Here is a 144179-nt window from a genome sequence, read left to right on the forward strand (position 1 = left end):
TGCTTCAATTTCTATATATATACATGATATGATATGATGCATCATTATGTGATGTTTGTTTTCATTTTTCAATACAAGAAGTTTGTCCTTGATCTTTAAACTTTAGTCCAACAAAGTGAAAGTTATTCTGCCAGTTGATGGTTATTGGCCATCTTCTTCTTTTTTTATTTTTTTTTTTTTTTTGTTTTCTTACAAAGAAACATAGAAATAAGGTCAATCTTGTACTAGCTTACATCTTAACCCAAAACGATTTTCTATCCAATTTCATGTCAAATGTTTTTTGTTTATTTATCCACGAGAAAAAAGCTGGTACAATTTGTACTTCATAGGCTCGGCCCCTAGTTAGTCCTATTTAGTGAGTAAGGATCCTTGCCGGATCCTCTTTGTGAGGATCCGAAGCTTCTCAAATCACATCTGTTCATCGTACATCGTACGATAAAAAATTATTGTAAATTTTTTTATTAAAAATTGAATATAAACAGTACCTGAAGAAAATTGACCACCCAATGTATGATAAACGGACGTGATTGGAGAATCTCCGGGATCCTCTCTCATATTTAGTTAGCTTAGCAAATAATAAAAGATGGTTTTAATATTTAAATCATCCCATAGAGAGAGAGAGAGAGAGAGAGAGAGAGAGAGAGTTACATGCAAAGGGTGACTTCGCAACCTTTGTGTTTTGAATCAATAATATATTAAAGATACACACATGTCATTCTATTATTGATCTGAGATCCTGACACTGAAAAAGAAGTATGCATCATTGAACAAGGAGTAATTAGTAGATGGTTTATCTTAACTTGCTTTAACTAATTTAAGCTTCTAAAGATAGTTTCAAAGTCTTGGACAAATGGAAGTTGATTTATTATTTCTTCTTTTCGTTATATGAAAAGAAAAGGAAAGTACATCGACCAAAAAAAGAAAGAAAAGGAAATTAAAAGTTATAGCTGGATATGAAGAGATATGAAAATTTGGAATGACATTTGACAGGTGGAATAGTCAAGGATATTAACTCCTCTTTCACTCTTTCTCCATCAATGATCTGCATAAGTGTTGGCAGTTTGTGTCAAAATGATTTGTACAAAAGAGGTACTCTTTCTAACAAACCAACCTAGCACAGCAAAGTTTTGTCTCTGGGATGATGAATCAGTGCGCTGGCACTCACTCATCTCTCAGCAAATCAACTTCGAAGTTCAGACATTTGAACCCACTCCAAATCACCACCACAGAATCCACCATGCACAAAGCTTCACCATTTCACAATTGCTTGCAATTTTCAAGCTATATTTAATGAAGGATTGATTCAAAGTGGTCTACCCTAAGCTGCTTGTATAGTTGTCTGTACTCCACAATAGGTCGAGCCGTAGAGGATAATCAGATATATGGATAACTAGAAAGTGTCTGGCTAATCTCTAAACTTGTTAGAACACATAAAATGGCTAAGATAACAAATGTTTGTGTTGTCGAACGAATGATAGATAATGGTTGCTACAGTACGATAACGTAATAGAGAAACTGAATGACATACCCTAAGCTAGTATCCACTAACAATCTGAAATCTACTAGAAATCGAGATAAGTTTACCCTAACAACCTAAGGGTTACTTATAGTTCTTCTTAGCCCTAAACTTTATAGTAGAACAAATAGAAAACAAATTAAACAAATAATGAAAAACCAAAAAGTCCTAAAATCTTATAGTCCCTGTAGGGATAGTAAATTATGAAGGAATCGAAAAAAAAAATCCCCATACCTCAGCACCCGAGTCTTCTTCACCTCGCACCCGGCGTCTTCTATTCAAAATGGTGGGTCATGGGTCTTGTTGCTAACTTTTACGCCTTTTCAATTGTTCTTCGATCATTTCAGTCATTTGTTTTACATCAATAATCTTTGCCAAATTAATATTGTTAGACAAGATAAAGGGCTTATGTGGTCAGAAATATGGACGTTATATTTTGACAAAGATTCAGTGCAATAATTTATATTCATAGTATGATAACTTATTTTGTAAAATTAAGTTAAATCGCATTTTTATATATTAATTATTGATCATCTATTCATGATTTCTAAAGAGAGAAACCTTAAAATTGATCTTTTGGTTGGTGAGCAAATGGAGAATGTTGAAAGAATCGAGAACAAGACTTTTTTTCTACATACAAGACTGAAAATGTGACTCCCATCTTATGCTCTGCAAACACAGCAGGATACATCCATCCATCCTCTTCGATACTCTCTTACTCATAACCCATCTCTTCTGCTTAATGCTTATAAGGCCAGACTACACTCCAGAGATTCGTAAAAACTTATCCAAATCTAAACTGCAGGCTAAGGGTTTTAAGACTGCAGAGCAACGATGTTGTACGGATAGTACATGCATGCATGCATGCTACACAATTATATATAGCGATAACTTAATTTAAGTGTTCAGTTTTAAAAAGCAGCAAAATGCTGCCGATGACATTATCGATCAAATCTTAGTGACCAGTGGAGAAGAAGAATATATTTAAAAAAGGAAAAAATAAAATAGAAAGACAAAAAGTAGATCATGCCCTAGCTCATATTACACCCAATGTGATTCCAGCCAAACATGTGCCGGCCAACTTTTCAATATCAAATAACTTAATTTGTATTTAGCTGACTTATTATCCTCAAATCACACACTAATCAAGCAAAGTTAGAGATAAAATAGTTTCTTGTGTTACAGCTAAAAGAATGCTTCTTTTACTAAAATACACAAATGGCACATGATCTACTGAAAATTTTATTAAATTTTAGAGTACCTTGTATTCCGGAGTTTTTATCATTAAATTTTAATTACTATAACTTCGATTAAAATTTTAACAATTTAAACTCCAAAATATAAAGAAACTCGAGTACTCCAAAACACCATAAAAATTACCACATCTAATCCATTGTTTATGAAGAATTACAAATGAAACATCATGGTGCAGATGGGTTTTTAGTTTCGGCAGATTTATATATTAAATTTAGAAAAATAATAATATATTTTTAATTGGAGAACAAGTAAGTGGGATCGCCACTTTGTCCAAGAAGCTTATCCCAACCTACTTTCATATCTTATCTTTAACTCTCACAATTTGTGGGGTCTTGACTTTGAGAACTCCAAAAAATCACTCTCAAGCACCATGCTTTCTTGTGAAGAACAGAAGGGGAAAATGTCTGCTGCCAAATGTGCCATGTTTTATAGATTATAATCTTTGAGTTGATATGCATGTTCGTACAATTTCGTATCAAGGTGCATGACTATAAAGTAGTGTAGGGTACAGCACGGTACAGCAAAGCATATACCGTTACATTTATATGATCACACTAGCTACTTAATTCACATATTGTCAATAATGTATCGATAATATGTCAATAAAATTTGTTGATTATCAGTAATCTGTAATACTTATAGATGACTTCGTAATTATTGATATAATATATATTATTGTGATCTATTACCAGTACTCCAAAATAGTTATTTTATATCTTTTTCTTCTTTTTTATGTGCAATAAAAATAATTGAAGAATGATCTTTTAGAATGTAAATAACAAATCCAGTTGATTATAGCAAATATGAAAATTTGAAAGAAAAAAAAACATCTCTTGATAAGTTGCCCCATGATATTGATCACAATTATGGCATCTCAGCTTTCCTCATATCTAACCTATCATTTCAACCCTTTAATGCTCCAAAATAGTGCTTCCTCTCCCACACCTATATATACCTGTCATCTTTGTACTAACACTACCACCTCTCTCTCTCTCTCTCTCTCTCTTATTGTTTGTGTGGGTATAAATAGCTAAAAATAAAATAAAATAAAAAAAGAATGATGAAGGGGAAGTTTGTAAGGGTGTGTGCTAACAAGTGGAGGAAGATAGGGAGTAAAGAAAGCATACCTTCTTCCTCATGCTGTGAAATCTGCTGCCAATGGGCTCTCTGGCCTTCCATGCAAGAAGAAAACTCAATCCCCAAAGATGTCCCAAAGGGTCACTTAGTAATCTATGTTGGTCAAAACCACAAGAGGTTTGTGATCAAAATCACCGTGCTTAACCACCCTCTGTTCAAGGCATTGCTCGATCAAGCTCGAGAAGAATACGATTACAATGCTGATTCGAAGCTCTACATCCCGTGCAACGAGAGCCTCTTCCTCGACGTTGTTCGCTGCGCTAGCTCGCCAGATGACCATCGAAGGATTCCTCTGTGTCTTTGAGAATTCAAGTGAATGTATTAACAGAGAACACTGTGGTATTTAATTGATTCATGATAAATCGGGAGAGAGATATAGCCTTATTTTATATCTGTAGAATTCCAAGTGATTAATATTATCCTAATTTGTAGAGTTCTTCTTCCTCTTGCTGTTTTTATAGGCTTGGAATTTGATGTGTGTGAAACATAACTGGAGTGGTCCAGACTCCAAACTATGTATATCAGCACCAAAATTGGAAGCAGAGTACTGGACCACTGCTCAAAATTTATGAGCTAAACTCCCACTTCGACTTCCATTAATATGACAATTCCATGGGAAAATAGTAATCAACACTCCAAATTAGTCATCTCTTAGGCTTCACGAAGGAGCATTGACAAAGTGTTTTAGACCCCCTCCTGCCTCTATAGTTCATTGTTTCACTAGTTATTCCTCTGGCTAGCAGTTTGGGATCTACAGATCTAGTGAGACCATACAGTCATTGTTTTGTATTTAGGGCTGCAGAATTCTCCAAACTCTGACAAAAAATTTAATAAAAATAAATTATAATTCCCAAAATCCTGGCTTCCAAGTTTCCCAACCAAGGTCTTGTTGCCAGCAAGTGGCCCCTTACCATAGCGGTCAAAAGGATTTGTACCCTTGCATGATGGCATGGGTTTGAACTCCGTCGGCTCTCTAATCTAACAAATCTATTGTTTGACCCAAAAAAAAAAATAAAAAAAAAAGCGAAATTAAGGTCTTATAACCATGAAATTCCAAAAAGGAATGCTGCCAAGTAGGAAATGCACAAATAAGCTAAGGACAATTTAAATTTTCAAAGCACCGCAATGATCAGATTGCATTCGAACTTTTCGACATCTTAGAAAAGACTGTCCAACAAACCGATTCGAAATCTTGCTTCTCCTAAGGAAGCTGCAATAGTTAGTACCTTGAAATTTCAGAGACCTCATAAAACGATTAGACTTGCCCTCTTCAACGCCAGTGTCTTTTTCTACAAAAAACAGGCATTAGAATCCTCGAATTATATTCCGACTGAAAAAGAAGAAAAGAAACTTCAAGTTATACGATCATAAACTATTTTCACCTACATTTCGAGCACCAGACCTCTCAACTGTTTAACTCAACTCATTGCTGTTTTTGAGCGACTTAAACTGCATGCCGAATTCGTATAGCCTTGACATATGCAGCTTGAAATAACAAACGAGCACATTCAAGATAGGAAAAATAAGCCTGCAGTGATTTAAAGGATCTAACACCAAAGTCAGGGGTCCTAATCCTATATAAATTACAGTCTTTCTTGTAAATAATGCATATATATATATATACACACACACATATATATGTATATATATGGCAATATTATCAATGACTCTACACACAAAGCTTTCAGAATGTCATTTTCCACAGCATCCACCATCCCTAAGAAAGTCGCAAGGAAAGCAGGGGAACTCTAATATCTACATATACATGGTGATCTCCAATTGTGGCCGGTCAAGTTTATTCCAGCATGAATTCTCCATCCTTAACAAGACCAGAAATGAATCCTTGCATCTTATCAAAATTTTCACTGCTTATATACTTCTCAGAGTAAAAATACATTAAACCAACAATTGGCATGTCCGACACAAACCCTATTCAATCAGTATAAACCATATCAAAAGTACATAGTATTCAGAGTCTACCGCTGAAAAAGGTCCTCGATAACTTATACGCATTTCAGTATGATTGTTGTAGCAAACTAACCCTAGACTCGTCTACCTGCACAGCATACCTCAAGAATACCCAAAGATATACACTCCCAAAGGTCATCTACCTTTCTCATCACATTTGTATTACAGCAAGAGAAACATTAATACATCCATATATGGTGGTCCATAAAAGTAAATTAAGGCGCATTCAGATATCCTGTGCAATGTGTATAACAAAAATGAAAAAAATGGTATCTTTAAAAAGAATTTCTTCCAAAATAAGGCGAAAGAAAGATCAATCTACAACAATCTAAGTCACTCTCACAATGACGACTCTGATTTCTTTCATTATCAACATACAATGCAGAGAATTAAAACAATGATTGCAACGTCATTTACACATGAAGTATTCTTGTGCAAGGCAATACACAGATTGTATACTGCCTTGAGGTAAAGTACATACAACAACATCTGTCTGGCAAACTACACCAAACAATGGCAGTGCGGAATATCAGGGAATCCAAAGCAGGAACAAAGAGCACTGAAAGATTACCAGTAATGTAGTGTTACAATCGAAGTCTGCAAGAAAAACTGCCAGCCAATTACTGCTAAGTATCATCTAAGGCCCTCAATCTAGGGCTCCAATCCTCTCCCCCTGAGAACTAGCATCTCTACTCCTCGCCCTCGCTGCAAAGTAAAATATGAGCCAAGCAACCATAAAGTAAACTTCCACAGTCGACTGAAAGAGCTTGGCAAACGATCTTCCACAAATCGAGTTAAAGCCCATCTTACAGATTCCCCACACAATACAGATTCTAAACACTTAATTTGGATAGCTTGGCTCAACATTGACAACATTAAATGACAGCCTTCCTTGACAATCTCTTTCCCACTCTTCCTTGAATCCACTATGGCAACCCATGCATCGACAGAAAATACGAATGCCACCAATGTATCCAGCAAGTACCACATAAACAAAAACCCAGTAATCTCCTTCTCATAACCTCGAATCCAGGGAGGCATAACCGAAAAAGGCATCAACTTTAACCTGATAAATAGCTTGAAAAAAGAGTACTGGTCCTCAATTTCGCCGAAATACCACAATCCCAGAAGCTGAGTGAGAGCATCTCTCACCGCCCACCTCATGAGAATGAACCCAGAGAGCCTCTTGATGCCCAATCTGGACCCATCCCAAACCAGACCAATAAACGAAGTAAACCGCCCGATCAGATCATTCAGAACTGTGGTAAAAACAATGCCAAGAACCCATGAATACGTTACAAGAAACCCTAGAATTACCCAACCGTAAGCTGCAGATAAGAAACTCACAAGGAAGAACAACGTCGCCACGTCCTGGCGACCTAGCTCCAATCCCTTGATGAAGAATTGCAAATCGACAGCCCGATCGTCCATTTCGTCATCGCCCCCTTTCTCTTCTCGGTCATTGCTATCTCCGTCGCTATCTCTGTCTCTAGCACTATCATCGGATAAGGTGAATTTCTCGGCCTTGAACGTGAGGCTGGAGCGCATGATCTCAGAAACCCTAGTCCCGTAAGTTCCATTAAACCCTAATTTGGAGGTGGAGTGAGAGGAGGAGGAGAAAATGAGGATGGGGGCGATCCGATTGGAGCCGAAGAGGGATCGGGCGTCGTCGTCATCACCGGAGAAGAAATCCTCGTCTAAGGTTCCGACCCGGGTGAGGTGGAGAACTGGGCGGTGTCGGCGGCGGAGAGTGATCGGAGAAGGGGACTCGGCCTGAGATCGGGGAGACCGGTGGTTGGGATTTCCGGCTCCAGCGAGATCGAGGCGGGAGAGGAGGGATTTGAGAGACGGGTCGCGGTCGACGAAGGTTGTGAGGAGGTGGGTCCCATTTTCGACGACCGTACGGAAGGAGAAGATGAGGAGGGAGAGGAAGACGAAGGTGAAGAGGTTGCCGGCGAACGACGTCGTGGCTTGTCGGAGGAGCTGAGAGGTGCTGCGGAGGTGGTTCAACCGTGGATGCTGATCGCTCATCGCGGGTTTTTTTTCCAGTATTTCTCGGCGTTTTTATTTTTTGTTTTTGTTGTTCGTTGTCGCGGCGGTGACTCGGTGAGCAAAGAGAGCGGGGCGATTGGTGTGTTTTACAACACTGATGCAAACGCGTCCTGATGTAGGTGGCGTTACACGCGCTACAAAATGGAAAATTTTATTTTAATCCTTGGAATTAAAATCTATTGATGTAAAAATTAAAATTGACTGTAAAAGATTTTTTGTTGTAACAATATCTCCTAATTTTTTGGACGACGATTATTGGGTTTAGTTGGTAAACTTTTGATGGAGTTGTATTGCCATTTGGAATTGGGAGAGAGAAACATAGAATTTTGTGCTTTCCTTTCTAGTTGCAGATTTAAATCTTTGGACTTGATGGAGAGAATTTCCATTAAGTTTCTGAAACACGGCAGCCATGGTTCCCAGGTCAGCTAGAAAATCGACTACAATTTTGGGAACAAGATTGAAAGGCCGAGCTTTTGGATTCATCGGGCGTGAGTGAGGAAGAGAGAAAAAAAAAAAAAAAATTGAATATCTGAAGTTTTCAGTTATGTTAGTTTTGTTCAAGTACTTGATGCTAAAAAAACTGTAATGAAAACTCAAAAAACAACTCGGACGTCGTCTAAGTTCAAATTCATGGTAGCCTTCACAATACCATGCCTAGATTGTAGACAATTTTACAACCGTAGTCCCTCTAAGTGTTTTATTTCAACCTCTGTTAACAAAAAATTTATCGAAAATTGATACAAACTTATTCTGCAAAAATGGTCGAAAGCTAGACCTGACAATTTCTTACACGACCCGTTAACACGACACGAAAATAACAGGTTTCTGGCCAACATAATAACTAATCAGGTCATTATCGGGTCACGCGATAATAACCCGTTAATAATGGGTCCTTAACAGGTTTACACGAGAGTGACACGTGGGTAACCTGTTTCGACACGATAAGAAAAAAAAGTTATTTTGATGATTTTAATTTTTCAAACTACTAAAAAAAACTTACTATAAAATACAATAGATATAATGAATATGTATATATTGTTTATTAATTATTATTCTATATAAATTTAAAATTTAAAATTTATTTATTTTTATAGTATATTATAGGCAAAAATTGAGATTAAAAATCATAAAACACATTAAAAATAAAAATATCAAGTAAATTAAAAATACCAAACACATTAAAAAATTATAATAATTAATTTAAGTGTGCAAAAAATATGAAAAATATATGCAAACGCTCGTAATCTCATCCTCTACGCTTTGAGGATGGTTATATGATCGTTTGAATTTTTAAAACCATACAAACTCTCATGAATAGTATTTTTAAGGGAGTTCAAAATAAACAAAATTCATAATCATTAATGCATAAGTATGAAAGATGTGAAAGCATAATAAACGTTTACAATTGCATCCTCAACGCTTAGACAATGGTTACATGATCGTTTAGATTTTTAAAACCCTTCAAATCTCATAATAGTGTTTTTTTATTTTAGTACAAAATTAATAATAATTATTGTAGAAGTGTGAAAAATGTAATCACTTGTAATGAAAAGCTTTAGAACTTTCGTGAAGGGGTCAACTCCGAAATTTAGTATGTATATACTAATTTAGTATTATGTTTTACATTTTTTGGGTTCAAATTATGTTTTTCATTTTCATTTTTATTGATTTAAAATATATTTTTCTTAACGGGTAATGGGTCGAGTCATATTACCTGATAATATTAACGGGTTCACCTTGGATCGGGTTATATTACTCGTTTACTTTAACGGGTATTACACGAGCTATTGAGTATGACACAAAAACGACACGAACATGAGAAACACGACACGAATGATAGGTTTATCGAAAACGGGTTGAATTGATTCTGTAAAAAATAGTCGAAAACAAGTTGAACTGATTCTGCCAAAATGGTCGAAGACGGGGTTGAACAGATTTTGCAAATCTAATCGAGGACAGATTGAACTCATTCTGCAAAAAAACAGTCAAAGACAGGTTGAATTAATTCAACAAAAATGATTGAGGACGGGTTGAAATGGATTTTGCAAAAATAGTCGAAGACGGGTTGAACTGATTTTGTAAAAATGGTCGAAGACAGGTTAAACCAATTCTGCAAAAAAGGTCGATGACGAATTGAACTGATTCTGCAAAAATAGTCAAAGACAGATTGAACTGATTTTTCATAAATGATCGAATACGGTTTGAATTGATTATGTATAAATGATCGAGGACGGATGAAATTGATTATGCAAGAATGATCAAGGACAAGTTGAATGGATTCTGAAAAAATGGTTGAAGACAGGTTGAGCTATGCAAAAATGGTCAAAGACAGGTTGAGCTATGCTAAAATAGTCGAAGACAAGTTGAACTGATTCTGCAAAAATTGTCAAAGACGGGTTGAACTAATTTAAAAAAAAAATGGTCAAAGAAAGATTGAACTGATTCTGCAAAAATGATCGAGGACGGGTTGAACAGATTCTGCAAAAATGGTCAAGGACGGGTTGAACTAATTCTGCAAGAATGGTCGAAGACAGGTTGAACGATGTAAAAATGTTCGAATAAAGGTTGAATTGATGATGCAAAAATGATCGAATACGAGTTGAATTGATTCTGCAAAAATAATCGAGGATAGGTTGAGTGGATTCTGGAAAAATCATTGAAGATGGGTTGAACTGATTTTACAAAAAATGGTCGAAGATGGATTGAGCTGATTCTACAAAAATGATCGAGGACGGGTTGAACTAATTCTAGTAATAAACAATACAAATTGATTCTACATATAATTTCAAAACTGATTCTATAGAAATAATGAAAGATAAGTTAAGCTTCTGACACATATTAATTTTGTTGGAGTTGTAAGAGTTAGATTCTATTAATAGCCCTAAAGCCATAAGGGTATGACTGATATTTTAACACATTGTTTTCTTGTTTTTGGGTTGGGCTTTATTTGTTTTTATATTTTTATCTCTTCTTAACATGTTTAAAAATTAAAGAGTTCCTTGAAATATAGTAAAATATTTTGTCTCTATATGTAAAGCTCCCTAATTTAATCACCTCATTTATTAATTATATTTTAATTTTTTATTTCTATTTTTCTTCTTCATTTTAATGTTTTATTTACATTTATCTTAAGGGAAATTTTATTGGAACCCATTCAACCTCTTTCTACACCCAAGACAAAAAATATTTTCTTAAAATTCCTAATTCACCCTTTGATTAAAACTCAAAAAAGAAATAAACAAAACCGAAATCTCTTTCCACGCCCAATGGTTTTAGCATCATAATCGCCTTATATGGCACACCATTTAGTTTCCACAAGTTTTGACTTCAAACTGTCCATACAACATAAATGATCCCTCTTCGTCTCAACGCCTTCCTTGTCGACGACTCCGCCATCCCTTCTTGGCCATATACATTCATGGTTCTCCTCATTGCCGGCTCTGTACCACTCGAAAACTTGTAGGCCTCTGATGCCGGCTTTATGGTTGACGAGCGTGAGAAATAGAGGAAGGAGAAGGACCAATGAGGAGGGAGATAATACGGAAGTGGAGGTGGTTAAGAGACGTGGCGACGAGATTCACGCCGATGTTAGTGAAGAAGACGCAGAAAAGTGGTAGGCAGATATGTGGGTTCATGTTCTTTTAGTTTATTTTTACTTTTTAAATAACATCGGGGCAATATGGAGAGTTCCATGGCAAAAATATTTAAGTTGGGTTTAAATAAAATTTCCCTTATCTTAATTCTCATTTTATTCGTTATAATATATTTTGTTGTAGACATTTAGCTACATTAATTTTTTACATAATATATCTTACAAAAATTTTATTCTTCATTTATGTACATTAATTCATTTAATGTATTTCGATTTCTATGTCGATACAGACATTTTGGTACAATATGTTAAAATTACATTTCGATACATACATTTTAGTGTAGGAAATTCTACACTAAGGGGGTGGAAAAGTGGGTTAAGCCTCACAATGGCTAGGAATAATGTGTTTAGTATTATACATTTTGGAGGAATTAGAATTCCCTACATTTTTTTCAACAAGTTTAGGCTAAACATTTGTTCCTTTAGAATTCCCTATATTTCACCTTGAATTTTTTTTCTCCAACATTAATTAGAAAATTAATTTTTCCTTTTCTAGGAATGAAATTGTATATCCTAAATGACAAATTGTTCGATTAAATTGTAATCTAGTGTTTTTCGAATTAAAGAATTGAGGGCCTAATGTTCCTAAAGTTTTAATTGCATAACGAAACCAAACCAAACAAAATTTTTTGGTGGTTGTACTAATGCTGTTGCGATTAGGCATCAAGCACGACTCTGCTGCACACCAAAACATTTGGTGTAATTTTATCATGTCTCAATTAAAGACAAATGACAAATAGTTGAGATGATTAATTTTGTACTCAGTGAATATGACCCACTTCGAGATTCTACTTATTCTTGCTATAAAGTAAAAATCATCTAATTTCATTATTAGTGGTTGAGTTTTATGTCACATCCCGACCCAGGGCGGATCACTTCCCGGGCCCGCTTCCACTACCGTAGCACGATATTGTCCGCTTTGGGCTTACCATTCCCTCACGGTTTTGTTTTTGGGAACTCACGAGCAACTTCCCAGAGGGTCACCCATCCTGGGAGTGCTCTAGCCCTCTTCTCGCTTAACTTCGGAGTTCCTACGGAACCCGAAGCCAGTGAGCTCCCAAAAGGCCTCATGCTAGTTAAGGATGAGAATATACATTTAAGGATCACTCCCCTGGGCGATGTGGGATGTCACATTTATGTCCTACATTTTTTTAGACTTAGAGTTATTGGTTGAGTTATCTCCCAATAGCTTGTTCTTTTATTTTATTTTATTTTGTTTCGGCAGTTATATTATGTTGATTGCAATTTTGTCTATTTCATTTCTTGTCATTGTTATAATTTCATTAACCCAATGAGAAGATCTTACTTTCTCTAAGTTGTATCACACAATCATAGAAGTAGTGTACGCTTATTTTGTCATAAACCAGAAGTTCATTGACCAAATGATGACTTGACTATCATGGTCATTCATGATCCTCAATGATGTGTCGAATTATTACAAGTTTGTACAAACATATTTTGAGTTCTCAGCATGGTGTATTGTGCACATCCTTACAAGGATTGCTCACTGAAAAAATTGGTTCTTATACCATCTAAATTGACCTTGAATCCCTTTATTTATTCTCGAGAATTTATAAGTGTATTTCTGAGCTTATTCAACATCATATCAACATCATATTGTGGACTATATAATCAATGACCTATATGTATCAACAAGACAGTCATTCTATTATTCGCTTGCTATTATAAGCACAATTCCCAAAATGGTTTACCAAAAGTTTAAGCATTTTATTCATCGTTAATTTCTGCTTGGGTGATACATCTTGATCACCCCTTGGTGTGAATTTATCGGTGAATAAAAATAAAACAATTCAAATCGTTTTGAGTGGGAAACAAATCTACTCACATGGGAATGCCTTCTCTTTTTGGGAATACTGCACAACAATCTCTCTTTTTGGTTTTTTTCTTTGATTTTCTCTTCCAACTGTAAAGATAGCTTTTTGGTTTTTATCAATGGTCACAATACTCCAAGAAAATGAACAATATTTTTTTTTTATATTTGTCTCTACATTTAGAGATTATACCATAAGGACCTTCTATTGCAGACAAGATTCTTTTAGGACTCGAATATTCCCGTAAAGTCTCTAAATGAGTCCTCAAAATTGATGATGGCAGTCCTTAAATAGGGACTCCAATTGAACATGCCCTTTTAAGTGCAACGACATGCGAATGTGATCATACCTTTAATTTCATATCAAGCTCGTTCTTGAATTTTATCTTGAATTGCCACTGCCAACGCAATTACAAACAAATTGGTGTGTGGTTTTATAAGTCAAGTATGCCAATTTACCATTAGTCCAAACCTATTACCAAAGCTGTAGACCAATTTATTTGGTTCGCAAACTTTCCCAAGTCATTTTTTCCGTTGAATTTTCCAATGTCTTATGTCACACTGATATAATCAACGATTTCACAGCACACAACCAAAGTGGAACTCAAACCTCTGATCCCACTTGTTATGCAAAAATGATAATGTGATGGATATATTTAATGTTGATGCACAAAATTGAGTCGATTTTGACAAACTGTAAATCAAACAATTACATAAGAATGTATAGTGATTCACTTTGAGTTTGGGCTACATCCACGTTGGTGTAGTTTCATATTCCACTATTTAATGTACGTTAAATTGTACGTGGAGACTTCTTGTCTTTGAGGGAGTGAAGTGGCTAAAGTTTGGAATGAGAGGCTCTCCTAGAAAGAGTGTGGGAGCCTTTTTATAGGACAACCGTTTCCCTGCCCTTTTATATGATTTACAAAGAAGAATACAAAAAAGTGCTCAAGTTCTCACAAACACGAGTCCCAAATACACTCAAATTCGCGCACACAAATGAGCCAACAAGATATTGAAAGAAAAATGTTAGGGAAACCATCTTTTTAAACCACATTTTATAAATCACATGACATGACAATAAAGACTTCATGGTTTAAAGAATTTAGAAAAGAAGACCGACCGTCAGCAATCATATCATGTGGGTTACATTTCTTCACCTTCAAAGATTTTGCAAACCATAGAGGTCGACGAGAACCCCCCCGGTCACACAGCACCGTTCAAACAATCAAAGTTCCCTTAGAAAGGATGCTTTGCAAACTGTTGATTGTCTAGAATCAACTGTTTTAGTATGTCTTTGGTTGGACGACTTCCAATTCGAACTATTTGAACTATCTGGTTGAACTATCTATGACCAACATCAGATGTTCAAACCTGCTACTGGACAGACATCAAGCAGAACTGCAAAACTACATTTAATTTTCTACTAACACTATTTAACATGTATAAACTTTTAAGTTTTAACCCCCCTTGTTCAAAGGGGGTGCGGGATCAAAATCTGATTCCAAATAAGCAAATACAACGATTGAACCTTGGCAATCAATGGACTTCCTCAGCAATCAAAATTTAAATAATACTTAGTAGAGAACAAGGGGAATGAATGACTTAATTGAAATCGGGCTTCTCTGGGTAGGTGCAGCCAGACCTTTGGATAACAACATTTGCAGCATAGTTGCCAGCTTTCACGCAGTCTTCGATGGCTTTCTCTTGAACCAACTGAGATAGAAACCCTCCAACAAATGCATCCCCTAGATCAAAAATAATACAATAGATTAGTAAGTAACTTGCAATGGACCGTTTCCATTTGTTGGTGTGTTACTAGATGTTTTCAAATGTATTAATTTTATCATACCCGCTACAAATTGTCACAGAAGACATACCTGCTCCATTGGTATCGACCAATTTCTCTTTGGGCAACTTGTCCACTGGGAACTTTTTCACTTTGCCATCCTCAGCAACAACTACAGGATCTGCGCCCTGAGTAATAACAGTAATCCTCTTGTGTGTCCCTGACGCTTTGGGCCATTGCGAGATCTTTAGAGCTATTTGCTCGACATCATCAGTCTGTGAATTCAATCAGTCAAAATAAATAACAATATATGAATGTAAACCATTTCCAAAACATAAAATAACAGTAATCCTCATGTGGTAATAGGCTTTGTTACCTCCCAGCCACGAACTTTCGAGAAGGTTCTTGCTTCCGTCTCATTTCCAAAACATAGTCCACATACCTACATTTCAATAAGGAAAGGCATGCCCTACATAAGTATGTACTTATTACTTGATTATTATGCCCAAAACAAAATGAAAAACTTACGGCAAAGCTTTCTCCTGAGCATCCTTGAAAAACTCACAGATAAATGGAGCAGAAAGGTTCATTGAGAAAACCTGCAGTTAAGGGAATTCTCAAGACTCTGTCTAGCAAACGCTGTTGAAAGCAGCAAATAAGACGACAATTCGAAGAAATAACATTTCAAATACCTTGTTATTTGCAGCAGCATGTTCAGCAACAAGTTGGATGGAGTCCGGGGATACGGTTAGAAAAAAACCAGCAATGTAGATGTACTTGGCCTTCTCAACTGTCCAAACAAGAATCAGTGAATCAAGTCATAAGAATGAAGTAATTTACTACATAAATGAAGTACAAGCCTAAACACAGCTTGAAAGAGTACCCAGTGCCCAATTTTCGGGTTTCTTTAAATGCTCAAATTTGTAGCAGTTAGCAGCTGACAAATTGGCAATAAGGGACCTACATATACACACCGTAGAATTGTTGTCAGTCCAATAGGTTGTGAAGTATGAGTGTATATTTCAAATTATATCAACAGTTAACGGATGACTGGCAAATTGGAAGGCAAAATTTGAAATTTCAAAAAATGCTTGATATAAACTGACCTTTCACCACCAACAACACAGACAGCACAAGTTCCCGTTGGGGCAGTCTCATCCTCATAATAGTGAACCTGATTAAGAAAAGCAACTGGTGTAGCGATATTGGGCAGTAAAGGTGGAAATGCAATTTAGAAGGAAAAACACTACTTTACTTTTTCAATCCACAACTTAAAAGAACATATAAAATATAAAATCCGTCATTTTTGTTATGGCTGACAAAAATTCCTATCTTTGTGTGCCTACATAATAATATATTATATAACGAATAAAGCAAGAGCGATAGAAGAAGAAACTTACATTAACACCAGCAAGTTTTGAGTTCTTCTTCATCTCTTCACCATACTTGTCCTTTCCAATGGAACCCATATAACTTGTTGCACCAGGTACTTGAAGCATCCACTGCAAAAGGTAGAGAGATATACGCTCAATGGTGATACCAATTGATTAAGGATAAAAAGATCAAATGAGAAATTCATCAAGCACCTGAGCAACTCGAATGGAATTCTGAGTAGCACCTGCATAATTCAAAAGTTAAACTCAACTTATTGTCGTAGTAATCACAAATTTAGCACATCTACAACAATATTTATTTGAAAACCAGACAATATACAATCAGCGTTCTACCTCCAGCAATGTACTCCACGTTGTACTTGGAAGACATTTCGTCGTACCTGAGACAAACATTAATGTTGGTCAAGATTTCATCCGGTAAAAACTATGTTTAGCCACAAACAATTGTTTCGTGGTCAGACAGAAGCGTGGAGGACTTATCTTCATTAATCGAACTACATCTATTTGACAACACTGTGTATGAACACAATCCTTTTATGGTTGTTACTCAGATAAATTAGGCATTAAACTTTAACAAATTTTAAAGTGTCGGTGCAGTTTAACCAAAAGCACAATCCAATATCCCTCACTTTGAACTGGAGATTAAGTAAAAAAAAAAAAAAAAACCCACAAGACCTCTACAGACTCGTACTTATGCAAGAAAAGTAGAAATTCGAAAGGTGAAAACTAAATCAATTACATGGGCAGGTGCTTGTCCTCTGCAAGAATCGCATTGTTGGGCTTGAGGTCATATCTGTGACACAAAAAGCAAACAAAATCAATCCCACCACACCAAATTATGTCTTCTTGTAGCTCACAGTACAGTGAACCAAAGCGTAGAGTATAAGCTAATCTACACACTTGAGCTAGAAAGCCCAAATATTGCTTAGACAATAGATCAAACATCTGGCGGGCAACATAAAGCTTCATGCATCAGAGTTTTGCGCAAAAGAAAGAAAAAAAGAGCAAAAGGGGTTTGAGAGAATGCGACGTACTTCTGCAAGAACTCCTCGTCGACGACGGCGGAGATGTCTAGCAGTGGGTTGCCCATCCCCAACAGAATTCCCTCGGACGCCATTGAGAGAGAGAGAGCTGGAGCTTAAGAAACAGTAGCAATTACAAAGATGGAGAAATCAGATCAGATCTACGGAGGTTGGTATCGGGATGGAACCAAATGTGTATGTTTATAGCTACGAGTGGCTGTGGCTTCGGTGCTGCGGTGAAGTAGGTAAGTGGGTTCTCTCGCAATTTTACCAAACCCAGTGGGCTCATTTGGGAAAGCGAAAAAGGTTAATCCCACTCTTTGTAGTCAAGAGTGTTTTAATCTTATGAAATATCTCTGTTACTTAGTACTACGATCTAGTACTATTCTTCTTCGTTCGTAAAGAAGAGGCATTAAGTTTGATTCTTGTTAATGGCGAATTTGAACCATATTATTGCTAGCACATTGTAAGGCTAAGGCTAAACCCCCCTCCTTAGTATATATATAATATTGTTTGTTAAAAAAAACAAAAAACTTATGAAACATCCCCAATTATGTTTTTATTCTTTTTTTTCAAGTTTAGGTGCTACCAAATAATACTTAGTATAGTGGTATTTCTCTTTTTAATGTTGAATATAACTCAAATTTGAGTCACCGCTCTCTATGACCAAGAAAAGTATGAGACATAATTAGAAGAGAATGCTTTTTGGAATTGTACTGTCACTATTCATCTATCAAGGAGGAACTTATAAGATGGTACAATCATATCAATAAGGAAAGAACTAATTTACATGAAATCATGCTAAACTAAGAATCCCGAGATTATAGGAATATACAAAAGTAAACACTCCCCCTCAAGTTGGTGAATATATGTTGCACATGTCCAACTTGTGTAATAAAACTTGAAAACTTATGACTTCAAACTGTCTTTGTGAAAATATCTGCTAATTGATCTTCCGTTCTTATTGCTAGTGCCTCAATTATTTTTCCTTCCAATTTTTCTTTAATGAAGAATTGATCAACTTCAACATGCGTTGGTCGATCATGTTGTACAAGACTATGTGCAATGCCACATGCAATTTTACCATCACAAAATAGTTTCATGGGATGATCATGCTTTATACCCAAATCGCTTAACAAAAGTTTAAACCACAAAATTTCACAAATCCCCAAAGTCAATACCTCTGTATTCAACTTCTGCACTGAAACGGGCAACCACATTTTGTTTCTTACTCCTTCATGTAACCAAACCTCCAATGAATGTAAAGTAACCTGATATTAAGTGCATATCATCCACCGAACCTGCCCAATCTGCATCAGTATAACCTTCAACTCTAAGATGGTTATTCCTTTTAAACAAAATTCCTTTACCCAGACTTCCCTTCAGATCTCGCAAAATCCTCATTACTGCATTCATATGTTGTTCTCCAGGATCATGCGTGTATTGACTTACCACACTCAAGGCATAAGCAAGGTCTAGTCTTGTGTGTGCTCAGTATATTAAATGACCTACTAATTTTTGGTATCTCCCTTTGTCAACTGGTACTTGATTAGGATCAACACTAAACTTCAACCCTTCATCCGATGGTGTAGCTATTGGTTGACAAGCTGACATGTCAGTTTCATGCAGTAAATCAATAATATACTTCATTTGAGACAAGAAAATCCTAAAACTACTTCTTGATACCTCAATCCCTAGAAAATATTTCAAGGATCCAAGGCCCTTCATCTCAAATTTTGTAGACAAGTATCTTTGCAAGGTTGCACTCTCTTTCGGATCTTTCCATTTTACCACCATATCATCTACTACACAATAAGCGCAGTTAGCTTCCCATTTTGTCTTTTAGAAGCAGAGTATGATCAGAGTTACTTTGCCCATAACCAAAGGCTCTCATAGACTTTGTGAATCTTCCAAACTATGCTCAAGGGGACTGCTTCAAACCATACAAGGATTTCTTCAACCTGCACACCTTTCTTTTGTACTTATTTGGAGCGTTATATCCTGGTGGAAGATCCTTATAAATCTGTTTAGTCAAATCCCCATGCAAGAGGGAATTCTTCACATCAAACTGTTGTAAGGGCCAATTAAGATTTGTAGCCGAGAAAACAAAACACAAACTGTGTTGATCTTGGCCACAGAGGGCAAATGTATTTGTATAGTCGATTCCATATTTTTTATTATACCTTTTCGCTACCAATCTTGCCTTAAAGCGATCCACCATCCCATTAACTTTATACTTCACAGTATAAACCCATTTGCATCCCACAACTTTCTTGCCAGCTAGAAAGTCTTTGATCTCCTAGGTAGCATTCTTCTTTAAAGACTTCAACTTTTTATTCATTGCTACTTGCCAATGTGGATTAACTAAAGCCTTCTGCACACTGTTAGGAATAGATACAATAGATAAATGATGCACAAATGACTTATTTGATTTTGATAGGTGACTGGTAGATGCATAATTGCTTAACGGGTATAATACATTAGACTTAGGGTTGAGAATACCTCGGTTGACATAGTCAGGAAGACGACGTAATGGTGGTGTGTCTGGGATCAAAGACAATTGATTATAATTATTGGGGCTCAAGAGTGGCAAGACTGACTATGAGATGGCTGGCGGCACTGAACTGTTTAGCAATGAGGTTTCTTGCGTTGGCTCATTCCTTTCAAGGTTTTCAACATTGTTTTCATGTGAATGATCACCACCTGTCTCCAAGATATTACCACTTAATTCCAAGTCATTCACATCAGTATTTTCTTGTGAATGATTACCATTGATTTCCAAGACATCACCATTTGAATCTAAATCATTCACAATATCTGTATTCGGAATAGTAAGTTTGAACTTCTGTTTGATTCTTCCCTTGAAATGAAGACTCAAGGTTGCCAAAGTACATATTAGTCTCATGAAATGCAACAAACAACTTTTTCAACGGAGGGTGATAACATCAATATTTTTTATTATTTGAGGCATATCCTACAAACACACATCGTAGGGCCCGAGGTTCAAGCTTACTCATTTATTGTTTATGAAGATGAATGAATGCCACACAGCCAAACATGTGAGGTGGAAGATTAGGGACTGCATGAGCTTCAACATGTGAGGACAGAGCTTGTTGTGGTGTTTGAAAATCAACTGATCAAGATGGAACATGATTAATGAGATATGCGGCTGTGGTAAGGCTTTTCCCTAATAAGATAAGGGAAGACACGCCTCTAGCAAGGAAGCATGAACAACCTTCAAAAGATGACGGTTCTTTCTTTCTGCAACCCCATTTTGTTGTGGAGTAGATGGACATGTGGTTTGATGAAAAATACCATGATGATCAAGAAAGACACGAAGTTCAGAGTTCACATACTCACTACCAATATCACTCTTAAGAACCTATATTTGTGACTTATACTGTATTTGCACCATTTTGTGGAATCGTTGAAACAAAGAAGGAACTTCACTTTTGGACTTCATCAAACAAACCCAAGTCATACGTGTGGAATCATCAATAAAAGTAACAAGTCATACATGTGGAATCATCAATAAAAGTAACAAACCAATGAGCACCACCAAATGTAGCAGCTTTACAAGGATATCAGAATGAATTATCATAAATAGAACTGAACTTTTATTCAAATTTGACGAAAATGAAGTACGATGACTTTTAGGCAGTTCATTAACACCACATTTAAAGCTAGACACATCATGCTTAACAAATAGGCTAGGAAACAACCTCCGTAAATACCCGAAAGAAGCATGTCCAAGGTGACAATGCCATAACCAAACCTCCAAAACTTTATTTCCCCTCATCTTGAGATCCTTCCATGGTAAATGCTTGAGTCAACATTCGGATACTGTTCATTGTTAGCTCCAAGTAATAGAGCCTCCCCTTTCTAACACCATAACCAATTGTCTTGCGATTCCGAATGTCTTTAAAAACACAAAAAGAAGGCCATAAAATCATAAGACAATGTATGGCTATGGTTATTTGAGCAACATATAACAAATTATAATCAAGGGAATGAACAAGTAGTAAGACATCAAGATTAAGGGGATCAAAAAAGGAGACAATGCCATCCCCAATAATGAGGGCAACATTACTGTGACAACCCATCCCTAATTTTACGATTTTATTAATTTTTAAAAGAGTGAATTGACGAAAATGCCTCTCCTGGCGAGATTGTTAATTTTCGTTGATCATCATTTAGTGATGCATGCAAGTTACTATTTTACTGTACTCTTGAAGTTCTCAACGAGATGATCACGTAAGCGTAATCTGAAATGAAGCTGGAGTTACGAAACTACAAATCCGAAAAGTACTTTTGTAAAGATTACTATTTATTATTTTATATATCTCTCATAGTTATTATATTATTATAATAATATTAATTGAGAGAAAGGAAGGAAAGGAGAAGGATGGACAGAGGAAAAAATGGATAAATGAGAGAAAAGAAGGGGCTATTGCCCAATCGGATGAGAGAATGGAGAAAAGAGAAAAAGGAAGGTGGATGCCCAATTAGAAAGAAGAGAAAGAGAGAGTGATCAACCAGAAAGGAGAGGAAATGAGGGAGTGGATAAGCACCGGATCACCCTTGACTTGATTCCTCCCCGCTGACCTGACCTGATTTCAAAACACCCCAATGCCGATTTCGTGTTTTCCCAGCAAGATGATCATCGCCACTATCCAAAACTAACTCCATGACCTTCCTTCTTCAAGTTCCACCCCAAATCCGACCGTTTTTTGTCTCAATTTCGTGGGGATAACACCGGCGACACCGTGGAGGAGATCGGCGGAAATCCGCCATTTTTTAAGGTGATTCCTTCGACCACCACCACCATTAGCCTCTTCTTGAACCCAGAAACAAGTCCCAAGCCTTGGTTGGTGCGGCGGAGCATCGGAGGTGACAAATCGAAGAACACTCTTTATAGGGTTTCCGGCGGTTCATGGTAATTTTAGGTCACTTCCCAGCCGAATTGGACTTCGGCCCATGTATAAAAGTTGTTCCTCTCATTGATATCTTCATTTTTGTAAAATTTGGGAATTTTTGGAGTTGTTCGATTTTCTGGCGAATCAGAGCGGCTGATCGCTACGTGCGGTGGCATTAGACCTGGCAATTTCTTACACGACCCGTTAACACGACACGTAAACGACACGAAAATAACGGGTTTCGGGTCAACACGATAACTAATCGGGTCATTATCGGGTCACACGATAATAACCCGTTAATAACGGGTCCTTAACAGGTTTACACGAGAGTGACACGCGGGTAACCTGTTTCGACACGATAAGAAAAATGCTATTTTGATGATTTTAATTTTTTAAACTACTAAAAAAAACTTACTATAAAATGCAATATAGATATAATGAATATGTATATATTGTTTATTAATTATTATTCTATTATTATCCTATATAAATTTTAAAATTTAAGTTTTATTTATTTATTTATTTTTATAGTATATTATAGGTAAAGATTGAGAATAAAAATCATAAAACACATTAAAAATAAAAATATCAAATAATTTTAAAATACCAAACACATAAAAAAAATTATAATAATTAATTTCCCGCCTAATATTTCAAGAGTTTCATCCACTTCCCGCCTAATGTTTGGGAAATTTTGCAGCCTATATCCATCCATTTCCCGCCTAATATTTAACCCAAAGAAACTCTAAGTGTTAGTTAATGTATCGTTTTGATGGGATACTCATCCTGTGAATCTAATTTCAATGATCAAACCGTCAAACTTGTTTATATATGCTTCAAGATCGCATACGCCAAAATTTACAAAAAACAAACATTCAGAGATCAAGTAACAAGACAAAACTTTTCGACGGTTATAAACGAAAAATCACGATTTAACGGTTATTTTAACTCTAATTTTGAAGATTTTTTACAGCTACACTCCTTGACCCTATATGAATACAATGAATGAATTCGATCTTCAATTTAAAATATTTACACTAGTGGATGCCACAAAATCTTATGTTATTCTTGATGAAAGTATAAATAAACTCTTAAGTGTTAGTGAATCTATCATTTTGATGGGATACGCATCCTACGAAACTAATTTCAACGATCTAACCGTCAAACTTGTTTATATATGCTTCGAGATCGCATACGCTAAAAATTGCAAAAAAACAAACATTCAAAGATCAAGTAACGAGACAAAACTTTTCGATGGTTATAAACGAAAAATCACGATTTAACGGTTATTTTAACTCCGATTTTGATGATTTTTTACAACTACACTCCTTGACCCTATATGAATACAATGAATGAATTTGATCTTCAATTTAAAATATTTACACTAGTGGATACCACAAAATCTTATGTTATACTTGATGAAAGTATAAATAAACTCCTTAAGTATTAGTGAATCTATCGTTTTGATGGGATAGGCATCCTACGAAACTAATTTCAACGATCCAACCGTCAAACTTGTTTATATATGCTTCGAGATCACATACACTAAAAATTGCAAAAAAACAAACATTCAAAGATCAAATAACGAGACAAAACTTTTCGATGGCTATAAACGAAAAATCACGATTTAACGGTTATTTTAACTCCGATTTTGATGATTTTTTACAGCTACACTCCTTGACCCTATATGAATACAATGAATGAATTCGATCTTCAATTTAAAATATTTACACTAGTGGATACCACAAAATCTTATGTTATACTTGATGAAAGTATAAATAAACTCTTTAAGTGTTAGTAAATCTATCGTTTTGATGGGATAGGCATCCTACGAAACTAATTTCAATGATCCAACCATCAAACTTGTTTATATATACTTCAAGATCACATACACCAAAAATTGCAAAAAACAAACATTCAGAGATCAAGTAATGAGACAAAACTTTCGACGGTTATAAACGAAAAATCACGATTTAACGGTTATTTTAACTCCGATTTTGATGATTTTTTACAGCTACACTCCTTGACCTTATATGAATACAATGAATGAATTCGATCTTCAATTTAAAATATTTACACTAGTGAATACCACAAAATCTTATGTTATACTTGATGAAAGTATAAATAAACTCTTAAGTGTTAGTGAATCTATCGTTTTGATGGGATACGCATCCTACGAAACTAATTTCAACGATCCAACCATCAAACTTGTTTATATATGCTTCGAGATCACATACACCAAAAATTGCAAAAAAAAAACGTTCAGAGATCAAGTAATGAGACAAAACTTTTTGACGGTTATAAACGAAAAATCACGATTTAACGGTTATTTTAACTCCGATTTTGATGATTTTTTACAGCTACACTCCTTGACCTTATATCAATACAATAAATTAATTTGATCTTCAATTTAAAATATTTACACTAGTGAATACCACAAAATCTTATGTTATACTTGATGAAAGTATAAATAAACTCTTAAGTGTTAGTGAATCTATCGTTTTAATGGGATACGCATCCTACGAAACTAAATTCAACGATCTAACCGTCAAACTTGTTTATATATGCTTTGAGATCGCATACGCTAAAAATTGCAAAAAACAAACATTCAAAGATCAAGTAACGAGACAAAACTTTTCGACGGTTATAAACGAAAAATCACTATTTAACGGTTATTTTAACTCCGATTTTGATGATTTTTTACAGCTACACTCCTTGACCCTATATGAATACAATGAATGAATTCGATCTTCAATTTAAAATATTTACACTAGTGGATACCACAAAATCTTATGTTATACTTGATGAAAGTATAAATAAACTCTTAAGTGTTAGTGAATCTATCGTTTTGATGGGATACGCATCCTACGAAACTAATTTCAACGATCCAACCATCAAACTTGTTTATATATACTTCGAGATCACATACACCAAAAATTGCAAAAAACAAACATTCAGAGATCAAGTAATGAGACAAAACTTTTTGACGGTTATAAACGAAAAATCACGATTTAACGGTTATTTTAACTCTGATTTTGATGATTTTTTACAGCTACACTCCTTGACCTTATATGAATACAATGAATGAATTCGATCTTTAAGTTAAAATATTTACACTAGTGGATACTAAAAAATCTTATGTTATACTTAATGAAAGTATAAACAAACAAGTGTTAGTTAATGTATCATTTTGATGGGATACTCATCCTATGAAACTAATTTCAATGATCCAACCGTCAAACTTGTTTATATATGCTTTGAGATCGCATACGCCAAAAATTGCAAAAAACAAACATTTAGAGATCAAGTAACGAGACAAAACTTTTCGACGATTATAAACGAAAAATCATGATTTAACTGTTATTTTAACTCTGATTTTGATGATTTTTTTACAGCTACACTCCTTGATCCTATATGAATACAATGAACTAATTTGATCGTCAATTTAAAATATTTACAGAAGTGGATACCACAAAATCTTATATCATGATGATCTATGAAAATTGAGGATTTTGTAAAATGAATAACATGTAAGCTTTGAGTTCCATTGGTAAGGTTACATGGTCGTTTAGATTTTTACAACCCTCCAAATCTCATGAACAATGTTATTTATTTGAGTGAAAAATTAATAAAATTAATAATAATTATTGTAGAAGTGTGAAAAATGTAATCACTCGTAATGAAAAGCTTTATAAGTTTCATTAAGCGGTCAACTCCGAAATTTAGTATGTATATATACTAATTTAGTATTATGTTTTACATTTTTTTGGGGTCAAATTATGTTTTTCATTTTCATTTTATTGATTTAAAATATATTTTTCTTAACGGGTAACGGATCGGGTCATATTACCTGAAAATATTAACGGGTTGATTTCGGGTCGGGTCATATTACCCGTTTACTTTAACAGGTATTACACGACACGACCTGTTAAACTATCGGGTATGACACGAAAACGACACGAACACGAGAAACACGACACGAATGCCAGGTCTAGGTGGCATGTGGCCAGTGGGCCGACACTGCCTTTTTAAGTTAAATTCGATGTTCTAATTTTAATTTGATAACCGTTTGTTATAGTTCAATAGTTTGAACCTAGTATGGAATACTACGCTACTTGACCATTTCATGATTCGACGATCCGACCATTGGATCGTCACCAAACTTTAATATGTTATAGTACGTAATAATAGGAACTGACGGATTGGGAATCTGACGTATGGATCTTCCCAAATTGAATTTCTAAGTTTGTAAAACAAACGTTGATAGCAACCTAATTCTAGCAATTGACGGAGATCCGACTGTTGGATCATAAAGAAGTTTTAGCATGTTGTTCTAGAAGCATAGTGTGGATTTTGGGAAGTTACAGATTGGAAATCCATGGGCAGATGTTCTAGATTGACTTGTATGGGGTTGTGGACCCTCCTTAGCATTTTTCGACGCCCTGATTCCAAATTCACATTCCGTTTTCCCAAATATAATTGTTTTAGAGGAGTTTTACTCATGAGTCCAAATATTATGCTTAGGTGCAATTATTATCGATGACTTCGGCTATTCTAGTTCGAACGGGTTCGACTCGACGACATGATCTGTGAGTGGGTCTTTACTTTTAATATTATATATCTATTTAGTTTCCAATTATACATTTGAAAAAGAATCTCCTATGCATGCTTGGATTAGACTAATGCATAAGAATTAGCGAAATAACAGAAAGTTTTGAAATTATCAGAAATCCTACAGGATGCACATGTATGCGCATTTTTATGGGGTTTTGATTATGGCCATGAGTAATATCTTATTTATTACTATTATGTTGACTAGAATTATGGAATTAGTTTCATGACTATATTGGTGTTATTTGCTCATTGTTTGTTGCACCGATGTTGGTACTCGGGCCAGGGCCAGTCTTTCACGTATATGTGCACATTGCACCGTACGCTCACTTTAGATCCATTGTAGGTGCCAGTCCTGTCGTAAAATTTGCAATAGGCAACTCCGACTCGAATGTGCTGCGCATAGCACCAGACTTCACGTGATTATAGTACTAGAGTGTATATTATGATTACACCTAGTCATGTTCATGTCAGAATAGCTCTGCATGAACTCGTGTGTCAGCATGTGTCGATGAGCACTCGTTATGATATGTTTGCTTATGCGAGATTATGTGATTACAGATGTCTTGCGTATTGATGAAGTATTGTGCCTTATTGAATTATTGGGATTTTGCGGGCTATGGTAAGTATTTTCATATTATACGTAGTATGTATATTTTGGAAATTATACTTGTTTTACGACGAGGGGTTATTAAAGTTTTCAGAAAGGTTTTTATAAAGCTTTATTTTTAGGCCCACTCACCCTTATTTTTCGCCCATCCAGGTTTTATTGCTGAGCTTACATGTCGACGAAGATTCTTGGCAAATCTTGGTGTAGACGATTACCTTCTATGGTATAATTCTCACCCGAGTTTACTATACTGTACTGTACTTATACTCTGTCATCACGTGTGAAATGAGTTCATTCTCGCTCACAATGCACTCTTATATTTAGGCACTTTTAGGTTTAAATTTATTCACATTTTCTACTACACTACACTTTATGGCTTCGTTACCTTCTAGGCAGCAAAGCTCTATTCGAATTTCCAAGTGGACATTCCAGGTCTGGGTGTGTCAATTACCATTGGCAACACTCATGAACATGGACAAAGCTACAAATCTATATGAATAGAGGAATCTTCAAACAACAAAGTCACGAATTAAAAAGGCTCAAGAATTTACTAAACAAAACACTTATATATTAATCCATAAGATTTTTCCTACAATATAAAACAATATCACTTGACGCATTTTTTTAATTACCAATACCATTAAATATCTCTTTCTATAAAACTAACCATGTTATTATTCATCTATTGATCTCCCATCCAATTTTCAATTGATTCTTCAAAAATTTCATAGCCGTTATCTGCATCCTTTTTATTTAAAAAAAAAAAAATTGAGTGGGGCCATCCACTCCCTCTGAGCCCAACATGGCTCCGTCCATGCTCACGAAAGTTTTGGTGAATGATTTTAAGGCCTGTACCTGTCTAGAATCACAAGTCATATGTTTAGTAGTACCATAATCAATTATCCATGTATTATTCGTAACAAATGTAAAAACTTGAAAAGCCTTACAAGTTACAATTGATCATACTCTCATGTCTTGTTCGGTTGGATTAATTCAAATGGACAAGAACGATGTCATTGGGCTAAGTGAGTTGGGTGCAACGCAGAAGAATGATGGATAAGGCCCAAATTTGCAATCAAATCAAGCCATCTCCAATCGGGCTAGCCAAAGGGCTATAGGCCAAAACGTGATCCATTTTGACACAAAACTCATCTCCAATGAAGGGTTGGCCAAAAACTTTTGGGATCCACAAGGCCAAAATCCAGCCAAATGGCCAGCAAGCTGGGCAAACACAGCCAGCTAGCCTGAAAAGTCAACAACCCACTTGCTAGCTGACATTGTATAAAGATTCTACACTTAGTACATAGACAGAAGAGTATTGCTAACAGTTATTAGAAGGATTGAAATTACGATATAGGAAATTGTGTACTATTAACGATGTTGCCCAAAAGGTAGAACATGAGCGTGATCAAGGCGTTAATCGGATAATTTATGTGTATTTCCCAATGGGGTCATGATGGTAATATTGCACCCTTGGGAATTTGTTACTTGCTTATCAAGACAACAGTCAGTTGCCGGAATTGAAGGATGCAGACCGTAGTATTAATAACTTATTTGTTGGATTTGTTAAGCAAGTGGACAAGTAAGCCCGTTACTTTAGTATATTTATTTATTTATTTATTGCTTGGGCTTGACCCAAAGATACTACATGTATATTCTCAGAGTATGTGACATTACAAATGCATAGGTGAAATTTTTCTATGTTCGGTTTTGATTTCAGTACAACTATTTTAGTTCTACGTTATTGTATATAGGTGTTTTTTTTAAAGTTGTTAAATATTTATTTTTGACTTTATATTTTTATACAGGTATTGCATTATAGTATTGTACCGAAGGAAAAGAAAAGTTTGAGTTTGGAGTCATGAAAGAGGAATCATTGCAATCCGATCGCGACAGAATGACATTCTCTTTTATGCAACCGCTCTAGCTCGATTTTTTCTAATATATTTTCTTTCTATCTTTGAGTATTTTATGTATAACAACTTATTTCAAATTTCGGGGATGAAATTTTTTAAGATGGGTAGATTGTAATAACTCGCCCCTAATTTTATGATTTTATTAATTTTAAAAGAGTGAATTGACAAAAATACCCCTAGAGGCAACATTGTTGACTTTCGTTGACCGTTACTTTGTGATATGTATGAGCTATTATTTTATTCTATTCTCGAAGTACTTAACAGTACGAACATGTAGACGCAAGCAGAATCAAATTCAAGTTACAACGAAAATTTTACGAAACTACGAGAAAGAAAGGCAAATTGGTAATTTCACGTTGCGAATGACATATTTTGTCTTTCTTTTTGTAGCCTTGTTTTGTGAGCCAAGTGGGGCCCACACCATTGCTCTTGCTCTCTCCCGTGTCTCTTCCTATATTTCTGAGACCTCTCTTTTGCTGCCACCTCATTTTTCTTCTTCATCTCTTTAACTCTCTCTTCCCCACCACTCCTTCTCCTTTGTAAAGCCGAGGAAACCACACAACCATCCCATTTTCGGCGAACTCCAAACTCCCATCACAATCTCACCATCATCTCAGTGTCTCACGAAACAAGGAAATGAGGGTGGTAAACTCCCTTAAACCTATCATTTTTCTCTTTGTACAAAAATGCACAGCGGCACCACCTCGCCATACTCCGGTGAGCCTCACAACCAAACCACCTCCACATCACTCCCTTCACTACTTTGTACGGCCATAATCAAAGGACAGAGCTTTGAGTTCACTATCTTTCCCTCGTTTCTCTCTCCTTTGTAAGCTAATGGAACCACCATCAATGCCATGTTTCCCGGCGAGCTTCTTGAACTTCCGACCAAGGTAAGCCTCGGGTCACCTCCGTCCTTCCTCCTTTGTGATTTAGAAACAATATTAAGATGTTGGATGTCTAAATTGGTGAGGTTTGATACAAAAACACGACTAGGAGGAAAAAGTTCCCCGAATTCCAGCGAAATCCGTGACCATTTGGTTACTTTCAAACGTTATTTATGGCCATCTTTGGCCACAAGTCAGTCCCATTTAGGTATATATCGATTCCCCTCATTCCCAGCTTCACATCTATATATAAATTACTGTTTATGGTTAAGATTTGAGCTCGTTTGAAGCTTTGAAAGTTGGCCCTGCAACCTGCAAATTTGCAGGCTTCGCAAGGGAGGCGAGTACCAGTGTACTCGCAGGCACATGGGGAGCCACTGCTAGTGGCGCATGGCTTCCAATGCAGCCATCTTGTGGCGGTGCGTAGAAGAACCCAAGGTTCCTTTTTAGGTTTCTTGACGTGCCAAACCTAAATCTGCTCTCCGTTTTTCAAAATTCAATTGTTTTAAAATAGTTCCTTTATTAACCGTACTTTGTACTAAAACTCGTTTATACGTTAAATATTTACATAAATGGTTTCGTTTCTAGGTGAAGCGCATCGACAACATGATTTGTGAGTGGGTATTTTCTTTTATATAGTGTGTGTGTGTGTATATATATATTTGTTTAGTTTTCACATATATATTTAATAATGAATTTTCTATGTGATTGCCATAATTAAATTAATGTCTATAAGAAAGATCGTAATGCTGAGAATTATGAAATTATTCTGAATCCTACGGGATGCACATGTATGCGTACTATTATGGAATGCCTTAATTATATTTGCAACCACAAATATTGTTATGTTGACTAGAATTATCGATTTACCGTTGCATGATCATATTTACGTTATCTGCTCAAGGTGTGCTACATTTGTGTTAGTACTTGCCTGGGCTAGGGCCAGTCTTTCACGTATATGTTCACATCGCACCATACGCTTACTTTGGATCCATTGGAGGTGACAGCCCCATCTTGGATTGCTATAGGTAATTAGGACTCGTATGTGATGCGCATAGCGCCAGTCTTCACGTGATTGTAGTACTATAGCGTAAATCATTGTTACACCCAGCCTTGTTCATGTGAGAATACCTCAGCATGAACTCGTGTATTAGCATATGTCGCTGAGCACTCAATAAGATATGTTTGCTTATGCGAGATTATGTGATTACAGACGTCATGTGTTTATTTACGAAATATTGTGATGTATTGAATTCTTGAGATACTGCAGGTTACAGTAAGTATTTTCATACTATACGTAGTCTATATTTTAGAAATTATACTTATTTTACGGCGAGGGGTTTTACATTTTGAAAATTTTTTACAAAACTTTATTTTTAGGCCCACTCACCCTTGTTTTTCGCCCCTCCATGTTTTAATGGCAGAGCTTTTGTGTCGACGAGGATTCTTGGAAAATGTTGGTATAGGAGTGTACCTTCAATGGTATAATTCTTATCCTACTTTTATTGTACTTTACTTATGCTCTGACATCACATGTGAAATGGGTTCAATCCCGCTCACAAGCGCACTCTTATATTTAGGCGTTTTTAGGTTTAAGTTTATTCTCATTTTCCACACCACTACATTTTATGGCTTCGTCACCCCTCCGAGTGTCGACTAGCACAGCTCGATTCGGAGTCCAAGTGTACATCTCGGGTCGGGGTGTGTCATTCTATACACCTTAAACACTCTTTTAATATTTAAGTTGTTGTAATCTCTAGTATTTAAGTTGTTGTACTTTTAATATTTAAGGTGCTGTATTTCAATGAAGTTGTATTAAAATTAAAATATTTAATAACATGAAACTTAAAACAACATTTAACAAATAACAACACAATCTCCACTCTAAGGACAAATCACACTCAAAATATGTCCGAAAATCTTATTTTAATATGGTAGTTTAATTCAATTATTCTATAAAATTAAATAACAATTTCAAAAAATAAATTATTGAGGGGGCTAAAAAATAGCTTCCTTCGATTGAACATGATATACAAATATAGTTTGACACTATTCATTAAAAATAATTTTTTGTAAAATATAATCTAGACGGGTCTTAAAAAACTCATTGAATTGGAGATGGCCTCAAGCCCTGGCAATGAGCCTACACTGGCTAAAAAACAAATCAAATATTGTCTTTTCTCTTTTTCTTTTCTTTTTCTTTTTCTTTTTTTCTTTTTCTTTGTTCTTCTTTCTTTTTCCCTTTTCTTTTTCTTTGTTCTTCTGTCTTTTTCTGTCTTCTTATGTGAGAACGCGTGCAAGCCAATGGGTCTTGATTCACGCTTTCCGGCTTACTGGGCGTGACGGCGATGCGGGTTCAGGTGACAACTTGGGTTTGTCGGATCGAGTTCTTCAGGTTGTGGGTCGAGGTTTCTAGCAACATAGATTGCGGCTGTGTGTGGGTCGCTGGGTCTCGAGCAGGGCCGACCCAGGCCCAGTGCGGGCAGGGCGACCGTCCGGGGCCTACAAAAATTTGGAGCACCAAAATTATTTGGGTGGTATATTTATATATGTTTTCGTAAGAGTATAAATTTATAAATTTTGGTTTGATGACAAAGAAATTTAACTAGAAGTGGTGGTTTTGTCATTTGAAAATAATGAAGAGGTCTTGGGTTTAGAACACTACCTGTGTTTCTTTACTTTCTAATTTTACAAATTTCTTTTCATAAGAGTATAAATTTATAAAATTTGGTTAAATGATCAAGAAGTTTAATTAGAAGCAATGGTTTTGTTGTGATTTTCTAAGTTCGAAATGCTATATGCTTGTTTATTCTTTTCAATTTTTACAAATATTTGTTTGGTTGTTAATTTATTTTTAGTTACTAGCTAGTAGCTATGTGGGTTGCTTTTTTTAAATATTCATTTGAAATTCAAGTCTAATCTTCTACAATGAATAATACATAGACCAAATTCTTAGAGCAAATTTGTAAATCATATGACGTATCATCAAAAGGTTTAATTTAGTGCCTATTCATTATTTATACATATTAATTAAAGACTCGAAAACATCATTATTTTTTTAGTCTCATATTGATAAGGTTAGTAAATAAGAAAAAACATCTCATGATTTATACTATAACATTTTAATAGTTCAGATGGAAAACAAAACTCATCGTCTATCTACATATAAGCTTGGAGTTTTTTGGTTTCCTTCTCTGGATACAAAATAAATTAGTCTTTATGTGCTTCTAAATTATTGAGTTTGAACTAATTTTCTAAATATAATTTTATCCATGTCTTACATGTGAAAATAAATAATTTTCTTATATGAAGTTATGGCACATTTTTTGGCATTGCCCCGGGCCTAAAAAATCTTTGGACTGGCCCTGGTCTCGAGTTGGGGTGGTGCGACGGCAAGTGGCAGCATGGTGTGGGCACAAGTTTGTCGTCTGGTGATGGTGCAAGATTTATGGGTTCCCGTTGATCGTCAGGACGTAGCAAATCTTTCATAGCTTCAGATTAGAAGCAAAGGCAAATGGGTCTGGTTGTCACCCAATACAGTGAAACAACGCAGTGGGTTCAGGTCAATAACGACGGCGTCGCTCACTGGCGGACGGCACACTGCACAAACAGTGGCGGGCTAATGATTCTGTGCCCACAAGATTTTTTTCGAAATTTTTCTTAATCTGGCTCTAATACCAAGAAGAGAATGCTTTTTACAATTGTATATTGTGTCTCTAGTCATCTCTCAAGGAGAAGCTTCTAAGATGATACAATCATATCAATAAGGAAAGAACTAATTTACATGAAATCATGCTAAACTAGGAATCCCAAGATCATAGAAATATAAAAAGTCAACATAATTTAACTTTTGAGTTGGAACATGACAAATCAAAGAGGTCGTCACTTAATACTACAAATCAAAGGCGAATTTGAATCATTATTATGGCTAACCCATTATAAAACTTAGTCCACTCAGTTTTAGGCAAAAAAAAAAAAAATAGAGAACTTTCCACTGAGATACATAAGAAAAACGTTCATACGCTCATCATTAAGTGTTTGGACAATTTTTTACTTTTTAAAACATACTCGATAAGATATTTACAAAATTAATTTTAAAACAAACCAACAGGCGCACAATGAAGATATGCCACAATTATCAAGTGGGGACAACTACTACTAATACACAATTTGGTATTATCTAACGTCCAGTGGAATTGTTGATTAAGCATATCATGTTTGAATGTAGGGGTGGGCATAAAAACCGCAAAACCGCAAAATCGCATCGAACCGTAAGAAAAAAAAACGGAAAAAAACCGTGTTGACCGGAAAAGTCAATTTTGAGTGAAAAACCGAACCGAACAGTTCAAACCGGTTCCGGTTCTGGTTTCGAATGACCAAGAACCGGCCGAACCGAACTGAACTGTTTTATTAATAATAAATAAATAAATTATATATACACACACATGTCATGGTATAATAGGTTGAAAAATGGGTTGAAAAATTGTGTACAAGAGCTGCTGCTTCTTGCTTGCTCTCTGAAGTTTGAAAACCTGCAATTTGCTTCATCATTTTTTTGTTTGTTGACTGATTGACCAGTGCATATGTATTTTAGTTCTCTTTTTGTTGACTTGGTGCCACTACCAAAGACATTTGCATTAAAAAAGATGTGTTGTATGCAACTTTATGTAATCAGTTTTAGAAGATGTATTTGAATGCATAATGATTTGATGTTCAAATAATTTATTATTAAGAACCGTAAACCGACAAGAACCGAATCGGAACCGGTGTAGACCAAACCGTAATGCTCTAGTAATAAATTTAAGTGCAACCGCACCGAATCGAACCGTTAATATATTTCGGTTCCGGTTCCAGTTTAGGAGTGGAATCGCACCGAATCGCACCATGCCCACCCCTATTTGAATGTGGAAGTGTTAAATACTTAACGAAGGTCATTATTATTATTGAGCCGAACCCCTTAAGCATTAAAAAACAGATTACCATTTGGGCCCGTTTGTTTTGCTTCATTAGGTTTCACTGGACTAGACTGGACTAGCTTTTAGTCTAGTCCAGTGTTTGTTAGCATGCAGGGCTAAGATTAATGAGATTAGCCCGGACTCGTAAGGACTAGCAGCATCACTAGAGGTTCTTAGCTAGAGTCCCCAAAAACCATGGACTAGCTAAGACTTGCTTCGTTCCTCTGTCGCTTGTCTGCTTCCCTTCGCCAACTCCACCGGAAAAAGGGTTTGATTTTCCCAAAAAGAAACTCGATGACTCCGCCGTTGAATCACCGCGCGACTGCCACAAATGCATTGAAATAGCCTGGGCTTTCACACCCTCCGCCGTTGAATTGTTGACTCAACTAACCAACTCCCTCAGCAGGTCTCAAATAGCCGGGCTCCAACTCCAAGAAGAGTTTGGATCGGCCGGATCTGGGGCCTGAGAAGATGGCGGTGAATTGACAAAAAAGAAAAAAAACAAAAACAAAATCGCTCAAGACTTTAGGTCCTTCTTGAAGCTCGAGTACAAGAGAATTAGAGCAAATTTCTTCATTTTCTGTGACTTGAGATAGGAGGCAGAGAGGGAGAGGGTAGAGAAAAAGGAAGAGGGGGGACTGAGAAAAATGAGAAAGATAAAAGAGGTTGATGGACGGAGAGGTTTCTAAATTAGAATAAAATATGAATTGAATAATATAATATTATAATTTATTGTTATTCTGTTTTTTAATCCGATACTACACCAAACGCTTTACTAAACTAGTCTAGCTTAGTCTAGTCTAAGTCAGTCTAGATTAGCCCCAGAAGCTACTACAATCCGAAATAGTCTGATGCAACAAATGCACCCTTTAAGTTTTAAACAGGTACAAGCGTGTGCCCCCAGAAAATGGTCTCCATCCGGACTCTCCACTTTAAATACAACTAGTATGCAAAATTGCAAACTACAATCTTTATAAAATTATGGCTTACTTTAGCAACCACTGCTTAGAACTTGATTTTAATCTCATTTTGTTCTTTGTAACTTAAAAATCATCACTTTATTTTCTAGTACTAAAAAATTGTTCCACTTTCAATTGTGGACTCTCTCTTTTCTCCATGTAACTCAAAAGTTGCCCCCTAGAACATATGTAAAATTCACCACCCAATAAGACTATGCCACATGTGCCAATGAATTTGATTGTAAATTTCTACTATTCGTTAACTTTCAACAATCAGGAAATATTAAGTTTAAAGAAAAAATTAAGAATTGGACTTTTTTGTTGTTGTTATGCTTGTGTTGCAAAGAATTAACAGACTTAAGACAATGTGGTGCGAATTTTGAGCTTTATATGGTAGAATGACGATTTTTAAGTTTCAAAATTGAGTTCCGAGTGCAAGATGAAGCGAATTTTGAGTTTCAAAGAGTAAGTACTGGTTTGGTACTGAGGTGCTTTTATAAAAAGTAGGTATAAAAAAAAGCTGAGCTCAAAAAAGTGTTTGGTAAACACTTAAAAACAGCTTATTTTCACAGTTTTGAGTGAAAAAAAAGCTGAAAATGTGAAGCAGCAAAAATGAGCTTTGAAAAAAAGTTGAAAATGTAAAGTAATATAAATGTTGGATTATATGTTAAATGTTGGATTATGATTTCTTGTTAAACGTTGAATTATGATTTCTTGTTAAACATTGAATTATATGTTTAAGATAAAGTTTATAAACATTTTTCTTTTAAAAATAAAGTATATTTAGTAATTCACCTTTATTTGTTAAGAAAATTAAATTAATGGCATATATAGTATTATGTCCTTTTTGGTCATTTCACACAGTCACAGCTGTTTTACATAAAAGTTTACCAAACACTATAATACTGCTTTTTTTTCCAAAAGCACTTTTATAAAAAAGTTTACCAAACACTTTGCTGCTTTATTTCACAGCTGCTTATTCTCACAACACAGCAGAAGCAGTTTTTTTTCAAGGCACAACAATACCAAACTAGCCCTAACATGGTGACTTTTGAATTACAGGAGAGTAAAGCGAGATTAAAATCGAATTCTAAAGGGAGTGGCTAAAAGTAGAATCCGGATCCTCTTTGTGAGGATCCCGGAGATCCGTGAATCATATCTGTTCACCGTATATTGTGGAGTTAGAAATTATTATATTTTTATTTAAAATTAAATACAAACAGTACCTGACAAAAACTGACTACACGATATACGATGAACGAACACAATTTATGAATCCCCAGGATCCTTACCAAAAGGATTCGGAAAGGATCCTGTTGGGTAAAAGTAAGCATAAAATCATCCAATGACACTTTTAGAGGGTGTATTGTATGCACAATTTCAAACAGCAAGTTTGAATACTAATCCATCTAAGAGACAAAATTGTAGCAATAGTCCCTCAAATTTAATTCAATTGAAATAATGGTTTCTTAATTAAATATCCATATCATTGGTCCCTTAACTCATCAAAACGTGCAACTATAGTCAATTTTGTTAACTCTGTCAGAATTTTGTCAAAATGAGTTATGTTGGAAGGACCATTACTATAATTGAGTTAGAGTTGAGGGACCATTTCTCTAATTGGGTTAAAATTGATGGACCATTTCTCTATGTAGGTTAAAGTTGAGGGATCATTGCTACAATTTTTCTCATTTGATTTTCCATATTTGCCTCTCGATTCAACCTCATGTGCGTGGCACATGGCTCATTTTGACGGAAATTCTTATAGAGTTGAATAAAAGGATCATATGTGCACATTTTGAGGAGTTAATAAACCAATGGTCATGGATTTTAAGTTGGAAGACCATTACACCAATTAAGTTAAAATTGAGAGACCATTGCTACAATTTTCTTCTCTAAGAAATTATAGACAAGTGATTAAGCTTTCCTCTTCAATCCTGAGTTCAAGGTTCAAACCTCCTCCGTTAGTTTTGAAAACGATATATTTACATTAAGATGGTGAGAAATAAATTGATTGCGAACTCACTATTCTCGAAATTTAAGCTTATAATTTCTCACATACAAGTAAAAATAAATAAAAAAATATTACTAAACTATAATACTAAATGTTCTCTTCTTGTTAGTTTAAATTAGTAGTATTAAAAATAATAACAATAAATGAATTATGAGATTAAGTTGAAGGGACAGGGCAAAAATAAAACATATCATCGTGGTAATTATTTAATATATAGGGGAAAGCCCATTGGAGAAAGCCCCTAGGACATAACAAGTTTATTTTGAAAAATATTGTATAAGATGAATATGTGAAATATCAAAATATGTTGATTTCAACACTTTTGCCCTTCATATCTCTCCACGACTGGGCAAATCTCTTTTGGATATCGAAGCAAAGGGATATTATTCCCCTTAAAAAACAACTGAAAAAACCAAATAGGGGTCGCAACAATCTGCTGACTACAAATCCAAAAATGCAAATCCTACTTAGCCGCATCCTTTCAAAGATGATCGATGATTGCCTGCGTAAAGTCAGAAGTTGATGAAGAGCCACCAAGGTCAGCAGTTCGGAACTTCCCCTCAGAAATTGTGCCGAGGATCGCATTTTGGATCCGATCAGCTTTATCATGGAGCTCCAAATGGCGTAGCATTGTAACAGCACTCAGAAGCAGGGCAGTTGGGTTGGCCAAATTCTACGAAATTTCAATCAAATAATGAATTACGAGGAAACGTATTGATAAAAGATATTTCTACGGGAGAGATTCATAAGTAACGAAACAAATCGCAATAAAATGTAATCGATGATTTGAATCCTAGAATGGCTTTCATTATCATGGTACACCACGACATACCTCTGAGCAACAAATTTCAGAGCTTGCCTCCAATCCACTCATGGGACCAGATGTGCCAAACACCGCCAGAGTACCCAAAAGGATAAGAGGCCTTTCGGAATCTTGGTAGTGTAAAAAACAAATCTATGCAGAATCTCAAGCATAAGGCAACAGAAAAAAAGCGTCCAAAGCATTCAATTTCATGCAACTTTTGTTACAAGGAAAGACAATTCCTCCCATCCAAGGCCATACCAAGTTTGTTTCTATGTTAATCCTCTTAAGGAGGGCTACATCTACAGTTAGTAAATACCAAACTATGGGATGGAAGTTGGGACAGATGAGAAGATCCTCTCCCAGAAGAAAAAGACACTCGGGCCTAACACAAAGCGTTTTCCTTAACCGCAGAGAATGGATTTATATATAAAGTAAATTGAACGTCTAAAGGTTCAGGAATGCCAACCTTTCCAGCAATATCAGGTGCTGAACCATGTACAGCTTCAGCAAGGGCTATGCCTCCCTCACCAATATTGCAGCTGTAAAAGCAAGGCAAACGATGTCAGATGATTTGTTATTCTTATTACAAAAGGGAAAAAAAAATGCATATATACAACATACCTTGGCGTTAACCCCAAACCACCTATCAACCCAGCGCAAAGATCACTAATAATATCACCATAGAGGTTAGGCATCACTAACACATCAAAAAGTGCTGGATTCTTCACAAGCTGCATAAAACAAAATCATTAGATAGTGTCGGGTTGACTTAGTTCTATTCTTTTTTTATTTTTTTATTTTTTTTATATATATATAAAGAAAAATCCAAAACTACATGTTTAACGTGAATTTTTCCAAATTCTCAATGTATTGTTGCTAAAAAGCTGCAGGGCACATCATAAATGTTCACTTAGATCAAGGACTATGTTGCATTAGTTGACACCAAGTACCAAGTTACGCATGCACACAAATAGTATTTCCATAAAACTTGAATCAAGAAATTTATTCATACCATCATACAGCAATTATCGATGACGACTTCCTCATATTTGATTTCAGGGTACTTCTCTGCAACCTCACGACAACACTGAAACAATGACCAAACCAGTTTTGATATGAGCATACTTTAAAAGTGATAAAGAACAATAAAACTTATACATTAACAATTGGCGAACCTTAAGAAAAAGACCATCAGTTTTCTGCATAATGTTTGCTTTGTGAATTGCAGAGACTCTCTCTCTTCCATGGGACTTAGCATAATGAAAAGCATACTCAGCCACCCTCAAGCTTGCCTGACGGGTGATGATCTTGAGGCTCTCGACAACACCTCTCACCACCTACCACCAAAACAAAGAACCAAATCAAACTTATGTAAATTGAAAATCTGACTATATTCATCCGCTTATTCTGTAAACACTTACTTGATGTTCAAGTCCACTGTACTCTCCCTCTGTATTTTCACGAATAGTGATAAGATCGACATTGTCATATCGAGTTTTGTAGCCAGGGAGGCTGTAACAAGGCCTGACATTTGCATACAAATTAAGTTCTTTCCTTAGAGTAAGGTTCAATGAACGATGACCTTTCCCAATTGGTGTGGCCATTGGACCTTTCAAGCCTACCCCATTTTTCCGCACTGACTCTAAACTTTCCCATGTTAGGAAACTCTGTGTTCTAGGATCGATTTCAGTCCCAACGTAATGTTCTTCCCATTCAATTGGCACGTCAGCTTCTCTGAACACCTGCACCAGTGCAAATTGCGAACTGCATCAACACTTCAAACCAAAACAGAGTAAAATACAAACAATGGCCCTCACACACTGAATAGTTATTCTCCTAGGACACTGTACTGAGCACACACATTGCCTTTTCGCACTTGAACTATCCATTTTTGGGAAATGTAATCACATTTTTACGATGTGTAGCTAGCTCCCGAATTCGCATTTGCGAAAATGAATAAACACATCAACAAACAAAAACAATTCGGCTGGAAACTTTCACAATAGATCATATCATCCAAATACAAAACCGTTTTGAATAAACAACAAATATACATAATCGATAAGCCAAAATAATAATGTTATGTTAATTCCATTCTAATATTCCATGAAAGATATACTTTCCAATAGATTTCAAAACCCTAAATTTAACGTTGATTTGACTTGTGAGCGTGTGTATTGTGTAACACAAAATTATACATACAATCTTGACGGAAAAGAAACAGAATTTAAACGGAAATTTGATAAGAAGGAGGCGATGGACATCTGATAAGGACCTGTTTGACGGACTCGGCGATCTCGGGACCGATACCGTCGCCGGGGAAGAGGGTGGCTCGGATCGGAGTGGAAGCGGAGGAGAAAACCCTAGCTGCCTGAGATAACGGGGATGATGACGACAGCAAGCTATGGCCAGGGTTCGCGGCGCCGGAGAGGAAGTGGCTGGAGGCGCGCCTCAACAGGTGAGAAGCCATTGTCGCTGATTGTGTGTAATTTTGCGATCGGAAGAGAATGAGTCCCGACTTTTGGTCGTCTTCTTATAACCAAATGACCATTCTCATGACCATCAGAGTGGAGGAATATGTCTTTTTCTTTATTTTCTTTTTGATATAGGTACATAAGTAAAGACTTTTTAATGTGCCGGAATGCTCGATCAAACATCCTTGCATTTTAGTGATTTGATTAAACTTTTTTTTGTCATAATTTTGATGCTATAGACATATTATATTGTAACAAATTTCCTATAATCTAGCCTGTTGATTACACTCTCCTTCGTTAGAGATAATTGTAAAAAAAAAAAAAATGTTCGTTAGATTCAATTTATTTTCACAATAATGCTACGATTTAGCAATAATTATCTATGATTTAAGATATTTTCTTTCCAAAATAGTTCAAAATTTTTTTAAATCCCACAAAATCAAACATACCGAAATAAGTTTTTCTTTCAGTACATTAAGAGAATATAGGATTGAGAATAATATAAACGTACCAAAATAAAAATAATGTACTAATATTAACAATATGTATCCAATCAAACGTACCAAAATTACAAATAAGCGTACCAATTAATTCAAATGTAGCCCACACACAATATATACGTAATGTATTTTACCTAATAATAATTCGTCAACAACTACATTTAAAAAACCAGCAAAAAAAAAATTTGAAAAAATTACACAGAGCTTTTATGTTGATCACCAATTATTTGAAAAAAAAAAACCATTTAGAAAAAGAAATAATATTAAATGTTTGCATAACCACAAAAAAATTAAAAAAAAACTTTGATTTAAAAAGCATATCTAGAATAAGAGAAAATATAGTTTAATTACTAATATCTCCACTAAATAAGGAAAATTGCATCATGCAGATAAAAGAATAAATTCAAAAATTATTTTAATTTTAAATAATATAATAATGACATGTAATTTAGCTTAAGGTGACTATTGGTCAAAGCACTTTAATCAAATTTTAAAAAGGCACAGATGTTGAATCTAAATTATATAAAAAAAAAACTGTAGGGATTCTAATTTTCTAAAAAAAAAATTACAATCAATTGTAATATGGCGTTTGATGTACCAGGTCGTGTTCTCCACACATCAAAAAATTTCTCATATATAACAATATATTTGGAGTAAAAATGGAAAAATAAATTGATTGCAATCTCGTTAAATTTTTAGATTTGAACATAAGACTTAACACTTTAAGTGCATAAGAATATCGCTAGACTATAACACTAAATGATGCTTCTATTATCATTTTTTGTTTTATCCTTCTATACATAATCTGTCACATCCCGGCCCGGGACGGATCACTTCCCGATCCCGCTCCACCACCGTAGCACGATATTATCCGCTTTGGGCTTACCATTCCCTCACGGTTTTGTTTTTGGGAACTCACGAGCAACTTCCCAGTGGGTCACCCATCATGGGATTGCTCTAGCCCTCTTCTCGCTTAACTTCGGAGTTTCTACGGAACCCGAAGCCAGTGAGCTCCCAAAAGGCCTCGTGCTAGGTAGAGATGGGAATATACATTTAAGGATCACACCCCTGGGCGATGTGGGATGTCACATAATCTATTAAGATTTATACAATCTCACTCCTAAATAAATATAAATACTCAATTAGATGGCACATCAGGTCTTTAGTGATGATTAGAAGTAGTTGATGAAATTGTCGTCACAATGAATAAACGAATGTCTCGAATAGGAAACTTATTTGAAAAGTACATCTCACAAACTGACTGTGGTAAAACTCAACGTGAGACAAAACACATTTGGTTGCATGAAGTTATGTAATAATTGTTTATGATCGTGATGCCCTATTTACTTCTAAATTTAAGAGTTTTTTTTTTTTTTTCAACAAATTAAGGGTATTCAACTACTTTAAGTGTTTGCATCTTCAAATACACAGACAACCAGAGATAACTATCAAACATTTGAGGATATGTTGAGAGCCAATGTAATCCAATTTCAATGGTAATTGGGACAATTATCAGCATTTGATGGAATTTGCTTACAACAGTTTCCATGCAACCCTTGATCTGGTACCTTTTGATGCTCTGTATAGGAGATCTTTGAAATTCATATGACTGCTAGCTTTTGGGAAAGAACGGATATGGTGAGGGCTTTCAATTTTTGACAATAACATCCAAAAGTTTGAAATCCCATAAGTTCTTGGTAGACGTTCTTTATGTATTCAAGGACGAGAAGAGAGAGAGAGAGAGAGAAGAAGAGAAGGGAAAGGAAGAAAAGGTTTGTCGAGCGATGAGGAGAACGCCAACACGTGCAACGATGAGTTTGGTTGTTGCTCCCTATGAACCCCGAGCTCTTGCAAAGTTATACAGGAGGAATATTAATTCAATTACACAAGTGCAACAGTGGGAAGATAAATTTGATCGTAGGGTTTAATTATAGTGTTTGGGTTTATTGATAAATTTGAGTTTTATTATTAATTTCATTTTGTACTTAATAGTAATTGCAATAGGGTAAAATAGACAATTAACATCTAAAATTTTAATTGAGTGTAAAAAGAGGTTGAATAGGTTTGAATAAAACTTCCCATGCTTTATTTGTCGTTTAGTAGCACGTGATCGTCAAAGACTTATCATTAACAATTAAGATCCTTCTAGTCTTCTTTCTCGTGGGATTTTTTAAAGATTTCAAGGCCAGAACTTTCCTAATAATTTTGATATGGAATAGGAGCTGATTTCAAGGCTTTGATTTTTCCTTTTGAGTCGGAACTGATTTCATTCTAAATTTTTTTTTTTTTTTTTTATGATTGTCTATCTCTTATGCATGAGTGCTAGCATTTTAGAATTGGAACTGACAGTTAGCACAAGAGTTAGAGAATTATGAAAGGTTTCAAAGCTTTGATTTTTCAAGGCCTTCTGTTTGGCTCTGTTGTTCTCGTCTCCTCCTCTGTTGAAACTGAGACATCCAAAGATAATAAGAAGGTTAATTATTTATTAATTAGTGCGTGCAGTCTTCTTCTCTTTATCTATGCTAGCTAGTTAAATATTAGTTTACGCGTTGGTAGATAAGGTCTTTTTTTTTCAACCCACTATGTGACTCAATTTTAAACAATTGTGCAGTATTAATATGGTTACACTTTTACACTTTCGACATACCTATGCACCCATTACATATGTACAGTCGACCAAACCACATGTATGTACTTGATTATTAAGTTCGTCATAGAGTACAAGAATTTGAATTTGTTTTCACTAAGTTCGTCATAGTGTCACAGTTTGTAATTAATATTGATAAATTATGAACGTCATTAATATTTTCTACTATCTAAAATGATTTGGTTGTCTCCATAATTTTTTAACCTTGCATCCTTTTAAATCCACCCTCCCCTCGCCAATTCCTGGCATCATAGTGTCACTGAAATGTGGTGTGCTATGGAAGATGATGGTTAGGTATTTATAAGAAGAAAATATAATTCTTTATATTTTTCTAATTTTTTTAAAATAATTTATCTCAAACTTAATTAATATGGACCGTTAGATTACATTTTTTTTTTTGCAATCCAACAACCCTAATTTTGTCACATCACCCAACAGTAACTTTATTTTTTTTTTCTAGATTTTTTATTTTATTTTATAAGTTGGAAGACCAGGACCATTCATTAGAGCAACTCCAGCATTGTAAAGGCCCCTTAGGGCTACTCACTATTGAATCCACTCAGTGAACAGTAACTGCTTTTTTGCATTTCCACCCCTAAACTGAATAGTCATGACAATAGGTAATGAAATATTAGTATTTTTTTATTTTATAAAATAATACAAAATAATTTTATTTGTAATTTCGAATAAGATTTTTAATTGTTATCGTTGTGCCACGTCTTATTATCCGAAAAGACAATTATTGGTGATAGATTTCGATAAGATTTTTATCCAATGCCATTGTGCCATGTGTCGTTACCTTTTCACAATCGTTGATGATAGATTTCCGATAGGATTTTTAACCAATCATGTCGCACCACCTTTCATAATCTGTTTACAATCTTTGAGGATATATTTCGATCAGATTTTTAACGAATGATGGCATGCCGCGTGACATTATCTACAACTTAATCCTTTCTTTTTCCTCCATATAACCCACCATCCATCCTAAGAAATCACACACCAAAATCAAAATCTCTATCATTATTCATAGTTTTTACTTCTTTCTTCACCAAAATCAAAATCTCTATCATTATTCATAGTTTATGCTTCCTTCTTACAATGTCTTCTTCTTCAAGGATGTTGTGGGAAATCGAGGAGCAAGAGAAAGAATTGTTTAAGCAAGGGGAATAAAGGTTCAATCTCCAGGTGGCCCAAAATGAGATGGATGAGGAAGAGGAAGAGGATGAGGAGCGTAGAAGGAGAGATGACAAAGCAAGAAGCCAAACAACCTCACATTCCCATTGAGTCATTCAAGCTGGGGCTCAGATTTGCAGGCCTGGCCGTTCCGCAAACATTGATAGAAGCAGGCAACAACGAGGTAAAGATGTTTTGGACGATTATTTTATTCGTAACAGTGTATTCCCTGATACGTACTTTAGATGTCGTTTTAGAATAGAACGACATTTGTTCAACAAAATCATGATTGTTGTTTACAACCATGATTAATGATACTTTAGGTGTTACATTCTTGAGTCCCTGATGAGGTTTTGCTCCACAATCAAATCTCTTTACAACGTAGAGTACCTCCGGAAACCTACTGAGATGGACTTGCAAAGAGTCAAAGAGCCTCAAGTCATTCAAGTTGTGGCTTAGATCTGCAGGCCTAGCCGTTCCACAAACATTGATAGAAGCAGGCAACGACGAGGTAAAGATCTTTTGGACGATTATTTTGTCTGTAACAGTGCATTCCCTAATACGTATTTTAGACGTCGTTTTAGAATGGAATAACATTTGTTCAACAAAATCATGATTGCTGTTTACAACCATAATTCTTACTTTATGCAAAAGAATGATGCTTTAGGTGTTACGAGTCTCCTTCCTGAGCAAAAAATTACATGCTGCCTTGTAGATGCTTGCATATGGAGTATCTGCAGACTAAGTGGATAAGATAGCGATGATGGAGAAATCAACCATTCTTGAGTCCCTAATGAGGTTTTGCTCTACAATCGAATCTCCCTACACTGCTGAGTACTTCCGAAAAACCTACTGAGATGGACTTGCAAAGGCTTCTGATGAAGGCCGAGATGCGAGGTTTTTCTAGGATGATTGGAAGCATCGATTATATGCACTGGACTTGGAAAAACTATCCAAGTGCTTGGCAAGAGCTTATGGGGATAGAAAATGAGCAAAAAGTATCATTTTGGAGGCGGTGGCTTCATTTGATACATGGATTTGGCACGCTTTTTTTTGGTGTTACGGGAGCTCAAAATGTCCTTAATATCCTTGCCCAATCCCCAGTGTTCAACGATGTCCTGCAAGGAAAAGCACCCAGAGTCATGTACTGGGTCAACGGACATAAGTACCATGGGACCATAGTACCTAGCAGACGACATTTACCCAAGGTGGTCATCGTTTGTCAAAATAGTGCCACGTCCGCGAAGTGCAAAGGAAAAACATTTTGCAAGCTGTCAAGAGGGGTGTAGGAAGGATGTGGAGCATTGTTTTGGTATCCTCCAAGCTTTTTGGGCGATTGTCAGGGGTGCTGCTAGAATGTTTGATTAGAGTCGCTTTGATCCATCATGATGACGTGCATCATTCTTCACAACATGATTGTGGAAGATGAGTACGATTATGATGCCATTGATGAATATGAGCTAGACACGATGAACAATTCCATAACACAAATATATTGTGCTCATGATGCCACCGAAGAACCTGTGCAACACGAGCCATTACAAAGGGATGAACGTTACAATGAAAGGCTCATTCAACGATATACTGCGATTCAGGACCCATATATGCAAAATGCTCGGCAAATTGACTTGATAAAGCACTAATGGGGATTGAAACAAGTTCAAGAAACTTAAGTTCATTTAGTGTGTTTGTTTTTATTTGGTGTGTTTTTTAAGTTCATTTAGTTAGTGTTTTATTTATTTATTTGGTGTGTTTATAACTTTATTTGGTATGTTTATGTAATTTTATTTGGAGTATTTATGTCCTTTAAATAAAGATTCTCTTAGTTTAAATAAATTACCAAATTAAATACATATACTCTTAGTTTAAATAAATTACCAAATTAAATAAATATACTCTTAGTTTAAATAAAGTATTAAATTCAATAAATTGGAAACAATATAAAGTACTCTATTCAATAAATAAGAAATTACAACCCAAAGTGAACATGTGACCCAGCTGTTGGTATGGGAATTCAAATTTTTTTACTATTGGGAATCCTACGGCCCATAAATATAGTAGTTGGAAATCCAACGGTTGAGAACAACCCACATCGCCCCCTTTTAGAAGAGTCCGAGTGCGCCCCCGCCACCTGCCTTTGGTCGGCTCACTCGCCATGTTTCGCACGGACCACTCAACGGAACCAAACCAATATGATCGCCCAAAAATGTACCATGTACAACTAATCCTCATCACCTCTAGAATGCGTATGGTCCCCCATCGCGGATATACCAAGCAGGACCATAGGCAAAAACTCATTGTGCAGGCAATGATTACCCATCACGGGTATACCAAGCATGATCACCTCTGAATACATATGGTCCCCCCATCATGGATATACTAAGCAGGACCATCCATGTACCACAACTACGTGGTGCAATCTCATCATCACACATTGCACATAATTATACACATACATGTTATTGATTCCACATATCAACCAGCATCAAGTCAGATGGAGCACAACACAAGGGATTCTCTCAATTACTATTTCTACTAAAAATCTAATAAAGTAACTAACTCATCTCTTGCCTTCCATCTCCATCTCATGCTAGGTAGAATGCCAAGTTCAAATAGATATACAGTTGGTAATCATATCCAAATAATTATCAAACAATATTTAAATCCCATAATTGTCATACCATTCATCATAATTATCAATCACATTATTAAAAAGATAATTAAACACATATATGTCCCAAACATCATCAATGCACAAGCCAAATCCTATTTAATAAGCATAGGTCTATGGCTAAATATATAAAAATCACATTTCAATAGAAATCATATTCATAAGACTAATTCTTAATCACAATTGATACCAATATAAGAAATTAAGATAATAATCATGTCTCATATATTCAAGTCGCTATCAAACCAATATAGGCCCACTAGATTTTCACTAGCAATACCCTAAGGTCCGTAAACCATATCTACAATAACATACTAAAATTTGGTGTCAATTCAATGGTAAGATCGTCAATTGTTATAATATTTAAGTGGCGGACCCTTATCGAAAATATACTCAACCAACAGCATTTCATAAATCAAATGTTACATATCAAAGAATTCGACTTTTTCCAAAAATTCTCAAATTTCACAAGAATGAAGATCTCAACAAGAAGAGTAAACTTTATACCTATGGTTAAGGCCAATTTGGCCGGAAAACACCCCAAACTGGCCACGAACCGCCGGAACCTTAAGGTAGGTGTTCCTCAATTCGACTTCCTCGGTGTCCCAACTCCCCTACAACCTGTTGGGTCTTGTTTCTGGGTCCAAGGGGAGTTGACTAAGGGTGGTGGTGGGTAGTGAAACTCACCGGAATGGCGGAATCGCCATCAAAGCTCCTTGGGTCACCCGCACGGTTTTTACACGATTTTGGACCTAAAAACCCTCAACTTGGGATGGAAATGGAAGATGGGAGATGTTGGAAGAGGTTGCAGGTGATGGATAGTTGAATTTTACCTGAAAAGATGGTGGAAGTGGCTAAAAACCACTCCGGGTTGGCGCGGGTAAATGGATCCACGGGAATGGAGGGGAAAATATCCTCTTTTTCTTTTTTCCTCTTGGTCCGTCCTTTCTTCCTTAAGTGATTGGGCCAAAAACCAAGCCTTACATTGGTTCCCCTTCCCACCTAGTGGGAGTTTTAAAGAAAATTAAAGTCTATAGTTTAGAAACACCACTTCAGATGTCCATAACTATACCGTTATAACCTGGACTCGTAAACGGCTTTCGCTTATGCACTCATGGCTTCGAGACGTATTCGAAAACGTTACTTGTGACCTCGAAAGGTCAACGAGTAAATAGTAATTTTCCAAACTTCACTCTTCGTAACTAGTTTAACTGAAATCTAATTTCAAATAAATTAATATAAATTCTCGAAAAATAATATAAAATCTCAATAATACAAATATGTAGATTATAACAGTGAAATCCGAAAACGAGATTTCACACAATGAAAGGCTCATTCAACGATATACTGCGATTCAAGACCCATATCTGCATAATGCTCGGCAAATTGACTTGATAGAGCACCAGTGACAATTGAAACAAGCTCAAGAAACTTAAGTTCATTTAGTGTGTTTGTTTAATTTTATTTGGTGTGTTTTTTAAGTTCATTTAGTGAGTGTTTTTTTTTTATTTGGTGTGCTTGTAATTTTATTTTGGTATGTTTATGTAATTTTATTTGGTGTGTTTATATCCCTTGAATAAAGATTCTCTTAGTTTAAATAAATTAACAAATTAAATAACTATACTCTTAGTTTAAATAAAGTATTAAATTCAATAAATTAAAAACAACATAAATACTCTATTTAATAAATAAGAAATTACAATTCAAAGTGAACATGTGACTCAGCCGTTGGTATGGGAATTCAAATTTTTTTACTGTTGAGAATCCTACGGCCCAAAAATATAGTAGTTGGAAATCCAATGATTGAGAACAACCCACATCGCCCCCTTTTAGAAGAGTCTGAGTGCGCCTGCAAGAGTGCCTCGCCACCTGCCTTTGGTCGGCTTACTCGCCATGTTTGGCGCGTTAAAGTCACGGGCTTGAAGCAAAAAAAAAAAAAAAAAAAAACGTGGATGATGTTAGATAGCCTCAAAAAAAGGCCTCATGCCATTCTCACCTGATTGCCTTGCCCGTTGGAGTTGGGCCCACTCATTCGGTGAGGAAATTGGCATGGGTTGGGCCCACTCATTCAATCATCGTGGAGCAATTTGTAGGGTGGGATTGCTCTTAAGGCGGGCAAGGGATGAATACCGTATACTGCGCTGGTATACAAAAAGAACAGATAGGAAGACGCTATTTCTCTCCGTCTTAGTCTCATATCCGACGACAGACCGAGCAACCAGGTACTCAATTTGCTTGAATATATTTGTTGTAATTAATTAATTTAATTTAGTTAGTTAGGTTAGGGTTTGGCTGCTCTCTTAGTTTGCTTCATTTTTGTAGTTTAATTTTAATTCACGGTTTGGTTCTAGCAGCTAACATGTATGATGAACCCATTTTTTTGGGGTTTTCTGACACAGTGTTTATTTGGCAACCAACGAACGAGTGAAGGCGAACACAGGCTCGATCTCATCGATTAGGTAAACAAAATTCTCTCTCTCTCTCTCTCTCCCATCATTGAAGCAATTCAATTTTGGTGTTTGAATTAATGTTCCAATTTTCAGTTTTGGGGTTTGAATTAATTCTCTAAATTTCAGTTTTGGGGTTTGAATTAAGGTTCTAATTATTATCATGAGATCCATGAAGTAATTTCGGTTCTTAGGGTTTGATTGGCAATGAATTGTATGATTAATACTGTGATTGATATATGTATTAGTGCATTGCAGAGGTAATCGATGGAGGCTGCTGGCGATATCAGTGCTCGCAAGGGAGTTACGGTTGGTGCTGTGTCCGCCCTTGTTTCCCAATATAACAAACTATCAGTGTGTAACACCTCGGAGCATCTCATAAGTACTAGAAACTCTACGGGCAAGGAGGAGGACGAGGATGCACATCAACCGAGCTATAAGGCTAACAAGAAGAAAAGATATCTGGATGCCAAAAAACCGGCCTATCGTTCACCAAACAAGAACAAGGCGGCCTATCAATTTCCCACTATGCCACCATGGCCATGGCCAGTTGCTGAGGACATGCCTGTTGATGAAACCCCCTTTCCCGAATGTCTCTACCTTTTGACTGATGGTGATGGTCGCAAGGTTGCATTATCTGATGAGCCTTTTGACTTGGAAGATTTTTATGCTGATCTAGAGAAGGCCGATGCCAGGACGAAGGAGTACCTGATCTGGAGGGAGGAGGAGAGGAAGAAGGAGAAGGAGGCTATGTGCAGAAAGCCGCGAGGAACGAGGCTAGGAAAAAGGCGGGCTATAATTCGGGGTCTGGCGAAGTGACCCTACCCTGGAAGTAGGTAGGAGGAGATTGTGTAACTTCTATGGATTGACACAACGACTTGTCAAGGAGGTAGTCACTTCTTTTTTTTGGTAGAGGTTTAGTAGCATAAATAGGTTAATCGTTGATAGGCTTATAGCAAGCATGCTTTTTATTTATTTATTTTTTAGGAGAATATGATGATGGGGTGTGTCGTTCGTGTATGTATCTATCGACTTATGGTCCCAACAGAGTGCCGATTGTTGCTTAGTAGGACCTTGTTCATGGTTTTCTCCATCGCCTCCCCTCCCCGTCTATGCACGGGTTTTGATCCCCGCCCCTTCAGATACGTTTTAATGGTATTACAATGGCACCCGGTCGTCCATCTCCTCCATATGTCATCATCCCACGCTTTCAGTTTCAGTTTTGCCAAGTGCTTGAACATCTTCCTCATGTTGGAGTGTGAGAGAAGCTATAGGGCGTTGGTTCATGTCTAAATTGGCAGCCAGAACGGATTTCATTTCCAAGCATGTAAAATGTCCAACAAAAATACATGAAAGTAAATTTAACGATGATTTTTTTAGAATTTCTGTTGTGGCCTATTTTAGTGACAAGGGAATAAGGGGGTGCGACAAAGAGAGAGAGAGTGGAGAAAGTGTAGGAATTTCTTTGTGTGATCAAGCGAGTATACTTGGGGATTGTTCTCTTGAGTTTGACATAATTCCAAAGAGAACTAACAATTTACAACTCAAAAAGTTTACGCATATCAATTCCTTGTACAAGCTTCTGAAACGTTGTCTTCGGGAAAGACTTGGTGAAAAGGTCGGCCAAGTTGTCCTGGGAACGAATTTGCTTGACTTCAATCTTCTGATACACTTGTTGCTGATGTGAGGAGAAGAAGATTGAGGCAATGTGCTTGGTGCTGCCTCCTTTGATATATCCCTTCTTAAGGAGAAGAAATTTTATGGATCGACACAAGGACTTGTCAAGGAGTTAGTCACTTCTAGCTAAGATATGTAATCATCAGGTGTTTTTACTTGTGCGTATTGTATTTTCGGAACGATTTGTAATGTTGACGTTAAGTGTAGCATCTGATGCCTCTAATATTTACTTATGTTTGGCTTTTGGCAAGCAGACTTTTTGTTTTGCGTTTTGAGTTTTGCGTGCATGGCCAATTGCAGTAGAAATGAATCGATTTCTTGGATTTAATCGATTGCACTACTAATGCAGTAGCCAGTTGTCTGTCAATTAAAATTGATTGACATGCGCACCACACTCTTTAGAGAGTAATACGGTTACTCATCCATAAGTTCTTAATATGCAAGTTACGTGACTTAAATTGTCAAAAAATTAAACATAATAGCTTCCAATCTAATAGCACAATTGTAATCGGAAAGTTTTTTAATCACTTTCCCTCCAAAACCTCTTGGAAAGCTTCATTAATAATACAAAACGAGGAACATCATCCATAAGCAATACATTTTCATGATTACAAACCCAACACAAACACAATACAGTTGCTATCTACATATATAACCACCACATCTAACTAAACAGAAAGATAAACGCTCACGAGGAGATACCGTTTGGACGACCATATGAGTACTTGAAGGCTTCCTCTATCCTCATTAACAGCTACACAACACTTTCTTGGTATAGTTCGACTGGTGGACTAGAATACTGCCAAAACAATATTCGATCTTGAGGCCGAGACAATATCGAGTTTTCCCAAAATTTTTTAATCTCAAATTTTGACTTGAGGTGCGCGATAGTTTTTTTTGGCTCTTTAGGAGTCCCGTTGAGATTTATGTTATCGATATAAACTTCAACTATCGTAAATTCAAAATGTGACTTGATGATAAACACGCAGAGGCATATTTTGTTATACGCAAAAACCCTCGCTCTACACAAAACACTTCTCACACACCCGAGAAGAATATTAACTATCCCAACCCTTCCTCTCGTTAACGCATTTTCAGTTTGAATAAGTAAATATCATTGTGTTGACAACTAGCCATATCTTTAGTTCGAATAAGTAAACAACATTGAAGTCGTAGAATCTAGCAACATAAAAGCACCTTCAATGTTGACAAGTAAAGAACAATGATTCTGGTTGGTTGGTTATATACCCAAGCCTCGAGAGGCGTAGAGCTCTCAACTTTTTCGCCCAAATATGTCACTTCAATAGCTTCCGAGTGGGGATGGGGGCCTAGTGCAGTGGCACTAGAGCCAAAGAAACTCCCACTTCACCCAAGTTCGATTCCCCCCATTCCCAAGCTTAACTAATGACCCAAAAAAATAAAAAAATAAAAAAAGTAGCTTCCAAGTGAAATGAGGTGTTGTATAATTAGTTACTCTCAGATGCATTTCATAATTAGACGTTCAGATGACTGACCAACGTTCACTAGTATACAGACACAAACCATTTTACCGTAAAAAAGAATAGAGAAAAACTAATTTAGGAGCCAAATGGATTACTCAAATGCAATTGGAAATCCGAAGAGGCCTTTGGAAAAGATTCCTTTAAAAGTAAAAACAAGAGACTAAGGGCTGGTTTGGTATTGCTGTGCTTTGAAAAAAAACTGCTTCTGCTATGCTGTAAGAATAAGCAGCTGTGAAATAAAGCAGCAGAGTGTTTGGTAAAATTTTTTGTAAAAGTTCTTTTGAAAAAAAAAAAGCAGTATTAGAATGTTTGGTAAACTTTTATGTAAAACAGATGTGAAAAAAAGCCGATTTTTCAAAGCTGGGTTTTGCAGCTTTTTGTTTTTGGCTTTTTTTCATTCAAAACTGTGAAAAAAAGCCGAAGCTGAGTGTTTACCAAACATAAAAATAACTCTCAGCTTTTTTTGATAGAAGCTTTTTTCAGAATCACCTTCCTACCAAACCAGCTATAATAATGTTGAGTTTTGCGTGTGGAATACGAAAAATGTAATAATCCATACCATTAATGATTTCCCACTTCCCAGTCCAGTCCCAGTCCCAGTCCCAGTCCCATCCACTGTACCGTATTCTCCGTCATAAACGACGCCGTGGGTTGAGGGTCACACTTTAAACCCTGGCCGCCGCCTCTTATCACCACCGCCAGCGCCACCGCAAGAAAATGAGCAAGAGGATGTCCGGTCCCAGGCTGAGGCGTATGTATTGGGGTTTGGGTCGACTCCGGTCGATTCTCATGGCGACGGCGACAATTGACATTGCTAATTTGCAAGTGTTTGTAGAGGTATTTATTTATTGCCTCCTCCTCGATTCTCATGCTAAATTGCTATTTGCTAAATTTTAGTTTAAAGTATGAAACTTTTTCATGTTTTCCTTCCTGTAATCTCTCTCTCAGCAACAATTAGATTAATATTATCAATAAAAGTTGTTTTGGTGTAGGGAATTGATGAGAGAGAGAGAGCGAGGGAGGGAGGGAGAGAGAGAGAGGGCGAGGGGTTGAAAGCTTGAAGCTTTTAAAAAAATTTTCTCGCTTATTTGTAATGCAGAATGGAGGACGGACATTGCTGAGCTATCTGGGCCTGACTTCCGGGGTTTGCATTACATCGGTGGATGGTAAACTAAAATCTGCTGGTCGACATTGTTCTCGCCTGCAAATTACATGGCTTTCGAACTACATATGGACAACCTAAAGCTTGCGCTCTCGTATACTTGTCCCCAGAGACCTTGCGGTTGCGGTTTCAGGTGATTTTTTTATACTCAAACATCCGATGACTGATGGCAAAGGTGGTGCTGGTGTTGTATCTGATGATCCACTATCAACAACTTCAGTGCCTTGTTCTATTTCTGCTTATGGGTGTTAGTGGCTGCTCTAGAATTGGTGGTTACTTTTGAATTAGATTTCTTGAGTATTTACTTGCTTTTGTATCTTCTAAATCTTTTGTCTATACCTACTTTTTGTCTTGTGTTGCTTGCAGCATGAGATAACTTTTGCTTCTAAGATTAACTTATTTTTGTTCCAACTTCGAATGTGGTGCTGGTTGATGCAGGTTTGCCGCGAAGGAAATCTTCCTCCAGATCCCCTGCCACTGTTCAACTAGAACTTGGTCTGGTTGATACATTTCTCAGTTTTTGTAGGGTTGGATGGCAAATGTGGCTGGCTGAAATTGAATTCAGTTTCTTTTGTCCTTTACTCCTCACCCAACAGAGTTGAACAGATACTGCTTTATTTTGGGTTTGAACATGTAACAGCTGCTGCTGCCTCTCACAATGTTGGTAAACTTATGGGAAAAAGCAGATGGCGCACCTTTCGCGAGTCATAATGTACAAAAACGTCAATCACTACCTATTTTCCTTGAGCTCGTCTGAGGCCCGTTTATCTCTAGGGTTACAATTCATTGATTTCCCCGGCGGGAAAAGCTCTCTGTGGTGAGGGTCCTATTAGCAGTGCACCTTCATAATCTTACCCTTTGTTGCATTGCATATATGTTCATACTTTCTTTGTCCACTTATGTTTTGTCATAAAGAAATCTGACTTCCACAGTGAAAGTGGAAATTATTTTTATGAAATGTTTTTAAACTTGCAGAAGAAAAAGTCTTCTTCATTTCTTTGTATTTTGTAAATTTAATTTCATCAATAAATACTATAATTGTCTTACCTCCCCGCACAGGATATCTGCAAACAGTTCAACTTGAGCTTAGAAAGTCCTTAGCTTGGAGGCATTGCCAGATCCTATATTACATGTTTGAGAACGGTTGATCATTTTTTAACCAAACCATGAGGCAGTAAAAGTAATTTCAGCTTCGAATCTCTCTTGGGTACCACCAATGACATTGAGTGAAGAACAGGCCGCCTAGGTGAATTTCTTCCTAGTGCTACCTTGCTCTGTTTATCTGCTTTTCCACGTAATTGTGTCCAATAAGATGCTGCTTTAGTTGCTGAAGAGCTATCTGCTATGAATTTGAATCCTTACAGCCATTCACTTACCCCATTCCGAGCTCTAGGAAAGTTCGTCTTAAAGAGTGACCATCAGGTAATAGTTATATTGGATCCTCCAATGCTGTACACATAATATCTTCCATTTGGTTTAAGATCTGAAATTCTAATGCTATGAATTGTTTGGCCTCATTTAGTCAATTTTTCCAAATTTTGAGATACCGTATCATTTTCTTTTAACATAAAAGTAAATAAATAAATAAAAAGATTTTAAAGTGATTTCAATGAGAGACGTGGACGAAACTGGAAAGTTTTCATAAAGATCTGCGTACATTTATGTACCAATAATGCATCGATACCTGGTGTAGCATGTGTGAGAAGTGTGTCAATTCGTGAAAATAAATTATTGCACCTTCTGACATGCTCTATAGAGAACCTTTTCTTACTGACTAACGGATTTGTATGATAGTATTCCTGATCTTGTTTGGGGTAATAGTTAAATTACTGATCTTGTCTATTTTGGCACTATACACAAATAGGATGTATTGCTATTTGGAGTTCATGCAAGAAGGGAGGCTTTTCATGGGAATACTGATCATGCAAGAAGAGTATTTATTTAGCATGGCATTTTCATCTGTCGAGTGTTGATGGCTTACTTTGGTAAGGTCTCTAGATGTTTATTGAAAATATGTTTTATTGTATATCAATTTAGCTACTGATATTTGTTTCATAATTTTTTTTTTCTGTCCAATATGAGTTTTTTTTTTTTCGTGAGGTGGTTAGATTTTGGATGTATTTTGTTTATTGGTAATGACTAGAACTTAGATTTTCGCCAATTTGGCATCAGAATCATTGAGGGGTTAGCTCTTTCTTTCGTCAAATTGATAATTCCTTTCAATAATCTTCAACCTTCTGTGTGAAAGTTTGTCGTGGACTTTGTTGGCATTTAGATATTGTATTTACTTTAATCTTCTACTATTGATTTGAGCAGGAATTACGGTCTGGAAGAGGCTTTTGCAATGGTGCTTCCAGGTAGTTCTCCTGTGCATCTCCTCGTGTCCTGTCGTGCTAGTAAAATTATATTTGATTCAAGTAGCTTTACTTGATCCTGTCAGTCATATTCCATAGTTTTTAAGTAGAGTAAATAGCGTAGGTGTTAGCGGGCATCCATGTTGCATTAACCAAAATCAAAGTATGTCCAAACTGCCACTACAGCAGTGGTTTTTAACCAAGAAAACATGCCTCCAATCCGATTTCATTATAAAAGGAAAAAAAAAAAAATGAAATAAAAATACAGCATTTATAAATTTATGTGGGTTGATAATCATAGTCTCAGACTTGGCAATGTATGTTTTACAAGTATAATTGAACATAAAATAATAATAATAATGATAAAAAGGAGATGTCTGAATTAAATTAATGGAGACGAAAGAGCCTTTACAAGTGAGAAGGAAGGAACGAACAAACATCATAAAAATTAAAAGAAAGACAAAGAGGAGAGAAAGAAAAAGACAAAACCGACGGTAAAACCCAGAAACAAAACAAGTCCACCAAAGCCTCCTAACCCTAACAACAAGGTTTCTATCAGAGGAGAGGGAGGGCGCCGCCCTTGGCAATGGTCTTTCTCTCTCTTAACCTTTAGTTGCTACTGAGAAGAAGGGAAAGAGAGAGAGAGAGAGAGAGACAGAGAGAGAGGACACCATTGAAGGCGACAGAGAAAAGGAGGCTGGGCAACACTTGGTTGGGGTATTTCTCTTTCGACCAAACCCTAGTTGAGTAGTTAGCTAGGGCTTTCCCTTTCCCCCGATATATGATGCTCTGTGTTTGTCTGTTGTTAGTTCTCACTTTTATCCTTCTTGCAGGGCAGTCTAGTGCGGAGAAACAAACAAAAGGGGCTGCCAGTCTAACAGTTTCCTTGCCGAAATGAGCCAGAGCAAATCATGGGGTATTGCGACACTTCCCTCCCCTCCTATTTATTTCATTTATTTACTAACTGCTTAAGAGATAATTAATTTGATTTGTTTCATTTATTTTCAATACTAAGGTAATTAATATTGGGTGCATATCGGATGTCCTCCTTTGTTATATATTGAACTAGATTATTGAAACGAATTCGAGTGGATTGGATTGATCTCTACAGTTATTACCCATACATAAGTATCCCTATTGAAATTCAATTTATGTTACAAGCAAAAAGAAGATATAAAACTCGTGTCCACCCCAAACAACTTAGTTGGGTCCGACTAGCATAAAGAAAACCTATCAATTCCAATTCCAATCCCAGTCCCAATCCCACTCAAATTGGTGGTAGGGTAGGAGAATGGGAGATAACATGATAAATAGTAGGGATCATTCTTCAACCATCTTCAATATCTACCTTCAACTTGTAGTCTTCCCGTTCTAATCCATATCCCTAGAGACGACCAACCAAGGCCTTGAAGTAACCTTTTAGCTATCGGTTTTGATTCATGTTCATATCAAATGAAATGAAATAAATTAAACCCTAATTTTATTGTTTTAGAGTCCCTTACGTTGCCTCTTCCTCCCTCCATTGCCATCTTTCTTGTCAATTCTTCCTTTTTTTTTATTCCTTAGATTGTTGTCCATGTCCATTTGTTCTTGGTGATGAATTATCAACACAAGCCAGCTTTGTTGATAACTTGGGAGATAATAGGCTGTACTCTCATGTCATTAACTATTGTTTGCTTAATTTTAATGAAGATGGGTATTGATGCATTATCTTATTTATCATATTTGAAGGAGAATATATAGGTTCAAAGTGAATTGGTTAGATTTGATCCAAAATGATGTTCGCAGTCAAGGAGTAGAACATACATGTGTTGCTTGCTCATGTAGTCGCATAGACAGTGGAAGCCGTCCTGGTTTGCAACTACGGGGTTAGACCAAGGGTCTCTGTGAGAGACTTGGCACTCAATGTAGGTGCTCCCTACATATTTGAAGTAGAACCACACACTGGCAAGGACAATGGTTCATCCTCTTCATGTGAAGAAATTGAGATGATAACTATCGTATTAGCTTATCGGTTTGCTGGTGAGTCTAGGTCAGTAGATTACTTTCAATTCATAAGCGAACACGGGATAATGTTGGAAAATTTTTGGCGAGTTGAAGAAGGGACACTTATCGAATAAGAGTGGGGGCTACGAAAATAAATAAACTATTCATGCATACCCACACAAACACTTGACCAGAGAGGATGAGTCAAAGTTGTGATCCATGGTTTTAAATGGTTCACCAAGCAAATTCCAATTGCACTCGGTATTCCTATGCCTAATCGAATGCGGGTGTCCGGTATGAATGTTAATCAGAGGGCTATTGAGATACAAATGATGAAGGTGCTTTTGACGCATCTTGCCATTGTTCTCATTATCTCAGTAGATCAACACTTTGCAATTACAAGCACGGAGTCTATGTGCCATTGCTGGATGAGCCTTGCGAGGCCCATACCCATGATGTGACACTTCTTGGGTGGGGAACATATGAAGAAAAGGTCACCGGCTTTGAGTTGAAGAAAAGAAAGAGGGATGAAGCTTCGAATGTGGGTGAATTTTGGCACATAAGCAATCCATGGGGGCAATGATTGGGGTATATTATAAAGGGAATGACGCTTCCTTATATCCACCACATTGCATTCCCAACATTTGACAAGGAGAGAAAAGTCTACCTAACTGCGGATGGCAATGTTACCAGCCACCAAGTTATCTCTGAAGGTAGTCAAAGGTAAAATAATTGACTTAATTGTTTTAAATTATAATAACTGAAACCTCGAAGTTAATCTTTTATTGTTCAATTTATTTCATTCTATGCAATGAATCTTCATTATTCCTTAAATTCTATATGTAAGATAGTTGGGCAATACATGGCATTTAGGCTTGTTTGAGTGGCACTGGAGTTCGGAAATGAAAAGAAGCAGCACATTTGTTTTGGTGATGTAGGGTTCTTTCTTAATTGGGTTTGAGCTTTTTGACTCTCTCTCTCTTGATAGATTAATGTGTTTAATAATGTTAGATATGTTATATATACACAGGATGGAGGCTCGTGCTGGTAATGCATATAAGGGAGCTAGATATGAGGCTGAGAGTAAGAGTGGAAAGCTGGCAAGTGGTGATAGTGCCTCCAGAAGAATGGAAACTACTACTACTAGTGTTGTTTCTTCTCTTATTTCTCATTATAATGGGTTGTTACTTGGCAGCAACAAAAGCGGAGGAGCATATGATACTCGTAGTTAATGCGGAAGTTGTTGGAAGGTAAGTTTTCTTGTGTATTTTTAGTATTTGATAACTGAGTGAAAACAATATTTTCTTTTCTTTTCTAATTCAGATGAGTCAGGTTTTGTTTTTGATATTTATGCAGTGTACAAAGGAAGGTTATCATCTTGTGGATCGTAGGATGGCGGAGATATGGAATTTTAAAGGGCAACACATGCTAAAGGAAAACAAAACATGTGTTGCTCTTTAAAATTCCATATCTCTGCTATCCTACGATCCACAAGACGATGACCTTCCTTTGTACATTGCATAAACAAAACATGACTCATCTGGATTAGAAAAGAAATGAAAATGTTTTCACTCAGTTATCAAATACTAAAAATACACAAGAAAACTTACCTTCCAACAACTTCCTCACTAACGAGTATCAGATGCTCTTTCGCTTTTGTTGCTACCAAGTGACAACCCATTATAATGAGAAATAAGAGAAGAAACAACACTAGTAGCAGTAATTTCCATTCTCTTGGAGGCACTATCACCACTTGCCAGCTTTCCACTCTTACTCTCAGCCTCATATCTAGCTCCCTCATATGCATTACCAGCACGAGCCTCCATCCTGTGTATATATAACATATCTAACATTATTAAACACATTAATCTATCAAGAGAGAAGGTCAAAAAGCTCAAACGCAATTAAGAAAGAACCCTACATCACCAAAACAAATGTGCTGCTTTCTTTCATTTCCGAATTCCAGTGCCACTCAAACAAGCCTAAATGCCATGTATTGCCCAACTATCTTACGTATAGAATTTAAGGCATAATGAAGATTCATTTCATAGAATGAAATAAATTGAACGATAAAAGATTAACTTCGAGGTTTCAGGGCACTTTATTATAATTTAAAACAATTAAGTCAATTATTTTACCTTTGACTGCCTTCAGAGATAACTTGGTAGCTGATAACATTGCCATCCGCAGTTAGGTAGACTTTTCTCTCCTTATCAAATGTTGGGAATGCAATGTGGTGGATATAAGGGAGCGTCATTCCCTTTATAATGTACCCCAATCATTGCCCCATGGATTGCTTATGCGCCAAAATTCACCCATATTCGGAGCTTCATCCCTCTTCCTTTTCTTTAACCCAAAGCCGGTGATCTTTTCTTCATATTTTCCCCACCCAAGAAGTGTCACAGGATGGATATGGGCCTCGCAAGGCTTATCTAGCGACAACACGTAGACTTTGTGCTTGTAATTGTGGAAGTGCTGATCTATTGAGAAAAAGAGAACAATGGCGGGATACGTTAGAAGCGCCTTCATCATTTGCATCTCAATAGCCCTTTGATTAACATTGATACCGAGCACCCGCATTTGATTAGACATAGGAATACTGGGTGCAATTGGAATTTGCTTGGTGAACCATTTATAACCATGGATCACAACTTTGACTCCTCTTCTATCTGGTCAAGTGTTTGTGTGGGTATGCATGAATAGTTTTTTTTTATTTTCGAGCCCCTACTCTTATTCGATAAGTGTCCCTTCTTCGACTTGCCAAAAATTTTCCAACATTATCCCATGTTCGCTTATGAATTGAAAGTAATCTACTGACCTAGACTCACCAACTTCTTCACATCAAGAGGATGAACCATTGTCCTTGCCAGCATGTGGTTCTACTTCAAATATGTAGGGCGCACGTACATTGAGTGCCAAGTTGCTCATGGAGACCTTTGGGCAAACCCCGTAGTTGTAAGCCAGGGCGGCCTCCACCGTCTGTGCGACTGCATGAGCAACACATGAATGTTCTACTCCTTGACTACGAACATCCTTTTGGATCATAAGTAACCAATTCACTTTGAACCTATATATTGTCCTTTAAATATGATAAATAAGATAATGCATCAATACCCATCTTCATTAAAATTAAGTAAACAATAGTTAATGACATGACAGTACAACCTATTATCCCCTAAGTTATCAACAAAGCTGGCTTGTGTTGATAGGTTTTCTTTATTCTAGCCAGACCTAAGTAAGTTGGTTGGGGTGGACACAAGAGTTTTATATCTTCTTTTTGCTTGTAACATAACTTGAATTTCAATAGGGATGCCTAGGTATGAGTTGATAACTTTAGAGATCAATCCAATCCACTCGAATTCACTTCAATAATCTAGTCCAATATATAACAAAGGAGGACATCCAATATGCACCCAATATGAATTACCTTAGTATTGAAAAATAAATGAAACAAATCAAATTAATTATCTCGTAAGTAGTTAGTAAATAAATGAAATAAATAGGAGGGGAGGGGAGTGTCGCGATACCCCATGATTTGCTCTGGCTCATGTTGGCAATGAAACTGTTAGACTAGCAGCCTCATTGTGTTTTTTGTTTGTTTCTCCGCACTAGACTGCCCTGCAAGAAGGATAAAAGTGAGAACAGACAAAGAATCATATATCAGGGGAAAGGGAAAGGCCTTAGCTAACTACTCAACTAGGGTGTCGTCGCAAGAGAAATACCCCAAACAAGTGTTGCCCAGCCTCATCTTCTCTGCCGCCTTCAATGGTGCCCTTTCTTTCTCTTATTTTCTCTCTCTCTCTCTCTCTCTCTCTCTCATAGTAGCAGCTGAAGGTTAAGCAGCAGCTAAATGCAGAAAGCCGCGAAGAACGAGGCTAGGAAAAAGGTGGGCTATAATTCGGAGGTCTGGTGAAGTGACCCTACCCTTGAAGTAGGTAGGAGGAGATTGTGTAACTTCTATGGATCGACACAAGGACTTGTCAAGGAGGTTGTCACTTCTAGCTAAGATATGTAATAAGTGTTTTTACTTGTTCGTATTGTATTTTTGGAACAACTTGTAATGTTGACGTTAAGTGTATATTCGATAGCCTCTGTGCCTCTAATTATTTACTTGTGTTTGGCTTTTGGCAAGCAGACTATTTTTTAGTAGATTTTTAGTAGCATAAATAGGTTAAGCGTTGGTAGGCTTATAGCAAACAGGCCTTTCCTTTCTTATTTATTTATTTTTTTGAGAATATGATGATGGGGTGTGTCGCGTGTGTGTAGGTATCGACTTATGTTCCCAATAGAGTGCCGGTTGGTGCTTAGTAGGACTCTGTTCATGGTATTCTCCATCCCCTCCCCTCCCCTTCCCATCTGTGCATGGGTTTTGATCCCTGCCCGTTTAGATACATTTTAATGGTAATACAATGGCACCTGGTCGTACCAACCTCGTCCTTCAATCTCCTCCGTATGTCATCATCCTACGCTTTCAGTGTCAGTTTTGCGAAGTGCTTGAACATCTTCCTCATGTTGGAGTGTGAGAGAAGCTATAGGGCGTTGGTTTCATGTCTAAATTGGCAGCCATAACGGATTTCATTTCCAAGCATGTAAAATGTCCAACACAAATACATGAAAGTAAATTTGACGATAATTTTTTTTTAGAATTTTCGTTGTGACCTATTTTAGTGACAAGAAAATAAGAGAGAGAGAGAGAGAAAGAGAGAGAGAGAGAGAGAGAGAGAAGAGAAAGTGTAGGAATTTCTCTGTGTGATCAAGCGAGTATACTTCAGGATTGTTCCCTTAGAGTTTGACATAATTATAAAGAGAACTAACAATTTACAACTCAAAAAGTTTACACATATCAATACCTTAAACAAGCGTCTGAAACATCGTCTTCGGCAAAGACTTGGTGAAGAGGTCGGCCAAGTTGTCCTGGGAACGGATTTGCTTGACTTCAATCTTATGATACTCTTGTTGTTGATGTGAGGAGAAGAACTTTGGCGCAATGTACTTGGTGTTGTCTCCATTGATGTATCCCTTCTTGGGTTGTTCGGTACATGCTGCGTTATCTTCAAAGATCTTTGTAGGGACGTCAACGATGGAAGAAAATTTGCAGGTGCTTCGAATGTGTTCCACAACTGCTCTTAGCTAGAAGCATTCTTGAGTAGCTTCATGTAGGGCAAGAATCTCAGCCTGGTTCGAAGAAGTGACAACTAAGGTCTGTTTCGTTAACCTTCAAGATGTTGCGGTGTCTCTAAAGGTAAAGACATAACCCGTTTAAGAGCGTGCCTTATGCGGATCGGATAAGTATCCTGTATCAACATAACTAGTAAGCCGAGAATCAACTCAAGAACTAAGGGGGTTGCGACACCTTTCGATAGGGATAGAACAAACTTTAACTCGTCGTACCTTTCGATAGTGTCTACGTGTGAGCACATTGTTTTATCTTGCCAAAAGATTGACAGCGAAAGAAATCTTGGGTCTAGTACACTGAGCTAAGAACAATAAAGCGTCAATCGCACTTAGATATCAAACTCAGGTTCCAAAATCTCTTCTTCATCCTCCTTAGGATGAAAGAGATGTCGTTTAACATCTAGCGATCGAATGACCATAAAGGTACTCGAAAGCTTCTCATTATCCTCATTAGAGCGATGCAACATCTTCTAGGTATAGTTCAATTGATGTACTAGGATTACATTCAGACTATGCTCGTTCTCCAGGTCGAGACATGTCATAGTATTGAGTTTTCCCAATATCTTTCATCTCAAATTCCGACTTTAGGTGTGATAGGATTTTTAGGTACCTGCGCAAAGAGGTTAAAATCACACAAAATACTTGCAAGATAATAAGGTTGTTGTAATATAAACGGCTCAAGCAAGGTCGTTTTCCGTAGGGATTATTTAAAACAATTTATGCAAAACCAAAATCTTAGTTAATTATTTGCAAACAAAGATTGAAAAAAGGTTGATTTTGAATTTAAAAGTAATAAAAACGAATTTTAATAAAAGTAATTTAGGGGAAATCAACTAATAACCAATTAAAAAGGAAACAAATCAAAGAGAAAATGTTTTGAGAGGCAAATTTGGAAAAATACTAGGGTTCCGCCGTCCCCCTAACAATCCTACGTAGTTCTTCTAATTTCTTATGAATTACAACATATTTTGAAGGTTAGGTTTTTCTAAAATATATCCTACTTGGAACCTCCAACATAGAACGTATATCTAACATGCAACCTGTCTGTGATGTCTAGATTGAATGTGAACATGCAAGACTCATTAAGTTTTGTGAAAACCTTTTGAAAAACCATATAACTTTTAAAACGTGTCGTCCTTCCTAAGTAGCTACACATGTTAACCACAAGAAGCCTTAGTGAATTTTAGGGACAACCCTCCGCCAAAATTACATCAAATTACTTTTCTAAATATCCTAATGGTCACGAATCACTAAGACAAATAGATAGTTTAAATTGGTGATTAACAATCCAAAACTTGCATGCATAAATTCATAAGAAAATTAAAAAGAGACTACATATTCTTGCTAAGGATCATGGCCTCATCCTAGCAAAAAGGATTTGTTACGCATGTTCATAATTAAAACCAAAAAGTCTTTATTGAAATAGAAAAAGAATGAAAACATCTTGTATAATAAAGTCTGAAAATCTCTAAGTTTTGCCCAAAATCTTCTCTCCAATCTTGCGTAAGTGGAAGAAGAACCCTAGGGCCAGCCAAAAGGCTTATTTATGCTACTCTAAATAAAATCCTCTTAGTAAAAAGTCTTAGAATAAAACTAGGAAACCTAATAAATTGAAATAAATTAGAAAACATAATTCTAAATTAACTTGGTAAATTCGCTCAAAAATCTGCACATCAATGTTTTAGACCCAAATCAGCTCCAAAACTGGCCCGAAATAGCTAGATTTAAAGCTTGAACTATTCTGAACACTTCTCCAGAAGGCCACGAACCCATCAGAGGTAATCTTGGGCTCCAAAAATGCAATTTAAGCCCAAAAAGGTCAATTTTCAACAACGCGCACTGCTTCTTTATTTAATCGCCAGAAATTGATGAAATTTTGACATGAACAAGCTAAGGAACACACAAACGTCCTTCAATTTGAATTTGAATCACTCCAAAATTCGTCTGTTTGGTCACGTTTTGATTCAGAGGAAGTCGAATGTCCTACATTGAAAATATAAAGCAAAGTATCAAAATTCTACCAAAATAATTACCAAATTATATTAAGAATAAGGTAAAATATATAATATAATATTGACTCATCAAGGTGCGCAACAGTTTTCTCAAGCTCTTCAGGAGTCGCAATGAGATTCATCTCGTCGACATAAATTTCAATGATCACAAATCCAGAATGTGACTTCTTAATAAATACGCTAGGTCATAGGTTTTACATACCCTTGACTTATCAAATACTCATTCAGACGGTTAGACAAATTCTACCCGGAGTGCTTCATTTCGTAAAGTGAATGCCTTAATCGGATGGAGAGGGTGTTCTGTTATTTAGAACTATTTGATACAGTCAATGTAAGTCATTCAAGAACTTTCATATAGATTTCAGTATCAAGATCCCCATAGAAATACGAAGTTACCACGTCCATAAACTGCATATCTAGTTTTTCATAAACCACCAAACTGATAAGGTAGTAGAACGTAATCACATCCATTACGGAAGATGTTTCATCATTATCAATTCTAGGGCATTGAAAAAGCCTTGCGTTACAAGACGTGCTTTATATCGCACTATTTCACTCCTCTCATTACGCTTCCTTACGAAAACCCACTTGTAGCTAACATGCTTCACATGTGGCAGTGTAGGAACTACAGGCCGAAACAACTTGCGTTTCGCAAGAGAATTGAGTTTGACTTGGATTGTTTATTTCCAGTTTGACCAATCGGTTCTACCTTGACATTCATCAACGGAACGAGGTTCAATGTCATTACTCAGTAGTTACTACATATGCTAATGCATCGTCGATTATAATCTCATTTCTATGCCAAATATCATCCAAAGCTAGCATAATGGATCAAAATCTCTTGATTCTCAGCAGGTGGATTCATCTCTTCCAAGACTTTTTCATAGTCTACAATTTCCTCATGCTTTGGATAAAATGAGTAAGCGATGGTCGGATTCACGGTAGGCTCACTAGCCTGTGTCGTTGTTTTCTTCTTTTGGGGTTGTGAATCCTTTGAACCAACGGGTCTATCACATTTCTAGGTAGAAGCAGATGATTGGTTAGCCGCCAATGTATGGGGGTTGGCCATATGGTTGTCCTGGCCTTCTGGGAGGAAGGTCCATCGTACATTTGGTACATCCATCTTTGCAGGCACGTTTGCAGCTGGTATATGTGATATTGTCAATCTCGCTAGATTAGTGAAAGCATCTGGTATGCTCCGAGTTATTGCAGTAAATGAATGACTAGAAAAGATTAGTTACAATCTGATGTAATTCCCTATTTATAGTAAGCACATTAGCTTATTGACTAAGCTAACACCTTTAATAACCAACCTCACAAGATTATGACATTTGTCAATACAAGATCATGCCATCGGTCTAACATTACACATCTAATACTCAATACATCTCAAATTAAAAATTCCTACTTTTGTTCAAATATCAAATTTATTTCGCTCATCTAAACGAAGGGTTATAGTTTAGCCGCCCAACAGAATGTTCCTTCCTTTATCGGCACAGAACAAACCATATGGAATCGCTATCAGCAGTGGAACCCATCTTCCAATCATGCACTGAATTGAACACCTTGGGGCATCTGGGGTATAGAGAGGTTTACCCGAAAGTCGTGAACGATCTGGTCTCCTACACTTGCACGGTTGGAAGATTGTTAGTTGGACGTCAATATGTGTTTTTGTTCTTGATGTTGCAATGCAGGGAAAGCGAACATTTAACGTAACCTAATTCTAATTCGTTTTCTCGTCCAGTCTCACCACTTGAGCTAACGAACTATCTAACGTTCGTCGGCTGCTTGAAATGTTGCCGAAGCAAAATTCAAACTTGGAAAGTTGGCTGCTTAACAACCGCCGAATGCAAGGAATGGTGGCTCCATATCATGAGATGCAAGTCAATGCACCATTTCTGTAGAAGAAGATTATGACATGTTACAGTGCTATATTCACGTGGGGATATAACCATGTGATATTCATGTCCAAAGGCTGCGTCGGTGGTATGCAAAAAGGGCAATGGCACATGACTCCGAATTTTTGAGGCCCTCAAAATTTTTATCTTCCTATATATTACATATGAGTGTAAATTTTCTAATAAAAATATTTTTGACTAAAACAAAATCATTACCATATGATTTTATCCATATCACAATTGAGTAAGTGGAGTCCACACCTAATATATTTATTTCATTTTTCTCTAGCAATGCTAAAAACTTATGTATTATCTTATTTTCTCTAGCAATAAAAAACTAACTTGTATATTACTTTTTGTATTATCTCTCTTTCATTCGTGCTCCTTTGTTCATGGATGAACCCTAAATCATAATTTCATGGCAATTGAAGATTATTCAATTAGTAAGAGTGAGATGTTGATTTCAGTTAAGTTTGAATATTGATTGTTGAGGTTTGTATGAATATATTGTTCAAATGATTATTATTTTTTAAATAAGGATGATTTTTATTAAATTCGCATAGGACCCTAAAATGGTAGAGACGGCCATGTCCACACCTTTCTTCTGAGTACAACTACCGCATATGACAACCATCTTACATCTTGGCCAGGGGTTGTCACATCTCACGTACATCAGTTTAGATTTATGTACCCTTGTGCCACATGCTCTGATTGTCTATGAATTTCAACACATTCAAAATATATCTGTTCAAAGTATTATCCCAATCAAAAAACGGAAGCTACGCATAAGAGTTTAATTAATCTTGAAACTTTTCGCTGTTATTAATTGATTTTGGGCTGAATACTCTCCGATTCTAACAATGTCTTCTAAACTCGTATTATATGGCGTCATGTAGGATGTAGCAAATTGAACCGATTGGTCAAGCTCAAAAAACAAAAAGAGAATAAGAAAAGAGGGAAGGTATGATTGAAACATAACACACGAAGCACAATGTATGGACAAACAGAACAAGGTATGGATAGATATTGGGCAGATTTTAGACCTCAAAGTATAAGTGGTGAAGTTGGAGAAGCCATATTTTAGTCTTAATGCGAAAGCAAGTTGAGTAACGGATCAAAATTTGGTTGGGAGGATGTGATTATTCTGTTTTGTCAAATAATTAATTCTGAAAGGTCGAGTTATTTCAACATTACTGAAAGGAACAAATAAAGATTTCATAACTTCAGCTCACCAAAAAATATTGATCGAAAATGTGAAAACTTGTCTTGGATAGGACAAGTCTTTTGGCTCGAGAGAAACTTACCTATAATCAAATAAAAGCCTTTGGTTCAGACATCACATGGTGAAGGCTGTTGGGCCATGCCATGGTTGTCGGGTACGATCATACAAGAAAAACTCTCATGATTGATATGCGTCGCATATCATTTTCTCTCTCTCTCTCATCAAATGACTATTGACATATAAGATCTGGTATGATTTTTAACAACTTTTCTTCCAAATTTCTCAGTGAACTCAAATTTCCAAAAGCAAATTTGATATCAACACAGATTGCAAACAAGTAATCACAAACAAAATAGAGATTTCAAATTGTAAACTTTATTTATTAGGTAAAATAGGTACAGCCACACAGGCTAATTAACCAGCAATGCAATCGAACTTATGGACACAGATGAAGTTGAATGGAATGGAATGCAGCACTCAAGCCGTAACAAAAATTCTAACAGATAGGAAGAGGTGCGCCGTTCCAACCCTCGAGGCAACCTAGAATCGGGTCGATAATCTTTCCCTGGCAGATAGCTTGGAACACCCTGTCACACTCCTCGCCCGGTGACCTGACCTTCTCCCCGGTCAGGTACTCTCCTCCCAACTCCTCCCTCACAAATTTGTACAAGGGATAGGACCTGCATTCCGCAATCCTGTTTGGAACTGCAGCATTTCCGCTCTCAATTGCACTCCTTGCACTCTCCACCTCTTTAGGCAAAAGCGTTTTCAGCTCTTCCTCGAAAGCTCCAATCTTTTGGAAGATCGAAGTGCTTGCATTCTTCTCACTCTCGCCATTTGTCAAAGCATGCTCAACAAGCACTTGCCTCAGTTTTTGCATCAATGGATAAGTGGCGCTGCAGGGGTCATCAATGTAGGCGAAAACATACTCCCTATCGACCACTTTGAGCAGATCCTTCTCGCAGAATCTTGAGGGGTGAAGCTCCCCATTTACCCCAGTTGTTAAAGTCCTCTTGGCGACTTGGCTCACCGTGTTCTTTACAGTGTTCCTCAAGTTCTCCTCCAAATGCCTCAAATCGATGGACTGACAAAGCGCAACCAAAAATGTAGAAGACATGAGCTTCAAGATATCAACCGCCTCAGCTGTCTTTCTTGAAGAGATCAACCCCAAAGAGTTAACATCTTGGTTGTGCTGCTCAGCACTCTGGACATGGTTAGTAACCGGATTTGCGAGAAACTGCAGCTCGGAACAATAAGATGCCATGGCGATTTCAGCCCCCTTGAAACCGTAATCCAAGCTAGGATTCCTGCCTCCGGACAGATTTGAAGGCAAACCATTGTTGTAAAAGTCATTGACAAGCTCGGAAAATTGCGCAAACATGAGCTTCCCAATGGAGGCAATCGCCAAGCGAGTGTTGTCCATGGAAACTCCAATTGGGGTCCCCTGGAAGTTGCCTCCGTGCAAGGCCTTGTTCCTCGAAACATCGATCAAAGGGTTGTCATTAACTGAGTTGATTTCCCTCTCAATGGATTTGGTGGAGTAACGAATCACTTCAATTTGAGGTCCTAGCCACTGAGGTGATGTTCGGAGAGCGTAGCGATCCTGCTTTGGCTTCTGCAGGGGATCCTGCTCATGCAACTTCTTAGCAGCTTTCACATAAGAGCTGCCATCCAAAATATGTTCCATAATTGCAGCTGCCTCAATCTGTCCAGGGTGGTGCTTCAACTTGTGCGTCAAGTGATCAGTAAACTCCGGCTTCCCCTGCATCACTTCAGCGAAAATCGCTGACAAAATCTCTGCAAGCAACGCCAAAATGTTGGTCTCGAAAAGAACCGTGGACGCCAAGCCAGAACCAACAGCAGTGCCGTTCACAAGAGCTAACCCTTCTTTAGGCTGCAACTCGAAAAACCCAGAATTGATCCCTACTAGCTCAAAAGCTTCAGAGGCATTGAGGGTCTGACCGTTTGGTCCGACAGCTTTGGAGTTTGGCCTGCCGGTGAGTAAACCGGCAATGTAGGACAGCGGGACAAGATCACCAGAGGCGGTGATCGTGCCCCGTAGGGGCAAGCATGGAGTGACGTTGTTGTTCAAGAACTTGGTGATGGCTTCCAAGATTTCGAATCTTATGCCAGAGTAGCCTTGGAGGAGTGTGTTGATTCTGACCAACATAGCTGCTCTAGTTGCTTGATGTGGCAGTGTGTGGCCTGATTCTGTAGCACTTCCAAACACACCAGCGTTCAAGAATCTGAATCAAGAAAATTAAAGCATAATTAGAAGCCATAATTTGACAATAATTCAAAATTATTAAGGGTTCAGAAAAAAAAATGTCCAACTCCAACAAGAATTTATAGATATAAGCAGCTAAAAGTAGCAAGTTGGTAGCTTCAAATTAACTACCGTAATTGGTTAATTTGTCCAAAATGATTAGCTTAATTAATTTTTAAAAATATATTTTTAAGTGAATTATAACAGCACGTATCTGTGTAAAGTTAAGAGTTTGATATATGCACACTAATTAACTACAGTAATTGGTCCAAAATAATTAGTCCAAAATTATTCGCTCAATTAACTTTGTGTGTGACCGTATGTTAGTATATATATTAATAAAATATCGACATGCATTAGGAACTGTAAATGGATGTTCGGTAAAGTTTAGCTTACCTAATTAGCTCCTTCTGAAGGGCAGCGCCTTGCTTTGTTCTCCGGTGGGAGGTTGCACCAAACCCGGTGGTGACACCATAGCTGTCAGTCCCTTTGCCCATGCTGTCCATGACCCAATCACTGCTGGCCTTGACCCCAGCCCTGGCCGACTCAGAGAGCTCAACCTTGACCCCGGTGTCATGAGTGGCTATTGCTGCAACTTGGGAAATGGTGAGGCTCTCTCCGCCGAGCTTCACCACCGGCTTTCTGTACTCCGCCACCATACGCTTCACTTCATCCAAGTGGCTCCCCTTTAGTGAATCCGCCGCTAGACCCCAGTTCAACGGGTCCTTTTTAATGCACAGCGGGGACTCCACAGCACCGTTCTGGTGGTGGCCGTTTTTCCCATTTTGGGTGATGGTTTCCGCCTCCATGTTAATTACGAAAAACTGAAAACTCGAAAACCTTAAAAACCGAGGGAACTAGAAGTGAGGAAAGTGTTTGAAGAAAGCGAAGAGGGGATCCAAATGTGGTGGTGGAGTGTTGGTTTTTGAGGAGTGGAGGGAGGGAGGAGTTTAAATAGAGGAGGGGGTAAGTGGAAGGAGAGGAGGGGGGGTTGAAACGAGTCATGTATGGGAAGAGGCTTGGTTGGTGAGCATTAAGGGTGGAGAAAGCCACACGCGGGTTGGTTGAAAATTCAATGTGGCCGTGCGATGGTGGGATGATCCAACGGTGGAGAGGCTCTTGCAACGTGGCTATTGAGGTGGACGATTGTACGACCGTAAGCTTGTTGGTTGCTTTGGGTTTTTGGGTAGGAGGAAACGACGCACCATAGGAAAGTGGTTGGTGGGGATTGTTGTGAATGTGTGAAAAGGAAAATATGCTAGGATTTTTCCAACTGCACAAATAAGGTTTAAATTACACAAAAAATACTTGCAAAAGTATAAGATAGTTGTAATATAAAAGTTGAAGCAATATCGTTTTTCATAGAGATGAAATAATAATTCGTATTTAAAGCTAACTCTTAATTAACTATTTAAACATATTTGAGAAAAGGATTTGAGATTGTCAAATTAGAAGATAAAGAATAGGAGAAAACAATGTAAAAGTGAGAAACCATGGCACGGCAACAAAGAAAATAATATAGTTTTAAGAAAAATCAACTATAAATGGAACTAGGGTTTAGCTGTTATCATTAATAATCCTATGCAATTTTATCAATTATTTATGAATTACTAAACACATGCTTTGAAGGTTAGGTTTTTCTAATACAAATTATCCTGAAGTTCAAGCGAGATTGTATTTTTAATATGCAATCCATCTATGATGTTCATATCAAATATAAACATGCAAGATTATCCTAATGGTAGCTAAGCATTATGACAATCAGATAGTTTAAATGCAATGATTAATAATTTAAAACGTGCCTGCATAATTTCATAAGCAAATTGATAAGAACTACGTATTTGTGGCCTCGCCTTGGTTAAAGGAATTAGTTACACATAGTCATATTAAGAATCAAAGGAAATATCATTGGAAAAAAAGTATAACAAAAACACCCTCGTAAATTGAAGTTTGCACATTACGGAAGCCTTATGCCGAGTTCTCTCAATGCCATGTAGAGAAACCCTATACTTGTCCTACTCCAATTGGAAATTCTCCAAAACTCCATCATTTCATCATTTTTCGGTGTACTCAAATCACAAAGTAGTATATTGCTTAATCATAATATAAATAGAGATATATTAAATAATATACACAAAAGTGGACATATCAACTTTATCAACCACTTATATTATAACATGTGGTATATCACCTTGCGTTCTAGAAACATATAAAAAAAATTCTTAAAAAATAGCACCACGTGCGACTCCCGCACTTGACCTGAAAATTTCTTCCACAACCTATTAAATGGCACAAAATAACACGAAAATAATGGTTTTCGGGTCAACACTTTAACTAGTTGGTCGTTATCGGGTTACTCGTTAATATTTACCCCCAGGTAACAGGTTTCAACATGTTAAAAAAAATGTTAGTTTGATAATTTTTAATTACTAAGAAAACCTTACATTAATAGTCATAGGATTTAATCTCACTTATGCAAGGTTAGATCCGTTTCATTGGTCAACGGCGGTCAACGATCAAGGCCGGTCAACAATCAAAGGTGGTCAACTTTGATTGCTAATTATGAATTTTTAATATAATTTGATTTTTTTTGTTCTACAAAATTCCAAAGTACATTAAAAAATTCATAATAATGAATTTACAAGTGTCAAAAATGTGAAAAAAAAAAAATATGTAAATGCTCATAAGTTTTCAAAATATATTTTAATGAAAAACAATAATATCTTAAAACATAAAATAATAAAAAAAAATCAATTGTCACACTCGTAGATGTGTGGCAAGAAACCAGTTGTTATAAAAAGAGTCATTTATTAAAGCAAAGCCTAGTTCTTTATGTTTAGTAGCCTAACTGTTGTTAGTATATGGCCCAAACTTAAATATATAGACACACCAGTAGAAGAAAAGGTAAATTCATTATCATTAGAAACACTTAAGGAAAAATTCTTTTACCAAACAGAACAGCATGCAAACTTGCTTTCTATTTTTACCATTATCTTGTTCTCTCAACCACCCTTAGTTTCTTTTTGTTTTTTTTAATGAAAAAATAATATTATTTATATTAATAGAGAGGGTGGTGATAGGAGCATATTTAGGCGACTTAGTTAGCTTGTTTTCTTAAATTTATAATGTTAGTTCATAGTTATTTTAGTATTTTGAGCTATTTTCATGTGTTTGTAGGTCCATAGGCCTTATGAAGCAATAAGGTGCATTTTGGAGCCTTTTGGAGCAAAATTGGGCTTGAAATGTATAGCATATGCTTGGAGCAAAAGGAATGGATGAAATTGAAGACTTAAAGATGTTAGGATTCCTAATCAAAGAAGGATTCCTTCTTCAAGTAGGAAACCTTCTTTGATTAGGAATCCTTCTTTGAATAGGAATCCTAACATCTTTAAGTCTTCAATTTCGTCCTAACATCTTTACGTCTTCAATTTCGTCAATTGTCACACTCGTAGATGTGTGGCAAGAAACCAGTTGTTATAAAAAGAGTCATTTATTAAAGCAAAGCCTAGTTCTTTATGTTTAGTAGCCTAACTGTTGTTAGTATGTGGCCCAAACTTAAATATATAGACACACCAGTAGAAGAAAAGGTAAATTCATTATCATTAGAAATACTTAAGGAAAAATTCTTTTACCAAACAGAACAGCATGCAAACTTGCTTTCTATTTTTACCATTATCTTGTTCTCTCAACCACCCTTAGTTTCTTTCTTTTTTTATAATGAAAAAATAATATTATTTATATTAATAGAGGGTGGTGATAGGAGCATATTTAGGCGACTTAGTTAGCTTGTTTTCTTAAATTTATGTTGTTAGTTCATAGTTATTTTAGTATTTTGAGCTATTTTCATATGTTTGTAGGTCCATAGGCCTTATGAAGCAATAAGGTGCATTTTGGAGCCTTTTGGAGCAAAATTAGGCTTGAAATGTATAGCATATGCTTGGAGCAAAAGGAATGGATGAAATTGAAGACTTAAAGATGTTAGGATTCCTAATCAAAGAAGGATTCCTTCTTCAAGTAGGAAACCTTCTTTGATTAGGAATCCTTCTTTGAATAGGAATCCTAACATCTTTAAGTCTTCAATTTCGTCCTAACATCTTTACGTCTTCAATTTCGTCCATTCCTTAGCCTCACAATAGACTAGCAATAATGTGATTCAAACTCGTATTTGAGGAGAATTGAACCTAAAACTTTTTACTTATTAGTGAAGATGAATACCCTTAGTTTAGGCTCTTAAAAGTTTGTAACTTTTTTTTATTTTTTATTTTTTTTTATTTTGACAATGACCATAAGGCCCAAAAAGAAAAGAAAATACATTTTGGTGGAAAAAAACTAGAACCAGAATAGACATTATATCTAGATGAGAACTTCAAGCGCTTTAAAAATATTATAGTAGCTACTTAGTACTACGATTTAGTGGTATTTCTCTCTCACTTGTAAGTGAGAGGTCTTAGGCTCGATTCTCGCCAAAAGCAAACTTGAATCACATTATTGCTAGCTCATTATGAGGCTTAGCCTACCTCTTCCCCTTAGTGTAGATAATATTGTTTGTTAATATATATATATATATATATATATTATAGTAATAATATTGAGACTAAACCAATTTTTATTATTTTAAAGAGTTTATTGCTTAATAGAGGTATAGTTGCAAAATTTACTTTTGACTTAGTTATTTTTAGTAAAAGTTATTATAGTTTGGTGTTTATTCATAAATATAAATGCCCAAATTGGGACTAAAATTTGTTATGACTATATAGAGTATTATTATGAAGAGATTTTACTGTATGTATGTATGTATGTATGTATGTATGTATGTATGTATATTGTTGCAGTCATATTTAGAATAGGAATGTGATTGTGTAAATCCTAGTGTATCTAAGGATATCTTGCAATATTCCCTTTAGTAGTTAATATCCTATTAGATTTGTCATCCTAAAAGGGTAAGGATTTAACATATCCTACTACTATAAATAAAGGCACAATGGGGTGATACAACACACAGCTCACAATTAAATCTCTCTCTTCTCTCTCTTGTTGCCGCCGGCCTTCCCCTCTTTATTCACTTACAATAGTTCAATCTAATAGGCCTACAATACGTTATCAGCACGTTCTTGCCAAAAGCTAAGGAACTGAAGGATCATAGGAGGAGGCTATATTCTACAAAATTCAAAAAATATACGAAGCATGAAAACATTCTCCATGATGCATGAACCCCTTATATTTATATTTTCTTTCCTATAAATATATATATATGTGTGTGTGTGTGTATGTGTGTGTGTGTCTGTTTCATTCATTACGCAATTATTTTGCTATTTGGAATTTGTGAGTCAAAGCATATAAATAAATTAGAAGCAATTTAGGGTTTTCCAAACCCTAGAGATATCGAAAAAAAAAAACAAATTTCTAGGAATTTAATGCGGCCCGTGGCTCTCTGCCACACAGCTGCTAGCACCACTGTGCTGGCCTGCAGCCCAGCCGCATCGACCAGGCCACTAGGACGACGTTGTTGCGATGTCTATACCATGGCAGCAGCAATTTGGGCTTTGCTGGCATTCAGCTTAGTAGGGTTACACGGGCCTGAAGCCCCCAGCCTAAACCGAGAAAGCCTGCAGCTCTTCTTAGACTTGTTTATGTGTCCTCAGCCCAACCTGTTAGTAGCCTTATGCTGTTGGGCTTTGTCTCGTGCTATAGGCTTGCCTGTAGCTTTTGCTGCTGGGCTTGACCTGCCCCAACCCAAAAACTTGAAACCCATCCTCAGTTGGGCTTCCCTTCACCAACCCGCAAGTCAGCCTTGGGATGGGTTTACCCCATGCCTCAATTTTAGGCCCAAACCAGCAACACCTACTGCTGGGCTTCCCATATCACACGGCCTAAGGCCTGCAATCTTCATCATGGCCTAATGGCATGTAGTCGTGCTACAAAGCCCATCCCCACATCGCAGCTAGCCCACTTATGGCTGGGCCACATTATTTTTCGACCTAATGCCAATTTTTAGCATCCATGCGTTATAAATCATGCCCAAGTTTGTTTTTTTTTTTGGGTACTTTGGTTTACACTAATTTAATTATCACTTGCTTTATCACCAACCGAAGCTAATATGACCTGTTTTGTCATTATTTTGCTTCCACGATTGACCCCATTTGGTCCCAATCTATTGAATTAATTAAAAGTGACCTGCAGTCTATTAATTTGATAATTAATCCAAAATTATTGAACTGAAGATCACTTTTTAGACATTAACGATTCAATAATTTATTTTTATACTTTGAACCGTTGACATCTTTTTGTAGTCTCGAAGCTTTCACACTTGAGTTCTCGAAACAACTCAAATCCACTACACTTCAATCAACATATTGCATTATGTGTTCTTGCAAGAACCTTTCCTTTATGAACTAATCATTTATAAAACTAAATTGAACATGTAGTTTCATATTTAGTGCCTTTGAAACCCGAAGTTTTCATTCAAAACTTACCACATGAAACCTGTAGCTTTCATGCTTAAATTAAACCAATACATGTCTATAAAACCCAAATGTTCTACAATGTATGTCTATGGATTACCATATGACTAACCACGTTTTGTTGTACCCTCCGTTTTAAGGACATGTTGAACTTGAACAAGCTCAATTTCACCGCTCTGGAAGTCTCTGGAAGAAACTACCTGAAGTAGGTTCTAGACGTGAAGCTCCATATTACTGCAAAATGTATTAGAGCCACCTTTGTGGCACCTATCAACGACAAACCCATCAATGAAGCTTAGAAAGCTACTGCAATGATCTTTTTTCGAAGATACATCCATGATGCACCGCAGACCGAGTACCTTGTTGAGGATGACCCACACACCCTCTGGCTTGCTCTGGCCAACCATTTCGATCACTAGAAAGACATTTACTTGCCTAAAGGAAGACACGACTAGCAGCATTTACGTTTCTAAGACTTTAAGTCCGTGAATGACTACAACTCTGAAGTTTGCAGAATCGATCACTGCTTAAGTTTTCTAAAGTGGACTTAATAAAAGCAGATTTCCTGGAGAAAACGTATTCGGCCTTCTATGCCACCAATATTGTCTTGCAGCAATAATGTAGGGCACAGAAGTTCACGAAATTTTTAGATTTGATCTTTGTTTTACTTCTCGCTAAAAAGCAGAACCAGCTTTTGATGAAAAATCATCAAGCTTGAGTCACTGGTTCAAATGCCTCGCCTGAGGCGTGTGAGATCAATTCTAGCAGCCACAAACTACGAAAAAATCATCGTGGCCATTGTAATGGGCGGCAAGCCCAACCACGAGCCCTAGGTCAACAAAGCCAAGTCCCACCCAAAAGAGGAAATTTGACCGATAAACGCCAACCCCTTGCCCTTAAGGCCACAAACTTCAAGAACAAGGGAAAAGCTACCGTTCAATGCAGAGCTACCCCCGAGGTCATTGCCAAGTATCATTCCCGTCATGAGTCTAACTTTGCCCATGTGGAACATCCCGAAGATGCTACTACATTTATGGAGATACTAGATTTTCAGGAAGCTTCAGCTCCTATGGATGAATAAGTTTTATTCTTCCAGACATGTTTTTAGGGTGTTTTTACCCCTAGTGGCCTGACCCCACTAGGAGTGGCCAGAACCCCCTAATTTTTAGGTTTCTGGTTTAATTTTTGTACAATTTTTCTAAGTATTTGGAATAATTTGTTTGGTTTTGGTTTGTTTTGAATTATTGATAATTATTTTATGGATATTATTTTTCAAATTGATTAATTGAATGAATGAATTATATGTATGCATGTGACCAATTCAATCAATTTATTTCTAGGTATGTCTAGTGGGGAAGTTAGTTGTCTGGCTGATAGTGCTACCACGCACACCATATTGTGTGATCGACACTATTTTACTAACTTCGTACCTAAAAAAGCACCTCTGACAACCCTCTCAGGCTCATCCAACCTAATTGAAGGATATGGAAAAGCCCGTATAATGTTGTCTAATGGTATTGCCATAACCATTAAAGAGGCCCTCTATTCTCCACGTTCCGAAAGAACATTGCTGAGTTTTAGAGATATTCGAGATAATCCATATCATACTAAAACCATTAAAGAGAATGATTATGAAGTTCTTTGTATCACATCTTACGAGTATGGCCAGAAGCATATTCACAAGAAGTTGGAAACATCTCTCGAGTATGTTGTACATCACAACCATTTGGGCATAGAAGGCCACCATGTGGCCGGCCTTATGCCCGAGTTCCAGAGCACTTCGGTGCTTTGGCATGACCGTATGGGACATCTCGGATGTGACATGATACGCCATATCCTCAAATCATCACATGGGCATCATTTACCTCCCCACTTGGATTCCCGCCATGGAGAGCTTGTTCTTTGGTGAAGTTGAATACTCAATCCTCAATTACAAAGATTATTCACAACCCTCCTAGGTTTCTTCAAAGGATTCAAGAGGATATTTGTGGACCTATCAAACCAACATACGAACCATTTAGATACTTTATGGTGTTGGTTAATACATCGACACGTTGGTCACATGTCTGCTTACTATCCACACGCAATGTTGCATTTGCGAAACTCCTAGCACAACTTATTAAGCTTAGGGCTCACCACCTGATTATTTAATCAAGTCGATTCGACTGGATAACACTGGAGAGTTTAAGTCATAGATTTTTGACAATTATTGCATGTCAATTGGGATTGAAGTCGAACATCATATACCTCATGTTCACACCCAAAACGGTCAGGTAGAAGCCTTCATAAAGCGCCTTCAATTGATAGCTCGGACTTTGGTTATATGAACCAAACTGCCAGTATCTGACTAGGGTTATGCAATATTGCACACAGCTATGTTGGTCTGCCTAAGGCCCACCGCTGCCAATCTCATTCATCGTTACAATTGGTTACTGGATACGAGCCTATGTTTGGATGTGCAGTTTATGTGTCAATAGCGCCGCCACTACATACCAAAATGGGTCATTAGAGAAAAATGGGAATCTATGTCGGTTATGCTTCGTCATCAATTATTCGCTACTTAGAGCCCTTGATAGGAGATCTCTTTACTACACGTTTTATGGATTGTCACTTTGATGAGATAGTATTCTTGTCGTTAGGGGAAATAAGCATGTTAACGTTCCTGGAGAACGTCGCGAATTGTCGTGGTATGTTCTCACTATGTATTATTTAGATCCCTACACTGCCCAGTCTGAAACTGAGATGCGACAAATTATAGATTTTCAGAGCACTGCTCAAAGCATGCCAAATGCTTTTACTGATCTAGCTATGTGACAAAATCACATATACCTACTGCAAATGCACCTATAAGGAAAGACGTACCCCAAGTATGCCGTAATACTGCTTGGGAAGGCCAAACAGTCCCCAAAGCGTGGCAGACCCTGAAACATGGTAGACCCCTTGGTTCAAAGATTCACAATCTCGGAAGAGGAAAACGGCACAAACTAGTGACCCTAGTCTGAATCCGGCCACCACTCGCTCATCTGTTCCAACACATGAGGTTATTATAGATTACGGTGATGTCTTAGATAAGATAACCCGACCTCCTGAGAATCGCGAGATTTCGATCCACTACACAGTATTGGATGAGGTTTGGAATCGGAATGAGATGATCGTCGACGATGCATTTATGTATACAGTAGCTACTGACATCATGCTTAGAGATAACATTGAACCACGGTCTGTTGATAAATGTTGACATAGACCAGGTTGGTCAAATTAGAAACAAGGAATCCCGGTCGAACTCAGTTCTCTTGCGAAACATAAGGTGTTCGACCTATAGCCTATACTCCACCATATGTGAAGCTCATGGGCTACAAGTGAGTTTTCGTGAGGATGCGTATTGAAAAGATTGAAATAGTGCGATACAAAGCATGCCTAATAGTGCAAGACTTCTCTTAGCGCCCTGAGATTGATTATAAGGAGACGTATTCCCCTGTAATGGACGTCATAACATTCTGCTACCTTATCAGTTTGGTAGTTTTTAAAAAATTGAATATGCAACTTATGGACGTGGTAGCCGCATATCACTATGAGGAATATACAGCTTATTGACTGGTTCAAATAGTTCTAGACTACGGAACACTCTATTTATTAGATTGAGGAGATCACTTTACGGATTGAAACAAGCCGGGTGGATGCAGTGTAACCGTCTGAGTGAATTAGGCTTATGTGAACAAAAAATTATGCCCATGCGTGTACATTACGAAGTCACATTTCGGATTTTCGATCATTGCAATTTATGTCGACGACATGAACCTCATCGAAACTCTCGCAGAGCTTAAGGAAATTGTCGTTCACTTGAAATCAGAATTTGAGATGAAAGATCTTGGGAAAACTCGATATTGTCTTGGACTGGAGATCGAGCATTGTTCAGATTGAATCCTAGTACATCAATCGAACTACACCTAAAAGGTGTTGCGACGTTTTAATGAGGATAAAACGAAGCCTTCAAGTACGCATATGGTCGTTCGAACTCTAGATGCTAAATGAGATCCTTTCCGTCCCAAGGAGGATGAGGATGAGATTTTGGATCCTGAAGTTCCATACCTAAGTGCAATTGGGGCTTCATTGTACTTGACTTAATGCACTAGACCCGACATTTGCTTTGATGTTAATCTTTTGGCTAGATATAACAATGTGCCTACATACAGACACTGGAATGGCGTTAAAGACATTTTCTGCTACCTCAAGGGTACGACGGATTTGGGCTTGTTCTACACCAACGAATCCTTGAGAGGAGTAGACGCCCCCCTCAGTTCTTGGGTTAATTCTCACCTTGTTGGTTACATAGATGCTAGATATCTGTCTGACCCACATAGGGCATGTTCTCAAACGGGTTATGTCTCTACCGTTGGTGACACCATTATGTATTGGAGTTTTACCAAGCAAACGCTAATTGCAACTTCTTCGAACCATGCTGAGGTTCTCGCCCTGCATGAACCATCGCATGAGTGCTTTTGGTTGAAAACAGTCATGGAACATATTCGAAGCACTAGTGGTCGTACCTTTGTCATTGACCTTCCTACGACAATCTTTGAAGACAATACAACATGTATCGAGTAGTTAAAGAAGAGATATATCAAGGAAGACATCACCAAACACATAGTGTCGAAGTTCTTTTATTCTCACCAACAACATCAGGATTAGAACATTGAAGTCAAGCAAATCCATTCCCAGAACAACCTGGCCGATCTTTTTTCCAAGTCATTGCCCAAGTCTACTTTTCAGAAGCTCATCCAAGGAATCAGTGTGCGTAAATTATCTGAGTTGAATTGCTTGTAGTTCTCTTATTTGAAAGTTATGTCTAACTCATGGGGAGTATCCTGAAGAATACTCACTTGATTTTAATGTACTATTTTTCCTACGATTAGGAGCATTTTTCCCACTAGGTTTTTGCTACCTAACGAGGTTTTGATGGGGCACCCATCCTGCGATGACATACTCTGTTGAGTTCACTAATTTCATCCAGTTTGACGTTTGTTTTATATATTATGCATACTTCTCACTTTTCTCCTTCGTCTATGGGTTTTTACCTACCTTGGGTTTTACCATAACAATGTTTTGTGAGTTTTACCACCCATACATACTTTCTTTTAAATTTAAGACTTGCATTCACCCGTTGTACCGATGATTTCATCAACTATTCTACCTCATCTATTGAAGAACTAATGCGATGTTTTGTTTGAGTATTTACACACTCAAGGGAAAGTGTTGTAGTCCTGTTAGATTGGCAATGTGATTGTGTAAATCCTAGTGTATCTAGGGATATCTTTGAATATTCCCTTTAGTAATATCCTATTAGAGTTTTAATCCTATTAGGGTAAGGATTTAACCTATCCTACTACTACAAATAAAGGCACAATAGGGTGATACAACAAACACCTCAGAATTACATACATCTCTCTTCTCTCTCAAGCCGCTGGCTCTCTCCCTCTCTATTCATAAATACAGTTCAGGAAATTAGGCCTACAACAATATATATATATATATATTGTGACAAGAAATAACACGATTGATATTTCTGTGTATATGAAACACCAAGTGATACTATTATATAAAAATCACTACATACATTTATTTGGATAATACTTGCATCCTCCGTGGAGGAATGCACATATCTCACTTTTAACGTATTTTTACTGTATAAATGTTAGGGTGAAGTGCTAATTTAGTCCCTGAACTATCATCTCAGTGAAAATTAGGGCTTTGAATTATTTTTTTTGGGTAAAATAAGTTTCTAAATTCATTAAAATTTGCTAATTTTATCCCTACTATTATTTTCAAAGCTATTTTTTCTAATTTTTTGTCAACTTAAGTCACTTGACATACTTTAGAGTATAATACCGTCATTTTCTCGTCTATAAGCCCTTAACAATTCATATAGGTTGCAAATCTAACGTCTAATTTACCCTCCAAAGTTAAGTCCATACACTATTCCTTTACGAAAAGTTACCAATCTACTATCCAATGTGTATCATATGCAAGTAATGTAACCTAAATTGATAGAAAATTGATATAGTAGTTTCGAATCAAATATTAGAGATGTAATTGGCAAATTTGTATAATTCAAAGACTGATTTTTCTAAAAAAATTTGTTTAGGGACCTAAATTTCACTTAGGTGATAATTTAGGGACTAAATTGGCAATTCACCCCAAATGTTATGATTGAAACTGTCCATTTATTAATCTTTATTTGAATATCATCCCTACAAAAAATCATTCGAATTGGAGATTGTTTATGCATCCAAATGTAGTGTGAGCATCAAGTATCATATTCATGATGAACCGTCTATTTATTTGATACATTTGGTTTAGATAACTAAATGAAATGGTTAAAAAAATTTTAGGACTGATTTTTAAACAAAGATTAGAAACTACATTGTTTTGATTATGTAATTTATATCGTGAAGAATTGTAAAGGGTGAGATCTGTTCATTCCTTCTATGAGGTTGCATGTATTATCTTATTTACTATATATGTACACTAAAAATGAGACGTATCAATTATATCTTAATATATTATAACACGTAAACATCATAAGTATTCAAAATACACAGCATATCTCCAACAAAACAATGCTTTCGTGGGTTCTGCCCATATGGTTGTACCAGCGCACCAGAGGAATCATTCGGTCATTTTAGAACGATTGGTCGAGTCGTAACAAGCTCACATATGTACGTTTTTGTCTACTAAATTGTGGACAATCTGCAATTAATTCGCTTCTGTCTTTTCAGTCACAATTTGCATATAATGAGTGGCAATTTGAAGAACAATGGAAACCACATCAATTGCTTTCTTTATCGTTTTAAAAACATAATATTAATCATGTGCAATGAACTGACTGAAAATCTGCATTCTGGGGTCAAAATTTCAGCAAATAATTAAGGGTTCTTTTTGTAAAGGAGGAGAGATAACTCGAACCACATCTTTTGAACTTCCATACAAAATTTCCAAGTTTTTTTTTGACAATTTTATTGTTTTGCTCAATCAAGTTGTCTTTAACTTTTTCAATCGACTACAAATTCAAGTAAAGTTTCTTTACATATCATTCAAGACTTCTGAGTCTTTAGTGGGCGCTAAACCAACTTCGCAGCAATGGGTACTGGATTCATGTATATATTAAGTATGGAGGTCAAAAGCAACCAAAAAGAAAAAGGCTCAAAAGAGTCACATTTGGTAATGACCATGACTTGGTCTTCTTAATTCCTTCTGGTATGCATGGCTGCTTGTATGGTTGTTAACTACTGAAATTCCCATTTGACTGTGTACTTCTTGGGATTAACAAATTATATTGAATTAGGTTTGAGGGTTCCTTAATTTAATTTAATTAATTTAATTTAATTTAAATATGATCAATGACCTATTTTCTTTATTATACGACGTCTTCCACCACATATTTATGACATATTAGTTTTATTTGTCTTGAAATTCCAATGCCACATGAGACAATTGTACTTTGGACTCAGAATAGATAATATGCCAAAGCAAAACCAGTGGCCCAAAAAATTACATCTTGAATTGAAAGTTTGAAGCCTTTGCTCGTTTTTCACTAAACCAAACCCCTTGGGTTTACTGTCCATTCTACTATTCTAGTATTCACAAGCAATTAAGGACAACCAAAAAATTTGACCGTTTTGCATGCATGCACTTTCTAACATGTCGCTGAAAAAAAAAAAAAAAAAGAAAAAAAAAGAAAAAAAAAAGAAAAGAAACAAGGCTTATGGCATGTATTAACTATTCAAATGATTGTTTATAACTTCTCAAAATTTTTAAGAAGAAAAGTTTTTTTTTTATTAATTTGGTTTAGTTAATTAAAAATTTTAAGGGCTGGTTTGGAATTATGGTACTTTTAAAAAAAAAATATTAAAAATCTAAAACATTAAATGTGTTTGGTAAAACAAACCTTTAAAAAAAAAAAAAAAACTGCTGTCAAATGATAGTAGAAAAGTAGAAGCAAGTCTATCAGTGTAATCAGTATTCATTTAATGAATTTTTTAAATGACAAGTATACCTCCATATATTTTACAAAATTATAGTTTTTGCTCTTATATTATTTTCTTTGACAATTATTATATCACATTAAAATTTATATCATTTTTTGTCATTTAACATATTTACAATATTTTATATAAAAGTTTATCGAACATTCAAAGTATAAAAGTTTGTAATAAAAAATTATCAAATACTTAATAACTTTATTTTTACAACATAACATAAACTTTTTTTTTTTTTTTAAAACGACAATACCAAATTGTCCTAAGTCCTTTAACTAAAAAGATAAAGGACTCTCCTTTTTCTTTTCTTTTTTAACTTATTTGAAGACATAATTGTGGACAAAATATTTCAAACCGGTAAGTGCCATGATATTGCCATTGTCTATATGGTGGGCAAGGTTGTTGAGACAGTACCACAGCGTTCGGATAATCTGTCCAATTTCGCTGTGTATAATTTTATATTCGTCAAGTCAGAGGGACTGCCACGACTCGTGACAAGTCAAAAAGGGCATTATTGTGGATGCACCGACTGTGAAAGATGATCGAGTTTAACTTCGACGCCTTGGAGGATTACTGGCTTGGAGAGAGAGAGAGAACTGGTTCACTCGATTTCATTCACATTACATGTGGTACAATTAATCACAATGTGTGTATAAATCTTACAAGTTAAATTTTCTTGCATATAGAATTGTTTGGATCCAATATCGCACTATGGGTCCATGTAATCGAAGTCATTGAATGGACAAAATTTTAGGTCGTTGAATAGAAAGAATATTAAGATAGATGCTTCAAATATTATTGTGATTTTAAAATCATGGTAAGATTAACCATTGGGCTAAAAGTCAAATTTTTTAGCCCAAAAAATTTAGCTTTTAGTCTAAAAACAGTTTTTCTCCTCCAACTTTTCTGGCCTAAAATTTTAGCCTAGAATTAATAAATAATGAACTTAGGCTATTTACTTTCTTAAATTAAGTTTTTTTTTTAAAATAAATATGTAGACTATCGTAAATTAATTTTATGAATATTTTAATCTAAAAATATTTAAATTCCGATAAATATTGAAAAATCACTAAATTTTTCATAAAGCAAGCCTTCAACTTTCACCAATCTTTCAACCATGGGCTAACTTTCAATTCACCAACCGTTTAACACCAAATTTTCAATTCACCAACCGTTCAACACCAAACTTTCAAAGTTCACCAACCATTCAACTTTTATCAATCATTCTCTATATAAACATATGTCCAATATTAGTTGATCACACAACCTTTCAACTTTCAAATTTCAAAGAGTTTTTGTTTCCTAAAAATCCTCAATATCTCATCAATGAGTGATAGAAGAAGGCATAGCATGGCAATGCAGATGACACAATACCAAGCAAGAATTGAGATTGAGGATGTAGAATTGTTCAACGCCGAAGATGAACTTGTAAACTTGTTTATGCAATCTGACCACTATGGCGAATCTAGCCATCGTGGTTCTATCACGGGACGTTCATTTGTGCAGCCTGATAGAGAAGAGTGTCATGACCGAATGTTTGAACAAATACATAGGTATTTATAGAGTTTTTGGGTGAATTTTGAGTTAAATAATTTTTTTTAATTATTTTAGCCGTTGGATTTAAATTTGGGCCGTTAGATCTTTTTTTTTTACCGTTATATTTGATTATATTTGATCTCAACCGTTGGATTCAATGTATTTTAAAATAACATATTCTAAGAAAATGAAATTTGAATCTGGACCGTTGGATCAACCAACGGTCCTTAAAGCCCAACCCTTGGATGTGAATTATAGCCATTGGAAATAATTGGGTGGCTGACACATGGCCTGACAGCGGGGCCCACCCTGTCGGGAAACCCTTGCAAGCCCAACTCGTGGGGCGCGTTAGCGTGTGGGCGGGCCGAGACTGGCCCAAGTGCCAGCGAGTCCACTCACATGGGGGGGGGGGAATTTGGGGGAGTATTTGGCCCAACTTTAGCATTCAGCTTTTAGCCCAATGTTTTAGCTTGGGTTGGGTGGTGTTTAGGGGAGGAAGAATAAATGGGGAAATTTGGCTTTTAGCCCATTATTGGAGATGGTCTAATAGCATTGTATCTTTTCACAACTTTGAGAAAAATACTAATTAACATAACCGTTATGTCAACACATATTCAGTTTGTTGGAAGATCACTGGGTTGACAACCAACAACGTATTCAATTCGTTGAAACATCACTAGAGCCATAGAACTAATTGCTTTAGAAGTACCTTTAGTTCGGTGGCTCACCATTTCTAGTTCGGTCGGTTATCTATCCAAGTCTTAGTCGGCGAAGAGTCTTTGCTTCTTTTGGTGAAAAATGTCACTTCATTAGCTTCCCCAGCGAAGTGAGGTGTTATATGATTGGTTACTCACAAGTAGATTTCAAAGTTCATCATTTAAATGGTTGAATAACATTTATAACAAAGACACTCATCTCCTTTGAGTAGACCTGGCATTCGTGTCGTGTTTCCCGTGTTCGTGTCATACCCGATATCTTAACGGGTCGGGTCGTGTAGCACCCGTTAAAATAAATGGGTAAAATGACCCGATCCGATAATATTAACGGGTAATATGACCCGATCCGTTACCCGTTAAGAAAAATATATTTTAAACCAATAAATAATCAAATAAAAAACATAATACTTTCTTTTTTGAGTGAAAAAAAGGTTGCAAGCCCAGGATGGAAGCAGTTCAAGCGCTCAAGGCACCAACTACTACTAACTTAAATATATTTTTCACACAAAGGATATGTCACATAAATGAAATTTTTAATCAAGAAAAAAAGGAAGCAGATAAAAAGATACAGCAATTTTCAAAATAAAAAATAATTTGGATATGCACTCCTGGAGATGGTGCTCTGTGCAGCTGCTCCTTTGGCATTCTCCGAAGCAGTCACTGCTTTCAGTTACATTTTTTCATTTCCATGAATAAAAAACAGCTTGAAAAAATTGTCACGCAATTTCCCTTTTTGATCTTCTTTCTTTTAGAATAAAAGTGAAGAATAGGTGAAACATAAAAGAACATCAATATTCTTGTAATGAAATTCCCTGGCATTACATGCCCAAATCATCATCCAACCAATTCACAAGCAGTTCAAAGAAATGTAGCACCGAAATCTAACAAACTCTTATAAGGTATACCAGCACACGCATATATACACGATCAAATTTAGCTGCAGAGAACACTAGCAAAAAATACTCATCAAGCAATTTTCGAAATTTACAGCTCTAAAAGTTATCAAACACTGCTTTGATCATGTACTTAACAAGCAGTAAACACACTCAGCAAACGAAATGCAGAAACTCAAATACCCCCTAAGAAGATTTCAACAGAAAAAGTAAATCAGATATCAGTAGCTAAAATCCAAAATCCCCATATAAGTTAACAAGTCATATAATCCAAACTTAAATCACTACATGTTGGAACTAATCAAAGATTGTCAGATTTTAAAAACAAAACATGGGTTTTTTTCAAGAAATGAAAATTCTTAATTTCGAATGAAAAAGAAGAAACAAAAACATAAGATTTATGAAGATACAACATTAAACCAATGAAAAGAACACAGAAAGTGTGTATATATAGTGATATAAAAATACCCAAGTACGTATATCAGTGTAGAAAGAGTGAAGAGAGAGAAAGGTTGAAGAGGGAGAAATACTTACGTAGAGAAATAAGGAGGAAGTGGCCGTACGAATGGAGGACGAGAAGATCGTGGTTGTTGGATCAGAGCTTTTTGGAAGAACGGACGGCAATGAGAGAGGGGCGTCGCGGCGGGTCGGTAGAGAGGGTTACGTGAATGGGGAGAGAGAAAGGGATTAGAATTTAGGGCTGGGCTGGCTTTTGCTTTGATTAGATCAGTCAAATGGAAAAAATTGGAAAATAATGGAAAATATAAGGGGTTTTTTTGTCCAAAAAAGTTATAATAATATAAGTGAAATAGAATCCAACGTATAGATTTACTCTCATTTATCTTACGGCTGTTATTTAAGTAAAGTCTTCAACAGTTTTTTAATTAATGTAGTCGTATAAAAATTAGAGAAAAAAATATAGAAACGCTCGTAATAACAAGTTTACAACTTTCGTGAAGAGCTTAGCTTCGAAATTTGCCACTATAATCATATAAATCATAGATCAAAATTTAAATGTTTATTGTTGTTTACATTTACGCTTCATTTTTCTCATCAAATTTTCTTTTTTGAAAACATGATCTATTAAAGGATGCAAGAAGATGAACGATTTGGATCATTGATATTATGTTCAAAGTATTAAGGTTAGTGAAAATATGCTTGATGTTTATAAAGTTTCTACAAACTATATGACATCGACTCATATTTTAGTTAACCGTTTATCAAAATGTGATATCAAAGATTTGAACCGTTCATCTTCTTACATTCGCTAGATGATCATGTTTTCAAAAAAGAAAATTTAAAAATAAAATTCAATAACAAGAATAAAGCGTAAATGACAATCGACGGTTAAATATAAATTTAAGGTTTATGGATTATAGTGTTGGATTTCGAAGTTAACCCCCTCATGAAAGTTGTAAAGCTTGTCATTATGAGTGATTGTAAATTTTTTTAACATTTTTTACACTTCTACAATAATTATTATTAATTTTATTAATTTTTCCCTCAAATAAAAAACATTATTCATGAGGCCTTGGAGGATTTTAAAAATCTAAATGATAATGTAAGTGTAACCATTATCTACTCATGGAGGAATAATGATGAATCACAAGTGTAAAGTGTTTATATATTCTTTCACATTTTTCATACTTGTATGTATGATTGTATGCCTTCTTAGTTCTTGACTATACAAATACTATACTAGTTTATTTTAATCCTAGTAATGATAATAAGGAACTCTCATAACAAAAATAAATAATGACTAAATTTTTTTTTAAAACTTATATAGAATACTAATACAAAACTATATATTTAATATACACTATATTGTATATATTAATATGGCTATTATATTTTATAAGAAATCTTTTAGTAATTAAACTTTAAAATTATCAAAATAATTTTTTTCTTAACGGGTCGAAACGGGTTACTCACATGTTACCCGCTTGTATACCCGTTAAGAAACGGGTTCTTAATGGGTCACCCGATAAGTTATCGTGTTGACCCGAAACTCGTCGTTTTCGTGTCGTGTCATAAACTGTCGGGTCTACCTTTGAGTATCTTTGCCCGTATAGCCTGATATTGATTTGGCGGACTTAAATTCTCATGACTATAGTAAAAGCTGCTGAACCTGGTGCGAAAGATCCTAAACTTCGCAGTGAATTAAGTGACCTTGTCTTCAGGCTCTAGAACCTAGGCTGAGAAGCCTTCCTTCCTCGGCCGTTGCAAATTGCAAAAGTCAGTAGTGCATTCAATAACACCGCCACATCTATTCTATTCACCCGACCAATCTCGGTCGTGAATTGGCACGCCCGCATTCACAATAAGGACATAGTTAGCTCAATAGTTGCTTGGCTTGCATGCCTCATAGGCTTTTAATTTTTAGGATCTACATTTTGGCACGCCCAGTGGAACAAAGTACTTAAAAACTATGAAGTTCATATGATATATCAAAATTACAATCCTACACAATTCCGTCGATTGGACGAGATATGAATCAACTAGTGAAACACATTCAAAAGTGTGAAGATAATAAAAGAGGATATAGGAAGCAAAAAAATTCGTGATGCCAATGAAGAATATGAAAATCCTTTGCCACATGTTGAAAATGAAAGCTCTAAGTACCCTACAATAACAATGGGCAAAAGAGGATAGAGCCCCTTTAATGCTTGGTTAGATGATGAACACTTTCCTTTTGTTCTTGGGTACAAGTCTATTCCATTTAAGAATGGTTGGATCAAAAGTCCTGGGGCAATTTTCCGCTCCAGCCATAATCAGGATTCGGCATAAGAAAATTTTCAATTTGACTGAAGAGGAAGTTAGGCCACCTATTCGCTCGGCTAAATTAGACAAGTTAGTCGACCTAGAAGATAAGGCTAAGCCACTTATTTTTTGGGTCCAGACTAAAAATGTGGTTGGCTTAGAAGAAAACATTTTCGATGATTTGTCAGAGGAATTTTCAATTGATAATCAATGTCGAAACACGACCTCAGACTAAAAAGTCAACATTAGCAAATGGATTATGCTCGCGAGGGGAGAGGGAGGCATAATAATTCGGCGTGGGATTTGCAAATTGGGACCATAATTCATGACTGTTTGGTTTAGTAGACTATAAGATGAAATCGAGGGTTACAGTTTCTGAAAATTTTCTTAGCTAGAAATACTATTTGGGCCGAGAAAGTTTCAATGACCTCAGGTGAGAAAGCTCAATTTCCTTCACAATTTGGCTTACAGGTCGAGGCTCAAGGAAACTGAAAGGTAATGTTTGGACCCACCATCACATCATCAGCTCGTGCAATTGAGGTTGTTGAATGGACAACCATACAAATAGTATTTCTTGAACCTAATAGCGCATAATAATTCTTATATATTATTATGCTCATCATTTTCTTTTGAATTCTCTAAATAATAATTATCTTAATTACTAGATTCCTCTATACTTATGTTTTTTTTATGCTTCTAGAGTATTACTTTAGTCAGTTATTGTTATATATATCTTGAAAAATGTTATATTCGGATTCATAAACAAAAAGCATTGTAAGCTTTTCAAAACATTTAAACCTAAAATAAATAAATAAGAACATACTGGTGAGATAAATGTTAGTAGTAAATTAAATTGTTATTTTTCTATTTTAATAGACTCATTATTAATGCAATGTATTAAATATGCTGGTCTATCATCAAACTTTGTAACTTTACTGGTTTTGCTAATTTTTGCCTATATTGTGATGGTACTAATCATTGTTGGTTTTTGTATTTTATAATGCTTTACTAGTTGTACTTCACAAGTTATTGTAATTAATGAACTATTTTGTTGTTTCTCTATACTAAGAACGTTATTTCCTAATATTTCAGTACTCTCAAGTGATTATGTTGGATTTATTATAACTTTATTATTATAACAAGATTTACATAATATTGAATATGTATTATAATATATATCTGCAACTATCTTACTATATTTATGACATTTTCAGGCTAATAATATATTTAATTTCTTTTTTGTGCTCATCTTCTATGAATGCACAATGTACTCTTCTAAGGCATTATCTGAATTATTAGAATAATTTGAATATGAACCTTCATATTAATACTCTCTATACTATAAATACTCTCATTATAACCCAAATCATCTAAATATATATTGATTGAATATCTTCATCTTCATCTAATTTAAATACACTACTACTAAACCCTTTATTAGTGTCACTATGACAACCGACAAGAAACGTATATTACTGTCGGATTTTAAGCAAAATCCGACAGAAAATAGATGCAGTGGTGAATATAATAAGCGACAATTTGTCATCGTCAAGAAATGAATTTTCGGACAGAAAATACTCTAAAACTGACAGAAATTGTGTCGGATATAACCAATAGAGAATATATTAATAATGAATAAATAAGAATATTCTCTGTCAGATAAAACCGACAGAAAATACTCTAAAACCGACAGAACTTGTGTTGAATATAACCAACAGAGAATTTATTAATAATGAATAAATAAGAACATTCTCTGTCGGATAAAACCAACAGAAAATATATTAATAAAAAAAAATATAAACCACTAGGAAACAAAACCTCACATACAATGGACAAAAACAAAGGAAAACAGAAACAAAAATCAACCCTAAAACCGGCGAAACCAAGAGATAAGATTACTTCCTCATCTTGCGGGTTTTTCTCTCCAGATGGTTCAGTCCCAAATTCCTATATACAGAGACTCGTCATCGGGACTCATTGATACACCAGATATCTCCCCAAAGAAATCAATCTCTTGCCGCACTTTGTAATCTGCCTTTGTGCTATATATATGCACAAAATCTGCAGGTTCCGCGACCACCATGAACTGACCATCTAATGAAATTGAACAGTACTTCGTTAAAGTTCCCACTATTGAAGTATTAGCATTAAGTTCAATTCAAGTATTCAAACAAAGCCTCAAAATATGCACTCAAATGCAAACACAAAGAACACATTTCAACTAATATCAATAGATTTAAGGTACAATTAAGGATCGAAATGAACAAATTCCAAACGACCTCATGTTCTTCTAGAAAAATCCAGAAACCCTAGATTCCCAAATTGAAATTAAAACCAGAACAAAGCAGAAATCACACCCGAACCCAAGGCGAGAAACGGAGAATACGATAGCGGAGCAGAGAAATTACCAGAAGCGGAGGACGAGACGGAATGAGGGTGAGGATGAGTGGAGGGTATTGGAGGCGGAACTACCAAGGGCTTAGGTTCTAAAGTAGAGATGAGGTTCCCGGTGACGAAGGCAAGCTTGGGATTTTGGCGTTTGAGCTTGACGGTGGAGGCGGACAAAGACTGAGAAGAGGCGGCAGTGGCTAGGGTGGTGGCGGTGGTGGTGGTGGAGGAAATGGTGTTGGTGCAATCGGAGAAAGGGTTTAGGGCTCTGAGTCTTCTTCCGAATGGCTTAACTTCCATTTCTTTTTTCTGCTACTTCATATGTTTTATTTTGAAAAATTTTCATTACTGTCGGTTTTAACCGACATAAACATTTTTTTAAATAACAACCGACAGAAATTTTTCATTACTGTCGGTTATAACTGACAGAAAAAAAAATGGCCGCAAAAATACCCCCAAAATTCCCTCCCAAAATTTTAAATTCCCCCCCCCACCACCCCAAAAAAATTTGTTACGATTTAAAAAAATAAAATAATAATTGTTTGGTTTAATAAATAAATAAATAATATGTATTTAAATAGAATACGTTTTAAAAAATTAAATAAATAATTGTTTGGTTTAATTGATAATAACCCATGGAAAATATGCGATAAAGAAACAAAAGGATAATTGTACAATGAAAATGTCATCACACAAACTAAATATTGTCTAACCAATACTTGAAAAACATAAATAAAAATTTAGCACAAATTACTTTTCCACTTCAAAATTTAGGCAAATTTAACGGAGATATGAATTCTACGAAACTAGTTTCCATGATCTAACAGTCAAACTTGTTTGTAGATACTATAAGATCGCACCAAAAAAAAAAAATAAAAAAAAATTTCAGAGATTAGTAACGGAACAAAAGTTTTCGACAATTATAAACGAAAAATCACAATTTAACGGTTATTTTAGCTCCGGTTTTGATGATTTTTTTACATCTACATTCCTCGACCCTATAAGAATGCAATGAAAGAATTCGATCTTCAATTTAAAATATTTACACTAGTGGATACCATAAAGTCTTATTTTATACTTAATGGAAGTATAATATTAACTCTAAGTGTTTGTTTAATCTACCGTTTTGACGCAATATCCATTCTACGAAACTTTTTTCAACAATCCAACCGTCAAACTTACTTGTACACACTTCAAGATTGCATACGTAAAAAATCGTAAAAAAACAAACATTCAGAGATTATGTAACGGAACAAAAGTTTTCGACAGTTATAAACGAAAAATCACAATTTAACGATTATTTTAGCTCCGATTTTGATGATTTTTTACAGCTACACTCCTCGACCCTATAAGAATGTAATGAATAAATTTGATCTCCAATTGAGATTATTTACACTAGTGGATACCACAAAATCTTATTTTATACTTAATGGAAGTATAACATTAACTCTTAAATGTTTATTTAATCTATCATTTTGACGCGATACACATTCTACAAAACTTTTTTCAACGATCTAACAGTCAAACTTGTTTGTACACACTCCGAGGTCGCATACGTAAAAAATCACAAAAAACAAACATTCAGAGATTAGGTAACAGAACAAAAAATTTCGACGGTTATAAACAAAAAATCACAATTTAACGGTAATTTTAACTCCAATTTTGATGATTTTTTACAGCTACACTCCTCAACCCTATAAGAATGCATTGAATGAATTTGATCTTCAATTTAAAATATTTACACTCTTGGATACCACAAAATGTTATTTTATACTTGATGGGGAAGTATAACATTAACTCTAAGTGTTTGTTTAATTTACCGTTTTGATGTGATACGCATTCTACGAAACATTTTTGCAATGATCCAACCGTCAAACTTGTTTGTACACACTTTGAGATCATATACGTAAAAAATCACAACAAACAAACATTCAGACATTAGGTAATAGAACAAAAGTTTTCAAGGGTTATAAACAAAGAATCACAATTGAACAATTATTTTAGCTCCGATTTTGATGATTTTTTATAGCTACACTCCTCAACCCTATAAGAATGCATTGAACGAATTCGATCTTCAATTTAAAATATTTACACTATTGGATACCACAAAATCTTGTTTTATACTTGATGGGGCAGTATAACATTAACTCTAAGTGTTTGTTTAATCTACCATTTTGATGCGATATGCATTCTTCGAAACGTTTTTCAACGATCCAATCGTCAAACTTGTTTGTACACACTCCGAGATTGCATACGTAAAAAATCACAAAAAACAAACATTCAGAGATTAGGTAACAGATCAAAAGTTTTCAAGGGTTATAAACAAAAAATCACAATTTAACGGTTATTTTAGCTCCGATTTTGATGATTTTTTACAGCTACACTTCTCGATCCTATAAGAATGCAATAAATGAATTCGATTTTCAATTTAAAATATTTACACTAGTGGATAAATCTTATTTTATACTTGATGGAAGTATAACATTAACTCTTAAGTGTTTGTTAAATCTATCAATTTGATAGGATATGCATTCTATGAAACTAGTTTCAATGATCCAACCGTCAAATATATTTGTATATACTCCAAGATAGCATGTGTAAAAAATCCCAAAAAAGAAAAACATTCAGAGATTATTCTGGCGTCCGTCCAAAATTTTGATTTGTTTGTGTCGGTTATATCCGACAGGGCCATGGGTGAAAAAAATATTTTTAAAACATGTGTTTATTTATTTCTTTTTAATCAATATAACATTTTAAAATAATAAAATCAGACATGATAGAGTACACCAGATGTTCATGTGTGTTTATGTGCCAGACATTGTGCTTTGTGATGCATTGAAAAAAATTGTTTGAATTTCTTTGTATCTTGTTGCTTGCCTATGAGGGAGTATAATCTTATTACAAAAGTGATAGAGCTTCAGATTGTAGTTTGTTGTTATTATTCTCTTAGAAAATTTATGGCTTGTGGGAATTGAGTTCAGTAGACTTTAGGGTCATGAGTGAAAAAAAAAATATTTAAAATATGTGTTTATTTATTTATTTGTTATCAATATAACATTTTAAAATAATAAAATTTTCATTTCTGTTGGTTATAACCGCCAGAATACTAAAATAATAACCGCCAGAAAGTAAAATAATAAAATAGTCAATTTCTATCAGTTATAACCCCCACCATTAACTTAAAAACCGCCAGAATCTGTCAAAAATATTTATAAAAAAAAAGATTAAAAAATACTATCGGTTATAACCGACATGATTTTTTTGATATCTGCCATTAAATATCCGTCAGGATTTTATGTCGGATATAACCGACATGATTTTTCTAATATCTGCCACCATCATCCGCCACCTAAAGCTATTATTGTAGTAGTGATAACTTCATTAAATGTGTTTTTTTTTCTATCGATTTTTCTCCTAATTTTGGACACTTAGGTCTAATATGTCGTATTTCTCCACATAAATAACACTTACGTTTACTTTTATCTTTGGGTGCTTTATGTTCTCTAATTCAAGGTCTATCACTTCTTTTTCTAAAGTGTTTGGGTATATATTTACATTTTCTAAATGTTATAGTAGGTTTTATACTGAAATTCTTATTTTGCTTATAAGGTATATATGACTTATATTTCTTCTTATATATATTTTCTTATGCTTTTTTTTTTTAATGACAACTATATTGTTGTGGTAAATCTATATTTTTACAACTCATATAAAATTGTTTCCCAATATGTCTTTTGCTTTTATTTGACTATATTTTTGTCTAAGTATATCATATATGTAACATCCTACATCCCCCAGGGAATGGATCCTGTAAGCCTTATATGTATATTCTCATCTCTACCTAGCATGAGATCTTTTGGGAGCTCACTGGCTTTGGGTTCCGTAGGAACTCCGAAGTTAAGTGAGTTCGTGCGAAAGCAATCCCTTGATGGGTGACCCACTAGAAAGTTCTCGTGTGAGTTCCTAGAAACAAAACCGTGAAGGCGTGGTCGGGGCCCAAAGCAGATAATATCGTGCTACGGTGGAGTCAAATCAGGGATATGGTGGGGGCTCGGGTCGAGATGTGACAATTTGTTATCAGAGCCAATCCCAAGCCGGAAGTGTGTCGACGAGGACGTCGGGCCCCTAAGGGGGGTGAATTGTAACATCCCACATCGTCCAGGGGAATGGATCTTGTAAGCCTTATATGTATATTCCCATCTTTACCTAGCACGAGGCCTTTTGGGAGCTTATTGGCTTCGGGTTTCGTAGGAACTCCGAAGTTAAGTGAGTTCGCACGAGAGCAATCCCATGATGGGTGACCCACTGGGAAGTTCTCATGTGAGTTCCTAGAAACAAAACCGCGAGGGCGTGGTCGGGGCCCAAAGTGATAATATCGTGCTACGATGGAGTCAAGCCCGAGATGTGGTGGGGGCCCCGGTCGGGATGTGACAATTTGGTATCAGAACCAAGCCCTGGCCTGAAATGTGCCGACAAGGATGTCGGGCCTCTAATTGAAGTGGATTGTAACATCCCATCTCTACCTAGCACGAGCCCTTTTTGGAGCTCACTGGCTTCGGGTTCCGTAGGAACTCCGAAGTTAAGTGAGTTCACGCGAGAGCAATCCCATGATGGGTGACCCACTGGGAAGCGAGCACAATATTGTGCTACGGTGAAGTCAAGCCCGGGATGCGGAAGGGGTCTGGGCAGGGATGTGACAATATACATGTTGAATTCAACGTCTAGTGTAATTTAATTTCCTTTTGGATGCTTTTGCTAGTCATTCCAAAAAAATTTCACCTATTGGTCGTTTTATCTTTGTCATATAAGTATCTAATAAATTAATATTATTAATTCTATTAGTTCACCTTAAATATCTAAAAAAATCTAAAGTATAATCAACTAGGTACGGTAAATCATAAATTTGCAATTGTTCTAAATTCTTAATAGGTCTTATTTGTTCTTATTCACTTAAACCATCTAACCTATTATTGTGGACCCAAAAATAATCCCAAAACTCACAAGGCAACACGTGGACCTTTTACTCAAGAAAGATAAGATTGCCCTCATTAAATGGGTAGATCTGTCAAGCGTCCCCTCACGCAGCTCAGCATCCCTGGAAGTTCTAGTAGCTAACTATGACTACTTAAAGCTCTCATACTCGTGACAAAAAAAAGTCAAAGGCATTAAAGGTAGGATTAATTATGAAATCTCATCTTTAATACATTAATCTTCTTCACATTTAATCTGTGATATTTTCACCATTATCCCAAGATATTATTTGCACAATATCTTAAGAATATTCTCACGAAAAATCTAGCCCTAAGGCTGGCCACCCTTTCTATAAATACCCTATTTTTCCACCAAAATTTGATAAGCTTTTGCTATGCATACAAGCCCTAAACACTCACTCTTTTCAGAGGAACTAACGTAGACATCGGAGATTCATTCGTCAAACCCCCCTCACCTTGTGGGTGCGTGAGGCTTTGGTCTTTGATCAAATGTGTTGATTATTTTGTAGGTTTAAATTCGTCAAGATTGAAGACAGCGGATTTTTGCTACCACAATTATGTTCTAAAATTTTTATTCAATTAAAGTAACAAAATCATCTATATTAATATTTGTTTTACTTACCTGATGTTGTTCTGGACATTAAACTTTCCATGCTTGAAAATAATAAAAAACTAAGTCATCTAAAGTATGTTCAAAAGAATCTAACATACTTTGTGAAAGACTAAAATCTAACTTTAATGCTGAATGTGCACAACCTTTTCCCATTCTCTCTATTGTTTTTTCCGAGTCTTGTGGATCTATATTATCTACTATATTAATTTGTTCTATTCCTCTTAAGTATGGTATCCTACTTATTCGAGTTCATCTTATGACATTTTCATCCATGTAATCTTCTCCTCTCGTATACTGCTCACCTAGTTGTCTTAAAAATTGTTGGTATGTTCTGGCAATATATCATGGATTATTATTTGCTCATGATTTTCAACTTTCTTCTGTTGGATTTCATTCAATTTTTAATTCTAATAAATTCTTGCATTATTTTGCTCCTAAAATACGTTCTACTCCTATGTCTAGAATTAGCTTTTTCATTTCTTCATCAGAGATCTTGTGTAGTCCTAAATCATGTCTTATATTTTTCTAAATATTGTTCTCGTCTAAATTATCACTATCTTCTATGAGTTTGTCTACAATGTGATTAAAATTTTGATCAACTAAATTAATATTTGTATTATAAAAAAAGCCATACATATACTCTCAGAATACTTTAAATTTCACTTTCATCAACTTCCATATTATATAATTGCTTGTACTAAATCTAATTGTTGCTTCTTCTACACTAGTTTCATATATTTGTACATGATATGGTTGCCTATTTCTTGCTCCTTGTACGTTAGATAATGTCAATTAGATTCCTTCTATAAAAAGCTATTATCAACGGGTTTTGCTTGTATCATATTTACATTCTTACTTCTAAATGTTTGAATTAAATTTTGAAATTCCAAATTAAATTTATAGTTTATATTTATTAGACACTTTGAAGATGTCATCTTTATTAACCCATTAATTGGTCATTAATATAGTCTAACGTTTTCCCCATTCAATTAGCTTATTCCTTAATTATTGCATAGTAAAGAGATGAAAATCAGTTTTATAGCCGTTATCGCATTTACGTTCGCCCATATGGGATTGCTAAAGCAATATTTTATGATATCCTAATGTTCTAATTGAGCTTTTGTTCAAAGAAAACAAAAAATAAAAAATTAATACAGTTTCCATTGTTTCAACCTTGAGAGTAATGTTTTCTTTCCTACAAATCCCACCAGTTGAAAAGAATCTCACCGTCCTCTCCTCACCTAATCTCTTGTATTCTTTCAAATGCTATTATAATTTTCACCACTTATCTGTCAATTAAGGAAAGAATTGACCTGTTCACTCAACCCAAGTATTGCGAGTGTACATTTACTAGAATCATAGGTTTTTGTAACCTAGAAAGTACGGCATCCTAACCTACTACGCTGAGACACTGTCTCCAAGAGGTGAAATCCACCTTACGGACAATGAACTTACACACCTCAACCTAAAATTTTGTTCTAGCCAAGTATGATTGTAGATCGATATATTTGCCACAAAAGAAAAGTGTTTTGTTGTTATTACATTAGTTTTATCTATTTTAATATTTCTATGTGAAAGAATATTTACTAATATTTATTTTATGTGATTTGTTATAAGAGAAATAGCATCTATGTTGCCAAGTTTGCCAACGAAAGTTGGGCCGGAGAAATTTAAGAGAAGCCAAAAATGATTGCTGTTTCAGGTGAAAAACGGATTCGCAACCTAGATAAAAACAAAAGGATATTGTCAATTATTTTGAAGGACCAGAAGAAATTTGAGGAACAACAGTTAAAGGATTTCTTCCTCATTGCGCTCAAGCAGACGTTTGCTGCCATGGGTAGCCGTCGCACCACCATGCCTTCTCCAGCTGCTCAGGGCGCGATATCCGGCACAGGGTATATTTTCGAGGTTTGGGTGGACATGTTCCCAGCCTTTCTATAGTATGGATCCGCCAATCCTTAGGGTCTCGGCATTATGTTTCAGCATCTCTAGACCGAGTCATGCATGGGAATCTCGAGGCCATGTGGAGATTGGAGGTATTGGCTCCAGGTCTTAGGGTCACTTGGCAAGATCCGGGAATTTAGAGGCCGGGTATGGGTGTGTACCTGCTGAGACCTAGAATTGGAGTGCGGTTCATGCACGTGTGATGATGTAGAGTTGAGAATGAACCAACAGGATCCTCTCCGCATCTTCTTTGTGAAGATCCCGGAAATTCGTAAATCGTGTCCGTTCATCGTACATTGTGAGGTTAGTTTTCGTCAAATACTGTTTGCGTTCAATTTTAAATTTAAAATAATTTATGACCACATGATATACGATGAACGGACAAGATTCACGGATCTCCAAAATCCTTACAAAGAGGATCCGGAATCGAGAATGAGAGATGGAGGAAATTAACAACTCGAATATCAAAGAACAGCATGTCAACAGAATGTCAAAGTGTCTATTTTGTGAATGCAGCAGCCAACCGTATCTCTCCTTCCTCATAACTCTCGTACAAGCAGTATTATCTCTTATGCGTGGTCTTCTTCTTCCACTTTTTTTTTTTCCTCCTCCTTCACAAAATCACTTGTTTTTTCATCCACGAATTGCACACTCTCATGATTCTTGTCTATTCATATATTTTTTCAAGAAACTTCTTGCGAGGTGAATTCATCAGATTACACTTATTTCGTTAGTTTACATATACATTTCTTCCTCTTATATATATATATATATATATATATTTTTATATATAATTGCATTCCGTGATCATTAACGTCATCATCTCTCCAGTACCAGTCTTCGAACGCCATAACCATGGGCGTTCATGCTGGAGAATTTAGCCACAGGGCGAGGAAGAAAGCCTTTGAAGCCACGGTAACCGCGCACTACTACATTTAACACTTTTCACGACGAAGGGCAATTTGTCGCGTAAAGCGGCATAGCATCGCACTGTTATTTATGCAACAAAAAGTTCGTTGTGCAGAAATCGGCATGCAAGGGTCGTGAAAACTGACTATGCGTGACAAGAACAAAAATTGTATCTCATAAGAATGAAAATGTGCGACGACGGAGACGTTGTCGCTCAGAATTGAAGGGAACGAAATTAGTATGTTGTGCATGACCTGATGCAACAAAATGAGCTGGACGGGATACAATACATGGGACAATGGTTCTGGTGGCCAGTAAGTTTGCATGACGAATACTTGATATAGGACACTAGTTCACAAAAAACTTTACGCGACCAAGTGTTCGTCACGCAGGTGTCAATTTTTTTAATTAATTTTAAATAATTAATTTGTTCTTTTTTTTATTATTATTAATTTAGTTGTTTTCCTTTTCTTTTTTTTTTTTTTTTTTTTTGTTCTGGTTACATAATTTATTTAAATAATAATTACTTTTTTTTTATTAAAATTGCAACTATAATAAATGGAGGAAAAAATGACATTTATATATCAAATAAAAATGTAAGTACAAGTAAAAAGTTTAAAACTAAGAAAAAAGAAGGTAAGTGTTATTGGCACTCCAAAAATCTCATTCTACACTCCTCACAAGTGTATTTTTCTTTCTAAATATAGAAAGTTTGGAGTGTAGAATGAGGAATTTGGAGTGCCAATAATAATTCCCAAAAAGAAACCTATAATCTATTTGGCCATTAAATGGTGTCATCTGCGGGTTGGGGTACGAGTCGTGGTGCAGGTCGAGTTGGAAGTCAAGCTACGAGTTAGTATGCTGGGGAGGATGATGGTTGGGCTGGTGAACGGGGCTCGGAGGTCAACGAGTTATGTGGCTCAGAGGTGGAGGGGAACGTAACGACTGGTGGGAGACAGATGTCGTTCGAGCTGAGGGCCTCAACGATCAATGCGAGCTTACTCCGTAGGTAGGCTAATTCATGCGTCAATTCAATGACGCTGGGGCCCTATGGTTGCGATAATGATGAGGCCCCAGTAGCGCGCTAACGAGCATACCCCATTCACCGACAATACTTCCCCAACCTCCGCCCGAGGGTCGCATCCAAGGTCTCAATCAAGATCTAAAACCGCGCATCCTCAGGTAGAGGCACGGACTCAATAAGAGTGCTTGGGGGAAGCTGGGAGGCAAACTCTTGAAGGACATTCTAGGTCCTCTCCACCATCGTCAACTATGACAATAAGACAAAAATGGATTGATAAGAATTAATATTATATTATTTTTTTTAATTTTTGGAAGCGTAAAATAGGAAATTGAAAAGAAGTACTTATCTGCAGCTGCTCGATAAGCTCATCCAAGGGCCGAACATAAACGTCCTTAAAGACGCCTATCTTGGGGAATTTAGAACACCCTGGAATAAAAGCAACAAAAAAACATAAAGACTGCGGAAAATAAATTGAATATTTGTAAGAAATTGGAAGTGCAAATATTAAAATCTCATTACCTGTTGTCGCACCACCATCATATAGGAAAAGGGTCTCGAACCAAAATATTGAAAAAGAGTTTTCTTCTCCCAATTGATCTTGTTCACTTTCACCTTCTTTTGTTAACATAAAATAAACTTATTAGTGTAATATTTAAAGATAATGAAACAAACGCATAACCCAAAGTAGGAATAATTTTTAAAACAATTAAAATTAAATAAGTAATACATATAAAAAAACGTACCATATATGCGGGGTCTTGAAAATGGCCGCAGAGCCACACCCACTTATTTGGCCGATCCTCCAACTTCAGCGGGCAACCCTCCTCTAGAGTGACCTCCGGATCATCAAGCAACTCATAATGTTTGTGGAGGTCGCTCTTCCACTGCTTGTACCGTTCGTCAAACAACAGGTCCACGTAGATGTCCATCGACTCGTTTATGTCGTCAAAATTGTAGTTTGTCTACAATTTACCGAGTATTAAATTAAAATTTAAAAAAAAACCAAAATTAAAATTGAAGTCAAAGTTGAAAAAAGGAAAAAAAATAATAATATAAAAATATGAACTTGATATATAATTGAATAAAACAAAGTTAGGAACTTATCAATAAACAGTTGCGAACTAGGTTCTTCATCTTTGCCGAGATCTCGGGCCACAATTTCCACGACATGTCCCACGTCGTGGGCCAATGCACTATGCTGCGCTGCTATAGGTGCAGCTCGATGCCTCTCGTCATATCCTATCGTGATACGATCGTTTGTCACTCGGGTGACCTGCCCCGTCTTCAATTGTTGACAAGGTCCCCAAGTGTTTTTCTTAGCTACAAAACAACAAAACAAACGTCAAACATTAAGTTAAAAATTTACCAAAATTTCAATAAAACCTCCCCTACATTTATACAAATTCCCAAAACCTGCAAACCATAATAAACAATAAAACACATAGGCAAGCAACACTGTGAACAATTTCTTAAGGGACGAAATATCTAAAACGCATTTTTTAAAGATAAAAATCAAGTTTTGTAAATATATTTAAGTAGTCATTTAGCTACGTTTAGATTTTTCTTCTCCAGTTTTTTTGTTAAAATAGCAAATAACTGCATTTGGATTAGCTAAATTAAATGGATTTTGTTATTTTACCTGGACGGGTGGCATTGGATGCAAATGCGGATGCTGTGTCAGGAATCCTGGCACGCCGGTGAGTACGACGTGCACTAGGCAAATGATAGGAGCATATTTAGGCGACTTACTTAGCTTGTTTTCGTGCATTTATGTTGTTAATTCATAGTTGTTTTAGTAGTTTAAGCTATTTTCGTTTGTTTTTAGGTCCTAATGGCAAAGGGAGCAAGAAAGTGCATTTTGAGGCTATTTGGAGCATTTTTGGGCATGGATTGGATAGCTTAACCATGGAGCCAAGAGGATGGACGAAATTGAAGGCCATTTATGCACTTTAGGACATACAACAAAGGGCCTAGCCCATTCTCTCTTACTTTCTCCCTTATAGCCATGCAAAGAACCATCCATTCCATCAAAAACAATCCCTTGCCGTGTGTTTCCTTGTGTCTCCCTTCCTTGCCATACAAGGAAGGGCTTTGTTCCCTATTTTAAACACTTAAACACCTTCCTTTCTCATACCTATTTCAGCCATAACCCACATGCACTCTTAATCATTCATCATTGCACCACATTCCAACCATCCACACACACTTCACACAAACACTTACCATTGCCGTGTATCCCCTTCCACTTTCCAGCTTCCCACTCCTTCAATTCAGCCACCATTCATTCTTTATTCCACATGCATTCATCATCACACACCCTAGCTACCATTCACATGCATTCACATGCATCACAACCCCAAAACCATCAAGAAATCAACCTTGTCGTGGCTTCTCTCCCCTTTCCAGCTTTCACCTTGTGCAATTCCAGCATTCCACTTCATCATTCCAGCCACCAAGACATTATTCCTTCATTATTACACCACATTCCAGCCTTGCCATGCATAACCCACCACAGAAATCATCACATGCACCTAACACAAATCCTTGGCCGTGCCTTTCCATCAATTCCAGCACCTACACACCTTGCCACATGCTTTCCAGCTTTCCATATTCATCATTAAGCCACATTCACTCCCATTTCTATCCCATTAATCCCTTAGCCGTGCATCACACTTCCATTTTCCATATTTTCCCCCATCTTTCCAGCTTTCACATGCACACACATGCAATTCCAGCACCAACAACACTCAATGTCGTGGCTACCCATCCCCTTTCCAGCTTTCACATGCTTTCCTAACTGTTTTCCATCATTAACCAGCCACATGCATTCTAAACAAACAGCCATATACACCTCCATTCCTCCTATAAAAACCCTTTGCATTCCCATTCATTCCACACCTCATTTTCATACACAACACACCACCAAACATCTTGTGCCGTGAGTCCCCTTCCATTTTCCAGCACCCCCCTTTCATTTCCACCACTCCCCATTCCTCTAAAACACTACCCAATCATTCCCCAATCCATTCAACACACCAACAACATCCCTTAGACTTTATGCTACAACGAAGAGGAGGAGAAGAGTGCCTAAACGTTCATACAATTCAAGTTTGAGTTGTTGGAATGTTTAGGTGTTTCTTTTCCTCGATTACAATGTTTAATTTCAATTCTCTTTGTCTTGTACGTATGAGGAACTAAACCCCCCTTTGGCTAGGGGGGGGATTCGAAATACATGTTTATGCTTGCAATATGATTTGATTACTTCTAATTGCGTTTCATAAGTTGTGGATTCAATTTGTTTAACTATTTGATTGATAACCTATTTATGTATGTTTATTGAGAGTGCACGCTTAATTTTCATGCATGAATATGACGCTAGAATATAAGTGAGTTTCACCTAATAGTTATGAACTTATATTCACAAGTAGTGGAGGTTGCTTATAAACAATCGCGTTAAGTAAATTCTTGGCATAAGTTTCATGCAATTCATAGTAACGAATGCCTCGTCAACACTTATAGTTTTCAAAGAACTTAATGATTCTTGCTTGTATCTCTATTATGCAATTCATGTAGAGAACTTGTGGGGAATGCTTTGGGCTGTCGTATGCAATCATCCAATTCATTAACTTAAGGAAAACTTGACGGTTAATTTAAACGGACCTAATTAACCCGGGGTATTGAGAATTCATGGTTTATTGAAAAGCAATTAGAAATCATTTTGTGCAAGTATAACATGTGTGGAGATGAACCCCTTAGCTAGCTTCCCATCCATTCATTTCTGTCAAATTCGTATTTACAATTTGTTTTCTTTACAATTTGTGCATTTTAGTTTAAATTCGTCCAAACTAAATCCCCCCCATACTTTGTTTAGTCTTAATCTTAATCTATCTTATTTTGAGTTTTGCATTCTTTGAGTCTAGTATAGTGTTTGAAACTTGTTTTTACGTTTTTGAGTCAAATCCAAGCGATTAACAATCCCTCCTAATCCCCGGTCCAGAACGATCCCTACTTACATACTTACTACAATTGACAAAAAGAGGGTTTAATTTGTGTGCGTATAATTCTTGCATCAGCAAACACCACCGAAGACATCATGATGAAAGCATATGTGCCACGTCGGGTCCTCCTGACGCAGCCATGGGAGGGTCCACTGTCGCTAGAGCACTCCTCGCAGTAAAAGGTGGTGGAGGAGGTGCAGGGGACCCACTACTTGCAACCCTTCAAGTAGATATAAGGCGAGACATTTAAAAAATTTAAAGAGAAACAAAATTTAAAATTGAACTATTATAGGCAAAAAAATTTAAAACTAAATATGTAATTACAAAAATATATAACATGAATGTACAAATTTAAATTAATCCACTACAACCGTAACCTAATCTCCTAGAACCCTAACCTAATCCGGCCACTAAAAACCATCCCTAACCTTAATTTGATTATATAACTATAATTTAGAAAATTAAACTAAATGTAATTTTAATTATATAACTATAAGTTAATTATACAACTTCCCTAAAATTAGAAAATTAACCTATCCCTAATCTAATCAGTGCCTACCCCTAACCCTAATCCCCCAAATTGTATTCTCTAATTAAATTCCCCCTAATTAAAAACTACCCCATTACACCCTATGAAAATATTTTCTTATATAAGATGCCTACCATAAAAAGAATTAAAATTTATAATATTTTCATAAAATTATAAATAAAAAAAAGAAACATTGAATAGATATGCACATTAAATAGAGTCTAGGAACTAAAATTAATTTTTAATCTTGTATAAGACATTTTTCTAAACTTCATCTTATTTAGGGATTAAAATCTAGTTTTCTAATTAGAAAATTCCCCTATCCCTAATCTAATCCATGCCCACCCCTAACCCTAATCCCCCAAATTATATTCTCAAATTAAATTCCCCCTAATTAAAAATTACCCCTAATTACAAATCAGCCCTAATTATAAAATTAACCTAATTATACACCATTCCCCTAAATTAGAAAATTTCCCTATCCCTAATCTAATCCGTGCCTAACCCTAACCCTAATCCCCCAATTTACATTTTCTAATTAAACTCCCCCTAATTACAAATTAGCCCTAATTTCAATTGAGCCCTAATTATATACCATTCCCCTAAATTAGAAAATTTCCCTATCCCTAATCTAATCCGTGCCTACCCCTAACCCTAATCCCCCAATTTACATTTTCTAATTAAATTTCCCCTAATTAAAAACTACCCCTAATTACAAATTAGCCCTAATTTCAATTGAGCCCTAATTATAAAATTAACCCTAATTATATACCATTCCCCTAAATTAGAAAATTCCCCTATCCCTATTCTAATCCTTGGCTACCCCTAACCCTAATCCCCCAAATTACATTCTCTAATTAAATTCCCCCTAATTAAAACCTACCCCTAATTACAAATTAAGGCCAAATTATAAAATTCGCCAAGTCAGGAAACTCTAATGTCGAACCCTAATCCCATATTCTAAACCCTAATCCCCAAATTGAAATCCTAATTGGCAAACCCTAATCCCTAAATCGAAATCCTATTCGGAAAACCCTAATCCATAAGCCTAAATGGTTAATTAAAATGAAATTAAAAAAATAAAAAAAAATAAAAAAATAAAAATATAAAAAATAAAAAATAAAAAAAATAAAAAAAAAGAAGCAAGATACCTGAGTGAGGGAGATAGCAGGTGAAGAGGGGGTGGGTGGGTGGGTGGGATAGAGGAGGACGGTGGTTGGGAGGGAAGGAAAGTGCAACTAAAAGAGGGAGAGAGTGGCAGAGAGAGGGAGTGCACGGGAGAGAGAAAGAAGAAAGTTAGGGGAAAGGATGAGGGTTGTCTAAAAAAATTAAAATGAACACCCTTGTGTGACAAGCAGTTTTTTGCACAAACCCTAAAGTCATCACACGTTTTTTGAATTTTTGTGGAAATTTAAATTTTTCAAGACAAAATTTAATGGCGTGCCAAATATTAGAAATTGAGCGACAAAACATGAAAATTCGTTGGGCAAATAGGCTTTGCGCAACGATTTCTTGGTATTCGTCGCGGATGAATGTGTAATAATTTTTAAAAATTCAAAATTTTTTCTAAAAAATTGAATTTATAGGACCCAACATGGTGTCCCCGTGAAATATTAAAAAAAATTACGCAATGAATTTATATATTTCATTGTGCAAGCATGTAAATTTAAAAAAAATAAAAAAAAATAAAAAAAGGAATTTTTTTGGTAAACCCGACATAAATAAATACATAAATTTACATATATTTCACTAAAATTATTTTATGATAAATACAATTGCATTTAATTTACAAAACAATTGAAAAATATATTAATCAATCGTCGTTCGAACTATAGTAAGTTTCACTATCATCGGTATCATCATCTTCAGTGTCCTATTCCTCCTCATCGATAAGTACATCACCGTCGTCGTTCGCATCCTATGGTGGATCGTATCGGGGAAGATCACTGAGGTCAATTGAAATTGAGTCAAATAGTATTTCAATACCAGCAATGCCTGGTATCTGAAATGGTTCTTGGACAAGATTATTATCCTGTACTGTTTTCCCACTAATTTCAATCGAAAAGCTCAAGATGTTGGTCTGCGACGTTGATGTCGTCCCCATCGGAACTATGATCTTGGTACGGTATAGCATACACATTCCTATGCTCAATCCTTTGAAAAACTTTCCAACCCCTTCGAGCCTTAAGGTGATCTACATAAAAAACCTATTTTCCCACACTTGCCAAAATGTAAGGGTCCGTCATCGTACCAAGTTCTGGTAGTGTTGACTGAAAGTAAGCCATGATCCCTCTTCACACTTCCCTGCCTATGTGGGTTTGTATCAAACCATCGGCATTTAAAAACGATAACTTGGCAACAGTCTTTGTACAACACTTGTATGACACTGGATAGTTTGCCATAAAACTCAATGTCTGTACTTTCCCCACCACCTGAGACATGGACACCACTGTTTTGCGTACACAACTTGTCATCACGCTCAGCCCCCAAAAAATTGACGCCATTAACATCGTAATCGGAGTACAATTCTACTCAAATAAGATCGAATGCCAAGATATATAACTCTTCAGTGTAAGCGGGTGAATTGGATGCTTTTAACTAATTTACCTAACACGGTAGCCAAAAATCACAACTTGTTTTAGCCACTTCGAATATATTGATGAGATTAATACAACATGTTAATACAAACGCAAAAAACCTACATATTCAAGAAACCACCGAGAAAAGAATTCACTGTGCCTCTTTGCATATAGATGTGAAGGATAATCGCGCTTCATCATTTGTTCATGCTCATCTAGGTAAATCATTGTCTCGTCATAATTGTTTAGTATGAACTAATGTGTAGCCTCCATGTCCTTTTTGGTAAATGTCTCCCCTCGAACAGGCTCGCCAAAAGGTCGTGCGACTTAGGCAAAAACAGAAAATTTCTCTTTTCGCACACCCCTGTCATAATTGCACTAAGCACGATTAAAAGTCATCTAAACATCTTTTACATACATTCCACAAAATGTAAGGGACTTGTACCACCCAAGCCTCTATAATGGATCCTTTGGGCTTGGCCTTATTTCATATACTTTTTTTCAGATCGCCGAGAAGCCTAGAAAAATACAAACACTGTTACCAAATAAATTAGATAAAAATGTTGTATGATGACGAATAAACATTTGAATAACGTTATACCTTTCTATTGGGTACATCCATCGATAGTTAACTGGTCTAGCAAGCAATGCCTCTTCCGGCAAGTGAACCATAACGTGGATCATACTTGTGAAGAAAGTTGGAGGAAATATTTGTTCGAACTTGCAGAGGACTTGGACAATGTTGTGGCGCAAATGATTAATGTCTGATTTTTCCAACGACTTGTAGTCAATTAGGAAAAAAATATGGACAACAATATGATTGGCTTCACGACATCATCATGCAATAGGTGCCGAATACCAACCAGAAGTAGGCGTTGTAGAATGACATGGCAATCATGACTCTTTAACCCTGAAAGTGTTCCGCCGTCAACGTTCACACAACGGCCAATATTTGAAGCATACCCATCTGGAAACTTAACTAAAGATAGAAACTTCAAAAATTCTTTTGTCTTTTGGTTAAAGTGAAAAAAACGCAAGGAACCTTTTTGTTGTGTCGTCGTCTTTATTCATCCATAAACGGGGTCGTATTCCGTTTCGCTCCATATTGAGACAAGCTTTGATAGTGTCTTTCATTTTGCCCTTAATATCTAAAATTGTGCCCACCAATGTGTCAAACACATTTTTCTAAACATGCATAACATTAAGGTTATGTCTCAGTTTTAGCTTGGACCAGTATGGGAGCTAAAAAAACAGACTTGTAGATCTAATTCAGATGGGTTGCTGGTCGGGGCCTAGTTACAGTTTTCCCAAAATGACCGAAATTCAAACGGTTAAGCTATTCTAAACTTTGGTCACCGGACCGCTCTCTAAGTCTGAGCTGAGGCTCTATTTTGCCGTCGAACTCTTTGTCCTTCTCATGCCACTTGTGGTCCCAAGGCAGCCATGTCTGATGACCAAGATAGCAAACTTTTCCGACGTGCCAACCAGATGTGACATCATCCTTACAAATTAGACATGCAAAATAACCTTTAGTGCTCTCCATGGAAATCATGTCATAAGCCGAAAAATCGTTTACTGTCCACATCACTGCTGCCCACATTGTGAACATCTTCCCGGTAGACTTATCATATGTGCAGACACCATTATCCCATAAATCTTTTAGCTCATCAACCAACGGCCGCAAATAAACATCAATAGACTTACCGGGATCCTTAGTGATCAAAAGAGTCTTCATCATATATTCTTTCTTCATGCATTTCCAAGGCAGAAAATTATAAGGAAAAACAAATATCGGACAAGTGATGTGGTATTGGTTTAGAACCCCAAAAGGATTGAATCCATTAGTGGCAAGTCTTAACCTAACGTTACGAGCCTCAGCTACAAAACCGAGGTACATACGATCAAAATCTTTCCATGCCTCTCCATCTGTAGGATGCCTCATCACGTCATCATCCACCCGACTTTCCTTATGCCATCTCATGTCACTTGCAGTATGCGTCAATATATACAATCGTTGCAACCTCAACTTTAGTGGTAAATAAAGCATAACTTTTTGTGGAATCTTCATCGGTCTATTCTGCGATATCATTTTAAACCTTGACTCGTTACATACCAGGCAATTGTCTAACATTTTATTCTCCTTATAAAACAATATACAATTATTTTTGCAAGCTTGAATTTTTTCATAACCCAATCCCAGACCATTTAACACCTTTTGCACACTTTTATAAATTTTCAGCAAACTATTGTCCTTTGGCAGCATTCCCTTGATAACCCCCAAAAAAGAATCTAAGCACTGGTTGTAAATTCGATACTTTATTTTGTCATGCATCAACTCCACAATGGCCGTGAGCACCGAATAGTCTTCGCATCCTGGATATAATTCTTGGTTCGCACTTTTTAACAGTTTTTCATATTATTCGAAAGCTTCACTGTCCATCGATTCAGACACACCATCATCCCCTCACTCATTCGTATTAATCAAGGGAAATGGAAAAGTTCCATTTATAATATTTATAACATGTTCATTAGGATCCACATTAGGTTCAACATTTTCCATTTGTGTCACGTTTGACGACGAAGCATAGTCTAATTGTTCCATATGGTGATTCCAAGTCGTATATGTGTCTTTCATCCCATTTCTTAGTAAGTGGAATCTAACATTTTCAAAAGTCTCCTTTAAGGAGTTGTTACACCTCCTACATGGACACCGGATTCTAGTTGCCCCCGTGTTGTGTCTGGATGCAAACTCAATAAACTCATTTATTCCATCCAAGTACTCAGGTGCACATTTGTTCAGATTATGTATCCACTGTCTGTCCATAATTTCTGCAAGCACAATAAAATTGCAATCAATACCCAACTCCAACGAGATATTGTCACCTTATGCCTCCGGTTAAGGCCTTAATCCCATTCGAGAATGTACAGTTATATCACTCATTTACTGCTCAATCAGATTAGATTTCGACGTGGTAAAATTCCAGTAGCATCTCCTTACAAGTTTTTCAAGTGGCCGGCGTAGATATCAAAATACATATCCGGCACTCGAAGAACGTAAAGAGATGTGATCGAAATTCCCACAATCAAAACCAAATCCTTTAACAGTAAACTACGCCCCATAACTGGGCATTCCCAAACTATCTAAATAATGGAATAATTCAAGAATCAACTAGACCGCAGTCATGCTTTCACATCCATGAGCGAAATCTAACTAATCCTTGAACGGGAGACTAAGTTTTTATTAAAAATACGAGTATAGAGTTAGTTTTCATCCAAAAACCAAATACGAACAATACACCTCTAATTAACAAACTAATTAACAACCCTCGTTAACAATTCACATCTAATTTGTTGTAAATTCAAATAACTCTTAATTAAAAAACCAAACAATATACCTCTAATTTTGTCGTTCACCAAGCGATAATCGTGCACACCAACCCTATGCACAACAAATTTAATGGCATTAGTTTGAATTCACAACAAAATTTTGAAATATATAACGGAAATACTGACTGAATACAGCAGTGAAGAAGGATGGCAAAGGTAGCAGCTGCAAAATTTGCAGTTTTTGCCTCTGCACCTAAGGAATCTGATAATAAAGATGAAGAATTTGCACGATGAACAAGCCGTCGTACAAAACATATAGGTTTGAAATATGGCGCCAAATATACCCGTTTTTTTACCACCTTAAGCAAAGAACCATTGGTCGCACAAAACATATAAATTCGAAATATGACGGTAAACTTAACCGCTTTTTTACACCCTTTGTGCGATGAAATATTTGTCGCACAAGCGTGTTTATGAGAGATCGTTGCATAAATTCTATGCAACTAAGATTTTGTGGCCCAAAATTTATAGTGAAAAAACGAATACGTAATTGATTGTAATTATGAAGTTTACGTAAACATAGATCTTTAGTATCTATATTTACATAAACTTCATAATTACAAACAAATATTCAATTATAATATTTATTCTAAAAATAATTCAAAACTTAAATAAATTAAATTAACCCATTCAATTATTTAAACGAACAAAACATGAATTAAAGCCTAATTAAGTCCAAATACATAACCTATAAGAAAACCTTAAAATTAAATATTGTCCTCAAAAACATAAATTTAAAACTATTGCTCTGCTGGTCCTCCATTCCGTTCCACGTCATAACGCCACTACTTGTAACCCCTCTTCAACGCCTCCTCCATCAACTTCATCAACTCTTCATTGGTATCATCAAGAGTATAGTTACACTGTTACACATATATGCAAATAATTAATTACAACATATAACAAACAATTTCACAAAATTAATTATTTTCAACATTTTTCACACTTACGAATAATTGATCCATCACCGCCTTCTTCACATCCTCAGGCACATATTTTCAAGAACGCCACTCAGTAGTAGAACAACTGTTCCGCATTGCTACACCAATCGCATGAGCAAACTCCACATATTGCGTCATATCCTGGGCCCAGGGGGCATGCTCTACTGCCGGTTTCTTTACTCCATTCGAGCCCGAACCGCCACTCTTCTACTGTCCTTACTATCTGCCATCATGTTACAAAATAATGTGAAAAAAACTATTACACAATATGTGCTTATAAAGAACACGTAACACTTTACGTGACGAACTGTTCGTCGCGCAAAGTATGAAATAAATACGCAATAAATGACACGACTTCAACGCCACTAACCATGGCTTTGAGTGACAAAGTTTCATTCCACAAGGTTTTGCACAACCAAACCTTCGTCGCGTTATTAAGCGGTAAATACGTAGTAATACGACGACTTAAACGCTAACCGACCGTTTTACAGTGTTTTTGCGCGACGATTGAAAATATCTATTTTATTCCATCTCGACAACAGTTTCTCAAAATACTAATGTCAATATTATAGTATTTTGGAAATTTTTCTCAAGACAAAACAAAATAAATGCAGTCCATATAAATTTATTCTTCCTAATTAATAAGAGTTCAGTGTCATTATTTAATAAACCATAAATAGACTAATAATCAAAACCATTCTAATCATCCACTGGTCCAGCCACTCTGTGTTGCTCTGCGTCACGTTCAACATCAAAATTCAACTCCCGAAAACGATACTTAAACACAACGTCGATGCACTTCATCAGATTTGCATCACTTTTGTCAATGTCCCAATCAGGCTAATATGAAAAATAAATAAATTATACATATCACAATTATATTTTATCTAAATAACTAAATTATTATTTAACTAATTAATAATTTACATGTACTGCTAATGCATCGATCAGTACTATCTTTATCTCCTCAGGGACGTCTCTCTAAGACTCCCAATTCACTCTGCATCTTTCACACACCAATACCCCGACGTCAGCCCTAAACTTGTTAACCATATCCAACTTCTCATATCCTACTAATTCTACGTAAGTGATTCGGTAACGGTTCTTAGCAGAAGAAGTGTATTGAACACATGTCGCCGCTCTCTTCTTTCTCTTATCTACCAACAAAATTTAGTGCATATTACCTTTCTCAGAACCTTCGCCTTGAACTCTCTTTGATGAAGGACCACCAGAGTCTATCATCGCGTACAAAAAAAAAACAAAAATTGGAATAATTATTCGGTGAAAGTAAAGAGTTTTTGGATTGAATTGTGTTGAGACTGAGCGAAACTGTCAATTTAAAGGAATTATGGCTCCTTTGCACGACGAAACTTTCATTGGGCAAAATCATGGAGTAAATACCACATTCAACATTTTGACTAAACAATTGGCAGTCTAGTAAATGTGTGAACCTTTATGCGACAAAATAATTGTCGTGCAAAGTGACACACGCCGTATTAGATTTTGGCGCCAAAATACAAGCATTCGCGTGTTTTTTTGCGAACCTTTGTGCAATAAAGGGTTTTTTTGTCGCGCAAAGTCGTTTTACGTGACAAAATATTACGTTGCGCAATTTGTTTGTCCCATTAAATTATTTCCAACGAAATTATTTATTTGTCACACTAACCTGTTTTGCGTGACAAGTTTGCTTTGTCGCATAAAGTTTGGTCACACAAATAGTTTTTTCTACTAATGGTGGATGTTCATATGTATATATAATTGTAGGCTCTCACTAAGTCACGGTTAATGTCTTCCTCGATTTTTTATTTGTTTATATGAACTTTTCTTTTTATAAGTAAAAACGTTATTCCGAATACACCTTACTTACTTTGTTTATATACCTATGTATTACGTAGATGATTATTAAAATAGGTAGAGATAGAAAATAATTTGGGTATATAGCAAGTAGATATCTGCTTTGTAAGTGTGAAGTATTTGTCTTCCTATAGAGTAGGTGTAAAGAAATACAATGTATCTAGAGGTAAACAATACTTTTTTCCTATCTAACTATACGATAAGTTTTTGTTCATAGTTTACCCCGCATGTTTTTTGTTCCTTATAATCTACCTCTATTACAAATTAATTAATATTATCAACATCACAACTTTTTTTTTATCCACCTCTCACAATGTTTTGGTTTATCTTTATGAACTTATAATATTTGTTGTATATGAGTTTTTAAAAATGTTTTTGATTTGAAAGTGGGTTGTAACATCCCACATCGCTCAAGGGAATGGATCTTGTAAGCCTTATATGTATATTCTCATCTCTACCTAGCACAATGTCTTTTGGGAGCTCACTGGCTTTAGGTTCTGTAGGAACTCCGAAGTTAAGTGAGTTCGCTCGAGAGCAATCCCATGATGGGTGACCCACTGGGAAGTTCTCGTATGAGTTCCCAGAAACAAAACCACGAGGGCATGATCAGGGCCCAAAGTGGACAATATCGTGCTACGGTGGAGTCAAGCCCAGGATGTGGCAGGGGCCTAAGCCGGGATGTGACAATTTGGTATCAAAGCCAATCCCTGGTCAGAAGTGTGCCGACGAGGACGTCAGGCCCCTAAAGGGGGTGGATTGTAACATCCCACATCGTCCAGGAGAATAGATCCTATAAGCCTTATATGTATATTCTCATCTCTACCTAGCACGAGGCTTTTTGAGAGCTCATTGGTTTTTCGGGTTCCGTAGGAACTCCGAAGTTAAGTGAGTTTGTGCGAGAGCAATCCCATGATGGGTGACCCACTGGGAAGTTCTCGTGTAAGTTCCCAGAAACAAAACCGTGAGGGCATGCTCGGGGCCCAAAGCGAACAATATCGTGCTACCGTAGGAGTCAAGCCCAGGATGTGGTGGGGGCCCGGCCAAGATGTGACAATTATGGAACCCGAAGCCAAAGCCAGTGAGCTCCCAAAAGGCCTCGTGCTAGGTAGAGATGGAATATACTTATAAGGCTTACAGGATCCATTTCCCTGGACGATGTGGGATGTTACAGGGTAATTTAAGGCATTTAAAACTTCAAATTTTAGAATTCAAAGGAATTTAGATTTATTTTCATTTTTACTCTACAGGGCAAAACGGGCATAATAACAAATCAGATGAAACTGGACTTAATGTGAGTAGCTGATTTCTTTATACTTGGATCAAAATGCCCAAGAAAAATTGAAAAGAAAATGATTATCAAACGTATCTTGACTAAATATTACGTTATAACACAAATACGACTAATTACTTATCACAAATTACATAAAATTTAGGGAGTTTTAACGAAAAGCACACAGTATTGTTCACTTTAACAAAAACCACACTTTTACACAAAAAGTCAAACCCGGTATTATTTATTTTACCGTTTATTTTGTCCTTATTGTTAAAACTCAAAATTTTCAAAGTTTTTTCATTAGTTTTCCTTAAAATTTATGCATATGATCTCCATGAAGAATGTACTTTTAGCGACTCGGAAATTGTTTTGGTGAAATATGATATGCCTAATCATGGTTAGGTCAGTCGGTGTCTTTGAGGGTGGTTGACTTAATTAAGGTGTGGTTTCTTCAGCTAACTAAGCCTTACTGCATGCTCACCCACCTACCTCCACTCATTTAACCTTTACACCTACGTAAGTGGATTTGAAACAAGAAAGATATTACAAAACTGCGAAGGCGATGCAATATTTATGCAAAGAAAAAAGCTGACCTCCTACAGGCTTTTTGACTTCTGCTCCATGTACTTTAGGTTTAAACCGATTGACCCAAAATTCCATCCAAGTCTTAGCGACCCATAATAACGTAACACCATGCATTCAAACATTCCTCCAGCAGCAATAACTGTATCGTTGGGCAGTAAAAATACCTAGCCTTTCCTTATGTTTTATTTGTACAAAAGAACGAATGATAATATTATAATCGTGATTTATCACTAGTTGTCATTCTTTTTAAAAAATAAATAAATCAATAAATAGTTACAATATTTTACCAATATTTATGTTAATTACAAATACTAAACAAATCAATCATGTATTGTGATACTTAAATGCAGTGAAAATACTTTTTAACCAAAATTATCCCTGTTATTGGCATAATCCTCACTTTAGTCCCTATTTATTTACAATTGATAAAATTGTCCTTCAGTTTATCCATCATCAATCATTTTGGTTATTTCGTGAAAAATCTCTGTTAAATAAAAAAAAAATGACAAAAATCTCAGTTAAATAAAATTGGTGATTGTGTGGTGATTATTTCTAACCTTATTGTGTCTTTATTTATTGTAATAAATGGAGATGAAATCTTACTCTCCTAGGAATACAATTACAACTAGAAAAATATCTAATAGATACTATAGATTCCTACTGGAATTTACACAATCACACTCTTAATGAATTTAACACTACAACAGATGACATATTATCTGTTAATGATTGGATTTTTTTGGATAATTAGTAACACCAATCTCATGGAGTATATAATTATAAATAATCACTCCAAGATTAAAATTAGGAAAAAAAACTCAACTATAAATCTATAGTGTTTGTATGTCACTTAAATTAGTGTGAGCTTGTCAAAAAGCAAATTAGTTTATATATATATATATATATATATATAATATATATAAAGGTTGAATTATAAAAATTGTGTAAGCATGAAGGGTTCCGATTATGCTATTTTGAATTGTACTTTATAATTTAAAATATCATTTAATTTGAAGATCATTTAGACATTAATATGCATCAAACAAATAAACGGTTCATCATAAAGATGCTACTTGTTATCAAAACCGTTAATTTGCTTGACATGCATAGATGAATCAACGATCTCTAAATTGAATGACTTTTTTGCAATATGATTTTTAGATAATAACAAAGAGAATAAACGGTTTCGATTATAATATTTGTACGATGAAGAAACATTAATTATAAAATGGGGGACAAGCAAGTTCCTCATAGGAAAACACAAGCATTTTCTGGTTTGGTTTGCTTGAGATTCTTTGGTACCCACAATTTTGATTATCATTTAATAATCTATTCTCTTAAGAATAATGCAAGGGAGACCAAACTTTTAAATTATATTTGCAGATCAAATAATATGTCATTAATAGGAAATAAGCAAATTAATCAACACTTAATAATCTAATTATTAACAACCACATCATTTAGTTTATAAAATTTTATTTAAAATTTTGGTCTCCCTAACATTACTCTTCTCTTAATTTTCACTTAGTAATCTATTCTTTTATCCTCAATCCCTATGAATCCATGGTTATAAATAAATAAGAATATTGGAAGGGAACCGGTGGCACCTATGCAGCTAGCTGCTTTCTTTTTCCTTTCAGGACCAAACATAAGTAATAGAACATCACCAAGATATGAAATTTAAGATCACCGAGATATGAAATTTAAGTAGAGGGAGGCAGACAGAGCCCTAATCTTTCGGGCTCATTTTCTATCATCTGTATTGAGCGCTCTTCACTGTTGAGCGCTCTTCACCGTTATGCGTTTGGAGCTTTCCCCATGAATATACAACAATGATACACTTGTTTTTTTTTTTTTTTTTTTTTTTTTTTGAACAAGAACAATGAATCATGCATTTTAAATTGAACTTTATAAGTTATTTGTAGGCCTGTATTAAATAAAATAAATAAAAACTTATTTGTAGGCCATAGGCTATCCAGCGGTCAATTCATGAGTGGTAGTAACCTTCTTGTTTACGAAAGGAAATTCAGCTTTGATAAACTCAATATGTCACATAGACGTGATCAAATCAAAGTTGTAGACAATTGTGATTTAATAATATACTCGCCTTAATTATCGCCCAAACGATACAAGGTAAGTTTAAATCAATCCTCCTCACAAAGAAAATGGGTAGAGTTTAAAACGTACAATACATTCTAATTTTGCAAATGAAGATTGTTGAAATTTTATCATAAAATTAATTAATAATATGGAGAGTAGTTTATTTGTGGCGAATTTTTAAGCTTAATACGTAAACAACACAAATCAAGTGACGTGGAGCACGTGTGGCATTGGGTTTCACATACGAGGCACCATGCTCTAATACCAGGAATGAAGTTAATGTTTCACCATAAAACCAATTGGTGAGAGTAACCCAACTACTTATAAGAACATGCAAAGTCCTTCTTTTACTAGGCGTGAGTTTCTACTTTCAGCATGACAAGACAGTTATTCGTATGTCTTAAAGAAGTTGAGATGTCATCATAAAATTAAGTAATAATATAAAGAGCAGTTCAACTTACTTATAACTCTATGCAAGGTCCTTCCTTCCATCAATAAGAAATTCATTCTCAACATATTTACCGTCGCAAACCTCGGGCATCCGTGAAGAATTTTAAGTTTTATGAAGTATATATGCAAGTTTATCTTATAATCTGAATTACACTGAGATCTTAGCTGGACCTTAACTGTTAGACGTTTAAGCTTTTGAGCTACCACATCAATGTAACACTTACTGTTCTCATGATTCAAAATAGTAATGGAATAAGTTGGATCCGACGCCATACGTTCCACCTACCAAAACCATAAACCAAACACAAATACAAACGAAAGCATGCTTCATACCATATACAAATATGGAGGTTCTCTCTCTCACTAACCACCGCACGTTTAAATATATGGAATCAAAGTATGCGACGGCTGTGATTTGATATGTGGTTATCGTTTTCTGGATTTTTCACTTCCATTCCCATGAAATATATAGTGTGGGTGCCTACTGATTCTACCAAACTGCCAGCTTGGAAGATCAATATGAGTCTTTCATTTTCTACGTCTTTTTCTTTTTTTTAATCGAAATTTTGTTCTTTTAGGAAAAAGCCATCAACGGTTATCTTTTTCAAAGCAAGCAGTCGGCTAAGTCACACAATAGACAATTTAATTTGGTATTGAATTCGTCATCCAAGATATTCGAATCTAATACCTCTCATTTGAGTATTAACTTTTAGGTACATTAATTCAATATACTATATTTCGGTACATACATTTCGGTATTGACATTTAGGTTCATTATAATATATTTCGGTACAATCATGTAGGTACAAATATTTCGGTACAAAAAAAGTCAATTTTATATATTTCGGCACAATCATTTCTGTACACTTATGTATTTATATATTTTTGTATCACAAATTTCTTTTAATATTTTTTCATTTATGTTCATTTATAATTAAAGAACTAAATATGTGCATATTAATAAAATTAAAATTTAATGTGGAGAGATTAAATAAAAATACACATTAAATAACAAAAATTGAATACAATTTTTTATAAAAGTACACTTTAAAGGATTCAATTGAATATGTAATCTAGCACCAATTTTTTTTTTTTTTATTTTAATCTTTTGCAACGACTAATGTTCAAAAACACATCACGTATCATTAATGTATAATCTCATATCATAGTCATTTCAAAAAATGTAAGTGAACATGCTCTATCTGAATAAAGAGATTAATTAAGTCTTTGAGATGTTGAAAATTAATCAAAAGTGGAGTTGGTAGATTTGCAAACCATGCATGGCCCAGACGGGTCACGTGACTTGGCTTAACACTCTCCTCTTCTACAGTGGAAATCAAAGGCAGTTGACGATGGCACGTGATTATATGTAATGCTGGATGGATCAAACTAGTTGGTTTTTGGCCTAACACTCTCCTCTTCTACAGTGGTTGGAGAGAAATTTCATGCTCATATTTTACACGGTACATTCTGAGTTCAATTTTAGTGAATTGCACGATGGTAACCAGGGAAGGCTGAAATACCTTTGTGAGTCTTCCTGACCCTCAAAAAGATTAAATACCGTGACAAAACCATCAGTTAGTCTAAAGACTGATAACGCCCATTAGGTTTTGTAATCAGTTCATCCAACCAATTTTGTTCCTAATTTTTAATCTCCATATGATTTTTATAAGGTTTTAGGATTGGAATCCTTTTTTTTTAACAAATTGGATTGGAATTTTAGTTCAAGTTTATTTGAATCTCTTTGTTCCCAAGATTGTTTTTCTCCACTTGGATTTTTGTGAAGCAATGAATCGTTGATGCTGTCGATGTTAGTCGTGGTTTTATGAGTTGGAAAGATATCTAAATTCACTTATGTTATAATACATGAATATATTTAATAATCTTATACTTTTCATTAAAGATGATAAAAATCACGAAGGTATAAAAGTATGGATACAAAATTTATATTTAACTATTAGAATGCTTAAAAGATTTGAGTGTAGCTGCATTGGTTAAAGTATATGTGCACCTAATTATGAACTCGAGTTTGTATCCCCCTCCCACTCTTTAGTCTAAATTTAAGCAGATTAAAATCACTTGCATATTAAAAAGGGAGTTTTTAACAAAACAATTCTCGTACTATTCACTTTTAACGAAAAATCATATTTTTACCTTTCCTTGCTACTATTCACTACACCTTTATTTGTCATTTTTCATTAAAACTAAAAAATTTTTAACTTTTTATTAGTTTTCCTTATTAAAAAAAGACATGAGAATGCTTGTACTCAATTATGTTTTGATGACAAGACGTTTTGTAAACTGGACTTCAAGTTCTAAAATCACTTATGTTCTGATACGCATTGCTTCATCCCATGCTACTGTGCTTATGCATTGTCACTAGCTACTTATAACCAAATTCTCTCTATTTATTCTCCAAATTTATATTAGGACGTATTGCTTCATTTGAATTACTAATTATTTCGGCTAAATAGGGAGTCACAATGATTGTTGACCATTGGGAAGAATGAGGATCCTCTTTGGATTCTCTTTGTAAGGATTCTGAGGATCCTCTAATCACGTCTGTTTATTGTACATCGTTCGACTAGTTTTCAATAAGTACTATTTATATTCAATTTTAAATAAAAAAATTTACAATAATTTTTTATGTACGATGAACGGACATGATTGAATGATTCTCGAAATCCTCACAAAGAGGATCTGGAGAGTATCCTCATTCCATTGGGAATAAAGTTTTTATTTAAAATATTAATAATTAATGCTAGGATATCCTTTTTCACTCACTAAATTTATGAGCTCCTACGAGAATATCTATCTTAGGAGGTGGTTAGGGAGTGTGATTGGAGATGGAATTCCCAAATCGTCTCTAAAATTTAGTTAGGAGCTCATTTACGAAGTTGTTCTCTAAAAACTACTTAGTCTAGGTGGCTCACAGGTTGAGTAGCTAATGAGCTAACTACGTCCTTCTGGTGAATGTGGGCGTGCCACCTTGCCATCGAGCTCGGTCGGCGAGTAGAATGAATGTGGTGCTGGTGTCAAACATGCTACTAACTTCTGTATATGAGTAATCATGGCTGAGGAAGGAACTCGTCTTGACCTCTAGTCCTAAACCTGAAGATAAGGCTGCTTGTACCTACGAAGTTCAAATAATGTTCAACTTTCAATGTCCTAAACACTAAGTAACTAGGAACACCTCACTTTGTCAACAAGGCCAATGAGATGACCTCTTTCAACAAGGACTCAAAGGCTCGACAGAGACTTGAATAAATAGTCAACTGAACTTGAAGTTACCCCAAACTGAAGGTGCTACTCGGTTGCCTGACTTTACAGCTCCAATATTGTTAATCCAAACTGAAGATGTCTCTGGTTGTCAATACAATGCTATTAATCCAAACTAAATGTTGAGTTGACAAAGTTAGGAAAGTTAGTGTTTCCTCAAAAGTTTGAGAGGTTTTAGAGCAAGAATGCAAAACAATTTATGTGTTGAGTTGAAGATCCTTTCAATGTTGCATAATTGCTTCTATTTATAGAAAGGATTCTCTTCAGTACGCTTTGTACTATCAATCTGCAAATGTGTTTTTCAAATTGGAGAAGGATTATCTCCCTTCTTTTTTCCCTCCCCTTCCCTTCTCTCCTATTTGAACAGTCACGATTAAGTCACGTCAACAACAACTTATATTAATTTTTTATAGAAAGAAAAAGACAAAATATAAATTGTGAGAGGAAAGAATGAAAGGAGATGAAAAGAGGAGGGAAGAGAATCCTATTACTTCCAAATTGCACCCATCTCTCTGTGATATTATTGGAATATTCATTCCACCAGCCACCAAACCAAATCTCTTTTGGTTTCCTTATGAACTTAAAATTCTTGATAGAAATTCAACACGTGTGATGAGACCAACAAGATACGTTCCACCAATATTAAACCAACTCCTCCACCCATGTTACGTAATTCCACACGTCCACATGCAATCAAACAGCCCCATTTCAATAACCCATTTTCGTTTTATCCACGCCTCCAAATAATAGTTTGATAATTATTAAATTAATCTAATAGTAATATTTAGTAAAAATATTAGGATGAAGTGTCAATTTAGTCTCTGAAGTATCACCTCGTTGAAAATTAGGTCCTGAATTATTTTTTCAATAAAATAAGTCCCTAAATTCATTAAAAATTTCTAATTTCATCTTTGCTATTATTTTTAAAGCTATTTTATCCAATTTTTCGTCAACTTAAATCAGACACATTTCAGAGTGTAATACCGTCATTTTCTCACTTATAAGCCCTCAACATTTCATATAGGTTGCGAATCTAACGTCTAATTTACCCTCCAAAGTTAACTCCATACACTATTTCTTTATGAAAAACTACCAATCTACACTCCAATATGTATTACATGAAAGTACCTCAATCAAACAAGCCGATGATGCCAAATTGGGTTCAAACAGCAGCCCATTAGAGATGCAATGTCTAGACTTTTTTTTATCTTAATACAAGTGATATTAAAAAGAAGAGAAATCAAATTCAAGGCTTCAGGTGCAAGAAGTGAATGTTTCAAACCAAAAGAGCTACAAGTTGCTTGTCTACAAGAATCAAACTCAAAATTTCAAGTGGACGAAAGTATTGTGCTTGAACCAAAAGAGCTCAAGCTTCTCCTTTACCATCCAAAATTATCCATGAAATCAACACAAGAAATCTCAAGCTACATCGACCTGGCCCGGAAGATGGGCTGGAGGTGCTGGCGGTCCTGAAGGTGCAGCAGGCCCAAGACTCATTGGGACTCTTCTACATCCTCGCTTTTAGGCCTAGACCAACACAAAATGCACCAAGACCAGGATCCAGATCACCAATACCATTGGAATAGATATCACCAGTTCCTTGAACTTTGAGGTCTACAAAATTACAAAATGTATTTACCAAAATGAAGCACATAAATTAAAAAGAAAGTTGCAGGTGTAAGCATAGTTACATTGACTAGAGCAGATAGTCCAAACGTAATGCAGTTCTTACGGTCTTACCTCTCTCTGTCTTCGATCTGGCTTGTTTTCCAATAACAAGTTATGTAATGGGCTTGTTGCAAAAAAGAAAAACTTGTAGCTTTGAGTTGTTAATAATGTACCAATGACTAGAGTACATATGTGTGTGTGTGTGTGTGTGTGTGTGTGTGTTGAGCAACTAAGGAGGCCTCTAAGCTTGTCCACATGTCAACAATGTAATTTTTTATTAATTTATTATTATTACGATGAGGAGAGCAGACCGAAACATCAAACCCTGGATGCATGAGTAAAAACTCAACACCCAACGGTTAGTGATCTAACTTTTGATACGAAAAACTTGTAAACAAAGAAACTTGATACAGAAAACTTGTAAACAAAGAAACTTCTAGCAAAAGTACCAAATATCAACGTCGTAGACGAAAGTGAAGAAACAAACAATCTCAAAAATAAGAACACAAGAGATTTAATGTGGTTTGGCGTAAAGCCTATGTCCACGGGAGAAGCACGGCGAGGAATTTCAATAAACAAACGGATATTACAAAAGAGTGTTTAAACTCTCCCAACCCAAATCCCACAAATTACAAACTCTAAACCAAACGAGTAGAGAACCCAAACTTAACAGAGAAGATTCTTCCAAATTGCTCTCTAACTCACAAACTCACAAATTGACTCTCACCAAATTGCCACACGAATGAGCCACGAATTTGCCACACTGACTCCAAACGGTAACCTCTAACCAAAACTCAATGAGAGAAAACTCTTCTAAACTAACAGTGGTGACAGAGACACACAAAAATAAACTAACCCCAAAGTCCTATTTATAATGTGTAGGACTTAGGTTACAATGAGAATCTTAATTCTTATTGGAAGTAAATCCAAATCGTAATCAAATCGGTAATTAACAAAATCTCTCCACCAACTAAGGAGTCCAACAAATAAGTCAAATCCAAACACAAATAGGACACCAAACAAAATAGGTAACTTAAACCTAATTCATGTATTATCCTAATTTTGAGCCGTAAATCCAAAAGTCTTCAAAACTTGAAATCCAAAAGTCTCCAAAAGTCTCCAAAAGTCTTCAAAAGTCTTCAAAAAATCCAACAAATTCCATTACGGAAACTAACAAATAAAAGCAAAAAAATCTATGCAAAGCTCGAGCAAATGAACCAAAAAGTGCGAACATTTCGCCAAAGTTTCAAACTTCAAACTCCACTTGATGACGAATGCAAAGTGAACAAATGTTGCCTTAAAGACAACCGAAAAAATTTGGTATACATACTCCCAAGATCATTCCTCCATCAAATTCTTCAAATATCAAACTTCACCCATGACACAAAAGGCTTCATAGTGACTGGCAAGCAAAGCCCATGTCGAAACCTAGCTCTGATACCACTTGTACTTTTATGCGCAAACGGAAGCGAACTCTAGCAATGTACCAAATATCAACGTCATAGGCAAAAGCAAAGAACAATCTCAAAAGTAAGAACACAAGAGATTTAACGTGGTTCGGCATAAAGTCTACGTCTACGGGTGAAGCACGACTAGGAATTTTACTAAAAAAAAGGAGATTACAATAAAGCGTTTAAACTCTCACAACCCAAATCCCACAAATTACAAACTCTAAACCAAACGATTAGAGAACCCAAAACTAACTAAGAAGATTCTCCCAAATTGCTCTCTAACTCACAAGCTCACAAATTGACTCTCACCAAATGGCCACACGAATGAGTCACGAATTTGCCACACACTCATGACTCCAAACGGTAAACTCCACCCAAAACTCAATGGGAGAAAACTCTCTAAGTTAATGGTGTTGGCACACAAAAAAAAACTAACCCTAAAATCCTATTTATAATGCATAGGACTTAGGTTACAATGAGAATCCTAATCATAATTGGAAGTAAATCCAAATCGTAATTAAATAGGTAATTAACAAATATCTCTACCAACTAAGGAGTCCAACGAATAAGTCAAATCCAAACCCAAATAGAACACTAAACAAAATAGGTAACACAAACCTAATTTTTTCGTCATCCTAATTTTGAGCCGTAAATCCCAACACATTGTTATTTATGCATAAACAGAAATAAAAACTGAGTGCTGGCTTCAATTCTGTAGAAGGGGACTATAGAAAACTTGAAACAGCATTCGCTGTCTTGGTTGCTTGCTATACCTATCTTCCGATAAACCTATCGACACGAGCCCATAGTCTACTTTTAAAATCATGGCATCATTTCATGCGCGGTACATTATAATTGATGAGTAACTCTTGTATAATGTACCACGTTAATCGGTATTAAAAAGTTGAGATAATAGTTGGTTCTACTTTGCCTCACCATATACTGCCTTCATGATCAAGTAACAGAAGCAACACAAAGAATTAAGAAGCTTTTCTACAATATTGAAATTCAACTTCTATGTTCATATATACATGTCTTGGTGACAGTGGGCACAATTTTTTACAATGAAGCATACAAGTTACCTGAAGGATTTTACGACGAACATTGCATTGCTTTAACTGTAAAGAGTCGGTCCTCATTTTTTTTTTTTTTTATTTTTTATGAAATGAGGTGATGGTATTCACTGATCATTCTCATAATCTTTTTTTTTTTTTTTTTTAAACTGAAATACAAATGAGGGGGCACTTACAAAGAAAAAATGTGATAAAAATCATTTGAAACAATAGTTGGTAGACGTAGAAAAATCATGAATATAAGCAGAAGTTGCACATGAAGGAACGTTGCAACTACTAGTAATATGCATCGCGATCTGTACCAAAGTTAGTTAAGGCATCAGTCTCACAGTTGCCCTTGCAAAATATATGGGAGACAAACACATATATGCCTAATTTGCCATAGGCAATTGCTCCAATCAACATGCAAATACCAAGTAAATAATAGAACTAGGAGCGTTTAAGTAGTGAATCACCATCGACCAAAAAAAAAGTGGTGAATCACCATAGTTGAGTCGTCTCCAACCAAATGTGATGTCATTCATGCACTCAAGCAACTCAAATAGCCTCAATTACAACAAGAACCTTAACTACAATCGAACTAAAAAATTCATGAACGACGCAAAAGCACCCAAAGCAATACCTTGTGAATCACGAAATACACCACCATAACCTGCACAGCCTATAGACTTGAATGACCCATTAGTATTTACCTTGGTCCACCCCAGCATAGGAGGTTTCCATACAATAGGGATGAAACGTGGTCAGTAGACAACAAAGGAAAAAGACCTAAAGTCTCAAAAATAGGAGCACTTGACGTAAGAGGTAGATTCTTTAGAACATGTACGAATCCTAACCTTGACATGAGTCATGCATAACTTAGCACTCTCAAAATGGATCTCGTTCCTCCTTATATTCATGGGTTGACTTATACACAAATGTATACTCGTTAAAATACATGTTAAATTGTGAAAAAAGAACTGAGCCGAGTATAATACGTCTGGACCACGGCGGACTTCTCTTGGGGTGGAGGCACCCGAGGCCCAAAATACTGTGGAGCAGTAGATGATTGCCTTCGCCCGTCGCCCTACCAAGGAGGTAAAATGCAAGGGCTACAATCAATATGAACAGTATAACCGGCGCTGATACGACAATTATGTATCCCATTTGATTTGAAGCTAAAGAGTCTCTGCATATCACAAATCATGCACTTAGATTGAAAGTTAAATGTAACATGGATTTATCAACTAATCAAAATACATATTTACTTTGTTAATGAAACATGGATTCATCCAGTAATTCCATCTATAAATCCTATACGATTACCTAAAATCGTTACACATATGATTAGTTGGTCTAGTGATATCTACTTTATTAGAACTCATAGACGGAATTACTGAATCAATAAACTAATGGTATGTCCACTTAACAACAATGCAACGGGATAAGGAAGGAATCGAAGAACTTAGAAATAGTAGATGCAAGGAAAAGAAATTGGATTCTTGATTTTCAAATGTTTGATTACGGACATCAGTGGGAACTCACGTCCTTTCGATTCCAATTTAGTAAAACACAAAAGAAAGTTAAAGAAGTGAAACGATTCCCGTACTCGTATTTTAGTAAACTCAAGGAACTCAAAAGTCGAAATGATTCCAATTCTTATGGACAGGACTTACCTCTTGGGCTATTGGTCTGGGGTGTGCCCTTGATTTTTCCAAACTAAGCAACAGATTACCTGAAAGATTCTGTGAAGCCCGGAACTAAAGCTTAAAAGACTGAGACAGAAAGAGATGATGATGAACAATCATGTCCAACCAGATCACTCGGTTGAGCTCAGGAGGCGGCCTGTAAGCTCCCCACGTGTCAGGAATCTGACCGTGGACATGGGGGTCACGTGAGAGGGAGCATGCTGATGAACTATACACGCCACTGGTTGTCAAGGTTATGCCATATCTATCTTGTAATGTCAAAAAAGCAGCGACTTAAATAAACTAAAGTCCTCGCTCGTTCACTTTACTTGCTCCACCTGCAATTTTATTATAATACAGAAAGATTGATTGCTCTTTCGTTTCTTAGAAAAAGGTTGGCTTCTGAAATAAGAACTTTTAATACTTTTTCTGCACTTGCTCAATGGTGGAAGCAGTTAAAGGATGTTAGCAAGCGGTTAATTATTATGGTGGTTAGGGTCTTTCGTTTGTTGCATTGTGTTTCGAATTCAAACTTTTCCGCTCCTTCTACTATAAATTAAAGTATCATTTTGTTTAAAGAGTGTTAAATTTAGTGACTTTTGAGTTAGTTTTTAGTAATCAAAAATAACCACCACTCTTTTATTTTCTACTCTTATTTAGTTTGTTCGTTAGTTTTATTTGATTTATTCAATTTGATTAACAAAAAAATAAAGAGAAAGTGTCAGAGGAAAAATAAATAAATAAATAAAAAAGCTGTTATATTTTTCTTTAGGATACATTTGGTGTGCGGAAATTGGATCCTCTCCTCAAGCTTAGGAGTCTCATGGCCAACACACAAGGGCCGTTGGATTTTGATCCAACGGCTACAATTATTACAATTTTTAGAGAGCCTCATGTTTGTAACCGTTGGATTAAAATTCAATGGCCCTTGTGTGTTGGTCAGGAGAGGATCCAATTCCGACTAAAAAACTGCTGTCTTCCCCATATTTAGTAAGTCTAGACTTGAAAAAAAAAAATGATTTCCCCACCAACAGGGGTAAAAGAGAATACCACTGCTCCCTTTGTATTCACTTTCCTTCCCCAAGGGAAACAAAAAAAAAAGATGCACTAATTGATATCTTTTTATGACAAAAATGTTCCCGTTAACAATTTAAAATTCGCATTATATCTCAAAAAAGTGATATTTCCCATCAACTTTCTCAACGTTACAAAATACAATAAAATAATTTTGTATTTCCCTTCCCCTACGAAAAGACGGAAAATCATTTCCCATGAATTCATTTCGGCAAACCAAATATTCCTCTTCCCAAAATCCTTTCCCGAATTGATAAAAGATGTGTTGGTCTGGTTGGTGACTACAACTACATTATATGGGACAGCCGAATCGACTCACTAGCACAAACACCCGTATATACAAGCGATACTGAGAGGAGGAATACAAACTTGGAACTTTACATGCCGAGATTAAATACTCCTAACCAACTGAACTACCAATCTCACGCTCCACAACTTAATAATTTAGTGCACAAAATTAAGGAGACAAGTGACCAAAATGGTCTAAATACTCAAAATCGAAGTATTTTCCTGCTAAAGCTGTTAACTGGCCGATTAGTATTTGCATTCATGTTCATTTGTTTCATGTCAGCAGCACCTTGGATTACATCGCATCCCTATAACTTCCTGCAATGGAAGGAGAGATGAACGAAAAACCCCTGGCGTTTTCAAATTTCAATCTTATCGGAAAAAGTAACAGAAGCAAGCAAGCAAGCAAAGTAACTCAAAATATGCAACAACCAATTTTCAACCTTCCACCCATTTTCTTTGATGATGCTGCAATTACAGATCCAGCAATTCTTACCTATGCATATGTTAAAATACAAGGACATACAAATTGCAGCGACGGCTTTGATACAGTGAGAGAAACTGTCTTAACTGAGCGTTTTGATCCAGAAGATGAGCCGTTTCCCAGAATCAAACAGCTCGATAGCCCGGTTGAGACATACTGTGTCTGTGTATGAAACTGAGAGTTATTTACCCATAAGGAGCAGATGTCAGAGACTTGCCCGAACCAGGACCCTCATGAGTGCCAACAGTTTTGTTGGATAATCTACGCTTGTAGCGTTTGAGGACAGATGCCAGATTTTCTTTTCCCTTTGGGAAAGCTACATCACCAGCTGCTGTCCCTGTTCGGCCCCTTCGAGAATTGATTGCAATTTCCACATCCTTGATCATGTCTAGAAGCGTTACTGCCGTTGTGCATTTTCCCCTGGCTGGTTTTGCAGGAGGAGGTATTCCATTAGAAAATGATGGACTCGATTGCAGCTGGTGTGCCGCGGGAACTTGAAGGCAGATGCATGGTGACATTGGAGAACGAGGCTTTGAAAATGCCGAATCAATAATCCCCTAGAATTAACAAGATACAGAGCCAGTAACACTACTGATTAAGAAGCTTTGGAAATAAATATACATTTGAAGTTAATCTACTTGATACAGAAGTAGCATTAGTGCAATGCAAGTAGAAACTCCAGTACAATTCACCAAATATACAAAACTCATGCATTTCACCATGCTAATCATGTATAATCCTCCTCTCGCACTGAGCAGCAATAAACAAACCTTATAAGAAGCATACAATGTAGTATACAAAGCAGTCAAAGTTCAACGTCCAAAACGAAAGTTTTTAGATTGATTAGACAAAAAAAAAAAAGGTAAATAGGGCTCAGGTTATGGAAATGTTTTTGTGCTCGAACAAAGATTTGTTCCATGTAGCTTTTGAAATTGGAAGATCTGTTCCACAAAGATTCTAAGTTGTGTTCAAGGCATGTTTCTACAGCGGCTTGAGGAGTGTCAGAACCAATTAAGTTTATTTAGGGTTTACTTAACTTAATTTAATTTATTCTAGGATTTCTATTCATGCTGTGGTTTGATTTCATTTTTGTTATTGCAAAATTTGAGACACGAATGTAGTTTATTAGACAAAGATTTTAAGTGTTTACCTGAAGTCGGTTGAGAACGTAGGTATATTTCCCCCATAGCTCTGGCCGGCTTTCCATAAGTGACAAATCAAGAATGCGATGGATACACCAAACCCCAAAGCTTACTACCAAATCTGCCTTCCATATACAACCATCCCCACAATGTGGAACTGAGGAAATCATAATATAACTCAAATCATTATTCTTCAATGCTGAAGCAGACTCCGTATCTGAAGAATGGTACTGAGGCTCGCCCACTTGACCTGTTCGATTTATCTCTCTAGTTTCAGCTTCATAAAGAAATTTCTCCTTTGCAGCCACGCAATCAATTAGATCCTCATCAACCCCATCATTCTGTGTAAACAACCAGTCCGACCCTTCCAATTTCAAAAGCTTCACAATGCAATGCCTGAAAGCCTGAAGAAGCTTGGCCTCTGAATATGCAACCGAAGTAGATTCTTGATTTACAGAACCTACCCTATTACCAATTCCACTACCAATAGTACGACTAGTATCAGCCACACCGAACTGCTCAAAAGGCTGTCTAGACCAGAGTGACCCAGTGTTAAAAGTAGAACTCTGTTGTGATGACAGAGAATTGTAGACTTTTGGAGAGAGTTCATCAAAAGCCAAAGGAGCTCTTGTTCGTGCCCCAGAATTTGAATACAAGGATGATTCATAACCAGCCATCCCAGGAGATGATCCATACCCGAGAGAACTTTCCCAGTTAGCATTTTTATCAGGCATGTAAAGCTCCCGGTGAATGTCTGGTAAACTATGGTATTTCTTTGCATTGGCTGGACTTGCCACATTCTCAGCAATTCCAGAAGAGCATGGATCATAATACGGTCTTCCAGATTGCATTGGACTATTTCTAGATACTGTAAAGTTCTGAAAATTGGAGACCTGACCAGATCCTAACCTATTTTGCAACTTCTGCCCCATGGTAAATGCAAGTGAATCTCTGTAGTTTTCAGCACCCAACGAAGAACCGGACTTTAGGATTGATGGCTCCATTTGAGGGTTCAAGTTATCAGAATTTTTTTCCTTTGACAATCGATTGATATACGATGCAATCTCATAACCATGTACTGTAGCTGGCTGGTAATCCCAACTCTCAGAAGTTGGGATACTGCGCATACTTGGATAGCGCTTCCCACCACTCTCAGAAGTTGGGATATTGCGCACACTTGAATAGCGCCTCTCATCAGAGTCAATAATGCTACGGCTTGAACTTTGCACATACGCATCTAACAACTGCATGTGGCTGGGCAACAATGAGGAAGATCCCCTTTGGACCGCATATGACTCTAAACTGCTTTGAACCATATGCTGCTTTGCAGAGTCATATAAACTTGAGTTGATAAGAGAATCAGATCCTCTGCCTCCTACAGATGGAAAGTATCCCAAAGATTCCTTTGCACCAGTATCAACCTTCGGCGAGGACGACACTGCCTTTGCGACTTGAATTACATTCCCATGGAAATCATACATTTGTCCCCAAAATTCATCAAGCATAGTAGCTAGTTGACGTCTTGCAGAACGCCCCAACCCTGCTAATCTTGAAAGGCTTCCTGTACTGCTCCCCAAATCATCACCTTTTCCACTTAGAGTCCTAAATGATCCTGACCCCTCGGAGGCCAATGGCGCAGTGCTCCCAGAAACCCCTTTTGATAATTCTTCAGGCTCCCAGGTATCTCCCTCATCGTCATCTTTTTCGGTTGGTAAGTCTCCTTCAACTCCTTCAACTTCAACTGTCTTCTCAATTTCTGTTGACTTGACCTTCAGTGCACTGGTGTCCTCCAATGTGACATCAGAAACATCATTAACGACAGTTGCGACTGGAACTGACTCCACTGCAGATGTGGATCCCTCCATGCAGCTTTTAGGGGAGGTAGGAAAGGTAATATGAGAATTACTATTCTCCCCTACAGTTGTTTGGTGAAGTTCCTGATCAGCCTCCACGATAGTGTCAGGCAGATCAAGATCAAAATTTGCAACTTCTGAATCAGCATCCAACCCAAATGATGGTGATGGTTCATGGTTCTGGACACTTGCCTCTCTCTGATACTGAGGTTCAGCTATGTTACTCTCCTCTTCATTTTTCAACGAATCTGGTGTACCCTTCAGTTCCCAGTTCCACACCTGAGCCTCTAATCGGACACTCGCAGATTTTAATGGGGTAGCTGCCAGCCAAATCATCAAACAAAATGATGCACAAGCAGTGAGGAATAGTGACATACTACTACCGCTGTTCGACCTCAAGTTACCACCCCATTCACTATTCCCAAAAATCATTTCTACTACAAATATAACTTTCAATCCAAGCATCCCAATAAGCGTAATCAGAGATAAGAATTCAACAAATTGAGAAATTTTATGGACGCCCATTCTTGGTCTTGAAGCAGCAATTCGAAAAATAGGGATCACAGAAGGTGGCAGTAGCAGAGCTGCCAAAACTTGTGTGAATATAAGCAGTTGATACATTCCTTCAGCTCCCGAACTCCAAACAAAATAAAGGGCTGGAACAATGGCAATAATTCTGATTGTAGCACAATGAAGCCAACCAGGAAGGTCCACTTTCAAAAATTCATTCAGGACTACTTCCCCACCCAGACTCCAGCTTAATGTTGTAATTTGATTTGACAGAACGAGAACCAGTAAGAAGGAAGCTGGCACTATTGGACCGCAAAAGACCTGCATAATTTCAGAAAAGGATTTAATTGGCTCAGAATGCTGCATGATATTGCAAGATTAAATTGAATGCTGCATGATATTGTAAGATTAAATTGGCTCGGGGGAAGAAAGTGTAACCTGTTCCATTAGTGACATTGCATCCTGAAACGTAAGAACAAGGCCTGAACTTGTCTCTGTACTGTAGAATAAATTTTCTGCTGAGGTCATAAGGACATAATTCACCATGTAAATACCACTGAAGATGCATATGATGGCAACTAAATGGTTATGACACAAAGCATCCTTGGGAACAGTTGCCTGCTGCTGATATTGCTGAAAAATTAGAAAATTGGAGTTTTAGAGACCATCACTGCAAATTAATAATCATATGAACAATTTTCAAGTAGTTAACAGACAGGAGTGATGCAAGTGTATTAGTTGAAGCACAAATTAAAATTGATTGCTTCTTGGCTCCCTAGTCGAGCAAGAGAATATCAATCTCCCGTTAATGGAACTTTTTCCTTTCTACTTGGGAAAGAAGTATGAGCATGTCAACTTGGTGGTCTCTAACAACCTCCAGTGACAATCGAAAATGGCACCATTTGTCCTTAATTGCATTATTTTGTAAGGAAGTTCTTTCAAGTGAAAGGAATAGATGACTCAGCAGCATGTCCTGAAAGGAAGGTAATCTTGAAAAACAAGAAAAAGACGGACACTGCATATCCATGCATTAAATGTATATCTAAATAAGTCAACTGTTGAAAACCATTACACATCCAACACACGGGAGAAACATTTGCTACAATTGAATTAAACCAAAATTTCCCATATGAAACAATCTGCATCTGCAATGAGCAATTGTGTAAAACCAAATATGCACAGACAAAACAGCATACAACAAAAGAATCAATATGTGTGTATACATAACAAGATACAGATGCTTGCACAAGCTCATATCCAGCAATATCTGCATGGATGTGAACGTAAATGCAGAGACCAAAACAGGGGAGAATGAGAAGTACAGATACCTGCACAATAGAAGAATGAAAATACAGACTGTGAGGCATTATGCTGGCTCCAAGAAGGCTCATCAGCGCAAATGCACTCTCCCCACTCAGCTTTGTTAGCATCCCATTCATGGAATGGGGCATTTCTGGTTGACTGATAATTACTCCAAGAACAAAGGAAAGGAGTATAAATCCTGTAATATATATGCATACAACCTTCGCCTTGCAAGTTTCCTGGAATATGGATACTCCATCATCATTGTAAACAATATTGCAAATGCGACAGAGGAATAAATTCAAGTAACAGAAATTACCAGGAAGGTGGAAAAAAGAGGGTATAGAACGGCATTAACGGCAGTCAAAAAGACACAAGTGAACAGGTCCCAACCAAACAGAAGATTAAGCCCATGTGCAATGCCAAGGACCTGGTAAAATTAGTGCAATCATACGTTACGAGAATTGTTAACAATAATACAGATCATAACTTAATGCAACAGCTACAGCAGCTACCACATAGTTTTGACAAATTGGAGGTGGGGTAAGTTGGTCATGATAGAGAAATTACCATGGTTAGGTCTGACAGGATCGCAGAAACCTCAGTTTGAATTCCTAAGGATATGCAAGTGCCTTTGTCATACTCCTCACTGCATATCTTTTGACATTAACAAAATTTAAGAAAGAGAAAGAAGATGTTAACACTTGTCGACTTAACATAAAAAGAAAATGTCATACTCTGCACTGCATATCCTATGTGCACATAATTGTCTGAACGAAGGAGAAACAGAGACAGAGATATCAAAAAACCAACTGCATAGCCAATCAAATAAGGAGAGGCAACTATAAAAGCTATCCTGGTTAGGACGCAGCTCGAAAGCATGATTGCAAACAGAGTATATGCATAAGTAATAGCGCCTCCACCAATACCACTTATAAGAAGAATTATGCATTAAAAAACCCTTAAATGAGAAAAATGATACCTGTGCAAGATCTCTTCCGGTGACTACACCAATCCGAGCTGACAGATAGTGACATAAAATAGCTGCCAAATTGAAAATAAGCATCAATGCTGCAAGGTCAGAGCCAAAACAGGCACCTGCTTCAGCAGTTGCTGCCCACTTTCCAGGGTCAATATATCCAACTGAAATCAGAAGCACAGGTCCAACAACAGGAATCAACCGCTGTAGAACACCCGGTATAATGTTAGCATTAGGATTGGCGGATTCCATAGCTATCAACTCTAGGAGAAACCAAATTTCCAGTGCAATGGATTACGGATGACCTTCCTGAACTACTCTGCAAAACTACTCACAAACTGAGGCAGCAGGAGAGAAAAAAGCACTAGCACCAACTTAATATGCCACAATACATGAACCCAATTTACTGTCTTTGGAGGACATAAACAGGTAAGGATAGAGCAACAAATGAAGATCCGGATAAGTCGCGCAGGCTATTCTAATACAGTTGCGCAGATCAAACCTAACTTTTCCAAATGGCTACTACATTATCATTAAACCACATCCAAATGGTTTCCATTGCACGGTAAACTTTAGCCCATTAAATTTTCTATTCATATCCTGAGAATAAACAGAGTGTCCATACAATCCTCGCGAAACTTCAAGCCAATTACTATAATTACAGAGCAAAATTAACAGACGGTCTCAACTCCATCCATGGAACGAACTTCAACCGCTCCAATCATTCGGTACTCTACCTTTGGCATCAATCCTGATCCACAAAATCACATTAGTTTGATGCACCAAAGAAAAGGGCTAGTATCGAAATCAAAGCATCTTCAAACCTATTTTTATGACTAATTCAAATTTTATGACATCATATGCACCAAAACAATTCATCTCCAAAACATGCTTATCTTCCAAAAATGAAATGGTCAATCGAAAAACTAGAACAGAACAACAAAAACAACCTTAACAAGAATCTAAGAGCAACCAATCAAACTCCAACACAACATATTCAAGCAGAAATGCAAAAACCCAGCTCCAAACCCATGTCAGGTCCTTCCCCAACATTAGAAAACAAAACCAAACATAAACAGAATCAACATGGCACATAAAAGTCCCAAAACAACAATAACTCAACAGTTGAAAGACATCCCAAAACCCTAGAATCCCATTACGATGAGAAGGACATCCGAATCCATTGCCATGGATCTGAGGCACCAAGACAAGCAAAACCCAGAAGCCATTTACACAAGAGTCGAGGAAGACGATACAATCAATTGATCAATCAAAGTAAAAAACCACAGAAAGTTGGTGCCTTTGGCTCATGAGTTTTTAGGGTTTTCGAAATGCTATAGCTTTACCTCAACCTTCCTCTGTGAGCCTTCCCCTTCACTTATAATGTTCTGTTTCAGTTTCTCTGCCAATCTCTATCTCCTAATCTAAAGTCCTACACAGGCAGTAGATCTCAGAGGACTCCAAAGAGACCCACAAAGCTTATATATTTATGTAGATAATCTTGTACCGGATATATATAAATATATAGAGAGAGAGACAGAGACAGAGAGAGAGAGAGAGAGTGAGTTATTGGTGGGGTTTCAAGGCCATCTTGATTCTTGAAGACAGATGGTGAAAGTGAGGTTTTGAGGAAAAGAATTTCACAAAATGTGTCTTTTTTTCTAATAAGGATGACAAAACATAAAATATAAAAAAATTAAAAGTTCCTAATAACAGTTTCTACTTTTCTTTATCATGTGTTACCTCCTATTTTCCTCTTTTGATTTTTATTATTAAAAAAAAAATTAATTAATGATTTTGTCACGATAGTCCAACTTTTTAGAGGCCGAAAAAACTCACAAATATATTTGAGGAGAAGTAGACAGATGGCCATCTTGGTTCTTGTTTTTTGATTCATGTGTGTTACCTTCACACATTTATTCAAGAAGATATTTGTATTACAAGTAACTGACATTTTGTGATTTTTAAGAGACAATATGGAGTGGTTAGTAAGAATTTTGATATTAGTGCCAAGAGGAGATATTCATCAATTCATTTTGTGTAACTTTCAAGGGGTCGGACACGTTACAAGGTTTGGACACAAAAACATATGTTTTCTACAAACATTCAACCATGCAATTTATTTTCACTAGTTCCTTTCAGTCATTTAATTTGCACGTAGTTTGAAGATTCTTAAACATCGATACGAGACCCGATATAGAATCCACATTAATCAATATTGTGATTTGCGAGTAGCAATTGTCAATATACACGTGGAAAATAGATGCCAGCATTTGCTTTCTTAAGAAGCAAAATACTATATGTTTCTTTTTTTTATCTGTATTGCTTTAATCATTCGTTTAGAAACTCAATGTTAGAAAGATGATCGTCACAAGGGATTTTTTTGGTACCATTAGGGCCGAAGGTTAAGACCATCTTCAAAGGAGATGTCAAATATGTCAAATAAGATTAAAAGATATTTAAGTGTTCTCCAATAGATATGTTATATATGATATGGCATATGAGTCATTTGATTCCTTGTTTTCTAGCTGCATTTTTTTACAGCAAACAAAGAAAAAGTCAAATATATTTAATTTAATTTTTAATGCATGGGTCCCATTAGCAACCAATAGAATAAAAATTAAAACTAATTTTGATTATTTTTTAATAGTTAATGTAACTCTAGTCCCAATAAAATAATAAAATAAAATTTTGACATATTATATTTGACATCTCCTTTAGAGATTCTCTAATAACCAATTTAACCACAATCCAATTCACATATCTAAGACCAACTGGTTGGGTTAAAACTCAAAACTTAAGTTTTAAACTCGCTCAAAGCTTCTCCAATCATTGGACTAAAAAAAAGGTTTTGGGTTACAAATTATTTTTTGGCCAAATTTAACCCAAAAATGAGCCAAAATACAGTTAGTAAAAATGTCAACCACCTGTGAAAGGACCAACGACTATTTTTTTTTTTGGATGGCTCACGTGGTTGGACCGTTGGTTTAAACCAACAGTCTAGATTCATTTTTATTTAAATAAAAGGGTAACAAATTGTTTACTACCCTCATGTTTCGTGGTTTTCAACATTTAATACATCGAGTTTTTTTTGTCCCAAAGTCATACCTAAAGTGTTAATTTTGGGACAGTCTCATACATCCGTTAGTCAAACTGTTAATTCTCCCGTTAAGTGATGACTTGGCGCCCATGTGGACAATGACTAGGCGCCATGTGTCATTAAAAATATTTAAAAAACTAATTAAATTTAAAAAAAAAAAAACCTATCCCATCTCTCCCCCCCCCCCCCGCCCCCAACCCACAGAAAAAGAAGAAGAAGAAGAAGGAGGAGGAAGAACCCAAAAAAAAAGAAAAAAAAAAAGAAGAACCGAAGAAGAAGAAGGGAAAAAAAAAAAAAAAAAAAAAAAAAAACCGAATCTGCAACCCAGAAGAAGGCGGAAGAAGCCTTCTCCCCCCTCCCCCAATCCCTAACCCAGAAGAAGAAGAAAAAAAAATAGAAAAACCGAATCTACAAAAAAAGAAGAAGAAGAACCAACCCAAAAGGAGGAGGAAGAAGAAAAATAACAACCCAAACCCAGTTCGTCCCCCCTCCCCCCCCTCCGGCCCTGCGACCACAAACGCAAACCCAGACCATGAACTCCATATTTTTGGGATTTTCAATGTTGGTGAATTTCGAAAATACTTTGAGATGGGGAGTTTGAGTTTGAGATGATTTTTGGACTGATTTTGTGGTAGATCTCCATTAATCTAGAAACGACGAACTGGGTTTTTTTTTCCCTCTTCTTCTTCTAGGTTCTTGTTCTTGTTCTTCTGGGTTGGGGGTGCGGGGGAAGAAGGGTTGGGTGTGCGAGAAGGGTGGGTACGGGTTGCAGAGTAGAGAAGGGAGGGTGGTTGTGCAGGTGCAGAAGAGAGAAGGGAGGGAAGGTGTGGGGTTGCAGAAGAAGGAAGGGAGGGAGAGGGTGCGGGGAAGACGAAGAGGTGGGTGGTGGGAGGGTAGGCACAGGTGGGATTGGGTGGGATTTGGGGAAGATGAAGGTTTTTTTTTTTTTTTTTAATTTTATTTAATTTTATTTATATATATATATTATATTTATTTATTTATTTTATAAATAATTTGTTTTTAATTTCCACGTGGATGACACATGGCGTCTCAGACATTGTCCACATGAGTACCACGTCACAGTTAACGGGAGACTTAACAGTTTGACTAACGGATGTATGAGATTGTCCCAAAATTTACACTTTAAGTATGACTCTGGGACGAAAAAAACTTGATATACTAAATGTTGAAAACCACAAAACATAAGGGTAGTAAACAGTCTTTTACCCTAAATAAAACTATAAATACACTAAAGCCAACAATTGAGATCGAATATGAGCAAATATAACGATAAAAAGAAAATCTAACAACCCAAAATTAAATCCAACAGCTAAAAACAATTATTTAAATCAAAACTCACCCAAAAACTCTATAAATATCTATGTATTTGTTCAAATATCCACACAAAATTATCAAACAATTCTTCCTTTTTCTTTCTTTCTAGTCAACTATGTATTTGTGTTTAAGAATGTTACATCCCACATTACCGAGGGGAGTGGATCCTCTAAACCTTATATGTATATTCTCATCTCTACCTAGCACGAGGCCTTTTGGGAACTCACTGGTTTTGGGTTTCATCGGAACTCCGAAGTTAAGCGAGTTCGCGCAAGAGCAATTCCAGGATGGGTGACCCATTGGGAAGTTCTCATGTGAGTTCCCAGAAACAAAACCATGAGGGCGTGGTCGGGGCTTAAAGCAGACAATATCGTGCTACGGTAGGGTTGAGCCCAAGATGTGGTGGGGGCTCAGGCCGAGATGTGACAATTTGGTATCAGAGCCAATCCTTAGTCGGAAGTGTGCCGATGAGGACGTCAGGCCCCTAAGGGGGGTGGATTGTTACATCCCACATCGCCCAAGGGAGTGGATCATCTAAGCCTTATAT

The 144179-nt window shown here is 36.2% G+C and overlaps 6 protein-coding genes, 2 long non-coding RNA genes and 1 pseudogene across 19 annotated transcripts; 3 read left to right on the plus strand and 6 right to left on the minus strand.

Annotated features, from left to right (window-relative positions):
• Positions 1 to 722: 722 nt before the first annotated feature.
• Positions 723 to 4288, plus strand: LOC125469789 (indole-3-acetic acid-induced protein ARG7). The gene has a single exon (XM_048567592.1). It carries the CDS (start codon positions 3831 to 3833, stop codon positions 4212 to 4214), a length of 384 nt encoding a protein of 127 aa, XP_048423549.1. The 5' UTR covers positions 723 to 3830; the 3' UTR covers positions 4215 to 4288.
• A 1909-nt stretch (positions 4289 to 6197) lies between these two features.
• Positions 6198 to 7909, minus strand: LOC125469774. The gene has a single exon (XM_048567547.1). The coding sequence runs from the start codon at positions 7907 to 7909 to the stop codon at positions 6530 to 6532; it is 1380 nt and encodes a 459-aa protein (XP_048423504.1). The 3' UTR covers positions 6198 to 6529.
• A 6895-nt stretch (positions 7910 to 14804) lies between these two features.
• LOC125469809 lies at positions 14805 to 17895 on the minus strand (annotated as a pseudogene).
• Positions 17896 to 38667: 20772 nt separating this feature from the next.
• LOC103934973 (isocitrate dehydrogenase [NAD] catalytic subunit 5, mitochondrial) lies at positions 38668 to 41863 on the minus strand. The gene is made up of 7 exons (XM_009344741.3): positions 41567 to 41863; positions 40713 to 41033; positions 40467 to 40628; positions 40304 to 40378; positions 39913 to 40022; positions 39758 to 39830; positions 38668 to 39159 (listed from the first exon to the last, which is right to left on the minus strand). Exons 1-7 carry the CDS (start codon positions 41759 to 41761, stop codon positions 38968 to 38970), a joined length of 1128 nt encoding a protein of 375 aa, XP_009343016.1. The 5' UTR covers positions 41762 to 41863; the 3' UTR covers positions 38668 to 38967.
• Positions 41864 to 50829: 8966 nt separating this feature from the next.
• On the plus strand, positions 50830 to 52299 carry LOC103934963. Of its 5 annotated transcripts, XR_007252053.1 has the most exons (4): positions 50831 to 50981; positions 51159 to 51218; positions 51465 to 52095; positions 52194 to 52299. XR_007252053.1 is itself a non-coding variant. In XM_018644381.2 (3 exons), the coding sequence occupies exon 3, from the start codon at positions 51474 to 51476 to the stop codon at positions 52023 to 52025; it is 552 nt and encodes a 183-aa protein (XP_018499897.1). In that variant the 5' UTR covers positions 50830 to 50981; positions 51159 to 51218; positions 51455 to 51473; the 3' UTR covers positions 52026 to 52299. The 5 variants fall into 5 exon arrangements, 4 of the variants coding, with proteins under 4 accessions (XP_018499897.1, XP_018499898.1, XP_048423622.1 ...); XM_018644381.2 differs by having other exon boundaries at positions 50830 to 50981; positions 51455 to 52299; XM_018644382.2 differs by having other exon boundaries at positions 51465 to 52299.
• A 2627-nt stretch (positions 52300 to 54926) lies between these two features.
• LOC108866183 lies at positions 54927 to 64021 on the plus strand. 8 transcript variants are annotated; one of them, XR_007252018.1, is made up of 9 exons: positions 54927 to 55222; positions 55485 to 55680; positions 55986 to 56364; positions 56607 to 56793; positions 56912 to 56969; positions 57412 to 57532; positions 57864 to 58618; positions 58735 to 63655; positions 63734 to 64021. It is a non-coding gene; the product is annotated as an uncharacterized LOC108866183 (long non-coding RNA). The 8 variants fall into 8 exon arrangements; XR_007252019.1 differs by having other exon boundaries at positions 63744 to 64021; XR_007252022.1 differs by having other exon boundaries at positions 54932 to 55222; positions 57864 to 57904; positions 58461 to 58618; positions 58735 to 64021.
• A 6529-nt stretch (positions 64022 to 70550) lies between these two features.
• Positions 70551 to 73269, minus strand: LOC103934948 (phenylalanine ammonia-lyase 1). Its single transcript, NM_001319807.1, is given in 2 exon segments — positions 70551 to 72440; positions 72857 to 73269. Coding segments are annotated over 2 exon segments (2163 nt in total). The 3' UTR covers positions 70551 to 70690.
• A 57293-nt stretch (positions 73270 to 130562) lies between these two features.
• LOC103934941 lies at positions 130563 to 132152 on the minus strand. The gene is made up of 2 exons (XR_665364.3): positions 131554 to 132152; positions 130563 to 131066 (listed from the first exon to the last, which is right to left on the minus strand). It is a non-coding gene; the product is annotated as an uncharacterized LOC103934941 (long non-coding RNA).
• A 1198-nt stretch (positions 132153 to 133350) lies between these two features.
• Positions 133351 to 140766, minus strand: LOC103934927 (ethylene-insensitive protein 2). The gene is made up of 8 exons (XM_009344695.3): positions 140544 to 140766; positions 139201 to 139948; positions 138789 to 138875; positions 138538 to 138648; positions 138245 to 138457; positions 137355 to 137549; positions 134562 to 137237; positions 133351 to 133968 (listed from the first exon to the last, which is right to left on the minus strand). Exons 2-8 carry the CDS (start codon positions 139447 to 139449, stop codon positions 133597 to 133599), a joined length of 3903 nt encoding a protein of 1300 aa, XP_009342970.2. The 5' UTR covers positions 139450 to 139948; positions 140544 to 140766; the 3' UTR covers positions 133351 to 133596.
• Between the last annotated feature and the right edge of the window lie 3413 nt (positions 140767 to 144179).

The sequence above is a fragment of a genome, unplaced genomic scaffold (genome assembly GCF_019419815.1).
Source record: "Pyrus x bretschneideri cultivar Hongxiangsu unplaced genomic scaffold, Pyrus_bretschneideri_v1 Contig45, whole genome shotgun sequence".
Lineage (NCBI taxonomy): Eukaryota > Viridiplantae > Streptophyta > Magnoliopsida > Rosales > Rosaceae > Pyrus > Pyrus x bretschneideri.

What these genes read in the sequence shown, in the direction of transcription:
- LOC125469789 (XM_048567592.1), top strand. Translation starts at nt 3,831, where the DNA reads ATGATGAAGGGGAAGTTTGTAAGGGTGTGTGCTAACAAGTGGAGGAAG.
- LOC125469774 (XM_048567547.1), bottom strand. Translation starts at nt 7,909, where the DNA reads ATGAGCGATCAGCATCCACGGTTGAACCACCTCCGCAGCACCTCTCAG.
- LOC103934973 (XM_009344741.3), bottom strand. Translation starts at nt 41,761, where the DNA reads ATGGCTTCTCACCTGTTGAGGCGCGCCTCCAGCCACTTCCTCTCCGGC. An exon ending in ACAGTGGACTTGAACATCAA is followed by an intron (nt 40,629 to 40,712) that starts GTAAGTGTTTAC and finishes TTTTGGTGGTAG; the next exon opens with GTGGTGAGAGGTGTTGTCGA. An exon ending in CTGATGGTCTTTTTCTTAAG is followed by an intron (nt 40,379 to 40,466) that starts GTTCGCCAATTG and finishes TCATTGTTTCAG; the next exon opens with TGTTGTCGTGAGGTTGCAGA.
- LOC103934963 (XM_018644381.2), top strand. Translation starts at nt 51,474, where the DNA reads ATGGAGGCTGCTGGCGATATCAGTGCTCGCAAGGGAGTTACGGTTGGT.
- LOC103934927 (XM_009344695.3), bottom strand. Translation starts at nt 139,449, where the DNA reads ATGGAATCCGCCAATCCTAATGCTAACATTATACCGGGTGTTCTACAG. An exon ending in TCCTGTCAGACCTAACCATG is followed by an intron (nt 138,649 to 138,788) that starts GTAATTTCTCTA and finishes TAATTTTACCAG; the next exon opens with GTCCTTGGCATTGCACATGG. An exon ending in TTCATTCTTCTATTGTGCAG is followed by an intron (nt 137,550 to 138,244) that starts GTATCTGTACTT and finishes CTAATTTTTCAG; the next exon opens with CAATATCAGCAGCAGGCAAC.